Here is a 144,179-nt window from a genome sequence, read left to right as displayed (position 1 = left end):
ACCCTCGTAACTCAGCTGTGGCCCTAGCCAAAGCCTGCATTCTGACCCTTCTCTTATGCCCACATTTGTTTCTACCACTAGAAGGAATCAGATTTAAGGTTTCCATTTTCCTGTTTTTCTGGCTGTGCTGGATTCCCTGAGGATCAGAGTGATGTCTGACCAAGGCAGCACAGTGAAGTATTAACCCTTCACCACTAGCCTTGTCCTAAAAACACAGCTGGTCCACTTGGAACAGCTCACCAAGTGAATCATAAAGGCTCTCATTTCCCTGCCATCAAGCACCAGCAGACTTGCAGTGCCCCTGTAAGACACACTCCCAGAGAAGTGCTGCTCAGAATGGGTGCCCCAGCTCTTGCTGACATGAGTTGCAGAATGGATATGGTTCATAACAGGATTTCTGCACTTCCATATCTGCAACTACTTCTGTAATTTCGTATCAATTTCTGTTTCACCCCATACAGAGCTGGTATTCAGCCTTCATCCAGAAAAGGCAACTGGTATTAGGGTTCAGGTACGCTCCTGCATCCTTTGATGAAATGATTTGGAAAGGGGCTTTATAACATTGTCCTTCCTCTTATTCTCTCCAGTGTTTTCTTACTTTAAAGACGACCTTTAAATATTTGTACTGACTTCCAACAATAAATTCTTTGGAAATTAGAGTATTCTTACTACACAAACAGAAAGCTTCTTAAAATTGAATAATACCGGATCCTGAGATATCTGAAAATTTAACATAAAAGCATCAACTTGTAAAAGCAGAAGGCTCATTTAACCAGAAAGCAACATGGAAGTCAATTTAGGTAGAATTTCTGTAGTGGAGGGGATTCAGAATACTGGCCAATAATAAGCATTTTTTCCTTTGCAAAGCTTTGTAAGACTCAAACTAGGTTATGCATATCCAAAGGAATCCTCATACCTACATTATCTTTACTGCTACCTTCTTGGCTGCGGTTCTCTGCCAGGTGCTGTTTTCAGAAGCACTGTGCCCAGACAGAACCACCTCCGTGGGCACACAATTCATGGGCAGTTCTAGAAGCACTAAGGGCATGGAATATTATATCAAACCACTCTCCACCTTAGATTCATGTGTTCCCATTCACATAACTGAAATCATCTAAACCCTTTACTCATTAGTCATATTTACACAAAATTAGTACAAGCCTCCAACTGTAAAAAAATGACAAAATAAATATTAGTGTTAATTATCTTTGAACATTAGCTTTTCTAGTTAAGAAGCAGTCTCTCGAAATGAATGCTACAATAAAAATCTCTCTGTATTTCTTTTTTTTCTTGTTTGACTAAACTTACTGATGGCTTAGATTTTGCCTTCTTTTCTTTTCCTTTGTCCCCTTTTCTGTTGCTGGTAAAGTAATGCAAGGTGCCATATTCCATCAAGGCAGCAAACACAAAAATAAAGCAAACTGAAACAAAAAGGTCCATTGCTGTCACATAGGAAACCTTTGGGAGTGACTTCCTAGCAATTGTACTCAGTGTTGTCATGGTCAGCACCGTGGTGATCCCTGTTTGAGAAAGAAAGAAAAAAAGACAGAAAGAGGGAAATGTATAGGTAATCCAATCACATTGTCACCAAAAAAAGTCATCATATTAGCTCTTAATTTATTGATGAGTTGCATAAGAACTGAGCCACAGCAGGGTTCCCCACTGACTACATCCACACACATTGGTGCTATTGCAAGAAGCCTCATACCTATGGATGCAGCAGCATCCATGGGATCATAGAGAAAGCAGCACATTTCACCTTCCCTTTAAATCCCTCCTATTTTCAACACACTGAATAACCTAAGTTTGATTAATATTATAAATCTGACATTAAATGTACACATAAATACAGTAGACAAACAGGTACAAATAAGCACACTAATTTTATAAACACAAGGAAATCCTTTAGCTCTTGAAAGAACAAAATACTTAAAAGGATGCATTCAGAAATAAAAGGTGTGTTATTAATCAATGATTTCAAGCTTTTGATAAACATGGGAAAAATGAATAATGTCTCCAGTTGTCTGCTTCTGACACATAGAAGATCAAATTACGTGACATTCATGGCTTTCTGGTCTCATTCTCTAACTTACCAGATATGCTTTCAACACTGTCTTAAATAACAGAAAATGTTTCCCTTGATTCACTTACATACAAGTTAATTAAAAGAATAAACTGGCCTTAATAGCTATGTGTTCAAAATCTCAACTATACTGCTCTTCATTGGTTTAGCATTTATAAGGTATTAACAGTTTCTTTTTATATTGGATGCTTCAGGGAGATGCAAAACCTTTTACATAGCAGTCCAAAATTAAGGTGTGACCTTTCCTTTGGAGATCAATACTTGAACACATACATAATTTTTTATTTATATGCACGGGACTATTAAAAAAAGAAAAAAAAAAAAGGGGGTTACACCAGTCTAAAGGTGTCTATGGCTTATAAATTAAAATGTGGAATCAGTGGTTGCTATGGACTGTTCCTGCAGCAGGAAGGCAGTAGTGATTTTCCAAGAGATTTCCCAATGAAATTACATGCCTAAAAGGGCAAACAGATAATAACAGAGTTCTTCAAAAGTTCTTCACTCCCACTAGATACTTTTGAAAATCAATTAGGTATTTCTCTGTATAGCTAAATATTTAAATACCTTTAATCACCTCAAATCTTTTGCTCTGGGAAACCACAGTCTGCCAGGATCTCCCAACATATATGAGAGAAAAAGCTTTTCAGTGTACCAGACCCCAGCACAGCCTCTGGGTGGGAAGTGCCACCCACCATTCCCTGTACCAACTTCCATTCAGAGAGGATAAAAAGAGACACGAATTTTTCCAGCCCTGTCTACTGTGTGAAGGGCATATGGGTGCTGTCACAGGGAGCAAACCTCCAACAGCAAAACATGCCATGATAGACCTTGCTTAGTTTTGGCTTTCTTGGTTAAACTTCTTTTTCCATAAAATAGTGTCTATTTGACAGGTACTCTCTTTCTCCTTCTCCAGAACATTTGCATGTGAGAAAAGTCATCCTACAATCTGTCAAATGATGACTTTTGCATGTTCATAAGAAAGGAGTTCAGTTACCTGCAGGGAGCTGTAAATAAGATATTACAGATGTTTGTATTTCACCTCAAGTAGATGAAGGCTACTACTGCTGAAGTGGGAGCTTGAAAACTTCAGCTTAACCATGACATCAAAGGTGAATTTCTAGGTTCATTGCATACAAAAAGTACTTTGTAAAAAGAAAAAACTGGATACAGAACCAGCAGGATACTAGTAGAACAGTTTTTCCTGTTATAACTATTGTATTATAACTAGTCAGAACCCCCAAGGATGTCGTCCAATGATTAGTCAGTCAAAGAAATCTGATGAGATTTATGCATCATGGTCTAAAACTATCAAAAGTAATTCTCACTTATTTATTCAAGACTTTAGCCTCTCTTCACTAAACTTTGCAGTACTTTTAAATAACATAAAGTTAAGATCCAAGACTTGGATTCTCTTCCCTTGCTTTTTCATCAGGCTACTGAGCCACGGCTCATTTTTGCTTACTTTCTCTCTTGACTCATTAATCTGGCAGGCTTGCAAGTGGTCCAGTTTCAGTGGGAAAGGCAGGGAGTTAAGTTAAAGTGTGGACCCATGTTTCTGATAGTAAATGGCCTTGTAGGGTGGGAATGGTGTGCTCACAACACTGTAACTGATGAGGAAAATTAACTCACATCTCTCACTTCCTAAGATACAACTCTTCAGGTCTTGACCTTTCCTCCAGAATAGGTCAGACTACTGTCACTAGTTCTACTATAAGCACCTGTCACTGCTAAGCTCAAAGCTGTGTCCTGTGCACTCCACGTACGTGTGTATCAGGCTTTAATGTGGGGACTACAACTTTTCTCCAGGGCAGCACGTGAATCCTGAACAGTCAAACTTAGGAGACTGACACCATGCTAAACAGGTCAGCCAAGATGACACTAACACGGAGTTATATTTGTAGTGGAACTTGCAACACACTTCAGTACTGCCTGTAGTAAAAACAGGAGTTTTTGTGACTTATAGGCTCAACTGCTTGAAGTGCAGCTTTGGTTGCAAATTTTCTGTCCTATCCTGGATCTAAAAGAATAATTGAATTTTTCTATTAAAAACAAACAACACCCCCCCAAACAAACAAACAAAAACCAATACCAACAATACAAAAACCACAACAAAAAAAACTTAAACCTGATTTTCACAGTTTTTGCTCATGTAGTAATAACTTCATTTGTTCCATGATGCTAAGTGTCAGACTAATGATTGCCACATGGCAGTCCCCAGAGATGATAAAAAAAGCATAAAGGAGAAAAAATGTGTTTATGCGAACAACAGCAGACGCACAAGGCTTGGATGAGGATTTCCATGCTCAGCATTGCCTCCTTAAGCTCTGCTGTGCAACTACAGCAGTATTCTCCTACTCCCAATCTTGCAGTTCAAGAGAAAGAATGACCAATGGTCACAATCTGAAGGGGAGTAAGCCGTGCTTTATTTACTCCCTGCTGCACATTTGTATTCTTTGGGAGTACCAGATCCTTCAAGGATGAAAAAAGACATTCTTACCCAGAGAAGTCCTTGCAGGAACTGCATCCTTATTGATCCAAAATGATACCCATGAAAGAACAACTGTGAGTATACAAGGAATGTATGTCTGAATAGTAAAATATCCCATGCGTCTGCTGAGATCAAAGAATATTGTCATAATAATATAATCACCTGAAAATTTGAAAAAAAGAATAAAAAGCATTTACATGACATCTAATATGGTTTTAGGTTGTATCTTCTTTTGTTAGTCTTGCTCTACATAGATATTGCACAAAATAAAATTCAACACTTTGCCTTACCAGACAAGGTATGAGAAATCTCAGTTGTATTTCGTAGCCCTACAAATGCAAACTGATACAATCTCCAGTATTTTGGATCTGCCACTTCAACAGAGGTTTTCTTCCATTTGTATTCAATTTCATTTCTGGGATATCCATCTAGAATAAAAAAAATCAAACATTCATCCATAGAATGTACCAAAGCATGTTTTCTGATCTCTGAAGTGACTTACAAACTAAACCAGGCCTAAACATAAAGTGGATCTGAGACTGCCTATAGTCCTCCTGATACATTTAAATTTAACTACAAAATATAGGGCCTCAATTTTAAGCCTAGGTAAATGTATGATTAATCAAAAGCTGTATCAATACAAATGTTTAGAAAATATCTACATCATATTCTCAAACTCCAGTAATAAAAACTGGTTCCGAATCATCACAATGAATTAATACATAAATGTAATTACATTATTGTTAAATGACCAGGAAGAGCTTAAAAGGACAGACACTTATTAGCAAGTGGCCTCTTACTCCCAGGCAGCCAGCAACAGGATGAGAGGACATGGACTCAAGCTGCATCAGGGGAGGCTCAGGTTGGATATCAGGCAGAATTTCTTCACTGAAAGGCTGTGAAGCATTGGAATGGTTTGCCATCCAATTGCCCAGGGAGGTAGTGGAGTCACCATCCTTGGAGGTTATCAAGAAACAACGGGATGCGGCACTTTGTGATATGGCTCAGTCGAGAAGTTGGTGTTCTCAGCCTATGACTGTAGGTTGGACTTGATGATCCTGGCAGTTTTCTCCAACCTTAATGATTCTATGATTACAATAGCACAATTCCCCTAGGATTTTTTTTTTTAACGTAAGTTTGCTTCAAAAAAAATAGAGCCTGAAGGTTGTGGTTTTGCTCATATAAAATAAGTCCCACTGAAATGAAAAGGACTTCTTATACTGATCCAACATTTACAGGAGCAGGTTGAAGAAGACATATCTTATTTTTCCTTTTAAGTATACCACATGGAACTAATTCAAAGTCTTGCAGGCATAAGAAAACAAAGTTTTTCCAGGGAAGTGCATTTCCATTAACTGGAATAGGCATCGTATTAGACTCCAAAGCAACAAGACTATTTTTAAAGTTGCAAAAAATGCATGCGATTTAACTCATTTTTTAATGCATTAAATAATGCAATAAATCTACTCAAAACATGAACAGTCAGTTCTTTCTTATGCTGTAAGGCTTTAAGAAGTAAACATTTGCTCTTCTGCTGCCAGATTTTAAGGAAATTTAAAGCCTGAACATAAAGAAGAAAAAAAATTATTTTACCACCTACAGCTTGAAAACTCCAGAGGACAGGAGTGTTCATCCATAGGAAAATTATGAAGCTGAAGATAACATTCAGCATTAATTGTCAACCTAATTAGAAAAGGAAGGGGGAAAAAAAAAGAAAAAAGGTTATATTCAGGAATGCAGACATTTTGGACTACATAGTAAAGAACATACCCAGAAATAAATTTTTCCCATTCATGGATATTATGAATAGCCTCCTGTGTGTATCAGCAAAACCACATCCTGCATCAGCACCAAAGAACAAAACAAGAACTATTACTGCATGCAACTTGAGTCTCTGTTGTTTCAAATGGTATTTCAAGCCATTTCAAAAATTTCAATTGATTTGGGGGCACCTCTCAGCTCTATAAGAAACGGGATAAAAAGGAGGGTCTGAAGATGGGAAGGAGAGGAGGTTATTATAGCAAATAAAGGCCCATTTATCAAGTCAAATTGCATTTGGCATTGCTGTACCTGGTAGCTTTAAACAAGAGAAAATAGGTGGGGGACATTGGACTTGCTCATGGAAGCAGTTCTGGTGAAAAAAGTATTTGGACAGGAAAAAGCAGAAAATGTTTTTACTCATTTAATGTCTAAGGCATTCAAATAATTCACAACTTATAAACATTTTAGAACTGACTTAGTACTCATAATTGTCTGAACTGAATCCCTTTCTGCTTTTGAAAATGCTATCACAGATTTTCACAGGACTTCCAAGTAATCAGTGCAAAACCCAGTTCTGCTACCTTTCACTAGTAAGCCAAAGGAAGGGGCTAGACTCCAAACTGACTTCTTTGCATTTAAAATACCTCCTCCTTTGTTGGCAACAAAGTAGGAAGTCAGAATGTCTTTTAAAATCAACTTTAAAAACTGCCATAATGCTCACATACTTGACAGTATGCAATGCCTACATATTAGACAAGAAGGGATGGGAAAAGACTCTGAGACATGCTGCCAGATAGTTTCATAAGTCTCTGAACAATTTATTCTACACAAACTTCCACTATGACCTGACCAAAGGTTTATAAGGAAAAGTGTATTTCTTAGCATACACTGTTGGAGAGAAGAAGAAAGACCCTTCTCCACACTTTTGAGCCAAATTCTTGCATCACTATGGAGGTGAGTTTCAAATTTGTCTACTATGATTTATGTATCTATTGCCTTTACTTTCCATTTTCAATTTTTGGATAGTTAAACACTCAAAAGAAAATAAGCCAAGCCTTCTGTTAAAAGCAACACAACTAGATCTGGAATCACTGATGGTGCAATGGACAGACCATGGGCTACCCTCAGAGGAGATTCAGTAAGGCTGATTAACATTTTCACCATGTCTGCCCCCTCAATTACTGACAAGGAAAGAGTGGTGATACAGGGAAGCCCACGAACCTGGAGCACTGTCAGATCATATTACTGTTCCTTCAAAAAGCAAGATATGAACCTCTCAATGTTGTTTTACCTTAGGTCAAATTCAGGCCATATCCTCACCTATACAGATGTTTGCATGTTGCAGTGCTGGGTGAGAGCCTGTTCTGCTGTTTTGTTACCAGATCACTGCACTTTATTGCTCATACTCTGACACAGTAATTCTAATCTATTGCTCTGTGAGGACTCACATGATTTTTCTGCTTATATTTATTTCCTTCTGTTATTTTGGATCTCTTTAGAAGAAATTTTACATTTAAACTGAATGGACAATGGAAGGGTAAAGTCCAAGTATGACTCTACAATTGCTAATTAGAAAAGAAAAAAAAAATTAGCATGTCAACAGAAGGGGCTCTCTAGAGGCTTTTATAAACACCAACTGGCATAATAAACCATTTAAAAAGTGCTCTTCAGAGATGTCTGTATGCTCTCAAATGATGCATACTAAGAAAAAATTCAGTGAAGAGAATCCCTGTAAAGCATTCTAATTGTTCTTACATTCAATACAGGAGAAATTTATAAATTTTTCATACAACATAGCCTGCATATGAACATAGCATAAATGACTGAGAAGAAAGTAATTAAAAGTGCTACTTTTTGTTTTAAATATATAAGTAAATAAACAAATTAATAAACTCTTAAAAGCAAAATCATATTTATGGCATCCTCTGCATGGACTACTTCTTGACCAGCTCCTGATCTATTGCAAGATTTTTTAGGCATATTTAAAAAATATGACAGAGATGACCCTAAAATAGTTTCTGTAGACTACAGCCTTTCAAGAACTGTTTGAAAAGTGCCTCAAAAATCAGTACATACAGCTTTAAGCTTAAAAGCAGCACAGGCATCTCCCATTTGCCAAGTAGAATTATCACCAACATGTTTGCTTATGCCTAATTTGGATGAACAGATTTGTTGATTTTAATAGATTGCAAGGGTAAATATGTTAAGAAGTACACGCAGGACTGGGGCGTTAGCTTTAATCAAACTCCTTATAATTTTTATTATCTGAAGCATTTAGTATTTTACTTACAAAATATAATTTGGTGGAAACTAGATACTGACGTATTTAGACCACAAATAATTTATCTGCAATATATTAGTGACAGACCACCATGATGATAAATATTACATAACATCCTTTTTTAAATATTGCCTGTACCTAAATGAGATCAAAATTTTCTATCCCCTTCAGCTTTCCTTACCCAAATATCCTTGCATTATATTTCAGTACTATGAATTTCCTCTTTTTCATGATAGAATAATCTTTATTTTCTTGTTTAATCAACTCTTTGCAAATTCCTGCAGTCCATAACAAAACAGATGCCAGGAATTTGGTTCATATTCATTATTTTCATATTCCTGGTCATACCAGGGTTTTGGGGTTTTTTCTATCCAAACAATGAAAACCCACCTTAGAGTGTATAATACTCTTCCATCACTCCAGATTCGAAGCAAACGATTTGGAGTTGTAATCCAGTGAGCATCAGATTTCCTTGAGTTCCGGAAGAAAGTGTCTGGAATCCAAATTTTTCCAACCATATTGCTATTAAGCATAAGCACCTTCATTGAGCTGTTAAATTTTAGACGACTGTCATACCAAGTCTGGGCAAAAATTATATCTATAGTGTATTCCTAAAAACAGAGAAACAACCATATCTATGTTTACATTTACCAAAGTCTGCAAGCCAACTGGTTTTTGACCCATATATAAATCTGAAGCCACCTCCTCTATTCTCTTTTGTATTACCATTTGCATAGCAGACAGCAGCCAGTAAACCCAGAATGAGAGACAAAAGATGCCCACAGCCTTCTGTCCCTTCCTCTTCTCCCCTGACACACAGTGATTATTTCAGGAAGAAGATACATGATGGGAGCTTACTGTAACTTGGAGGTTCCCGCACAGTGCAATCACCTCTGGGGGCCCTGGACAGAAATTTAAGGGCAACCTTAGTACTTCAGGGTTAGACTATGTTTGTTAAGACAGATATTCTACATCTTTTAAGAACCAAACAAAACAAGCTTTCTGTATTTTACCCCAAACTTTTCAACATGCAATTAAACATCTTTCAAGAAATTTCAGATTATGAAGAATTCATGAATATGTGGAAATTAAACATGACAGTTTGCAGAACCATCTGTTAACATCTGCCTTGTATACCTACCAACAAACATACAAAAGTATACATAATCATAATCAGGAAGGAAATTTCCCTAAAGAAATTCCACTTTACTTATTAAAGCCTCAAGGAAGTGCCTTCTGTAATAGAAAATAAAATTCCTCTGTAGACTTAATGGATTCGGTGAAAAGAATGGTGGAAAACCAAAATAAATAAATAAAAGGAAACCCCATTTTATTAAAAAATTCTTGACACAGTAAAACTTGAGAGCGATAAACAATACAGGTGCATAAAAGAATTCTCCTTTTCAAGGAATCCAGCCAGTTGTTTCTGCACTTCAGAAAAAGGGGCAAAGCAGCAGCTCTTTGTGTTGGCACAGCACTAGACCATGACTCTGACTTTAATGGCAATAGCCTCACTACCGGATGGCAGAAGTGATCTTCTCTGCACGGCTGCCCCAGGAGGGCTTCAATGAGCACCTCAGCAGCTCCCCTGCACGGAAGGAGCTGGACACCAGACTTAAACACTTGGTGTTGGTTGTTCACCTCTCAGCTACAGGCTGAATGGACAGGCGAAAGCAAGGAAGAGACAGTGTGTCACACTCTTACTTTAGCCAAAGGGGTTACTACTAGTTTACTTGGTCAGTAAGAATGCATAGTGCAGCCAGAGAATTCGGTTTTTAAATAAAAGCTGAAAGCTTCATTGATTGGAGTGGATTTTTTTTTGTTGTTCATTTTAAACAATCACAGCAGCCAACTGTATAAGTTACAGATTCCTCATTAATTTCAGCAACTGATACCACCCACCTCTCAAGAAAGTTTGAGAAATTCAGCACTTTATCCTTGAGAAGTGCCAAGGCAGATATTCCAGGACTATCTGAAACTCTCTTAATTTTCCCACCTCACCAGATGGGAGAAGTGGAAGCTTAGGAAACAGATATGCTAGAAGGAGGCTTCCTCTTGCTCTGTGATGTATGGCAGATGAATTACCACCTGAACTGTGGTAACTCAGTGATTTTCAAAGGTTATGAACAACTAATGCATGAGGCAAACAGTGGAGAGACAGAACAAAAAGACTAATAAAAATGCATTTGGACGGTGACTTTGATCTAAAACTCTGCATATTTTTTGAGAGTCACTGCCATGAAGGTCAAAACAAGTCCCTGATCTTTTTTTTTATTTCTGTAAACAGAATTCCAGACACCTGTGAAAACCCTGGAACTGCTTAACTTTAAAATTCAGCTTTCTGTGCTCATGTGTAGTGGTTACAACTGAAAATGAAACTTGCCCTGCTGTGGTATAAAGGAGAGCCCAAGGCAGTGCACCAGAGAAGTGTTTTAATGGGCTTTAATGGAACAGAATGAACAAAGATTCGTGCATTGCCTTTACAGTATAAATAGAAGAAAAAAAAAAGAAGTCAGTGAGCAAAATCAACAGACACGACCAAATGTACAAAAGTGAAGACTGAGTTTGAAGGTGCTACTCTATGCAGCCACTTCACACTAGCAATACCTGGTTTGAGAAAAAAAAATTATCAAAGAGACATTATAGTCAAATCCATGAAAGCAAAAAAACACAGGTTGTCACAGAATATCAACCACTCTAATAAAGTAGAATAAAAAAGGAAGATTATTTTGAACACAAAAAACAAGGGAATGGCCTCAGGTATTCTTTTACCTTTCAGTATTAAATGTGCAAGTTTGTATCCTGTTAAATCCAAACTGCAGCACTGTGCCAGCTACCAAGAGGAAAATTAGTTCTACCCCAGATGAAACCAGCATGCCATGTATAAGAGCAGTTGTTTAAAAAACTTTTGGAAAAGAAAACACAAAAAACCCCAAAAACAATTCTTCATGGTACATTTCTAACTGTTCAGAAAAAATCTAGTAGGCAATAATTTAACATCAGAATATTAGTAACTCCTTGTTTCCAAGCATCTTGCTGAATGTCAAATGAGATCCAAGTCCTAGCCTCTTGTAACACACCTGAAGAGACCTGGCCTCCATTTATAAGCTCACACTTCTGCACCCAGACATCTCCGTCTCCCTCTCTCTCTGCAATCACCCAAGCACAGGCATAATGTTACCATTCATCCCACCTGAAAGACATGGGCTTGCAGCCTCATGGTGGGTGGCAGCAGCAGTTCACCCTGCTCTTCAGCAGGGACCCAGAGACAGTGCTCCGATTTCACCCAAGAACAATTATTCCACTTCTACCATCTGCCTTGGTGACATTACTATCTACTTTTCAGCATATCTATTTGTCCTATGCCTCCCTGAGACCTCTCTGTCTTTGAGGGTCCATAATACATCCTGAGGCAGCACATATTCTTCACACAATTCATCTTACATGGGATCACATTTTTAGCCTTTACTGTCTTTCTCTGAAGTGAATCACATGTTGAATTCCCTAAATTTGCATCTCCTGAAAAATATTTCCTTTACGAAGAGGGAATCTGGGTGCATAAAATCTGTTAAAAATTAGGTAGAAAAATCACCATACTGTCTTTTCTGGGAGTACTTTGTTTCTAAAACAAGATGAATAGAAGCCCTATCTTTTTTTCAGATATTGTATAAGCAAGCACAACAGCAGCAAGATTTATATAATATTCTTTTAGTGCAGCGAATCTTTCCAGCCAACTATTTTGCTTTCCTGTTTTTCTTACAAAATTTAAAATTATTGCTCTTATCACTACTTCTACTAGACTTTCATGTAACTCACCATTTAATGCCACTGTGCAACCATAAAAATTGGTTTACTACTCTCTCTTTCCAATTAAGCTAATGACAAAATAGCCATGCAGAATAAAGTGGAATCCATCTACGGCTGTGTTAGTAACAGCCACAGCAGAACGCATGCTTATTCATATTTACCCTCACAGGGTTCAAGAACAATGGCACACATTGGCTCATATTTGGCATTTGATTAAATCACTGAGTACTTTTTTCACATCTGACATGAACTGCCCACCTGCCTAATTATTTACGGATAACTTCAATCCTCCTCCCTCTCTTTCCTCTCTAAAAGATAATAACAAATTCCAAAGGCTGGGAACAGTGTGACTAATCAGAGATAACCATTAAAGGGCCAAGAAGGGAACAAACTGTGACCACGGACAAACACGTTCATAGCCTGAGTGAAAGTCATTTAATAAATAAATCAATCACTTCAAACAAAGTAGGAACAGCTATTGAAGGGGGATAAATGGAATCCTCAACATATTTCATTGTCATGCACAGTTCAATTACAGTCAGACTTGATAACAGGTCAGTGGACTGCTTTTTTTTTTACTGGAAAGCTGTGAAAGAAAGGGAGGCAGATATCATCTGACACAATTGTTTCTCATTACAAACTGCATCACACAAATTCCAACATAATATCAATAAGGATAGAAAAAAGCCTAACAAAGAAGAAAAATAGAGTTCTTGGATATTTTGCCTGACAGTCCAAAAACTGATTTGATATTCCACAATAAAAAAATTGTGGAGAGGGCAAGTAACAAGTAGCTAAATTGTGGGCTGGATTATGTTAAATGCAACACATTTTGTTTAAGAACAGGAAAAAGTGGCCTAGTTTCATGAGGCCAAACAGTAAATCAAGGAAGAGTCCCAAAACCAAACTCAGAACTAAAAAATTTTGTTACAAATTACAGACCTACAATGCAGCTAATGACTGGTGAATTTCAGAGAAAAATTAATAAAAACATATTCCTGTCACTTCATCTTTGCTCAGAAACCCACCCCAGCTTTTCTTCCAGATTCAAAATTTTATGTGAAGGGCACCTCAAGGTTTCTGTAATGGGACATTCTGAAATCTGTTTCATATGGAGCCCCTCAAAGCAGTTCAACTAACAAGTTTACATGACCACTTTATCAGTTATTTTATCATTCCATTCAGCATTCTAATTCCTTAAACTGGAATTCAATGTCAGTGAGGCAAGGAATTTAAAAAAAAAAATTAAGAAGGGAAAACTAAAAAAAGCATTCTACCAGTCTATATGTTTCCACAACAAGAGACGTGATTTAATACCAAATATTGGTTTAGTATGCCGATAAAGAGATTTTAAAAACAAAAAACTCATAGACAAAAGCCTTCCTAAGAGGTAAGCACCAAATAAAGCATAGAGCATTAGCCAATTTATCTTCCCAGGGTGCTGCCAATAAACACTCGTAACCTTTACCTTTTCCCTCACTCAAATATCTTTGGACATAAATAAGGGGGGCCATAAAGTAATTTATTAAAATATTTAACCTATCTGTGATGTATAACCTCTCTTAACAAAATGTTGAAAATGTGGCTTCTCTCCCTGGTAAGTTCCTTTAAAAGCCCTTTTAAGAGATTTTTCTGAGCTGCTTCAGGGCCAACGATGGTTTCAGAACTTAATCCCCATAGCTGAGACCAAACCAAAAGTAAAATTTCTTGGTTTAGTAAACCATTTTAGTTTGCTCACTAAAGCAATCTGAACTTACCAACCTCAGGGTGAGATCTAACAGATCCACCAAACCACAGTGCTTCTGAAACATACCTGTAATATTACATTAATGATACTGCAGCCATGGAAGAGGTGAGTGCTGCAGGAAATGCAGTGAACAGACGTGCATAGCGTCTGCTTACAGAGTCTTTTAATCACTCAGATTGCTGTAACTGTACAGATAATCACACTGGAGGATGCTATGAGAACATACACACAGGGTAAGTGGAAATACAGCAAATCATGTCTACTGAAGGTGAGGGAGTACAGCAAGACCCACATAGTCACAATTCAGAAAAAACCTCACTCTTCACATCACAATTCGCCATCTGTGCTTATCTAGTCCTTATTTTGAACATGCAAATTGACAGATGCAAACAACAATATGAATAAAAGGCAAGATTTAGTTCAATGTTTTGTAGATTAGAAACTATCATTAAAATCTTACCAATAGTGAAAAGATTAGCTAGAAAAGTAGCTAAAGCACTTCAGCAAAATCTATGCTTTTATTTCATCAGCTTAGATTTTGGTCATTTGAAGAGAGCAGAAGGAGAGGAAGTAGATAAGTTATATACATAATCTATATACATTCTCATGGTAAAAATTATATAAAAAGTTTTGATTTACTTTTCAACTGAAAATTGAATATTTCAGCCAGTGCCTCTCATAAACAAACTTTAAACTCTAGAAAGTACTAGAGAACTCAGAACAAAACAAAGCAAAAACCCTCAACAACTGAAAAATCCCAAAAAGGTGAAACAAAAAAAACCAAACAAAAACAAAACAAAAACAACAAAAAAAACCCCCACACAAATAAAAACAAACCAACCACCAAACATATATAAATAAATACATATCAAAACCCCAGGAATAAATACTGGTATGGATTAAGGGTTTGCTTTAGAGATTGTCAATAGTGATTTATCAGCTCCATTGACTCTACTTTCTAAATTAAGCAGCTACATCTACTTTCCTGTAATTAGAGAGACTCTAGCCAAAATTGGACTCACAGGCAACTTTAACAACAAAGCTGTACATTACTCAAGCAGACATGATTCTGTAGTTTCCCTTCTTAAATAAACTATAAAGTTTCAAATGCAATACTTCACCATGCAGTATGGTGCAAATGTTTTCAAAGCAAGACTAATTGCACAGCTACTGTTTGTTCTTTAATGTACATGGTCTTCCTGCCATGGTTCAAACTCCCAGCATTGATGGCAAACAGACTTACCTAAGGCTTGGTTTCTACTCTGCAATTCCTGCAAAATACACAATCCTACATGAAACACAGCATACCTATTTGATTTTCTGATTGATGAGGCTCCAAATATCAATCATCTGCTACACTATACAAGATATATATCATAGCATGTACAGCCACCAAGAACTTCCTAAAAGGAGCCTCTACGTACATACTGGTCTCAAGAACATAACCCGTTGTGGAGACAAACCTCTACAATAGAGACACTACTGTTATTCAAAAAGGCAACATCTCAATCAACACTTACTGTATGCTGGTGAATTACACACTTCAAGAAAAAATGTTTTGAACACGAATTCTCCGTGGTGGTCTAAATAAGCACCCAGATGTGAAAGACTTGATGAAATTTAAAATAATACAAAACCAAAATAAAATGAAAGCCTAGATCAACAGGCAGTGAAGTTGCATTGACTTATTAGCAAAAGCATATTGCATTTTTTAATAGCTACTTTGTCAGTGCAGTCACTCCTACTGCCAAGGGAGTAAGGCAACACGCTTTCCAGGGGTAGGTCTACTTTATTGGTAAACAGCTTGGAGATGCTGCTGCAAGAGAGGCCTTCCAGACCGCTCCCCTTCAGCAAAGTGAACTTCCCATAAGTGCGTCGTGAGGGGAAAAATCCTGCTGTAGGTGCCTGGCTTTTAAGAGTGAATGAGGTTTTGTAGGGTCAGCAGAGATCCTGACAGCAGCTCTTATAGGGGCCAGTGAATTACAGCAGCTTTCCCTGGTGCACAGCAGCAGAGGCAGCCATGAAAACCTCTGTGATAAGAGCCATTGCTGAGGTCCGCCTCTATTGCAACGAGCTGTTTACAAGCTATTGCAACAATCAAAGCACACCCTCTGCCTCTCTTCTCCAAAACCCAGCTCAAATCTAGGCCAGCTGAATTATTCCAACAACTGGAATGCAGCACAACCTGTGTCCATACAGACAGACAGATAAGGAATTAATAACAAAGAATAGGTGTGTAATGCTCTTCAAAGTATTTATCTTATAGTTGACACAGAGGTAAGAGGTACAGACAAAAAACTAAATGCAGCTTTTCTTAGCTGCAGACACAAGGGACACAATACAGCTGAAGAAGACAGAAAGTATTTGGAGAGGATATTAGAGCACAGGAAGTAACAATAAACTTTACATCAGAGCAGACAAGTGGACTGTGTAGCTTTGGGGTGAAAAGGAGGAGTAAAGTGCTGTTTGGGTTAGCTTTAACACTAGTCAATACCTTTACCCTCTTAATGAAGTGCTGTGTAATACTTACATTAACATTACTCTTGATTTAGATCATGTCAGATCACAACTGAATGGTGCAGGCACTCAATACTGGTTATACAGGATACATAACCTCTACAAGGAGCTTGTGGTTTGAATTTAACATAAAAGACAGGATTTGGAAAGCCAGTGGGGGCATAATTACAGATAGCAACTTTAGCACAACACGAGCTTAATTCTTTGTGATAATTTTTAACCTTCACAGAGGAAAAAAAAAACATGACATGAACAAAAGGAAAAGTAAGTTTAAACAGAAACATAAGGAGAAACAATGAAGTGGCTTTGCAGACACTTATAGAAAGCTTCTTTCAAGCATAAAGGGCAGCTTGGTAGAAATTGATATAAAAAGTTGAAAGTATGGGAGCAGAAACTAGCAAGATCTGAGGCAGGAAATGGCCTCTTGAGGAAAAAAAAAACCTAAAAATCGCTGAGGACAAGTTTTGAAGTACCTTGAAAGTGAAAGGAAACAGTTTATGTGTGAGATCCAATGAAAGAGAAGACAAAAGAAGAACTTGAGCAAGAGATGTCAGTAGAAAAAGTGGAAAATTCTCTCTGTGGGACATCTCTAGATGATATGAGAGGAGCTAAGCTGCAACTGGAAAGGTTACAGAAACACATTAGCAAAAAAATGGGAATTTGGACAAGAGTTTCCATGTGATTGATCAAAAAATAAAGAAATATAAAATCTCTTTGCATTAAGAATTTGAAAGTCTAAAACTGAGACCCTACTCCTGGTTCTAAGATTCATCACATCAGAAAATTTTTAGGTATCAGTCCTCAATGCCATACAACAGTGATTATGTACAGCAACTGAGAGTGTGAAAGAGGTGAAAAGTTGTAAGCTTTAAAGATGTGATTCAGTCATACTGAACTAACAAAACAACTGTGAACACATATGAGTGACACAAGACAGTATTTTAGACTGGACAAAAGGAGACACAGAAGAGCAAGCAACTGTCACAGAAAGGTGGCTGAATTTGTGCATGAAACTTCCAAGAAGGAACTGAGAGCAGGAGAAGAGATGACGATCATGGAAGACGTACTGTGAAGAAGCACCTAAGGAAGAGGTTTAAGAAATATATTCACGTCAATACTTAAATAGACCAAGTGTTAGGAACACAAGAAACTAAGAGACTTTATCACAACACACTGACAGATGGACCACAGATAAAAAGCAAGCTTTTTCAGAATTGTTGTCTAGCCTTAGTCACATCCACAGCTCAGCACTTCTGCCATTTCTTTAACAAATTACAGAATCAAAGATCAGCCCTATGCAACTACAGAGCACTTACATCTGAAATCTTGGATACTTCAGAGGCAGTTTGGTTATTGCTCTGGCTGTGAATGCTAAGAATCTGAGATTATATAAACTGGATTTCCAATCAGGGGACTGAAGTAAAAATAAACAGTAGTTGTAGTAGTAGTAGTAGTAGTAGTCGTAGTACTATTACTATATTGATAATTATCATTACTGCAACCATGCCAACTGTGGCTTAAGTGATGCAATGGTACAATATGAAACCAGTATTTCCTAAAGCATGAACTAATCTAAGATATAAGAACCAACCACAGCAGAAAAAGACTGCAGCCTTACATAATAACATTGCTATTATATGGCACACAGAAATCAGGCCATATTTTACAGCAAAGAGCATAGATTTTCCTAGTGACTTGTGTGGAACCTTCAGTACCTCTCCTGGCATCATACCTATTAAGGGACAATGGGTAAACTGCAGCTAAGAAGAGGAAAAATACTGAATGCTGTTTAAAGTGCAGACTGAAAAGATGCCTGTTCTCTGCTACGGTTTCAGAAGGCTACAGCAACATTTGTCAGTTGTACAGTAGCTGCATTTTCCCTCATCCCTCACCATTCCCTTCAAATTGATCACAGAAATTGGGAATAACACAGGAACTGCTATGCTGAGCCAGTATGAGCAGAATACTGCGTGTATTTGGCCAATTCTCCCTGAACAAGACAAGCTTAGAGTTATCTTGCAATAGCAGTAGCCAAACTGCAAGAACCAGACTAATCAATTTAAGCTAATCTTTTTTTTGGTGGGAAAAAAAGAGAGAACAATCATGAAACTGTACTTGTGAAGTATCATATAACTTCTAGAGCTGGTAACATAAGAAATGCCAGCAGAAATATGGGGTTTGACTTCTAAGTATACTCCATAACAGAAAAAAAACAATGCTCAAGCCTACTGAGGGAGTATTTGCTGTATATATACTGTATTACAGTATATGCCGTAAATGAACAGTGTCCATCAATCTCAAACAGTCCTCTGAGCAAGCCAATTAACCATGATCACTTGCCATGCTGACTAGCACCACAATGATTGGAATCTATCTTCCCTAATTGAAATAACGGAGTAAGTTGGGAAAAAAAATATTATTCTAGCTTATTTCAAAGAAGACACTGTACAGTAAGAAGCAGGTAATATTCAAAGGCTCGTTGTTTTATGAACAAATTGATCACAGAACATCTGCCATTTGAAAGAGAATTAAACCAATTTGCATAAAGTGCACACACTTGACTTCCCAGAAATTTCCATTGCTTGCACAATGAATGACCACAACCTAGGAAACCTCATAAATTCTCAAATATGGGCCAAAGTGCATCCCTCATGATCTTCCTTTCAGAAAGTCTGTATAAAGCTCATAGAGAACACTGGTTCTCCTCAAAACCGTCTTCCTCAAACATAAAAGCAATTCTAACCTCCAGGAAAAGCTTCAGGTGCATTTCACAAACCACAACAAGACCTATCAAACAGTGCTAACCCAGTTCTGAATTACTACTACTATTGCAGCATTTGCATAGCACTGATTTACTGTGTTTACATTTCTCATGTGGAGCTGTGTTCATTTAGACACAGAGCTCTGTAACAGACAGTCAGACAAGGAGGGAGACAGAGAGTTCACATCTTTCCTTCTGGACGATTCTTACTTTGGATTTTTTTCTCTAGCGTTTGTTAAATCCTTACGTCAGTGTGACATGTGAAGTCAATGTTCACACATGTAAACTGACTAGTTATCTGCAGGATCAGGGCCTTGCTAAATCCAGTACCATTGAGTAACACAACACTGAATACAATTCAAAACCAGAGTTTAAACTACCTTTACAGAATAATGCACAGAAAGAGTGCGTATCTTTAAGTACTGGATTTCAGGGTACCTTTACGTAAAGTATCTTCAGGTCATGATTACTTATACTCTAGTGTACTTTGTGTAAATTAAATTGCATTGTAAAGTAAGAGTACAAACCTTCAAATCCTCAATACAAATTTAGTGACCAGTAGAATAAGTGCAGTGACACACCAGGCCATGAAGTATCCTCCACATGTGCAATAGTGTTGAGCAATCTGTTTCAGGATACTGATCCTATTGATACTTGAATACTTTGGAAAAAAAAAAAAATCTGCAGCTAGTTATTGCAACTAGAGAAAGAAGTGGAATTTTGAAGTCAAAGGATACTTAAAATTCACCACCATTCTACATAAAGTCATAAATGGTACAATATGACAAGACAAATTGTATCCTACCAATGTCCAGGCCATGCAGTCTGCCTACTAAAGTAGCATATTGTATACTCTGTGAGTATCTGATTTTCTAAGTGACTTAGCTCTCTTGTTAAAAATTAGAGTGGTAGGCTTTAAAGTATGGCTTCAACCTGCAATCACAGTAGCCTTCAACAGATAATAAGCAAAGATCGTGTGACAAAAGCTAAATTATCCACAGAAGAGAAATGCTGGAAAATAACAAGGAAACTGAACTAGTCTAGTGAAGTGCAGTCCTAAAAATTTATCCTGGAATTTTCAGATTGGACCTTCTAACAGCAAGTTCCAGTAATAAATACAGAAAGCGAATACAGAGCATCATCTCATCTGCAGGAAGGGAAATAAAAAGTAGTAGCACTCAAACACACTAAAATGGCAATGATATCAGAATGCTACAAAGTGCTAAGTCATGACTTAGAAACACATTAAAAAGCACAGAAATTTAAAAGTATCATTTTGTTTCTGTAAACCTACATATTTATATATGTATGCAGTTTTACACAGACAGATATAGACAGTCTGGTGGAGCACTTTCAATTTTTAGTCTATCAGTCACAATATCTGTGCATCTCTACAGAAACAATCTGCTTCTTTCTAACTATTTACTATATGAAACTTGAGTAAATATACACCAAATACAGGGAAAGTATAAGCTCTTCTCTTTGCTCTTCATTTTTGACACAATGCAATTCTGCATCTTACTTAAGGAACTGCTCCCGCATTCCTTCTCAAAAAATTTCTCTAATTTGTGGTATTACTCTTTATTGTCTTGAGAGTTTTGATCAAACAGAAATTACAAGAAAAGGTCTTCTCTTAGTTAAAGGAAGGAAAAAATGTCTTGGAGGGGTGCCATGCCTCTCCCTGCCAGCTGAATTGTCCACTTGAGCCGTCTTGTCAAACCACAAAAGCTGTGATTGCCAGCTGTGTGCTGGCATGGTTCTCCCCTGGACATCTTGGGGCATCAGTAGCACAAAACTTTGCATATTTATGAATACACAGGGTTTGGGGGATGAATACAGGGCAGAGAAAGCTAATGAGGCCAACAGGCAGCATGGACCAACATGCATTTTTGCACTGGGACCAAATATCTGACTCTGCTACTTTGATCACCACCAAACAGTGGTTGCTTTTCATCTTGGCCCTAGCTTGGAAGGAGAAAGGCAGTAAAAGCCTAATACTTCTACTTATAGTGTTCAATATATAGTAAAAATAGGCTCTAAATAGCCACTGCATATCTAAACTCTGTAAAGAAAACCCTAGACTACTGCAGAGCTACTGAGGATCAAGATTTTGCTAATAAAAATGCACTTAGAATCATCAAATCATCAAGGTTGGAAGAAAGCTGTAAGATCATCAAGTCTGACCACCAATCCAGAATTGTAGCCCCTAAACCAGTAAACCACATCACCCAGCATGAGATCCAGACACCTACTAAACACGTCCAGGTGATTGCCAATGATGACTCCACCGCCTCCCCAGGCAGCCTATTCCAATGCCTGACTATCCAAACAGTGAAAAAAGTTTCTCAATATCCAATCTGAGTATCACCTGCCTCACCTTGAGGCCAGTTCTTCTTGTCCTCTCACTGTAGGCACAGTAAAAGAGACTGGGCCCTGCTTCACTACCACCTCCTTTCAGGGAGCTGTACCAAATGATGAGGTTCCTTCCCCCTGAGCCTCCTCTTCTCAAGAGTAAACAAACCCAGCTCCCTCAGCTGTTCCCCCTAAGACAGGTTTTCTAGATATTTCATAAGTCTTGTTGCACTTTACTGGACATGCTCCATGCTCCAGCACCTCAATGTCCTTTTTAAAGTGAGGGACCCAGAACTGAAGCACTCAAGGTGCAGCCTCACCAGTGCCAAGCACAGGGGGACAACCCCTGCCCTGGTCCTGCTGGCCACACTATTGCTGATATAGGCCAGGATGACACCTGGGCACACACACTGGCTCATGTTCAGCTGCTGTCAACCAGCACTCCCAAGTCCCTTTCTGCTGAACAGCTCTCAAGCCACTCTTACCCCAGCCTGTAGCACTGCACGGGGTTGTTGAGACCAAAGTGCAGGACCTGGCACATTGCCTTATTAACTTCCTGCAGTTGTCCTTGGCCAACTGATCAAGTTTGGCCAAGTCTGTCTGCAGAGCCTTCCTACCCTCAAGCACATGAACACTCCCACTCAACTTAGTATCATCTGCAAATTTACTGAAGGCGCACTTGATCCCCTCATCCAGATCATCAATAAAGACAGAACTTGCCCCAATGTATCAACCCCTGGGGAACACTGCTAGCAATTGGCTGCCAACTGAATTGAGCTCCATGCGCCACAACTCTCTGGGACCGACCAGCCAGCCAGTTTTTTACCCATTCTAGAGTTCACCCATCCAAGCTACGAGCTGCCAGGTTATCCAGGAGGATGCTGTGGGAGATGGTGTCAAATATTATACTGAAGTCTAGACAGACCACAGCCTTTCCCTTGTCTACATAGCTGGTCATTTTGTCATAGAAGGAGACCAGGTTGGTCAAGCCGGACCTTACTTTCACAAATCCACGTTGGCTGGGCTTGATACCCTGGTAGTCCTGCATGTGCCATGTAATGGCACTTAGCTGCATTTTAGATGGCTTTGCACAATGCATAGCACAGGTTAGCTCTAAAAGATAGATCCAAAATTTTTAGACTTAGTATTTTAAGCCTAAATATGCTACTGATCCAGACACTTGTTAAAGGTGTCTCCTCAGGCTGCAGATGCCTGAAGAGGTCACAAGCTCTAGCAAAATGTACCTTAATCATGGGATGACTATAGCATCTAAAATGTTGCGCCAGAATACAACAGCCTTCAAAAACAAGTCCTAATGAATGTCATGCATAGACCCCAATTATGAAAGTGAAAGTTTATCAAATAGCAAGGGGAAAATAGACAATTAAAAAACCAAATCTGTTTCCTCTCATAGTATGTGTTCTCTAAAGCTTTCAGACAAACATACTCCCTTGATATGCTGCTTCAGCATCACTGTCAGAAAAAATACCCTCTACATCATGTTGTATCCAAGCTTAATAGTTAAACGACAACATTTGCCAGTGTAAATTAACATATGTGGCAAATGGGGATTGGAAATCACAGAAAATGTATTCTCTTATTAAGTAATCAAATAAGGGACTAAGGACAGCCCTTGAAATGGAAGCAATTTTTGGATTATTAGTTAAAAATCTCAGTGTTGACTCCAGGGAAAGTGCCTTCCTAAGGAAACCAACAGCCCACATTAAGAGAGCTTACAGGGTAAAATTTGTTACTATTTATTTTGCTGAGAACATTGTTTCCCAGAACAAAAACTTTTTTTTTGAAACTCTAATCAAATTATTTTCAGATATATGGTTTTACTATTTTTACAAATGTTTGATCTCTGTGCTGATGTCAGATGCTCATACAAGCCATGTTCTTGAAGTCCAAGGCCAGTGAAAGCAATTGGCCTTTTATGAAGGCCACAGTGGTTTTAGACTGTAATTTAAATTGCTAAGTAGTTTTCTGTCCATTTTTAAAAAGACTAGAATAGTTTTTAAAGTTCTATACCTTAGTAACATTTACCTTATTACCCTTTGGTGGCATGCTTCATTATCTTTTCTTTTAAGAGAAGTCAGAAGTTTGGAGAGAAACATCTAGTTAATATACATTATTAAATAATATGATCCCTCTCTCTAGTGAAGTAATAAACCTTTTCAGTAGGATGCCAATCCTTACCTTGGAATATAAGCCAGTATGACTGGCTTTTACTAGCAGCATGGCAAGGACATCACTGCCCAGCCTGAGCACAGCTCTAGCAGATGTGGAGAGACCTCTAAATAACTGACATGAAACAGTTCCATGGCTGATACTCCCAGCTCTGGGCTGAGTAAGGAGAAGGCAGCTGTGGGCACAGGAGAGGTCACGGTTCACAGCTGAACCGTAACTGGAAGACTGCCCAGTGGCTGCAGAGACAAGAGGAGGGCATGGGAGATGGGGCAGGGTTATTCTGCAAAGCCAGACATGTCCTGGCTCTTTACAACTAGAAAACTGAATCTGTAAGCATTTCTCATGTTCAGTTCCAGTGTGTGCAATACCTACTGGCCACAGGCTGAAGAGCTTACATAGGTTACTGGAAAAAGAAGTCTCTACCACTTGCTAGATCCTCCTTACACATCCTCACAGTTTGCTTCCACAGTTAAGTTCCTTCAGAAGATGATTGGACAGAGAGAACCAAATGAGAAATACCACAAAAGGGAGACAGAAAAAAACAAAGACACCATTTACACCGGACATGCAAGCTGGAAAATTTTCCCCACTCCATCGCTCTTATGCTCTATCACGCACTTCATTACATACAGTCCTGGCCTGAGACATGGACTTCCGTGCCACAGACCCAGGTAATGACAACCCCAAGTTTTTTCGATCACTATGCTAGAATGAATATCCTTTGCCACAGATCTCCCTCTTTATCCACAGTATCTAAGTACCACTGGTTTTTCTTGCTTGGCTTCCCATTACCAGAAGTCACTATTCCCCACCCACACATGATGACATACATCTAAACCACAAGATCCTCAACAATAATTGAGAATTACTGCACTCTCAGAAAATGCTCAGAAGCCCCCTGCACTGGCATACTCCAGCCTCTGAACAAAACTCTTCTCTGCCATGCAAATTCAACACTGTCAGCAATTTTGTAGGGAGGTAAAAGGAGTTTACCTTTGTTAAAGGACATAAACTCAAAATAACCTGAGGGCAAGTCCCCATCTTGGTCCTGGGCAGAAGTCATGCCAAAAGGCCTTTATAAAGCCTCCAACACCACCATCTCATACAATGCACGACCTAAGAGAACTATGAAAATACCGCACACTCAACTTCCTCATAAGTGCTGTTACTTCAGTGTTGGTACTAAACAGATAGGTGAGAGCTCAACAGGTCTACCAGAAACCAGGTGAGATGCATTGTTCAACTTCTAAGAAACCAGCCACGTATACACACACACTGAAAAGGACACAGAAGACTAAATGGAAAAAGGAAGATAAAAGAGTTAATTTCAAATTTTTCTTTCTATGAATTTGAAGAAAAACCAATCAAACAATGGATCACTTCACTGAAAATAATTTTGTTCACAACTTCTGTGTCAATTGTTATTTTTCTTAGGCTCTGAAGAGTAGCTCCAGGAAATCAAACCAGGCCAGAGATAAACCAGGTATATGCAAACATTGTGGAAATATTCAACACAAACTAAAACAAGAACCTGATGCAATGTATTCTGTGTGGTCCCATTTTTTTAAAAGAAAGAATGTATTTTTACAACAATTTCAAACAGAGAGACTAAACGTACCTTTGCAATAACCACAATCATATCCAACAGCATAAGAATACACAATAAGAAATAAAGAAACTTATTTAATTGAGATTAGAATTATTTCATAATATTAATCCATAGCAACATGCAGATGATGTTTTCTGTCAATAATCAGAACTTACCATATTGATTGGGTCAACTGGACCGATGCTGTTAACATAGACATCTGTTTCAATTACCGTAGTTCTCACTAAACAAAACAGTAACCATAATAATTACGTATTTAATTAATTCTGTGCATTGTTAGTGCAATATAATTTATTTAACTAAAACAACAGCATATCTGATATTCTTTTATTTGATTCAGAATAATTAGATTTCTGGTTTGTTCATTTTGTGGAGGATCATATATGACTTGGCTCTCTTATTTCATATGAATTTTCAGAATTATCAAATTGAATTTCTTAGTTCATAACACAATCTCCACCTGCGCTTTTTGAACAAATGTTAGATAAAAAAGGTAAAGGAAGAAAAATAAAACAAAAAACCCCAAAAACTGTCTTCCAACATAAAAATACAATCCTAAACAGAAAAACGTTTGGAAAGTTTTTTCATACAACAAACCATGAGGTTTGGGACAGATGTGTTTGATCAGCTGTAATGAATCAATGTGAAGTGCCTTCTATCAATTTCTACTGAGAATGTGTAACAAATACAAAATAACTTTTCACCACAGGTTTCTTCAGTTCATGAAGCTATAGCACACCAAGGGATTACTAATGTTCCTTCACCAGCTTGATTAATACACTGGTTCAAACACCAAACTGAAAGCTCCTCAATGAAAGTCATTTAAAAGTTAAACATTACCAAACTTACTTTTCTTTAAAAACAGGGAAAGCACTCTCACTGTGCAGACAAAAGACCAAAAACTTTTAAAAATATATTCCCTTACAGAATATACTCTCTACTTTGTGCATTTACAGAAGGACACAAAGTCTAAGAGTTTCCATGAAAGGCCCACCTCAAGTACAGGAGGCTCTGATAGTTCAGTTTTTTCCTCCTAACTGGTTTATACAGAAAAAAAAGGCACAAATCAAAGAGGTGAGGATGCATTTTAATTTCATCAATTTACCAAGAATTTTCTTCTAGTTTGTACTGAAGAACCAGAATGTGGACACAAGAGGATGTTATGTCCTAGTACCCAATGGAGTGAAGTGGGATAATAATAATGGAGCTCTGCTGGTCCTTTTATGATACGGCACAATAAAATAAGCATCTCTTTCAATCTGAAGATAAAAAAGGGGGAAGGTACAAACAAAAAAGCATTTTGATTTCATAGGAGATGGACCCTGGGTCATTAGATTTAATTTTTTTATACAGAAAAACTTCAGAGGTTGTCCAAGTGTTCAAGAACAAACCTAAAATGTTAAGTAAGAAGATTTTTCAAATTTCTTAAAACTTGAACAGACATACAGAAAGAAAGATGGTATCACTGACATCCTTGCCAGCTACAATGACAGGCAAGATACATTTCCTAAATATCCCAAGGTATGTTCTCCCTGCCAAGCTTACCTGGGAGGAAATTCTCCCTGATTCCAAATCTGGTTAATGATGTGAACCTAAGCCTCACAGAAAGAACACTAGTGAGGCTGCACAAAGGATTTTCTCTATGACCACAGAGCACAGAGTCACTTGGTCACCATCCTGTCCCCAGCATGCTTCACAGAAAGTTTAAAAAGATTCTGGAAACCGATTTATTTCCTTGGAGAAAAAATAAGTACTTCCTGCGATGATCCTTATGGGTCCCTTCCAACTCATAATAATCTGTAATTCTGTTATTCTTTTATTCTGAGCTGCAAATGTTCCCAGTTTCTGCAGAGCTCATAAAGGAAGGGAGACAGCACAAGAACTCATAAACACAGACTGAAATACCAGAACAAAAAAAACTTTATAATGTGTGTATATATTCATGTACAATGTAATCCTTTTAACATACATCGCATTCTGCAAACAGATATCCTCTTCCTTTAATTTTCAATCCTATTTATTTTTGTAACAGCAGCCCCACTGCTAGACCAGAACACCAGGAGATGGATCAAAGCATATCTTGTCTTATTCCTCAAGTAATGTTGAATACTTCATTATGAAGCATCTCTCACCTTGAAATACAACTCACAGGCTTCTTCCCTCTCCACCTCCTTTTTTTCCCTTCTCAATTCCAGTTATACTGAAGGAGCTGATTACTCTGCAGATGTAGCCACTTCCTTTCCATCAGTGTTTGTGTCATCTGCCAGCTTTACTACAAAAATGAATTGCTGAAATCATTCAAAATACCATTATTCTTGATCAAAACTTTCCTATGAGACCATACTATAGACATCTCAGCCACTGACATTCCTTATTGACAACTAGATTTTGAGCTCTGTCAGTGACACAGTTTTTAATGGGGGCTGTGTCAATTTTAAGAAATTCCAACTTGCATCACACAGTGCTTCACCTGCCACCAGGGCTCTCCTGTGGTGAGCCACATAGTTCATTTTGCCTTTTCCATGCTGCTCTGAGTAAGATTATTAGAGGTATTAAGAGCCAGAGAACAGTTCAAAATTTTGCCTCTGTTGAAATTATTTTAATTGACGTAAATGATCCAGAGAAAGAAACCCAATTCAAGAGGGCAGGAAGAAGCTATTTTGTTACCTGTACGGTATGGAGAAAAGTACTTCTGAATTAGAAGAATCAATTAATACTTCTTGAGTTCTTGAACTAGAAGTGATAAGAGTTCATGAAAATGACAAATTCTGGAGGAAAATACCTTCTTGATACTAATTTGACATCCATAAAATTAGTATTGTTCATTTGCTCTTCACAAAGAGCTAATAGTGAAAGATGGTTTGAGAAGATTTTCCTACCGTGACTGCTTCTTATTTTACTTTAAAATTTGGTATCAGCCCTGAAAACACTACAAGTAGGAAGAAGACTGTTAAACACATCCTGCATGAAGCGCAGAACAGCAGTGATCTAAACAAGGGGAGAAAGGGCTTGAACACTTTAAATGTTTGCACTGAAGGACAGTATGACCCAGGCTAGAGTAAAGCAAGAAGGTGAGAGGATAACAGAGTTCATATTCAAGAGGGAGGGAAGGAGAGAGAGAAAGAAGAGCACAAAGGAGCAGCTGACCACAAGAGACAGTTCATCAGCTTCTAATGTAGCTGAAGCACACAGGGAACCTGTTTGGTAAACCCAATCTAGAGAATTATTCTCACTTTCTAATTTCCTGCTTTGACACCCTCTTTCCACTAGACTAAACATCTTCTAGTTCTAAAAATTTTGAAAAATGTTTATTCCTGATAAGACATATCGTAGTGATAAAAATCAACCTCAACAATTGACAAATTATTTTAGTAATTGCCCCTGCCATCCAAAGGGCCTGGTTTTTAGTCTATATTTTTGCAGGTACAATTTTCAGCTTTTGGTATTTGAAGTATCTCTTCTTGGTACACTTAAGAGCTCTTCTGATCAGCTATTCTCATTCTATAAACACCTATCTCCTGACAGAAATAATTATCATTATTGTAAAATTGCAGAACATTGCACTTTTTATTGCCTAATACTGCTCCATTTTCATTACTCCAATCCATTACTTCAATATATTAACCAAGAGCATGGTAGTACATCTAAATTCACTAACCAGTCCCCACAGTTTACCACAATTCCCTCATTTTCTAATGAAGGCCTAAGTCACATCACCTCTGTTTTTAATTATTACTTATTATGCTCTTTAACTGAGACCACTTTTGTAATTTCATCCAGGCTAATTTTCTTTAAGCATATTTTCTAGAACTCCTCATTACTTGCCTAAAGAAGCATCCCCTTTTGGTGATAAAGCAGTTATTCAACAAAGAAATTAGGTGACTACCACATTCAGAAATAACAGAGACCTTCAATTTGTAATAGCTTTTAATGGAATAATACAATTCTCACAACCAGCTATCTAAGATTATTACTTACATGGCTACTTATATTGAAAATTCAACTTCAAGTGTCTGCAGCAGGCTTCCAGGTAACCTCTGAAGAATTTTTTCAAAGTGATTTTGATGAAAGCAGAGCCCTGTTCTCCACAATTTTTGCCCTTTTATTTAAAAGAAATCCATCTTCAGCAAATAATCCTACCCACCACTTTTATTATTTCCATCATTCTCTATGCAATGCACACATCCAATACCTTTATCCTTCCCTGAATATGTGTTTCTACATCTTGCTCTTGTATTTTGATTTTCTTTAATTCTTGGAAAATATTCTTAAACTCAGAATGCATCTCTCGCTACCTTTACTTGATATTTTCCTGCTTGTTTTGTTGCCTTGAATAAAACTCAAAACCTTTCCAGTGTTAAAATGATAATGTAAAAGCAAGCCTTTAATCAAAAGCTTTCGAGGTGCACAATATGGCGATATGCACATGTGATACAGTATTTCTACAATTTTTATAAGGTTATTAACTAATATGTCTCACAAATATTGTCCAGTTAGAAGAGCAGTTGGCTAGGTAACTTCCCCCAGGTTCTGCCCCACTGGACCCCCCCCCCAACCTTTTAGTTCTACACTTTATTTTGTCTACAATGTAAGGTGCAAAACAAAGTGTCCTTGCTAGACTAAAGGCAAGACTGAACAGAATTTCAGGAATGTACTACTAAGAGTTTGTTAAACTATGGGAGAGGTCAGGAAAAGTACTTGAAATTGTAACTATGTATTAACAGTCTACAAAGTTACAAATACATTAAAAATACATAAAAATATGAAACTCGTTAAACATCAGTTTGAGCTTGTTACTTTTCTGCCTATATCATACTTCCATCAATGTTACACTAAGAGCACCTGTTCAACAGAATACCTCCCTAACACCTTTTATTGTCTGAGAATTAGCACTTCTATTCGAAAGCCCAGTATTTTCCATGTATCCTTTATATCTCTTAGAACATTCACATCAGTGCACTTGAGAACTGTAATTATTTACCCATGCCCTGCTTATAGGACAAGAACAACTATCCGAATTTCTCTAGGTATCCAATTTTTCTACGTCCATGAGCAATCATCCCTAAATTACCACCATTCTTAAAATTTCCATCAATGATGACTTGTCTTAAACCGCTGCTTGAACACACCCACTAAAGTTGTAGATATGTGATGATTTTTTCCTCTTTTTAATCGTATTTTCAGATAGATCAGTTGTGTTTCACCCATACATATATCACTACTGGAAAAAAATGATCTGTACATTGATAGGATAATATTAATGTATCACTGTCCCTAAGATGAGAGAGATGGAACAATGAGCAGCCAGAATTCTTTCCTTTAAAAAGGAAAGTTCAAAAATAATAGCTACATTGATGCAGGACTGAACCTAAAACAGTGTGGTTATAAAATCATGCAGCCAAAAGGTAATGTTACAGTGAGAATAATACTGCTTTATTAGTATATCAACACTCCAAGGTCGTATCTGTAATTAAAGGTATTTATACCACAGACAGGAGACTTTGTCTGATAACTACTATTATTTCATACTGAGAGCAGAATGTTAGAACCCTTATACTCCAAACACCACAAGCCTACTACATAAATTGAATTAAAGACTAGCAAGGTTAATAAACATGGCAAAGGGTAGCAGCTAAGAAATTAATACAACTCATGGATATTTGAATGAGACAAACAGAAAATGAAAGACTGGTTTTCCCCTACTAAATTTCAGTATTTTCTCCAAAACTTCAATTTTCATTTGGCTCTCCTTTAGTATCTCCCTCAACTGACTGCACATTTAACAATGAAACCCTTATCTCACTCTGAGATGGTGAAATTCTGTGTCAACACCAGGAAGAAAACACAAAATTCTGCTCTGGGATTCAAACTGAAAAAGTCCAAGTTCAAAAAAAAAAAAATGTTGCTGTTTTAAATGAGCTTTGTAATTCAATCATAAGAATGTTCTGTGGGATACTAATGGTTTGAAAGGTAAAGAGAATTCCAGTTCAATAACCTTGTTGTACAAGACCTGACTCTGAAGAAAGGGATCTGACACCAGATTTTTTCTGCATATTTGAAGCAGATTAAGATTAGTCTGATTTTGTTTTTCTGTCAGATATCTGCTGCAGTTCCCAAACAACTGGACAGAATCCAGTGCCTTCACCTAAAGTCAGAAATTTCAGCTTATGTTGTCCAAAATTTCTTCCTTGTGGCAAAATCGTACTTAACATTTTTTTCTCCTCAAAACCAAGTGAATACTCCCAAATGTTTCCTTTATTCATTACTCTGGCTGATTACTCATGAACTTTATGTTCTAGTATAGTGGATGGAGGCAGGCCCCAGAATTGGTACAGAACTGTTGAGGAGAGAGAGAGAGACTAGAACTATGTGAGAGAGACTAAAACTAAGTGTCTTCTTTTGGGAACTGATATTTTGAATCCAAAAAGCTGTACATTGAGTTACTCACAAAAAGACAGAGTTGTTTTCCTATACAATTGTCACACATTGAGAATTTAAGGAAAATCATGCTGGAGGACTTTTCATGTTGTCTAAATGTTTTAGTAATTCAATTAAATGAACATGAAGAAAAAGACTTAAACCAAACTTTATGAGATTCACATGTGACCATATTATGACAGGGAGAGAATTATTGCCTTTCAGTATCTTCAGGATAACAGTCAAAAATAAAACAGAACTAAGAAGTTTGGGAAAGAGAACAATTTTTCAGAACTTTCAAAAGAAAATGCACAGTTTGAGATCACATCTTTCTCTTCCCCTACATAAATGAAACAGGCCTAGATTGTTGTATTATTTATCATATAAGTAACTTTCAGATTCACATGGCATTCCTTTGACAGGGAATACCAGGTACGTAACAAATACTTATGTCCTCCACCTCTTCCTTCACATTTCAGGAAATAAACTCAGAGAAAATACATTGTTTTCCTTATTTGACCCTGCATGCAACTGGTAGACAGGAGCTGGCAAGGTTTCATGTATTCATGTTTTCAAAACAAGATTCTTCCAAATATTTACATTCAATAGTTATATGCAAATTGATGCTTTGACTATTGAAAGACAAAACTGCCTTTCTACTAGCTGCAAAGTTTGATCTATAGCAATGCAGTTTTTCTTCCTATATTTCACCAGAAAAGATGGGTCCTAAGTTCTATTTTTAGACTCCTAAATTTTTTTTTCAAAATCTTAGCTAAGGAAAGAAGACAACTGAGTTGAGTTCCATTTTCTCAAAACAGACACAATGCATTTCCTACAGTAAAAATAAAACCTCCAGGAATAATTCTTTAATGAATTCCTACAGACTTAAGATGAATTTTTGAAATGACCATGGCTGGTTTACATCTACAATTCTTTCTGTCAGAAGATCTTTGTTAAAAAAAACAAATTATAATTGCCTTTTAGTGACTTATTATAGATTGCTCACTGTCCCCCAAAACCAATACTTTCCATAAGAAAAAAAAAGATTGTAAGTAGAACATGAAGTCTAATCTTGCATAGAACATTATTTTTACTAGTTCCAGAAAACCACTGCATTTTATTGCTCTTACATTTAGCTTGCTATATTGAGTTTGAAATATTGCAATAAGCAGAGTTTTCTCATCTTTCACAAAATGCACAACATCTCTAGTTAACTTTTGCTATTACACTGAATCCTTTTAAGAGCTTACCCCCAATATCTGGCCGAAGCTTATTGTCATATCCTTGAAGCAAGGAGTCCAGTATGTGAGTTACATCGCCACCATGTATCTTTGGGGCAAGGACCCATGTCTTATTCACCATTAGATCTTCATCATCCTCATCATCTGCTTTATCAGCTCTATGTGATGTGATTAAAAAAAAACAAACCACCAAGATTAGAAAAACACATGACACAGTGAAACTGAATACACATAAGTTGGAGAAGAAAGAGATAAAAAATTGAAAACTGTTTAGAGTACTTTGTGAACACCCAAATGCACTTTTCTGGTGCCAAAAGAAAGAAGCAGGCCCTTATTTATAATATATATATATATATATATATACACACCAACATTTTATTTTATGGTGGTGGAGAGTGTAAGCTAATAAATGTGTTAATAGAGGCATTTACACATCACCTATACAGAAAAACTCAAGCCGTGAGTCAAACCCATAAAAGCAGCAGCAGGCATCATCTTACTGTCAGCCTTTTCCTGTTGTAAAACAAAAGTGTAACTCCAAAGTTTTTCCCTACACACATTTATTTTTCAAATGATGGTACTACTATTTCTAAGATATGCTTAATCTTCACAATAGCATACCTATTGTATGCCACTTGAAAGAGTATCAACAGAATCCCCCTCCTAGCAGCCTCTGTTCTAACTATGATATAAAAAAATAAGACTTGTACACTTATTAAACTCCATTCACATTTTAAGCCAGCAAACAAACATTACATCCATGTGCTACAACTAAACATTAGCAGAAGCAGTAAGCTGCAGATATATGTCAATTATGTATCTGTATGTATACACGGTATAGTTAATGAAAGGAATGGTACACCATTTTAAGACCATTTGTTAACTATCTAATATTTTATCAAGAAAAAAATACACAACAAAATTAATTACACATTCATTTATTATCTATCTTTTAATTAGATAAGCAGCAATAGATAGTGAATCACTAGATCATTAAAAAAAATTGCAATACCTTGGTTGCATCTGCAAATTCACTCAGATATCACCAAAAGGTCAAAGAATGCCTGGAAGTAGTGTTCTTTCCATTTCAATCAAATGAGTATGGACTTCAGTATTCCTCCAGTGCTAAAAACTGCAATCTATATTACTCATTCCATTTATTTCAAGGAAGTTCTATGGGCCTGAGGTCAAGCAAAGTGCATCAGACTGATAGCAATAACTAAGTCACACAACCTATCTCCACAAATGGGCACTGGCTAGCAATTACAGAAAATATGCAGCCCCTATAAATCAGATCCAATGTTAACACAAGTGCAATATTCCAGTAAAAGAAAGGAATTAAATTACCATCCTTGTGCCAATTCACGTTGTATACCAAAACTAAAAATGTTACTGCTTTATTATTAAAAAAAGGATTTAAGGGCTTCTAGATTACACAGACATATGCTGCCCTCAGAAGTAAGGGTGGAATTTTCCAGCAAGTTTACTACAGGAAAGAAGACCACCAGTATGTTCCATATGAAGAAAGGACAGAAAAATTCAGGAAAGGACAGAGTAAGAGAAAGCATGCCTGGCTCTTATTGCAGTCCTTTGTGGGAAAGCCTCAAACCAGTCTGTAATACCAAGGCCTTGCATCACCTCTTGGATAACACTAGCAAGTCTCACTGAAAATCAAAACTGTCATGGCCGTGGAAATTCCTCAGTGGTTTTGGCATGCCTGCTTAATTTGGGAAGCGCAACAGAAACCTTGCCACAGCTCAATAGGTTCCCAGAGGCTGAACAAAAGGCACTGTTAGGATATCAGGGCTTTCATACCTAGCTTGCTGCAAACAAGTTGAAAGAGTCTATTATAGCTGAAAGTAATATGCAGTCTAAATACAAGGCTCACTGACAGCTTCCCCATAACATTAGCCTGAAAAGCTCTTTCATTCTTTTAAATTGAAATGCATCATAAAATCCTTAATCTTTACTGCACTACATAGACATTAGAGAAATGTCAGATATTAAATATTTAACGTTTCCCATTAGCAGGATCCCACTAATGGGAGCACTAAAACTAGGAAGCTAAGTTTTGTAAATGTACACTCTTTTTCCCTTAAAGCTACCTATTGCCATCTCTTTCATGTTTTGTTGCCGCACAACTTTTTTTCTCATATATCTATTTATGGTCTGCTTGCACTTTTTGGCATCTAATTACTTTATAAATTAGCTTACAGCTGCTCCGAGCACACAGGCGATCCCAGCCTTTCCCAGAGGCATTAAGATGATGAGGAGTTAAAAGTTAATTTATTAATAGCTATCTAAGGAAAGAGACATAACCACCACAAAACTGACCTTCTTCTTTGTGTCTTCCATCCCATAAACAGCAGACAGTACAGTGAAATTGAGACCTCCTTGCAGATACAGGGCACCTGACTCTGGATCAGCCCAGTTATTTGCAGAGAATTTGAAGTGATTGTGACACTATAATGTTCTGCTTTAATGTTTTATCCACAATTCTTTTAAGAAGAGCAAAGATTTAGCCAAAATGGAAAGTACAAGAGGTCATGCCATCATCACCTAAACCCAATAGGAGTTACAGCCACAACACCTCAACTCACAGTCACTTGAATATCTTGACATTTCAAAGAGTCCTTAATTTATTTATAGATTCACAGGACAAATCACGTGGGAAAGAGATCATGAGAGGTCTCTCTAGTCCAGCCTCCTGCTCAAATCAGGGCTTGCTCTGAGGTCACAGCAGGTTGCTCATGGCTTGGTCAAGTTGGGTTTTGCAGACATCCAAAAATGGAAGCTGCAAAACTTCTCTGAGCTCCACTTGCCGCTTTTCTACGATTTACTATATTTAAAAAACTTGAAATTAACAAGAAAAAAAAATGCAAATACAAACTCGTTTCAAATTTTCAATTTTCATTTTCTGACTTCTGGTCTTATTTAACTGGAGCACCTCTGGTCCTCCTCCAATTTTAAAACTCTGAACTACAAATAGGTATACAATGACAGCTTACAGAAAGCTATTAATGCAATTCCAGGGGGAGAGGGAAAAATTCCATCCCAACATCTGAGCGATTTTCCAGACACTAGTAAATAAATCAATTTAGGAAGATACTTTCATTAGGGGCAACATTTCTTTACTTAGTGTCTGACAAGTCTTGGTTTAAAATGCACATTTCTGATGATTTACATGGAACTATTTGATTTTATCTAGGAAATACTGTACACTGAAAAAAGTGCCAACCACTAGAAAAGAAATACAATTGACTTCTATACTAGTACACAAGGTTTACAAGAACTTGTGACTAACCCATTTGCTAAACCAGCAAAGAAACCAACATGAATCAGATAATAATATAACCCAATGTGGAAGACCTGAATTATTGCTGTTCTACATGGTGAACACAGCTATTCTTACTCTTCCTATTCCTATCTTGCCAGCCTTTTCAGAGGTGACTGACTGAGATTAACCCATCTCACTACCAGAATACCATCTTTTTAATTCTTCTTTAAAATGTGCCCAAGATCACCAAGTGTGTAATAATGGTTTTCTGAAATGCTGATGGCACCCAGTTGTACAGTTTTGATTCCTAAACTACAGCCACTGATGTACAGCAACCAGATTGTGGTAAAAAGGAATTATGCTGGATGGAAGAAGGAAGTGACCAGAATATATAGGAAATCTTTTGAATGCACTCCAGTGAAGCAGAGCACACCATCTGCCAACTTGAATTTTCAATCCAGTTGTTTTTGGAGGAGCTGCAAAAAGCTCCCTCAAAAGAGCAGCTAGTCATGTGGAGGCAACAGGACAGGCACAGTGTACATATTCACTTCTAGGAATATGAATTACCAGTATTTTTCATGCTAAACAGATTTTAATTAGTCTGTTTTAAAGATAGAAATTCCTTCAGATGTACACAGCCATCAGGATCAGTTGAGATGGTGATCAGGATTTAACTGAGCTTGCTAGACCATGTTCTATAAAGAAACACTCACTTTAGAAAACAAGATGGGTCAAAACTGTTTATCTTTTACCAAGTTCCTGTGTATTTCCAGCATTTTCTCCAGGGTTTGGAATGGGATAGAGGGAAAGACAGAAGGCAGAAAACTTCATTCCAAACGAGAAAACAGAATGTTAAATTCAGGCATGCCATTCAATTATTTAACAACAGTTAACTTGGGCTGAGGACCTTTTTACTTCTTTGCCATTAAAATAAATCTAAGAAACCTATGAAGATTAATGTCAATTAACTCCACTTCCACTTTAATGGTAGCACTTTCCCGTCTCTTTCACAACCCCAGGAAGAAAGGCAAACTTAATTAAAGAGGAATTCCTTTCCCTTCCAAGTTCATCTAAAGGTTATTTTACTATACACAGAACATAACACTTGATCCTCTCTCCATTTACTGTAAAATATATTTGTTCCAGCAAGGTTCACATTTTTCAGAATGTCTGGAGAGACTATGATTTAGAACAAAAATACATCATCAAGCATTAGAACATTTCTGTTCCATGGCACAGTGCTACTTTATTACTGCAGGTGCTAATTCTGATTTTAATGATTTTATAAATAAGAAAGAGACCTCACTTCTTTAGACGCTTGTTGTTGTACACTTCAGCTAGCTTCATAAACTCAACAGTAAGCTGCATGCACACAGCTAACAGCAATTAGGCAAAAAGTTCCCCCATTATGCTCTCTGTCCTTCAACTAATTGGAGACATAACCATGACTAATAAATTCCTGGGCACAAGTGACTAAGGACTAAATAAGTCTTTTCAACATCAGGCAACATGCTCATCTTCAGACATTAATATGACAGGGTTTTGTTCGCCTTTAAATATGAGAAAAATTGGTCAGGTGAGATTTGAGTTGCAATTAGCATCTGTCAAATTATGTAATGAACTGGAAAAAAAATTAATATAGTGAAAGTGTTCTGACTGCTATTTACATCATGCATGTCAAAGTACTACACATAGAAGTACATGTATAGCATTAAGTGGGAGTATTTAAACAAGGCTAATTCCTAGGTTCCTATTCCCATTCAACATGCAAAGGGATATCCAGTCTTCCAAGCTGGGTTGATTTATGGGGAACCTGTAAACCTCTGGAAAAGTAGAGACTTGTCAGGGAACCTGAGTTATCTCTGCTGATGCTTCAAGTCTGTGCAGAAGCAACTCAATCAAGCCCTTGGTATCCTTAAGGTTTAGACAATCTGCACTGTCTATTTGGAGATAGTGATCCTTCCATACAAGGAATACTCTGGTGATTATTTAATAAACAAATAAGGAGGAAAGTCAGTGTTTCAGATCATTTCTATGCTGAAAGAGCTAAAACGAATACACTTTTTTCCTTGTTGCCTTATATATGTGAATGAAAACAGTAAGACTAGTTGTGTTACTTCATTTAGCTGAGAATCTTCAGTTTCTTCAAGAGTTTTACCAATACAGGGGTAGGGCAGTGACACAGTGACGCATACCTAAATGATGAAACATGCAGTAAGACAGTAAGACAGTTATTCACTGGCTGTGCTCCAGTGTCCTTTGTCTAAATATAATACAATTTAACCTTTATTTTCCATTACTTAAAAAAAAAGAAAAAAAAAAATACCAAACCAAACTATTTCTCTCAACTTTCAGAAAAATTGGTAATGTTCAATACAGCTTCACAGGTTTGTCAAAATAGTGCATTTAACCAGACTGGCCTTCATAAAAAATCAGTCAAAACAGATAAGGTTCCCAGGGAAGTTTTCCAACAGATCATCTAACCAGACACTAGCTTGCTCTAGAACACCAAGCATCATATGCTTGTGTGTGGTAAAGAAGTATATTTCATGGCCCCATCTATGAGGTGTCAGAGCTCATCTGACCTAGCCAAATCCACACATGAAAAAAGACCTAAAGCACTACTGAAAACCTAAATATGGTCATCGACACCCCAGTGTCCAGAGACAGACATTTGTACAGAGGTTGGTGATAATTCTAATTCAGAAGATAAAAATGTAAGTACTTAGACATGTGTCATGTGAATGACCAAGGCATAGGACCAGGTACAGATGACTCAACTCTAGCAGGATGGTAAATTTAAGAAATGCCTGAAACAGAGCTAAATTCCTTAAATAGGGATAAAAATGCAACTTCAACATGGAAGGAATGAGTAATCGCTCTCGTGTCAGCAATTTAAATTACACATTTGCATTTTCTTGAATCTTCTTAAGATAAAACATGGACCTCAGACAAACTTGTAATATCCTTAGAAGCTGAGAAATTATTTGGACTCCTGAATGTATGCAAATACTACTTTCTAGTAGCAAAAATAAGCAGGACCACATAGTCATGACTGCTGAAATAGAAGTCAATTCCATTTTTCTACGTAAGACTTTCTTGAAAGCTCACTATCACTGCTAGCTTTCAGTAGTGAATGGTTCAAACATCTCTCAAGATTTATCTTTCAGATTTGATGGTTGACTTCATACTCATCAGTTCTATTACATTTCTGTGGAAGTGAACTCTCTTTCTCATTTCCTCATCAGCATCTTCACTGATATGTTTTATGTGTCGCAGAAAATTTCTGGAAAAATAAATGTAACTGCAGGCAAAAAAATACAGCTACTGAAAATGTCTCCAAAAAGCATTACTTACTCCTCTTAATCCTGTGGGATATAGAGTCACTGCTGTTGTATTCCTTCTTCTTCATCTTTCCTAAACTGGTTTAGACATTCTCTTGACAAGAATCTTTTTTCCCCCCCTTTCCATTCCATCTCTAATGTTTTCATCAATTTCCCACCCCCTCTGCCTTGCCAGACTTGGGCACATTCTTTTGTGTGTCAAAATGTATTTCCCTCTCCCACTGAAGTATGTTTTACTTATTCCCTGTATCTTTTTTCCAGTACACCTACCACATACTGTTAGGTTGATTCTTCTTCTGCATACACATATTGCCTTGTGCTTTGTCTTTTTTCATATTTGTCTGGCTGTATATATTAGAATATTTATAGAAATGTGGATTTTTAACATTAAGAACAACAGGTATTATTAAAGCTATCTTCCAGAAGAACAATTTTGTTCTGAGATCCACACAAATTGTTCTTCTCCAAGTCAATTTTCACATAATGCTGCATACTGTTTGAAATTACACTGGTCAAATGTTATTAATTCAAACAGGTTCTACAGATCTCACAAAAATATCATAGACTCAAAGCATTGCAGATACTCTTTATCCATCAGTCTTCTCACATAATACAAAGTTTATCTTCTCTCCTTGAAAGCTCATCCAAACACTGATATGGTCAGACCAGTATAAACTGCTGCCTCTACTCCTATCAAGCTGCAGTCCAGAAATCAATTGACAATTTTTCTCATATGTGTCTAGCCAAGTACAGCTGATTCTCTGCACCACTTCAGAGCTGCTGGATTCTCAAACATACTCAGCTTGATTAGCATAGCAGTCTTACTTTGACCATCTCTTTACCTCCATATGTCATGGCAAAAATATTCTTCCGTTTTGTAGACCTGATGGAGACAACTACCTGTTTCTACAATGCCCTTTTTTGTACTACAATAGAGAGCAAGGACTTTGCACAAGTAACAAAACAAAACAAAAAATACAAGTTGATTTCTGCAATTCTCCAGAGAAATTATCCGTTTCCACACAAAATTTAGAAGGGATCTTGGGAAGTTTACTTCTAGTCAAAGAAGGGCCGATACCGAGTTCAGACCAGGGTGCTTGCCTTATCCAGCTGGATTAAAAATTCCATGGACAGACATCCCAAAACCTCACTGGACAACTTGTTACGCTGTTTAATTATCTTCCTAGTGATTTTTTTCTGTATATCTAGTTGAGATTTCCCTGTCAAAATTCATCACCATTGTTTCTCATTCTCTTACCATCCACCACTAGGACATGCCTACCTCTGTTTTCTTGATCACCTCCCTCTAAGTGCTGGGGACTGGTGCTGGGGACTGATGCTGGATCCCCCAAAAGTCATCTTTTCTCCAGTCAGATCAGCCCTTGCCTCCTAGGGCAGGTGGTCCTCCTTGACCAGCTTGGTAGCCATCTACTGAGCTCCCTCCAGTTTAAACCCCGAACTGGATGCAGTATCTACATGCGGTTTCACAAGTGTTCAGCAGAGGGAGGCAATCACTTTCCTCAACTTCCTGAATCTGTACCTGATCCCACAGCCCAGGAGGCTGCTGGCCCTCACTGCTGCCAAGGTGCCATGCTCTCCAGGTCCTTTTGGAAGAGCTGCTCCCCAGCCACTAGCTCCAGTCCTGCTGAGGGGTACTTGCCACTCAGGTGCAGGACTTCAGCACTCATCCTTGATGAATTTTATAATGTTCCTGTCAACCCATTACTGCAACCTCTCCTGCTCTCTCTGAACAGCAGATATATGAATCTTGGTAAAAAAACAGTATTTCAGGAGGGAAAAAAACCTGTCTTCAAGAAAAATTATGCTAATATCGTTATTTCTGATGCTTTGAGCAGTTCTTGTTGCACCCCAGACAAAGGAGGAAATAGGATACACCTCTCACTTCTCTTTCCTTGCAGCAATTATTTCACTTCCTCATTACAAAATTGCAGAACATGTTTATAGAATCACAGAATCATTTACTTTGGAAAAGACATCTGAGATCATCGAGTCCAACCTTTGGTCACCACCTTGTCAACTAGACCATGGCACCAAGTGTCACAGAGCTGTTTCTTGAACACCTCCAGGGATGGTGACTCCACCACCTCCCTGCGCAGCCCCTTCCAATGCTTCACAACCCTTTCTAGGAACAAATTCATCCTGATGTCTAACCTGAACCTCCCCTGCCACAGTTTGAGGCCATGTCCTCTTGTCCTGTCTCCAGCTTCCTGAGAGAAGAGGTCGACCCCCACCTTTACAATCCCCTTTCAGGCAGTTGTAGAGAGTGATAAGGTCACCCCTGAGCCTCCTTTTCTCCAGGCTAAACACCCGAGCTCACTCAGCTGCTCCTCATAGGACTTAACCTCTAGACCCTTCACCAGCTTTGTTTGTCCTTCTTTGAACACACTCCAGCACCTCAATGTTTTTCTCGTAATGAGGGGCCCAGAACTGAACACAGGATTTGAGGTGCAATCTTATTTTCTCTGTTGCTAAGTTGTAACTTCTTTGTGGGTTTTGGCCATACCATGCTATCAAATAATTAAAATGTAAACAGCCATAGTCCACTGTTCATCGAGACCAAACAGCAGGAAACAAATGAAGACTTGAACAGAAGGTAAGAGGATAACCAAAGCAAATTACAGAACCTCAGTAAACATAACTGAAGAGGGACAAATGGTATTAAATAAACTGCTAAGGAAGGACACAGTGTTGATAACCTCTCCAGATACGTGAAACATGTACTAACCATGGCAGTACCAGATCTCCTGGGAGTTTCAGACTCATCATCACGCAAAGACAGCCACACATAAATCCATGTGCACATCAGTACACCACTGTCTACACTTGACTGATGAAAGGTTAAGTGTCATCAAGTTCAAAATGAACAGATATACTGCTGATGGACTAAGTGCCTTGATCCAAGATATACTTTCCATAGTGAAACTAGACTTAAAAACAAATCTATGATAAATGAATGCTGAGAACTATAACCTCAATAAAAAGCAGTAAACTTAATTAAATGCCATCCCACACTAACTGTAAAAATCACCAAATTGCAAAGTCACCTTTCTACCTTAAAATATCACCAGCATCTCAACGGATATATCAAATGAGCACTCCTTTATAAGGCATTTTCAGTCATTTAAGCCGATGGTATTTCAACATATCCATATGAACATTTGTTCTAACACAATTAATCACATATTTCCTGCAAAATCTTCAGGTGACAAGAAATCTTCTACAACCCTTCACAAAAACAAGCTTGTTTAAAATAGTTCCAAATTCTGCTACACATGTGAGCAGGTACCATCATCCTCCTACAGGAGCCAAAGAAATATGTATGGACTGAAGCAGCAACAGAACCAGAGACTTGCAGTGAATTTCACACTGTGATTGTGGCATATAGGTAAATCTGGCCTGAAATCACAGAAAAAGCCATACAACTGCAATAACTCAGCAATGACAACATGTCCCCAAGAGAAATACAGTGACAATAAGTTCTACTGAAACTTCAGTGTAATTAAGCAATTATGGACTAATCCAAAGGTCAATTAAGTTAGCGAATGATTGCATAAAAAAGTGAATATACTGTGTAAGATCTAATGGAAATACCTAAACCATGTAATCAAAAGATTGATGTCTCTCTCTATGAGCAAAATTATGTCTTCCCTGATGTAATTTGTTGTGTATTAAATGTAACACATACCTTTAAAGTGGGAGAATAACACCTCTTGTTAGATGATGACTAAACTTCATGGCAGTCAGAGTTGTCCCCTGCTGGACACAACCCATAGGCCATCAGCTGCATGGCCCTCCCTGGCAGTGCAAGAACCTAAGGTAGATGTCCATAGCTCACCTGCAGGAGGTTTCATACAACCCAATACATATCCAGTGGCTGTATGGTGATGAGATTAAAAACAGTTCTCCTCCAGAGAAAACACTAAGGACACTTTATTTCTAAAAACATCTACATAATTTATTCTGTCATGCAAATTTAACACTGGACAATTAAATAAAGAAATTGTCATGACTTACATTGACAGTTAACCACCTAAATGAACACTTGATGCTATAATTTTTTACTAATATAAATTCTATCCAGTTAAACTTTATTCAGAAAGAAAAATTGGGCAATAATACTACATTAATAATAATAATAATAATACTTAATCCCTCATGGTACACTGCCTTAAACAAGAAGAAAACTGTATTAAAGGAAAGGCCTAACAATCTATTTGAGACATCAAATAATTTAATCCAAAGGGGATGTATCTTATTCTACCTCAGATTTTTCCTATCCAGTATGTCTGTCTGCCTTCCTGAAAACTAAGAAAAATTGATGCATATAAATTTAGAAACACAGAATTAGCCATTCATACCTCACCAGAGATGAATGCAGTGACACAGAAAAGGATTTGAGGACCAATGCAGAAAGCAAAAAATACCCCATGAGTTACACCTGAACAGTATTGAAGCTAATCCTGTGAGAGAGTCTCTGAGCAGTATGAAGTAGTAGTGAAGCAATATTCTGTGTGTATCTCTTCTTCAGAGAAAAAAATGGAAAGGGTTTAAAAGTGGTTAAGCAAATAATTAAACATTTTCTGAAGAAACGCAAGTTTCTCAGTTTACTTATCTGAGAGGAAAATGTAAGCAGCTATCAAGTTGTCTCTTAAACTACATACACCAGGGATATGCTTCGAAGAATAGTTTGTGTGACTGTAGCATGGGTAAATCCAATTCAGTGGAAATTTCCACTCTAGAGTGTCTCCAATTGTGACACATTTGTATAGAACTTTCATTTTGGATTAGATATTCATCCTGCAACAACTGCTTGGAATTTAACCACACTGGAGCTTCCTGTCACTCACAGGTCAGGAGGTTTCTACAACATATTATGAAAGACTAGGCCGGAAAGAGAAAGGCACCAGGATGTTTTCTGACCAAAATTCTGATTCTTTTAAGAATTTTCAGGATTCGCTTGAGATGCTGAGTTCTTGTCAGGGCAAAACTTGGCAGAGGCAGTCAGAACAAGGAAGAGTTTGATGACTGGTTTCCTTGCTGAAGAGCAGATGCATGTAGACCACACTTTGTTCTTGAAGATCAGCTCCAGCCATTCCTTCCATAGACACACCTTGAGGCTACTGTGCACAACTAGAAGTATCAATCAAGACCTGGATTTCCCCACAGAGAGATGAACATGGGATCCAGTGGCCGAGCCAGTTGTAGCAGGTTACACTGGGAAAAAAAACAGGCTTTTTCTGCTAGAAGAAGAAAATAGGAGATCCACTGGCTGGAAGCCAGAGAAACCTCAGACTAAAAATACTGTGTAATAATTCAACGCATTCCTCCTCATCAAGTCTGTATGCAGGGACTTAGTTAAACTGAAGGAGCAAACCTGATAGAGAAGCCAGGGTAAATTCTCCAGTTTTGTTTAGCCTCTTACATATTCTTATATAAGTCTGGATTATCTCAACAGATCCTACTGATTGGAATATCCCAAATTAAAGCATATTTTAGAAACAATTTCTTTCCATCGCATCCATATCACTGAAACTGCCCTCTTCTTTGAAGTAAGTTCTGTTCTGATGAACTCCTGATGACCTTCCTAGTCTCTCCAGTTACCTCTAGTAGTTCAGTGTTTCTCCATGATTTACCATTTAAGTTTATATATAGAATCAAGTTTTTACACAGGCCTGTAAGACCACTGAACTCACCACACTATTTTCAGTCTTAAGAAATGTTTCCATGTGTAAAAATGCAAAATCAGGACTTCTGTGTCATCTTCAGATTAATTCAATTGCATCTGAATTACTCTGTACAAATTATTCCTATTCAGAGAAATTGTTAAGAAATAAAAGTTAGTGTCATTGTCATCCACCAGCCTTCGAAAGGTTCCTGTCAGTGTGTTACAGTCATATATAATTAGTACTCTTCTCTGCTGCTCTTTACCAAATAAGTTATGATATCATTATTTCACTCAAGCACATGATCAGTTTAGGATGCACTGCAAGAAAGAGTTATGCAGGTAATTCAAAAAGTGCTGTTACTCTTCTATAATAAATGGTACTACAAAAATGGGGTTTGAGCTGCTCACTTCTGGCTTTCTGTGAATTCAACACACATGACTCTTTTAGTTTATATATATGATAGCCCAAACCAAAGCAACTCACTTTCAAACAGCACATATACCTAGTCCATTTAAGTGGTCCTACCTACTAGCTGTTCTATTTGACTCAGATCAATACAATTCCTCTAGAACTTCAAAGAAAAAACACCTATTCCCCCAGTCCCCTTGTAATCTACTCTGTAGACAGACTTACGTATTCAGAAAAAGAAGTTGAACAAGGTCAACAAGAGCCCACCTGTAACCTTTTCTGTCCAGCTCAAAAAGGCTTGAATTTGTAGTGAAGGTGCTTTTTTAGCATCAGGCATATTTAACAAACAGAAAGTTAAAAGTAAATGAAAATTTGGTTCAATTTGCTGAGAACCTTTTTTTTAACAGATTGACATAGTTTGAAGGTTTCCTTGAAACCACTGTAAGAAAATTATGTGCAAAGAATATAAGTATTTCTCAATACTTGTATCTCTTTAAACTTTATACTAACAAAAGAAAATATTAAAAAACTTTTAATAAAATAAACTGTATTTTAAACCACTGGGACTGCTGAATAACAAGCTCTTTGCTGTCACATCATGAACAATGCACATAAGAGTGAGGATAATAATGAATAAACATCACAAATGTTCAAATGAAACAGTAAATCACTATTATCAAGCACTAAGAAACCAACGTTGTTATGACAGGCGTAACTCTGATCCAGGAATTTATACAAGAAGAAAACATAGGCCATATTATGTATTTTCCTAACAGATACTTTGAAATGGAAAAGAAAAATATTAGTTGACATTTGTACCTGCTGACAGCTGCATTTCAACAGAGCATTTATAATTGCATTTAAAACATCAGATTACAAAACTACAGGGAAGATATGGCCAAAATTAAGTTAAGCTTACAGTACAGTTTCAGGCATGCTGACCAGCACATACCATTCAAAGAAGTATAAATTAGAAGAAATGTTACAGTTATGGTACACCTGTATGGTTGGAACTAAGGAAATAACATTAATTATATTGTCAGTTCTTATGCTCTGCCTATCAATTATCTGTTTATTTGGATTCAACAAGAATAATGGGCTTGCTGAACATTTAGGTCTGCAGTGACAGCTGGGTAAGTACTCTTTCCCTGCACACACCTTGTAGAAAGGCTCACAGCCCAATTTCTGCTACAGAAGAGATATCTGCTATTGACAGAAGTAGCCCTTCAAAATACTGACCCATGAAATTATATCAAGTGTATTGGCCATTCTGATATGTTAGTGCTGAAGGTGAAGAACTGGAGGTAAAACACTGTTTTATGGGACAGAGTTCCCACATTTTGTTGTACGAAGTTTGGTGTAATGTCATGCAACAGCTTTTGGGGCAGTACCTTAAAAGAATAAACTCTTGGTTGGGCTCAACTTCGAGTGCCCTTGCTTAGGCTTTAGCTCCATTTGTTACAGCTGAAGCAACTTTACTCATACTCAGCACAAAGTACTTTGTATAAGTGCACACTAAAAGTGATGCAACTTGCATCCTTTTAAAAGTATCTGTTGAAAAGGGAGATTGGCTCCAGCAAGTTTTAGAAAAATAGGCAGAATTGGTGCAGCCTGGTCTATTCTTGAGAAAAGCATTACTCCTTTGTTTTAGTTTGAACTTCAAGGAAAGTCTTGGGCTGAAACTATAGAGAGGCATCCAAAGAAGCAGAAAAATAGTATTTCCATCCTACTTTGTGGCAGACTGTTGAAGAGCACCAGAGGTCCTGAGCTCTCTGCAAACACCCATGAATTGCAATGCAGTACATACCAGAGAATCATGTTCTGCGAAACATGTCCATTTGAGGTCACTTAAAAAAAACAAAAAAAAAAAAAAAAAAAAGGAGGAGGGAAAAATCTTTCAGACACCATTTTTCCACTTAATCTCTGAAAAAGAGTCAAGGCTGAAAATAGTTGATTCAGATACATGGATATTTATACCAAATATTCACTTTTATCTGAGATGTCCTGGAACACAGAACAAAACAAGGCATGTAAGTTACCTCTTTTTCTCACTGAAGACTTCTTATCGACTTATTTACAAATGGTAATGTTAATGATATGCATACATAATAAGCTACACCTAGTCTTATAATCCCAACCACAGTTTGACAAGCAAAGCAAAATAAAATATTTTTTTAGCTAGTCCTCCTTCTTTGTAGCTAAGTCTTTGAACTGGTACATTAGCATGCATATTCTTTTCTCTCAAACCACTTGATAATTTCTTTCACACCTGAGGTACACTATGATCATTAAGAAACATTCTGAAGATGCACAGCTGCACTGGTATCATTTTCGTCAATGCCTTTGAAAAATACTTCCATGATTTATCAGGGTTTTAAAAGACACAGGTTAAGAAAAGTATAATCAGTGCTGTTTCTGACTAGGATAACACAGCAGCCTTCTGAAGACGAGAAATGTGATGAGATCAACATACCTCACACAGACTGATAAATCATCATTCAGTGTGAAGAAGGGGTCTAGAGTATGACAGACTTTAAAAAAAATGTTTAATCGATTTTTCCCCTTTCTTTTTTTTTTTTTTTTTTGTCAGTCTTTACACTACATATTTTTATATCCTCTAGAATGATAATTTGGTCTTTCACTAAAAAGACAGACACACTAAGCAACAAATACCCTTTCAGTGCTGCTTTGGGATTTTTATGAGTGTAACCTGTGGAATGGTTCACATTAGCTCTGCATTATTAATAGAGTTGGATTATCACATTGCTTTTCGTTGTTATGGGTACTAATAACGTAAGTACACCACTGTATCAAACTGTTGCCTCTTCAGAGCCCTTCAGCTCAGTTTTCTAACCCTCCTTTAAAACGCACGTTTCCAACTTCTGGGACTCGAGCAGCAGCCCTGCTCCATCCCACGCGTGAGCCCGACCCCCCTCCCGAGCGCTGCAGCGGCAGGAGCCGGAGCCGTGCGGGAGGCACAGGTCCCGCTGCCGCGATGGGTGCCCCGCACCACCGGCCGGGTCCTGCCCCCTCTCCCCGCAGCCGCCGGCGGGGACGGGCGGCACCGCGCCGGGGAGCTCGATGCGCCGGGCCGCCCCCGGCAGGGGAGGACTCGCTTTTCCCAGTACCGAGCCGAGCCTGGACTCACCAAGCCGCCCAGCGAACAAGTGGGATGCGGTAGAAGTTTTACTTTGCCGGTGCTGGCTCCCGCCGCAGCCGCCCGCGGGAGCCACAGCGGCAGCACCGACACGTTTTGTGGTTGAAGTTTGGCGGCGCGACACGCCGCCTCCCCTGCCCCTGCCCCCGCCCCCAGCCCGCCCGGAGCCCCCCAGCTCAGCCTGGGGCGCGATTCGCGGGGAGCCGGATCCCGGCGGGAGCAGGTGCGGGGTCCCCGCCGTACTCACCCGCTCCCCAGCCGCACGGTCAGCAGCAGCAGCAGCAGCCGGGCCCCGCGGCGGCGGATCCAGCGGGGCGCGGGCCCCCCCCAAGCATCCATGAGCGTGAAGGCGCTCTCCCTTGCCCGAGTTTTCTCCGGAGAGGCTGGCGAATAGCGACCCTACCAATCCCACCACCCCCCGGCACACGGCAGGCAGAAGGAGGGGAGGGGAAGGGGTAAAAAAAAATAAAACACCCAAACAGGTAGAAACCCACTCTGCAAGGACCGAGCAACTCGTCCAATAGGCTCATCAGGTTGCTTCATAAATTATCCTAAAAACTGCTGGGCGAATCAATCTCTAGCAGAGGTGGAGCCTCCTTTACTAGAAGGGAAACATGCTTGGGAGAAAGGGTGGCATTGATTTGGTGTTTTTCTCCAAAGAGGGAAATGAAATAGACCATGTATATGTAGATCTATACATATACATATAAATAGGCAGAATATATAAAACGTTAAATGTATGTTTAAAGCTACACATAGATATTTAAATCTTTCTATTTTTGAAGCTACTCAGAGGGCGGCTCTCCGAGAGGCAGCCGGTCCGCCCTGCCAAGCGGAGACCCGCAGCCAGGAGCAGAAGCGCCGGGGGATGTGCACGGGCACCCGCGGAGACTGCGCGTCTCTAGGTCCGGCACGATCGAGATTTTGGGGAGGGCGGCCGCAGCCGCAGGGAAGGGGGCATCCGCCAGCCCCTCATTCGTCCCCAGGAGAGGGAGCACACCCCTCCAGCCGCAGTCCCTGAAGCCATGCTGGAGGCAGGCGGCATGCTGGACGCGCAAGGGCAGCCGCGGGAATTCCGCGCCCCCGAGACGCGAGCGGCGCAGGCTCGGCGGCTGCAGGCGGCTCTGCGCGGCCGCGGAGCGCCCCGGGGGGGGACGGGCGGGAAGCGGACGATGCGCGGTGCTGCGCTGTGAAATGCGCCAGGGCATGCAAAGCGCAAGGGTACGGGGGTTTTTTCTTCTCTTTTTTCCTTCTTGTTTCCTCCCGGCTGCTTCCTCCTCCTGTCTCTCTCAGGACACGTAGGCGGGAAAGTAGCCAGACTTTCCCCCCCCCCCAGCAACCCCGAACCCGAGGCAGGAAAAGCACCGCGGCGGAGGAGGACACCAGCGGTTCCGTGCTCACAGCTTTGGACTGGCCGTGGGGACGGGCGGGCACGTCCCGGCGGGACCAGCGCTTAGATAAACGCGTATTTCTTCTCTCGGCTTCAGGCTGTCACCAACCCAAATCCCTGGCCCCGGAGATGCCCTTGCTCGCAGCTCTCTATAGGGCACTTATGGAGTAACCTGTGCACCGAGTTCTCGGTGTAAGGAGCAAACCGTTTTACAGTCATCATCATCATCTTCCTTCGAGTCAAGCTGTCACTGCACAGAAATGTAAATAATCCCCATCCAGTGGTTATTCCGATGAAAGGCAGTGTTTTGTCTTCTTTACACATCATCATCTGGTTATTATTTTATATATGCAGCTTACAGCTGCTTTAATGGTTAAAGAAACTCACCATGCTTCAGAGAGCTGCAGTACATTAAGTGGAAATTCAACGACTTGAAAATTAATAGCCAGTCCTGGGGGTACTGGCAGACGGTAAAGGCACATATTATTGCATGACCTGAGGTCTCTTTACTGGTGGATTAACACAGCAGGCAGCATCCTAGCATGATGGCAAAGGCATGAGCTCAGAGGAGAGCATATGCATGTATTACAGAGTAAGTGCAGAAGCAGCTCCTCTGCTGCAGCTGGTGGCACTAGCTCCAAGAAGCAGGATTGCTGTCCCCCTCAGCAAGGCAATAAGCACAGCCCACTCCCAAGTCCTTTACTCTCTGTGAAGTCCTTCTGCCCTGAAAAGGGCCTTTATCCTTAGGTTTATTATAAATCGATATGTCAAATTCGCTGCATTTTGTAAAATATGCAATGAATGTTTATGTCTTTGCATTCTGATGTTTATGGAATCATTAAAGCTCTTTACCAGTCTATAAAATTCCAGCCTGTCACTAAAAGATATGCAGTTAAAGTGACTGCTGCGAAAATTTGACATAAGAAGTTTAAACATACTTACAGGATTCCAAGACATCTTCTTTCTACATGAACAGTTTAGAGCATCTATTTAAAAACTTAATTTCACCCCTGTGTAGATCCAGCAGCTTGCTAGCTGTGAAAGAGGTGGAAGATTACAGCTGAAATAACATGTAGCATGAACAGTGAGAAAATGGAATTTTTCACTTGTTTTCAGGGTTTAGAACGCTAAGGCACATCAAAGTACTATTAAAAAAAATATAATAAAAGCAGCACCAATGGTATTTCTCAAATGACACAAGACTAATGATGACATCCTGACAAGCTGGTTTCAGATACACCCAAAACTGATTTTTTCTTGTACTTGAATGTAAACAATAGAAATCCATCCCTCTAATAAGTAGAGAAGAAATTATTCCATGAGTAAGTAAAATTCTAGATGAGAAATAGCTATAAAAGTTTTGAAAAGCAAACAGGGAACAGAAAATAACAAAAAATCTTTCACCATCTGGAGAAAACATGAAGGGAAAGAAATCAACTCAGACTGCCTGTATTCCTAAGGAAAATAAAAGAAGTAATAAATGAAACCTGCAAAATGGAAAAGAGAATATTGAAGAAAACCTGCAGAAATTACCTAGTTGAGTGTCAAAAGAAGGACATGATACAGGATAATACACTAAAAGACAGTGGGTCAGTTACTAAGGCCTGCAGATATTTCTCATCTACTTGGTACTGGCACAGCTAGCCTAACAACTGTATTTAAATTCTCAGTTAAAAACACCTTCTGATGCTGGAAGTAAGAGGGCAATCTTTAAAAAAGCAGCACAGAGGTGAAGAAAAGAGTCAATCGTGTCACTTCAAACCTGCTAGGCATCATTTCAGAAACAGCAAATGGACCAAAGTTAAGCAAAACTGTAGGATTCACATCACTATTAATACTAAGAAGGAACAAACCAGAATGGCTTTTGCAAAGGAAAACCACTGTCTCCATCTTCTTCAGTCATATTTAATGAGTCTATCAATAGAAGAACAGAGCTTCGTAAGTCACTGTCCTTCAAAACCATTTTCAGTCTGGCAGTTATTTGCTAAAGAAGCTGCATAATTCTGGGGTCAGTAGGAAAGTAAGACCATCTTTCAGAAACTACTTGAGACTACTGTTGGCAATTAACTTTCCATGTTAAAAAGTTGAGTACTTACAAATCTGCTCGAGACCATTTTATTTAACTGATTACTCACTGAACTAATGGTTTCAAAGAAACACAAAAATTTACAGATGAAAGTTTCATATTGGTTAAGCCTATAGAACAAAAAAAAAAAAAAGTGAATGTATTGTTAAATCACCACAGTGTAGAATATCAATTATAAAATGGGAAGTGATGACATGCTGACAAATGAAAAAAGAAAAATAATTCATGGGTTGAATTTGGTAAAGATTTTAAGTACCTAAATGTAAAATCACATCTCAGCTGTAACATCACATCTGCTGCTGCCTAGTAATGGAAAATCCAAAGACATATATTCAGACTTAACTGAAATTTCTCCAGGACTCTAGAGGAATACCCATACAAACAACAGGAGGAGCACTAATTTGAGCACCTCAGCACCTAAATGCTGCCCAAGCTCACTGAAGAACTTTCTCTACTCTTCAGATTTAAGGAGTGCAACTAACAAGATAATCCAATGTAAAAGACCTCTAAAACACAGCCAGACCAGATCACCAGTTCCCTAATTTCTTAAAAGTGTAATTATTGATTCGGATTCCATAGTAATACACCTAACTTCATGCACTATAAAAGGAGCAAAGGCACTTAGCACAAGCTCTTGATTTCCAGTCTGGAAGCCACCTATTCAACCTCAAGGTACCTACAATATGTGATTTGTCTAAAAGGACATGAGAAAGGGTTTTCATGCTTAAAGCTGAAGTCCAAACAGAAGGAGGAGGAAAAAGTCCACCACTTTAATATATAAACAGCAATATCACTGTATTTTTCACCTGGGAGACTTCACACTTTGTATAGAAGAGCATTTTGATTCTTCACTATTCAATTGTTGAAGACCAGAGAGGAACTTAAAAACAGTCATATGCCATTTTACAGAGCTGACATCCACCTTCTGCTGTATTTCTCTTGGATATAGCTACTTCCCTGACAGGAACATGTGAGACTTGATGCCATATTTGTATGGCTGCATACCATTTTGAGTGCATAAGAGCTTTGAAAACCTAGGCTTAGTGGATGGCCCATCTTCATTCACTGTGCTTGAGGGAACTTGATGGCTCTCACACGGTTCTGTAAGGATCACTTACCCTGCTGAGAGCAAAGTTATTCAGTGTGTGGAGACAGAAGAAGAAATTATTATTGTATTCTGTCTTCCACCAAAAAAACATATAGAACAGCAAGCAAGAGATCAAGGACCATTGCAGTCATGTTTTCAAAAGGATAGATTTACATAACAATATTTTGATGAAATTGCATTTGTAGACCTTAACTGTGGATTCAGAATTCCTTGTGGGCACCTCACACCTTAGATTATTAGAATCAGAGAATACTTCAGGTTGGAAGAGACTTTTGAAGATCATCTAGTCCAATCCCCCTGTCATGGTCAGGGACATCCTCAAAAAGTACACACATGACATTTGTGTGCTTGCATTTGAGAAAGCACAAACATAAGAACACAGTCACATGCATGGTATTTAAAACCTGCAACCCAAATGAAAACAGTTCCTTTCTTCTTAGGGAAGTTCAGAAAAAGTGGTTTTAAATATGCATCATCATGGTTAATCCTACCTGAATATTTAATATAAATCAAAAAAGTATCTTAAATAGGATAGTAGCCTAGCGTTACAATAAATGTGAAAAACATCTCAAGAATAAAGAAAACAAATGCAAACATTTTGGTACTGGCCTTTTTAAAAGGGGCCTTTAAATCTGAGGATGGTGGATATCTGCAGGAGGAGAATAGAAAGATGCAGAAATGGAACTTCAGTGCAGCTTTTATATAGTGATTTGAACCACAAAATAATTGCTTTCAGTGAAACAGTCAACATCTTAATAGAAAATTTAACTGCTCACTTATGGTACTCATTAAAATGATTACTAACAGTACATCTTCATCCGCACTTAAAAATTAAGCAAGAGGAGTAATCTCAAGTAGAGAAAAACTGATGAAGAAAGAGGACTGCACCTATCTTTGCATCCAGGGAAAGTGTTACAGCATATAAGATGATATTCCTTTACATTTAGCATGTTACACTTCCTCTCCTTTTAAGTAATAATAAAATGAAAAGCAAGTTCAAGTGTAGACACATCTGTGGTAACTAGGCTGGGGTGCTTAGGTACAGAAAGATAACTTCAAATCACAAACATTTGCTTGGTCTATTAATATTGTCATTGCCTTTCACTGTACCTTCAAGTATTTTCAACACGAGCCAGCAAACAGCAAATAAATACATTTTGATCTTTCCTGTTTTACAAGACATAAGTCCACAATCCCTAACTCTTCTTTACCCTAAGAGCACAATATTATCTTTGGTTCTCCCTCACCTATCAGACAACGTCCCAGTAAACAGACTAGGACCCTGGATTTCTCAGGAGCCTGGATTTACCATCTGTCAAGACACACCTTCGAAGTCAACAGGTTTTGATAGGGAATATGGTGACCAGTGAGAAGAGGGGTACTTCCAAGTGCAAGGCCCATGTATGCTGTAGAAAATGCAAGGAGTCTTACAGGGGACTTGGACATCAAGATGCACTCAATTTCATTTAGGAAGTTAAATCCAGCTTGGATAACCCCAAAGTCATGTGCAGGAGGTGAGCACTATTCAAACTCTTCTCCATTCTGTGCTCTATTTTCCCAGTCAAGGAAGTGACACAGTTCAATCCAGTGAACCCCACTGGCACAAATGTACAAGGAGTACATGGTACACATTGGCACTTCAGTGCAAATGAGCAGCGTTCAGTTCAAAGGTGGGCGTTGAAATACATGATGATTGCAGCAGATGTGCTTACCAGGACTGCTGGAATATGCTGTACTCCAGCACCAGTGGGTCTTCCATCTATGGAACTAGATTGGCACTAGTCTAAAGTAAATCCCCTCCAAACCACACTTACTGTGGATGCTGCCTTCTGAGTACCAATGGATTGTCTCTGAAGATCTGCTTCTATTTCACCCCAATATCTGCCAGTGTAGCCAAAGCTACAGCAAATTATTAGAGGACTAGGACCCTGGCATGAATCATGGCAAAACAGCATGCCAATGTATGTTTGATGTATGTTCACCCATATTTTGAAATCTGATAGCAAAGAAATCTTTTCGTTTTGCTGGTTCCTCTTATCTCCAGCTAAGATGAAAATTCCCTTCAAGTGGTTAAGGATAAGAATAATTTCACAGCTTATAGGATGCTCTCAGGAGAATACTATTTGATTATCTGTCTGGTCTTATTTTTTTAGAGGCTAACAGGGCAGCTGTTCTACCTGACTACTGTGAGCACTTACTGTTCCAGCCAGATCAGGAGGACAAAGACATGTGAAAATGAAAAATAATGGGGCAGGCAAAGACTGTGGTCTGTACTTTTTCCGGTTTCAAAAAGATTTGGTTGATACTTGGCTCAGCCTTTGTTGAAAGTTGAAAGTGGCTTTTCAGTACACCCTATCCTGAGCAATCCTCCTTAGAGTATAAGAAGTTTTTTAATCTGCAAAGCACAAGAGATAAAAAGGTCTCTTCATAAGGCTGGTCTGTCTGATAATTGGAAAACATTTTCTCCAGAATGACAATTTAAACTCTTGGTAACAGTATCCCATAGCAAATCTAAAGGAAGGGTGAAATAATTCTATCCAGAACATTAACACTCTCTCTGCAATATATTATGTCACTTGCTGCACTTGTACAATTGCCATTAATTGACCTCTAGGTCTTTCAATTGGAACAAAAGTCTCAGATATTTAGAGATTGCTTTTTGGTATATTAGACTTTATTTTGCTGCCTTTTCCATTCTCTAAAATTGCACTAAATTTTTCCTTTTGCATCTCCATTTTTCTTAAGGTTCCTTTTCCATCTTCCGATTATTGGTTACTATGCTACACTTTACAAAACAATTCTTTAATAACCAAATTGAATATATCACAATCATAAGTATCTCCTGTGTTTCCTAGAAGAATAAGCAGAGATCTGGCTGAGCTTAAAATTATTTTAATTCCTATTGGATATTCACTACATAGTCAAACAGAACTGTTCTACAATATACCTTTGTGTAAACTCAGCTGTCAGGTCAATAGATTTATTTACAGTTGTAGGAATGGGTCAAAATACTTCATGTAAACCAGCATTGCTTCCTAGTTTAATTATTGAGAAAAAAATCAGTCTATTATGACAGGTCCTCACTAGATTGTGTAAGGAAAATAGTGTTGATTATCAAAAATCATTTGTGGATCATATCAAACATTTCAAAATTTAGCAGCATTGGGATAGCATGGAGGTTAAAGAATATATTCATATTCCACTGTGTCATAATGCAGAAGTCTGCCAATATTTTAAATACATATTTCATGGTATGTTTTCAAAACTACTTCATTGCATCATCAGCATGAAAGTGCTTTGATTTTTATATTTTTTAAACTTGTCCCAGAGAAGAATAATTCTCCCTCTCAAACAACAGCAGAAAATAGGACTAGAAGATCCTTAGTCTTAGGTCTGTTGCTCCTAGACAAACTCATTTTTCTCTGGTTGTCTTTAATCACCAGCTTGCATATTCTATCATTTGCATATGATGAAAATTCATCATTCTAGCATGACAAAAAAATGTTGCTGTGCAGAGATAATTCTAGTGAATAACAGGGAAATCAACTGGTTTTGAAAGTGGATGAATTATCTTATGGTTTATCATATGCTCTGAGGAAGGCCATTATCAGTTATGATTATCAATAACAATTCACCCTTTTGATTGGAGACTGATGAAACAGCTACTTTGGTTTGCACCATTGATGACTATTCTTAAGAATGATCCTACTCTGGAGTAAATCAACCATTCTCTTGAAAGTATCTCCTAAAATAATACCACTGACAATATAGGAGATAACTTAAATTATCTTCTGCTTTAGCTGTGTTGCAAATGATACTCTGTATGTCAGTCTTTGATTTCCCTAATAGCTGTTAAAAGCATTGCATGTTTTTGTGAAGCTTCACCTCAGTTATCACACTGTATTAGCCATGTAAAACAGCTTTATTTAGTCTGAAAAAAATCATTATAATTTAATCTGATGTAATAAAATAAACTGTAATTTAATTTTCTCATCTGTTTTGTTTCATATCTCCTTTACTTTAAAATATTTCTTCTAAATTACTAATCTTTTTTTTCATAAATGCTCATTAGCTCCTGGCAAAACATTGTCCACCTACAGACTCACCTTTCCTTTTTTTAGGAAGTATTGCAAAGGCTGCAGTATGTTAACAGCTGCCAGTCTCAGTGTGCCACAGGCTCATGACAGGTGTTGAGCAGAAGCTGCCATTTGTGCAGTTTGACAGTGTCCTATACCTGAAGAATTTTCATGACCTATCATCTATATACCTTTATCACAGCGGGCAGTTTTGGGCACCACGATACAAAAAAGACATAAAGCTATTACAGAGCATCAAGACATGGCCATGAAGATGATGATGGGTTTGGAGGGGAAGTTGTATGAGGAGCAGCTGAGGGCACCCGGTCTGGAGGAGACTGAGGAGAGACCTCATTGCAGTCTATAACATCTTCACAAGGGGAAGTGGAGGGGCAGACACTGATCTCTTCTTTCTGGTGACCAGTGACAGGACACAAGGGAATGGCATGAAGCTGAGTCAGGGGAGAATTAGGTTAGATAACAGGAAAAGGTTCTTCACCTTTTCTCTTCCACCTCTTCTCTTCCAGAGACTGGTTGGGCACTGGAAGAGGCTCCCTAGGGAAGTGGTCACAGCACCAGCCTGACAGAGCTCAAGAAGTGCTTGGACAACACTCTCAGGCACCTGGTGTGACTTTTAGGGATGTACTCTGCAGGGCCAGGAGTTGGACTCGATAATCCTTGTGGGTCCCTTCCAACTCATCATATTCTATGACAAATCCTGCTTCCTTCCAGATCAATACCCGGGCCTGGATGCCTATTTACAGCAGAGTTTGCAGCTCTTCTTGCATCACACTGTTTCTGCTATGAAAAGATTCTTTTCAGAGGACTATACCCCTACTTCCATTTTTCCGACTTCAATCTTTTTCACCCCAGACATTTTTCAAAGTAGCCACTGTAGTATCAGAGACTTTATATAATTTCTTAAACTACCTTATTAAGTTTCTGAGCTAGTTGCACACTGTCCACTTAGTCAAAAGAATAGGGTTTGAGAGAAAAAGGAAGATATGAAGACAGTCACTCTTTTCAGTGTCAGGGCTCTGCAAAGCCTTGTGTCCATCAAGAACCTTGCTTGGCTTTGCTCATTCCACAAATTGCTTCCAGTGGATTGTTACGCTGTCATCTGATAAAGTCCTGCCTCCAGGTTTTGACATTTGTAGCCTGCTTGTGAGCATTACCTGAAGTCCAGCTGTGCTCTCAGGAGATCATGGCAAGAATGGGATCTTCTGCTCAGCTTTGTTGTAGCTCCACATGCTGGGTATATAACAAAATAAGATCTGCCCCTTGTAATAAATGTTTGTTGCTTAGGAATGGTATTCTCCAATTCAGTATTCTCACTAAATCCACATACTGCTTCCCCTCCCACTCCCCTCATGGGCTGAGAAAAGAACTGGAAACAGCAATGAGATGAGAAAGCAAACAGTAACAGTAGTAAGAATAACAATAACAATATAGGAGAAGTAAATGGCTTGCATGAAAAGTGCCCAACAATAAACAAATACCAGACCACTCCATCACAACACTGCTTGCTTACTCAACCAAGAGAATCCCATTCCCCACCATCAATGCGGTGAGGTGATGTCAAATAACATCTGGGCCCTGGCCCCATCCCCTCCCGGCTACTGCAAAAAATTAACCTTGTCCTGGCCAGAACCAAGACAAATGGAGCACCAGTGGAAAAGACACACTTGTTATCTCTTGGCTTTGGGTCACAGTCACATTGTGCCAAGCAGTAGCCCCTGTGTAAGCCCAGATAAAGTGAATCATAGCTGTACAAAAACCAGGGATTGCCAGAGCCTGCTGCAAATGCAAAATACTCTTGAATAGCAGTGGTGTGGTCCCCAGAACACTTTTGTAATGGTGAGTAAACACTAATTGTCTTTAAGAAGGAAAGCAGCTTGCATTTTCAGGATGATGGAGACTTTTGCTAGGAGCAAGTATTCTGGCTGGAACCTCGTGTGAATTTGTTAGAAAGGAGCACCTATTTCTTGTTTGGACTTAGAATAAGCTGCTTATTCACAAGCATACAAGTCTTCAACACTTGTGACAACTTGTGACTTAACACACTGCATCTGTTGAGGACAGATGAGTTAATAATCCTATTCAAGCCATTGATGATTAAGAATGTATTGAAAATAAATCCGAAGATTAAATTGCATCTAAATAGAGATTGGATAACATAAAATGGCAGGATATGTTACTAGATGTACCTAATGTCACCTTACGTCTGTTAATGTTTTTTTTTTTATTGTTTAGAGGTGTTTCAGGATAGCACAATAAGCTTTTACCCTGTAAGAATGCTACCTGAAATAATGTTAAATTCTCCTTGGAGAAGCAATCTGGTAAAAAAATCACTATACTGAAACAATCTTGCTTTTTTAATCTATCCCTATGGAAAAAAAAGGTGAAGCTTTTAGAAGTCATCTGTATGGTTTACTGTGTGTTTGAAAAGCAAAGTGCTTAAGTCCAAGTTACAGCTTATCTTCAGGCAGGCACAACTTGACCTCAGTAATATCAGTGTCCACAAATCGAAAGATGCTCTGAGAACAGGCAAAATTGTTTCCATAACCAAGTGCTAATCTAAAATTAAACTGATTTATTATCTTAGATTGTTCAAGCTACCACATTTCTTAATTAGCACATATGCCTTACCACTCTGTCACAGTGGTCCTGTTCTCTCAGCTGTAAGTACAGGGTCATTACTTCAATGCTAGTGCTTCTGGGATGAATGGGTCAGAAGAAGCACTACTCTCACATTGTAAATTGTGGTGGTGGCTTTTAACAGTAATTTTCCTATAGAGTAAGAGAAAATCATATTGCTGAACCTCATTTTGTTATTATATCCAGGTTAATCTAGTGGCTCTTTTGTTTGTCTTTGTAGAGGTTTTAAAAAAGAAGGAAAAGGCAAGAAAAAAATCAGTATGCCGTTACAGATATAAATCCAATATATTTGGGTTTGATGCAGACATAGCCCATGGTAGTAGCTGAAGAGGCAGCCCTGCACACTTCTATTTACCTGCAAAATAGGTACAGCCCATGCAATCCTATTGCACAGCACCTTCCTACCTATGGGATGTGAGAGTGAAAGCCAGGCTCATCCTGTTGATCTAGACATTTTTGCTGTCCCTGAATCTGATAAATATGTCAACAAACATCAACTGTGAGATTCATTCTTCAGACTGAAGGACTGCCATCTCACACCAGCAGAAATGACTCCTTGTTACCCTTACTCTGACATCAACTAAGTAGGTGACCACTGTTAAAAAGCTTGATGTTGTGTAACTACATTGCACTTTCTGATTTGCAATTCTGCATTTTTCCAGTCAATATAAAAATATTTCAATTTTTTTTCTGCATTTTAATCTGTAAAAACACAGATATTTATAATGTCATTGATATTTTGATAGTTAAACACTTGGGAACTAAACAGCTAGGATACCAATTTTAGCAGTTGATTAGATAAATGTGACATACAATTGATTAGACATTGTCCTGAAGTACCTCAGTTAAGAGATTTATTTCCTAGAATCCCTATGTAGTCCAAGAAGATGGAGGTAACTATCTTTTGGAAGGTTCCATTTCTCTTCTCAACTTCATAGAGAGCATACAGTTTATCTGTGTGCCTAGTGCTTCCCTCCCATTTCTTTAGATATGTTTTGCTGTAGCTGGGACTAGTGGTAATTACTCTTTCTGACAAATTACCGGTGTTCACTTAATTCCTGGAAGCTCAATACAGTCCGAGTCTCCGAGTCTCCCTTCTGCCTTATGCCCCACTGTACAACCTCTTGTACTCTTCTCTCTGCAGTACAGTCCTGTACGTGCCGTGTGATCGTGCTCAAGATTATCTGTTCCATAACCTTCTCTGGCACCAACATTAGACTGACAGGCCTGTTCTTCCCCAGATCCTCCTTCTGACTCTCCCTGTAGATTGGCATCACATGGGCAAACCTCCAGTTGTCTGGGATCTCTCGAGCTAACTAGGACTGATGAAAAATGATGGAGTGGCTTGGTGAGCTCTTCTACCAGTGCCCTTAGTACCCACAAGTGAATTCCAAGTGGCCCCATAGATTTTTGAGTGTCTGAGTAGAACAGGTCACTAACTACTTCCTCCAGGGTTGTAGGACATCCTTGTCCCTGTCTACCAACTCCGAAGGCTGGTTGTCCTGAGGATAACTGGCCTTTCTGTGAAAGACTGAGGTAAAGAAGGCATTAAGTACCTCATCCTTGGTGACAAGTATGGAGTACCTAAGTACCTCATGCCTTTTCCTCATCCGTGGTGACAGTGTTTCCCCCCACATCCAATAAAAGACGGAGATTTTCCTTTTCCCTTCTTTCGTTGTTAATATACTTACAAAACCACTTTTTATTATCTTTCACAGCAGTAGCAAGATTGAGTTCTAGCTGAGTTTTCGCCTTTATAATTTTCTCTCTACGTGATCTAGCAACACCCTTGTACTCTTCCTGAATTGCCTGCCCCTTCTTCCAAAGGTCATAAACCCTTTTTTTTTTTCCCTCCTGAGTTCTGGGCAAAGTGCTCTGTTCAACCAGCCCAGTCTTCTTCCATGATGGTTTGTCTTTTAGCACATAGGGACAGCCTGCTCCTTCATCTTTAAGATTTGCCTTTTAAAGTATTTCCCACCTTCCTGGACTCCTTTGTTATTAAGGTCTGTTTCCCAAGGGTCTCTCTGAACCACTGTCCTGAACAGGTGAATGACCCACCTGTGGATGTCCAATGTAGAGGTTTTGCTGGCCACTTTCCTTACTTCACCTAGATTGAGAACTCTATCATTTCATGGTCACTGTGTCCAGTACAACCTCCAACCACCACATCTCCCACCAGCCCTTCTCTGCTTGCAAACACCAGGTCTAATGGGATCCCACCCCTGTTAGGCTTGCTCACCAGCTGTGTCAGGAAATTACCTTCCACACACTCCAGGAACCTCCTAGGCTGCCTTCTCTCCTCTGTGTTGAGTTTCCAGAAGACATCCAGCACGTTAGCATCTCCCACAAGAACAAGGAATAGCAATTGTGAAACACAGCCAGCCACTTATAGAATACTTCACCTGCCTCTTCACCCTGGTAGTTTATAACAGGCTCCCACCAGGACATCTGCCTTGTTAGACGTTCCCTGATTCTTTCTCATAAACACTCAACTCTATTATCACCATCATTAAAATAGTAGACAATTAAAATACTTCCTAACATACAAGGTCCCCCACCAGCTCTGCTTCCTTGCCTGTTCCTTCTAAAGAGCATGTAGCCATCCATTGCAGGACTTCAGTCATGCGAGTTTTCCATTTTAATTCTTCATCTTTGGCTACAAAAGCATTTATAGCCCTCATATCCCTAAATAATGGTGACTTTCCAATAACTTCTAGTCTTGTTTTAAATTTCACATTTCTGCTTTTGTGTGGGATCTCAAACTATTGCTCAGGCTTGCAGGCCTGGAATATTATGTTGAATATAGACTCTTCATCCTTATCGCCAAATAGCTCTACTATGCAGGATAGCATAAACACATCTGTTGTATCAATTTATGTAAGATAGTATATTAGAGCAGCTGAAATAGCTGGAGAAAGCATACAAGCTTGCAAGTAAACAGTGTCTTCACCAAGTCTGAAAAAACAGAGAAAAATTCCAAGCAAAGCAGAGATTAAGTGTAGTTGCTTTAGATTTACCATGGTTGCATTTGTCAAGCAGACAGGTTGAAAGCAAAGAGCACTTAGCACTTGTTCAACAAAGAAATACAGGAGATAGATGAGGTAAGTTGGTTTAATGATCAATTTGCTTGTGGTTCTCAATCAGAATTTTAGGTTTGAATAGCTCCCTATATAGCTCTTTCTTCTAATATAGCCAGTCCACAGTTTTCAGTAAAGAATTCCAAACCATATTTTGAGTATGTAACAGTCAAAATGTCTGATCTTGAATGGTAGAGGGCTTGGTAATCAACCTGCTGGTCTGCCCTCATTCTATTGCCAACCTGCTTAAGGTGGAGTATATACCTATGCAAAATATAAATGGATTTTAAACAACTGTTGTTTGTGACCAGAATTAAATTATGGTTGTAATAACAACAAGGTGAAATCAATGAGTTAGAAATAGCATCCCAGTCCTACCTACCAATGAATTTTTCACATGCAATGCACTCAAACAGAATTACTCCTCAGTTAATCCTACACAGCTTTTGACAATGTGCAAAGTGCACTAAGGATTTGAGTTCAACTGTTCAAATCTACCCTTAGTTCTAGAAGCTACTAACTCATACTGACAAGTTATAAACACCGAAAGTAACACACTATAAACTTTTTAAAATAGCTGCTCCATTTCTAGTGACTGAAATCCCTCCTCTGGTAAAGTAATTCCTGTAACAGTGATACTGCCATAATTAATAGTATGTAATATTATATTAATAACATGTAGTTACTGAAACTTATCAATATACAAATAGATGTGCCTGTAGAGCATGCATTTTTGCGGCATGAACCCTTGAGTCACCCTAGAATGAGACTGTGTGCTTGACTGGATTGTGCTAATATAATGTTATTCCTGGCAAAGAACCAGCTCCAGGCTTTTGAAGAAAAACAGTGGTCTCCAAAAATTCAAGCATAAGATGCAGAATGGGCCTTAAAAGTGCAAGAGCAGGATTGCATCAGAGCCCTTAGGGCCGCAGACCAGGGTAGTACTGGATTTATAGGTAACAAAGACAGCAAAAGTCAAGTATCTAACACATGGAGAACACACTATATATACTAAAACCCAATGATAACAAAGAATTTGCAGACCATTGAAGAAAGAGCAAATAATTTTGTTAGTAAACCCATAAATATAACACCAAGTGAAACCAGAAATGATGAGGAAGAAGTCCTACTATAACCACCATTTTCCTGTCAGTGAAGCATCTCAGATGCTGGATCCAAACTACAACTACACTCCCCTATTATATTCTGCTTAACGGTAACTCCATCAATCTACTGGCCCACGATAATAGAGGTGTGTGTAGAAGAGACTAGGAAATCTCTGTTCAACAATTGTAGTATAAATGAGAAATTATTGTAATTAGCTAATTTCAAGTGTATGTGCTAGCATCATTGTAGCTAGATTAGTAATAAAATTTTGATTTGATTTCTAATACTTTAATTGGACTAATAATAAACTCCTGAGTTTGCATGAGGTGTGTGTTTCATTAGCCCCCATGCACTGCACAAAGCATTTGGTCTGCTACCTTACCCTTAATTGTAATTTGAATGCACTGCTCCTTAAAGTTATGTAGCATATCTCATGTATTATTTATTCTTCTTTACATATTGATCCAATGTAACGATAGACAAATTTTTAGGATAGCTTTTCTTTTAACAAAAGGCTGTGCATATATGAAGGCCTGGTGAGCAGGTATGTTTCATCACTTTTGATGCCATGACAATCAGAATAGTGGCAGTTCTGCCACAGGCTGTCCTAACACTCTGATGCTCTGGGAACAGGCAGGGATAGCAAAGGCTAAAGGCACAAGCTACAGCAAGGGAGGAGCACAAGCCTTTACAGCACTAGCTAGCTGCCATCACCAAGTGGTGCTTCCTAAGCTGCACGAGTAAGAAGGCCTGTGTTAGCCACAAAGAAGTTACCTGTACCCTCAGTTCACTCATACAGACACTGTTTGACCTCCTGTCCGTCTCTGAAACGCCTGCATGCTCTGGTTGCTACAAATGCAGATGAAGAGGTAATCCCATCTTGGTGCAAGTCTGGCTAGAGGGTTTGTCTTTTCCACTCAAGTTCCTCTTCAAATGTTCCTGTAAAGCACCTGAGATCAAACTCTTCCCTTTGCACAGAAAGTTCTACTTCCTCTTGTCTACAGAAGACTTCTATCTAAAATTACAACATTTCTGAGACTTTTCTGGAAGGAAATCACACCAAAAAAAGTTCCTTATATCTTTGATATTTGTTTGAGTATAATTATTATTTTTCACTAGTAGAAGCATACTACATGAAACAAGGGTTTATAAGTTAGTGATAAATGCTCATGAAACAAACTTCTGGAATCCCTTATAAAAATCATGGCCAGTCAGACCAAGACACAGTTACAGAAGAACAACAAACCACTTTGTATACCAAAGCACTTTTTAAAATAATATATAGCAGCCCCTTGAACACATAACCCTTGCAAAAGTCCTTTCCAGAGAATCCATATCTTTTTACATCCCTGATGTGTCTGATTCCTTTACAGAGTTCTTAAATAATCTGCATCTTAACAAAAATCAATAATCTTTAAGGAGAATATCTTCAGGAAATTTCCTTTAAAAGGAATAATACAGTAGCTTGTGATTAAATACTGCAAATTATCAATGTGTTTGCTTGTTACTTTCCCCATTCTGAATTACCTAAACATAATTTTTAATTTGTTTTCCCTGTATCTACTTTGTAGAAATTCTTTCCACTTCAAAATACTGTTTTAGTCATAAATCATAAAAAACCTATAAAAGCTGTCTTTAAGAGGTGTCCTGACATCCCTTAGGGACCATCCAGCATTCAGCAGATTAAAATGGTAGTTCTTCAAGACTGAAATGACATCTAAGTGTGAAAAGTACTTTTCAGAAAAAAAAAAACCTCTTGGATACTATAGTAGACAAACAAGTCTTTTAAAAGACAGCTCTTGCAGAGCAAAGTCACTGCCTGGGTATTAATATATGTCTTGAGTATTTTTTCATACCCTAAATGAAAGTGTCTGGGATAAAAAAAGCTGCCTGTGCTCCCTCATTGTTTACAGTACGCAGCACTGAGCTTAGCTAATGCTTAGTCATCTCCCAGCTCTACCTGTTGCTGTGTAAAGGCCTCTCTAATGGAAAACAAACCATTCACACTTAAAACTAATTGCAAAGTTACCAGCTGGGCTTTAAACACAGCATCTTGAAGATGCTGTGGTGACTGGATATTGTGCAGCAGCTCTAATATTGCGACAAAATAATTAACTGTTTACAGACAACGAGCTAGAAATGTTCTTTTGCCAATAAACATAAAATGCTCACACCAATGAAAACACAACTAAAATTCAAACAAGTAGTGTATGTAAATTTACTAGCAATACAAACCTGTAACAGAACTTAGGAATTATATTTGTGACACAATACCCCAGCAATTACCCTTCCATGGCTGCAGTACAAGCAGCAGGGCACTGCAGCCTCCTAGGACGTTCATAATGTTGGAGGGAAGAGCTTCTTGGTTTAACAAAAGCTTCATAAATCTCAAAATCAAACTTAAGAAGAGGTATCTGAGGGAACGAGACTTTGAGGTTGACCTTTTTTTGCTGTTATTCATAGAGAAGGAAATGATGGAACCATTTCAGTCTTCCTGCTCAGACAAGAAAGTACAGATGTGTTCTTTGTGCATGCAAAGTAAGTGGGAAGCATTCTTGTGGGGCAAGTTAAAGGGCAAACAAGATAAAATTATTTTTCATGCAATTCATAGTAACTGAACTGGGAATGGAAATACTGAAGGAAAGGAAATTGTAAAACTCTGAGCTGTATTTTATCAAGAGCTACAATGTGATCTGCTTTAAGAGAATTCCCTGGAGATCAGTTCAATATGCAAGAATTAATATATGCTCTCACACAGCATTTCAGTAATAATTTGAGACACCATGCAAGTTGGAAGAGGTAGAAAATATCTTAAATAAATTTGAGTTAAATATCCCTTATAAAAATGTTGTGAGTTTACTGAGCCAAGAAGCTCGTTTAGGGAGATTTAGCACTTGTTACAATTCTAATTTTCTCCCACATTATTCCAATACTTAAGCAATCCCAATCGCTTCTCAATGGAAAAAAAACAGCAAGCTACTTTGCCAAAATACACCAGGTAAAGTGATTGCTTACATCTGATGCATCTAGAGGGAATTTTATTCCCAAAAGTGCTTCTAAGGCACCTGGCTATCTTATAAACACAACAAATGTACTCCATCATTTTTATTATAGAGTACTAATGTGGGATTTTCTGGGAGTTAATAAAGGTTTGAATTGTCTCTAGGCCCTTTCTGAGCAAATTTTTGGTTTCTGTAGAAAGAAATGGATTCATTCTGTAGAATGATATGGATCCTCTGCTTGACAAATGCGAGTTTTCTTTGATGTCTTGATAAGTTCTCCCCATCTCCAGCAAACTTACTGTAATTCTCCACCATGGATTTTTGGAAAAACTTTCATTGCTGCTATTTCATCTTACACAAGCCCTCTCTTCTGCTGCAGAAGGATGGGTCCTAATCTGCATCCTGTCCTGCGCAGTCTTAAGTCAGTTTACAAGGGAAAAAGAGAAGACAGCAAATACCCTGGCAGCTGGCAGTTCCCTCCCTGCCCTTGCTACCCTGCAGGAGCAGGAGGCTCACTGTGCTGTTTGCACCACCTGCAGCTCCAGAAACCTCTGAGCATCCCCTCCCTGAGCCAGCGGCTGAGCCAGCCTACAGGAACAAGGCAGAATTTCTCAGATGATTCAGAAAAGCTAAGGAAAGGATTATGGCTTTACATACATTATAAATGCTTACGCCTTCATACCTTCAAACCATCTGCAAAGGGTATTATGTAGTTGAGGTTTGCCTGTTATTTTGCCTGACTTCTCTCTGACGCATAGAGAAGTTTCCGTAAACAAAAATGTTTCTTCCTCAGAGTTCTGTGCCTCAGAAATAAGAGGTGCATGGAATCTAATCTTCCTTGGGTTTGAGGGGAGATAGGGGACTCAGAAATGCTTTTGTAAGCTCTCATACTTTTATAGAAAGAAATATGATATTGTGTATTGAATCCAAGGAAAAATTCATTTCAGTAAGCTAAGAAGAAATTCACTGAGATGAAACAAGTCAGGAAAACAACCAACACCAAAATCTAATAGAAAACAACCCCCCCAAAACCCCAAACGAATGGAATTTAAACAAATTATCTTCAGAAAAGTTTGAAGGTGTAAAAAATTTCAAAAGTACTGGAAAAGCCTGACCCTAATGAAAAATCCTTTTCAACTAAACTAAGGAAAAATTCAGTGGGATTAAATGTGTTAGGAAAAAACAAAAGCAAACAAAAACCCCTTAACCAAATAGAATCTAAACAAACTGGTTTTGAAAAAAGCTTTTCCTCCTCAATTGTTCAGCAAGTTTCCCTTGAGAAAGTGCAAGTTCAATAGCTCTGTTTGTCTGACTCTCTGCTATGAGGAAAAAAGCACAAAACTGAAGTATTTTTCTTTTGATAAAACCCTCCTTGCCTTGTACATGCATTATAAAGAGCTGAAACACAATAACAACTGCCTTTATCCTGAGCAAGTCACCTTGAGAGGTACAATCTAACCCTGAATTTATTTATGGTGACTATGAAATATGACTATGAAAGGGATATATAGTACTGAAGAATGAATATGAAATACATTTTAATTGAAGTGGTACATTATTACATAATCTCTCCTTTGTCATATAGCCTCTTGTAATCTGATAGAACACTGCAAGAACAAAAGGGAGGCACTTTAAGTAGAGGAAGATTTTCTAAAAGTCAACTACAACATGAGCTCCCTGTTAAGTATGAAGTCTAATCAGCTACTTCCAAAATCTCTGTGGGATGGCTTCCAGATAAAAAGCAGATCTAAGTATTAATGTTTTGGGGAAAAAAACAGTATAGAAGAAGAGCAACACACAAAAAATGGTTTTTCATTAATTTTAAAGAATCTGCATTTCTTCTTTTTTATGCATGCCTCTATCAGAGGGAAACATGCCCAGGTTGAAGCTGCATATCTGCACCATCATCTGCTTGCAGGAAGAAATTAAGTCAAGGGTCTGTTTATTCAGAGACTTCATCAGGATGTGAGTTGCCTCAAAATATTGCCTATTGAAAACAGCAATAACTTTTCCTAAACACGTATATACTAATTTTAAATTATTCACTAATAGTACAGGTACTGATATTCACATTCTGATGCTTTCTGTGTGAGATAACTTTGAGTTACTCCCCAGTTATCTAATGACAATTACCTAGACTGAGTTTCTGATTCACAATAAGGGAAATAGTCCATGAAATGAAAATACATACTCTTATCCTAGAAAAAAATTACTGAAATCAAGGTGCCTGCCAAGTAGTTTTATGCTTTAAAGAGTATAACACAGTTGCATGAGCAGGTGAGATGGACAGCTTATACAGGTTTGTCTTGGTTTTTTTCTAAATATTAATTATAATTACTTTAAAAATAATCCTTAAAGAACCAGTGATTCTCTAATGGAAGAGTCTTTTCATTTATTTTTGTTATAGATGCTTGCTATGAATGAAACTAAGTTTTCATGCTTGTGTATACAATGTTCTTTGTGCAATCTACATTTTTAACCCTAATTTAAGACTGAAATGACCATACTTCTGGCTTGGCAAGAAATATGTCTGTTGTGCTTTTTGCTGAACTTCTTTTTAAAAAACATGTATCAATAAATCATGTTCCTTTATGTAGTCAGATTTTCTGAAGCGCAAAATAAAATGATAAGCATCAATTCTTTAAAGGTGTGTCAGACTACAAGCCAGTTTGGATTAGAAACAAGAACATTTTGTAAGATTTTAATTTTAAAATCCATTCAAAATATTTAAACATACAAATAATATACCAAATTGCCAAGATCTTTTTTTGTAATTTGCTATGAAAATAGTGCGAGTCATTATATTGAAGTATTCTTCTTGAATGATTTCTCTCTTTCCAATTATTTCTCAATTAAAGTAATCATTTTCTTAGATGCTTTGCATATTTCACTTTCATTCCCTATGATACTGTACCATACAACAGATGTGTTTTAGCTCTTTGCTCTTAAAATTAAACCATTTTTTTGGGGGGGAGAATGGTCCATGGGTAGGGGAATCCAATGAGATATTGGGTCAAAGGGCTTCTAAACAGATACCCAAGTTATTTTATGGCCTCAACACTTCTTTACATTTCAAAAGCTTTTATGCAAAATGACAAACTATAAAAAATAATGGTCCTTGAAGGTTAGATAATGCCTTCAGGCTTAACTGCTGGCACTGATCCTTGATTAGGTAGTTTGAAAACAATTCTTGGTACAACACCTATGGAAAGTCACTGTCTTTGCTGCAACAAGACCATGCTTTGCACCACTACAATGAGAGGACAGAGCACTGGCCTCATCCTCTCTGCATTCCATTGTGCTTCCTTTGGGACTGCAGTTAAGCTAATGAATGAGCTGGTCAGATAGCTGAGAGACAACTATGGACCTTCCACTGGTACACCCACACCATGAGAGGGTGATCATCAGGGCTCTTACCTTCCTCAGCCAGTTTTTGGTGGCCCACTTACTATGTATCAAACCAAATAAACTGTCACAGGTCACCAGAACACCACAGGATGTAGGACTGAGAGTCATTAAGCTTTTCTCTCCTAGAGTGATCCCACAAGGTGTCTGTTGGTGTTAAAAGGAACCAGAGAACCTGGAGGGGAAAACCAAAGTCACGTAGAGCAGACCTGCCCTCACAGCCCACCAGGGCAGGAAAGTGTTATGGTTTTCCTCAAGGAATAGACAGGAAGCAGACTTTATCATCTCAGTAGTAATTCCTTCTAATACACATACATAATTCTGTTATGCAGTGACCCACTACTCCACTGAAGAAATCTTTAGGCAGACAAAGGGGCTTTTTTTCAGATTTTATGTATGGTCTACATTTTAGAAATTGTAATCAATAAATGAACTTGCAAATTAAATGTGTATAATATATGTATCATCTATTAATCAGAGATTCTATACTTACTCCTTCACCATGGATCAAAATAAATTCTGATGAAGGACACTTAAAAATATTCTGCAAAGTAGTATTAATTTGTGATTGCCTCACTTAGCACAAAGAAAAAAAATTAACTGTTACTGAAAAATGGGATTGGATGCAAGGATATAGTAATTGGTGCTTGAGCAGGTATAAGGGATTCAGGAATAATTATTGCTGTGAGAAATTAAATGTTGACATACATAAAAAAATAAATGTCAGAAGTAATACTTGTATGTGGAAAGGGAATAGTCACCCTTTTTAAATCACCTTTATTAAAAAAAATCCAGTCAATAAAACCGGGTAGAAACTCTTGAGTGGGAAAGAATAAGATCTGCGATGGGAGTTAGTGAGGGGAGTCAGGCTGAGACATATTTCTTGTCATAACCCAAATACACGGCTAAAATTAACAAAACTCATAGCAGATTCTCATTTAATTGTGGTTATTCCTTTAGCATTGATGATCACTATTTCATCAACACTGAAATAATTAAAACGACATTGATATGTGCATCCTGTGCAAAGGTCTTGAAAGTTTTGCCATTATTATAACTTGTCAACAAAGCAATTACACTTCAGACATAAATATTTAAGACATAGCAACAAGTGTGGTGTGTGAGTAGTGAGAAAGGCAATAATTTCAAGTAGTCATCTCTTTATGACATCGTGAGTAGCTCACAATAAATAGAAATCATCCTATTGCCATTAATTGTCTACAGAAATGAATGGAAAATTTTGAAAGATTCATTGTGAAAATGGAGAAGGGATAACAAGCAAAACATTGATTCCGTTGCATCATCTTAGCATTAAAAAAACTATTTCATGCACTTTTAGAGTCATAAACGTAAGGTATCAAAGTATAATAAGAGATCTAGTCATTCAATACAGAAGAAATTACTAAAGTCATGAAACACATGAAAAGCCTTCTCACACACTGGTTTTCTGTGATGGGCAAAAGAATTCTCCTTACCAACACCAAAATGGGGCTGCAATTCTAGTATGTGTCCTACCATGGGAAAAAGTCCTTACTAAAGGGTAGGTGTTTGTACTGTTAACATGAGTTATAGCTTTACAACTTTAGAAGGTACTTTTAAAAATGTCCTTCCTTGCCTTGCAACCTTCAAAACTTAGTTCTTTTGGATTCATAATAGTGTAGCACTGCATAAATCTCAGTTGGCTCTTATTTTATGACTTCCTCTTTCCCATCTCCTAAGCACTTAAGTTAAAAATATGTATTTGTAGCCTAGCAGAGGAAACAAACCCTCTTCCATCCTCAAATTACTTAAATTGTCTTAATTGGAGCACCAATTAAGTGATTAACTGATTTTTTTCACAACACACTAAAATGATACTTCTCAGAAGTGATCTATTGAGTCAGATTGTCTGCAGATTCAGGGAGTGCTGTATCTTTTGATCTTGAGCATACACTTCAGAGGCTTTCTTTGTAACTGCAAGGAATATAAACTGTTGTTCTAAGGCAAAATAAGACATCAGCACACAAGGTAAGAAAGGGGACACTAGTGGAGGTTGCCTGCTGTGCTGACTGTTGTGGGAATGCCAGAGATACAGCTAATTTTTCATAAACTCCTTAATGTAGGAAAAATATATCTGCAGAATTAGAAAAAGTCCTAGCACCCCTAACAGTAATGTTATACTACATGCTGGTACTGCTGGAAAAGATGCACTCCTTGATGCTAGAATTTCACATGTAATGTCACACACGTGGAGTTCAATGGGTCTGCAGAATTTAAGATGTTTGAAAAATCTTCCAGAACTATTTGTTTCATTACAAAGAAACCAACCAAGTAAAGATGTAAAGATGTAAAGATGTAAAGTAAAGTAAAGTAAAGTAAAGTAAAGTAAAGTAAAGTAAAGTAAAGTAAAGTAAAGATGACCTGGAGGTCACCAGACCCTCCTTCCTACTCTTTGAAGGTAGGAGTAATATTTGCTTTCTTCCCATCCTCAGACTTTTGTTTTCCCATGGCTGTCTCTAAAAACTCAGAGAGTGTCTCTGTATTCCTTCCAGGTCATCTGGCCAAGCTTCCACCATTTTATATTTAAGTTTAGTCAAGGCCAACTTATTCATCTATACAGGCCTCCTGCCACCTTGGCTTGACTTGTTGCTTGCTGAGTTGGACTTTTATTGAGGTTGGAGAAAAATATGTTTGAAAATCAACCAGATGCTCTGGACTTCTCTGCTCTCCAGAACCATCTACCAAGGGATCCTTTCAAGCCTATCCCTCAGCTTCCTGGCACTGAGAATGGAATTAGCACTGTGCAGAGATCAGGGCCAGCCTGCTCTCTTTCAGTCCAGGGCTGGTATCCATTTTTTTGCCTTGTTCCCTTCTCTAAGGATCCCTAACACCACCATCTCATGGTCACCCAAGGCTTGTACATTAACATCCTGTGCATTCCTTTTGTAAGTATGAGCTGCAGCAGAGTGCCGTCCCTTCTTCACTCCTCCATCACCTCTACCAGGAAGTTGTCATCAGTGCACTTCAGAAGCCTCCTATATTTCCCTGGGTTTTTTCAACACTTTTTGTTTGGTTTTTTTTTAATACTGTATCTTAGTGTGAGGTGTGAAGTTACTCTCACCATTGGTAAATGGCAGAGTTGCCAGATGGATCTAGTCTTTGATATTCTCAGTACCACCTCATCACTGGCTCATTACTGGACACTTTTTCTGGTGCACTAATGATGTCAGAATTCTTTTTTAAAAATAGAAACACTGACTGTTGTACAAAACCTGCAGTAAAAACAGTAAAACTCTACCTATAGTGTAACTTGAAGCATGGTTGACTCTAAACTACCACCACTGTCATTTCTGAAAACATTAACCTGTTTAGTGTCAGGTGGCTGTGGTAGAAAGGAATAACAGAAAGGTGTTTTGAAGGAAAATATGTTCGATCAGAAAGGTTTAAGAGCAATATGCCAAGCCACTGCTTGAGGGCAATTTTTACTGCCAGTTCTTACTACCTCCAATATTAACAATTGATTTCGTGGGCAGGGGAGGAGTGCAGTTAAATGTGTTGCTCTACACAAAACAGTATTTCTTCATAAAACTGTCACATTCTTTGTATTTGCCACTCATGTCCAGCATTAGCAAAAAGTGATGCTAATCTTTGGAAAGTTGAAAAGACATCAAATTCCTTCCTCTTTAATTATTTATATCAGGGTCTCAAAAGATCTGCAAAGAACTTGAAAGCAGAGTTGCTTTTCAATATTTAAAATGCTATGAATATTCATCTTTCACTTTTACTCTGACTCCTATCCACCACAAATGCAAAGGACAACTGTTCAAAATGTTTTCCATGCTGGATCTAGTTAAATGGTTTTCTTCTCCCATATGGTTTGTCAACTCTGCAAATATTCGTCAGGTCCTTGTTTGCTTCATATCTGTACATAAAGCATACTGTTGAAACTAAATCCTTATTCATTACAGTCTGATTTTTGGATTAAGAGTTTCCTGAAAAAATATGCTATATTTTAGACCATTTTCTGCATTGCTGTTAATCCCTCAGCACTCCATAAATTGCCATAGGCAAGGACACGTTCCACTAGACCAGGTTACTCAAAGTCCCATCCACCCTGGTTTTGAACACTTCCAGGGATGGGGCACCCACAACTTGTGCCAGCTCCTCACCACCCTCAGAGCAAAAAATTTCTTCCTAACATCTAATTTAAATCTCATGTCTTTTAGTTTGAAACCATTGCCCCTTGTCCTATCACTATCTGCCCATGTAAAAAGTCCCTCTCCCTCTTTATAATAAGCCCCCTTTAAGTACTGGAAGATCACAAAGAGATCTCCCCATAGTCTTCTCTTCTCCAGGCTGAACAACCCCAGTTTTCTCCGCCTGTCTTCACAGGATGTGTCCCAGACCTCTGAGCATCTTCGTGGCCTCCTCTGGACCTGCTCTATTATGTCCATTTCTTTCCTGTGCTGCGGACCCAGATCCGGACACAGTACTTGAGGTGGGGTCTCACCAGGGCAGAGTAGAGGGGGAGAATCACCTCCCTCGAGCTGCTTTTGATGCAGCCCAGGATGCCATTGGTCTTCTGGTCTGTGAGCACACACTGATGGGTCGCAGCCATATTTTCATCCCTGAGAACCCCCCAAGTCCATCTCGTCAGGGCTGTTTTCAATGACATCTCTCAGTCTGGGCTCATGTCAGGGACTGCCTCAACCCAGATGCAGCACTTTGCACCTGGCCTTGCTGAACCTCATGAGGTTCCCATGGGCCCACTTCTCAAGTTTGTCCAGGTCCCCCTGGATGACATCCCTTACTTCTATTGTGTCACCTGCACCATTCAGCTTTGTGTCATCTGTAAACTTGCTGAAGGTGCACTGGATCTCATTCTGTCATTGATAAAGATGTTGAAGAGCATCAATCCCAAAACAAAGCCCTGAGGGATACCTCTTGTCACCGGCCTCCACCTGGACATTGAGCCATAGACCACACCTCTCTGTCTGTGTCCATCCAGCCAATTCCTTACCCACGATACAGTCCATGTCTCAAATCCACGTGTCTCCAGTTTGGACAGAAGGATGTCATGTTCTTCATCATCCAAGATGAACATTTATGTGTTGTGAGAAGATGCGACTTGACAGGAAAAGAAATGGCCATCCCAGAAAAATTTATAGCTTTTCCACTGAAAGACTTGGACTCAGAACACTCATTTTAAAACAAAAAGCCAAACCCAAACCCACACCTTACTAACAGTATAGTCATTTGTTTGTTTCTAAGTAAGCTTTGTTACCCTATATACTCTCTCTGATGAGTTAAGCTGTCTGGTAGGAGGTTTCTTATGCTCCACATCAGCTGGTGGTTAGTGTATACCCAGCGGAAATGTTTTATAACCTTCAGAAAACATGAAACATTGTCATTTGTAATATGAATACATGAGTGTATTCTCATTATATAAATAGGAAACCTGTTAAACTCTCACCAAGCTGAAGAATATTTTCTTTCCAATGTATTGTTTGTTTCCTGTGGGAAATACTGTCTTTAATAAAAAAGCACCTTCATAGAGGCTGTAATGGGTTGTCTGAAAACAAGAAAATGAAAAACCCACACACAAGTCCTAAGAGAAAAGATATGAAGGGAATTAAATATTTGTGCTGTCAAAGCATTAAAAACAAAAATACAAAATGTGCTATATTTAAATTAACTTTAATAAGAAGTACAAAAAGATAATGTTAAGCAATATTTTGCATGTGGTTAATAAATATTCTTCAACAGCAAGCAGTGACACATTCAAACATAAATCCAGTTATTTCTTTTACATTTTAGAAAAGTAACAATTTTCCCAGTTAAAACAAGGTCACAAATTACAGAATATTATCATCCTCTTTAATTATTTATAACTATGAAACCTACTAAATAAGTAAACTGTCACCCAGAAGATTTTATTACATTGATGTTCAAGGTTAAGTATACTTACATTTATCATGCAGTTTCTTACTGTGCATATTTGACTGGTGTTTAATTTTAAAATTATTGGTTTCATTCTTCCCATTTCCTTATTTCTTTTTAATATACTGGGAGTGCATGTTTTCCAAGTCCTATACACTTTCATATCTAAGTGACTCACTAAAGTAGATTTGTCATACAATGCCTAAATGTTTTCTGACTCCAGCCCAGCTGAGAAATCGCAAACCATGTATGAATCACAGCCCACTTCATTTTTACTATATTTTTCAATCAAATATAACAACATTTAGTGTAATCACTTCCATTAAAATTAAAGTGCCTTCAATTGTTTCCTAATAAAGTGACTATTTGGAGGGGAGAGGGTGAAGGGGTGCAGTTTAGGAACTGATTTTTTAACAGTTTATAGATACGGTGCATATGTATTCTAATAGATGTAAAATACTGCATTGCATTCCGTGCTATTGCTAAGCTACAGTAGCCTATAAACTGATAAAGTCAGCCAAAATTAACATCTAATAAAGAATATCAAAAGCAGTTGATCAAAGTAATGTCTTGTTCCATTCACTATTTCCATCCATCCTCAATGGCATAGTTTGATGGATAAAGTATTGGAAAAAAAATATAACACTTCAACCCGTTGAAGCTCACCTCTTCTAATATCAGATGAATGAAAGCAGTCATTGCAATCATTGAATGCATAAGGAAACACTCCAGAACACCTTATCAAGTGAAGTATTCACAACATTATGTAAAGAATTAAAATTTGAAAGCAAAATAGAAGTTTTAAATTATCCAACAATAAAAATATAATCATATATATTTATGTAGACTCCAACTCCAACTAGAGGAAGAGTATACATCATCTTGCATATTTTAAAATATCCTCCAAATTCATTTTTGTTAGTGTTATCACCTCATCCTAACTTACAGCACTTTCACAATATCCTTAAAGCGCATTAATAAATACCAAGAATAAACCAGACATAAACTCCTATATTTCAGTATGGTTGACACTTCTTTTAAGGGCTTATTTTCATGGATTAAAGAACTGACAACCCGTATCCAAAGGAGAGCCCAGGTGTACTGTTAGGTGTACTCCTCTTCTGTAAAAGTCCTTACCTACTTCATTGATAGAGATAAATATGATGAGGATGTGGATAAGTTTTATTTTAAATTCAGTGCAAATTTTGCCCTGATCTCCATCAGAGATGTCAAGCCCTCAAAGTTTGTCCTTTTCCAGTAAGATATAATCACAGACTCCAAAAACATGAGTTAAAAGATTCACTGAGAAAGATCTGAATCTAGAAAATTAAGTGGTTTAAAGTAGAGGGAAAAAAATAAACATTTTATGTGATTAACAAAAGCCATATATTGAGACAAAGTTTTGAGCCTCTAACTTCTACTACTAAAGACCTAAAGTTCCTCACTGATACTTAGATGGCTGTAATTAATAATTGGATTTAGAAAATAATTAAAAATTCTATTTGTTAGGGAGTTTGGGTCATCTAGAGAAATGAGGTGGAGGAAGTTTCCTTGACTAAAAAGAAAAAAGAAAAAAGAAAAATGGAGATATTAAAGGGATGTAACTTGAAGTTGTTTTGCACACTAAGAGCTTTCTAGCAGGAGCTTCACTGTTGCTGGGAGGAGATGGAAGGAATCCTATCACCGCTTTATAAAGGACAATTGCCTTTACTCAAGGCTGAAGTGTGAGCTGTCTTTCACGTAATTTCACATAATTATTTTAGCATTTTAATGTGTGTAAGACAAAAACTTTATATGTGACATGAAATTATACCACACTCTATTTAGATATGTTTAGACATTTGTACAATTATAATATTCTGTGTTTTTTAAATGAAGCTATTTAATTTACTGGGTTTATTTTAAAATGTTTTCTTCCTCTACTTTTAAACTCATTGCATGGCTTTATAAATTTTAGCATTATGTGTCTACACATAATCGGGCACAGATGATGATAGCTTCGTGTCCACACTAAAATAATCTTTCATGCAAATTTGTTAGAAATGGAAACGTTCAGCAACATAGACTTCATCTATTTTGTGAAGGCCAAGGCAAAACTTGTGCACTACAAAGCTTTCACAATAGGAATGAGAGGTATGGAGGAGGAATGCTGACTCTCTGTGCTTAAGTGAAAGCCACGCTTCTTAAGAAAACAAAGTGTAGAATTAACAAAATTCTATTTAATTTCTGAAGCTTCTTTTCTCCCTCCACCCGAGATGTCCCAAACAGCAGGAGATACACAGCATTGCATGGTCTTTTCTCAAAGCTGTCAGTACTTTCAAAGGCACAACTCATGTCCCCCAAGTTCAGCAGAATTATACAAGTATTTCCAGTTTATGTGCTCTAGAAGTTACTGTCCCACAACTCAAATGTGGCAATGAAGGCTCAGAACTGAAGCTGAAACAAAAATACACATTACCTCCCTCAGTGACTTCTTCCTCAGTTATCTCACATTCCCCTGCCATGGTAACAAAGCCATTTGTGTGTTCTCTTTTCTCCTTTCCTCCCCCATACACCCCTACCTCCTCTCTGCTGCTTCTGGTTGATTTTGTGCAGGCAGATTTTGGTCACTTTTGAAAAGTCTCACTACCCTGTATGTTGTCTGTAATCACTGGGAAGAGAAGGTGATTCAGTAAGGCTCTTGTTTGGTGTCTAGATGCTCTTTCCTGTGACTATATGGGCAAATTGACTCCTTAATTTAGAATAATGTTCAGTGGTATGAGTAGTCTCCCAAACTAAAGCTCATATCTCAGAACACCTACCATAATATTTTTTTAAAAGATGCTCAACAATGCAGCATTTAACAAGTTGAATTAGCCCAGATATGGCAGGTGAAGGTAATTTAATTGGCCACAGCATAACTGAGAAGTTTCAAAGTCACTCTTCTGCCACAACATCTCCAGCAGACAACTGTGGCTGATAAACTGTGCTGATCTCTAGTTTTCATGCTGATTTATAAATTACTGTTAAATTAACTGACACATGCATCCAGAAGTATGTGCCCCAGTACTACACTGGAAGCCTATTTCATAAACTTCATTTAGAATTACTGTAATTCCAATCTAACTTTACCACAATGTTTTATCTTTGTATTTATTTTAATACTTTCTTAAGTCATAAAATATGACATGCTGACCCAAGAATAATGGGAGAAGTAAATTAGATTAATATGTCAACCAAAAAAATTCTCTGGCAGATTCCATGTGCAAGTCTTTGATAGAGAAGTGACTTGCATTTTCTCACTCATTCTCCCCACTTTTTTAAGACCTACAAGTTTTACTCAAATTATATGAAACCTCTAGATATTTGGCATGTAAATTTGTGACATTAGCTTTAAAATCCCAGACACAGAGTCTATACTAAATGAAATGACACAGATTCATTCTAAATGAAAATAAGGCCTAACTCTTGTATTCTGGTATCCCTTGCACGAGGCTCCCATTCACGTAAATATTTACATTTATATTCATTTATCCAGTTGGAAGTCCTATAAATTTGCAACTTAACGTGTACTCAGTTGGGCCACTGTAAATGTTTCAGCAGTGAAACAGTAAAGCATACTCCTTCTTCCCTAGAAGGAGTTTGCTTTAATGTAGAACAACTAACTAAATTTTCTGGTGCATGCCCATTTAAAAGCCTTGCTGATGCCCACAATAACTGCATGTAAATATTTTAAATGTTTTTTTTTTCACTGAGTTTATATAGTATGCCTACTTTTCTATGAAAGTGGGCAATAAATGTAACTTTAGCATGTGAGAAACACCTGTTTTTTCTACTAACTCAAGCAAGTGTAGAGAAAAGGGTCAGTGAGTGAAAAAATGGTTGTACCCAATAAAAGTGGTAGCAGCAGAGCTGACTAACATGAGACAGCATCGGGCTTCTTGTGCAAACTGAAGATATGCTTTTTGCATGCAGCTCTGAGTTACCCAGATGTTATTTTCCAGAGAAGCCTTGGTGGAGAAGACTTTATTGTTAAAAACCTTTGAGGAGGTCCATTCTTGGATAAGGATGCAAAACCCTTCCTTATCAGGTAATTTGACATGACTGAGCACACTCATATTTGGCATGGGGAGAGTTCTGACTATACAGTGTCGTGCATGGAGAAATACACAACAGTTTCAGCACTGTGAAGGGTTTGAGTACCTGGGATGTAGCCAAGGGTGAAAAACAAACCTCTGTTTCTCATACCCCAGTCTGGTGAGGTTTGGAGAGTCCCTAGATCTTGCTGATGTGAACATAAGGTAAGAACTCTCACTAGGTCACAGGAAGGAGACCTCAGCCACAGAAAACATAATTGAGCTATTCAAGTTCAAGAGCATTTTAGCAGGGGCCTCCATTAAACTATACAGTCAGAGCCCTTTTCCAAAAACAGAGTTAAAAGTGAAGGGATTTTTCTACAGTCCTAATATTTACAATTATTTGTACATATGTACATATTTATATATTTATTCATACCTGGACAATGTGATGTTGAAGGGAAAATTTATAATTTACAAATGAAACATTTTAAAAATGTATGCTTGTACCATGAAAAAACCCTTTTTTTTTATTGCTTGCCTTCTAGCCTTTTGTTCATAATCACACTATTGCACACATCTCCATGTTACATGGAAGATCTACATTTACATATAAATATATATGAAAATAAGGATATTTTTATTTTAATGTTCTGAGTAAAGTGCTCATTTTTAAGCTACTGTTGATGAGAAAGGTTTAGTCTGACAGTTTAATTAGAGGAAATTCAAGGGATACACACCTTGCCCATGCTTCTCCCTTTCTTTTATAACCTACTAAATGTCTTTATTTTACTGATGTCAACTCTGTCTTAACTATTAATTCTATTTATAATATGCATTTGTGACCTTGGCATCTAAACTGTCACACAAAGTACAAAACAGAATCACATCAAAAGCAAAGAAAAAGCAAGAAAATAAAACAGCAAAAGAAAGCAGTGTTTCTCTTCGTTGTTTTTAGCACATTTCCATGTCTTAAGATACTCTTTTATTTGATTTTAGAAATATTTGTACAACTTTTTTTAAACTTTGAACATATCTATTTTATGCACTATACTCAAGTTACTGTACAAAACTGCAATAAATGACACTATACGACTACATATGTCTCTACTAGAAGACATCATCATAAAGGTGTATCTTTTTTAAAGGTCAACTAATAACTGCTAATGTATGTGTGAATCAAAATATTTTTGATTGGCCAAGTATACCAAAATCTAAATACAGTACACAATTATTATTCATGTTATGATTTACCAGGCCTTTAGGGGCATAAAGAATCTTTGCAAAGGCTCAGATGAAAAACAATTTTACTGATAGTATTAAATGTTCTTATAAAATTGCCAATGGCAGATCCAATTTTGTTAGATTTGTGTATATGAAATACAGTTGATGCCTACTGATGATGCATGACCTTTTATTAAAAAAATAACATTCAAATCTTAGCAAAATCATTTCTAGTATACAAAGTTGTTGTAAAGTTATGTCAGCGAAATGTAAAGTTGCAATTTACAAAAGCAGCAGTAAATTTTATTATATGGACAATTTCCTGAACTTAAATCATGGTTCTTGTCTCCCTTGAAAACAGTGCTTCCTGGGACAAATACAGGTAAATATTTTAATGGCAGGCTTTAGGAAAACATTAAACAAAGAAAAAAAGTATATTATATTACTGATAAACTTAACCCTGCAAGATTTCTGAGTGCTTTTATAAACCTGAAAATAATCTAGTTAAGAACAAAATCAAAAATAAAAATAAAATCCTGCTTTGCTGAACCAGACAACCCAGCTTAGTAACATCAAATAAATAAAACAGTGAAAAGAACAAGTATCTCACTAGCAGAAGTTGGTTGATATTGAATTTGATTAACCCTTTTCCCTGAAATCAATTAGATTAATTTATTAAAAACTTCAAAGAGGACAGAAGTAAGAAACTTGTGGCTTTTGCCATATAGTAGTGTTTACTACCTCTTCAATCTAACTAGTATCCAGAATGTTTGTGAAGAGCAGAACTGCACGACCTCCGTACTCTGTTATGTACATGGGTACTGCTATTGTATGAAACAATTACACCTTTTTAAAAAAATCACTTTTTTAAATGACAGTTTCTTTCACTAAAGTAGAATTAGTTCCTTTATAGAAAAATATTTAAACTTTAAATTAAAAAAATACTGTTCCTAAATAATTATGTAGGATCACATCTTCATTTCATTGTACGGAGAGAATATAATTCTGTATATTTGAATCCTAGTTTAACAGAAGTCCCCTGGGTTTAACTTTTAAAGAGCTGGCTGTATTTGCCATGGGTGCTATCTGTTTACAGACCCATGAATTAACGCTGTGTCCCTCCTTTGGAGACACACAGACAAGACATTTATATACACACTGTACATAATGGTTCACAGATTAGCAGTTATTAGTCGGACTGTACATAGCGAACAACCTATCTGATTAGAATGATGCTTGAAGTCCTCAGTGCAAGTCAGCTTTTAGGTTGATGGCGCAAAGCCAAGTAAGACAGGCTCCCTGTTTAAATATGTAGCCCAATACACTAAATTAAAAGTACCAAATAAGACTGGAAACACTATTCTAGACATTCTGTCAATTTTGCTAACACTGTTGAATGTCTTCTTTGCTTCTTGCGGCTTCGCTTCTGGTTTTGCCTTGTTGGGTTCTGCAGTTGTAGCGCTCTTGGAGATGGTTGGTAGCACTGAGTCCTTGGTAATATTTGGAGCATAGTTGGCAACAGCCACTGCATAGGCATTGTTTTTCTTAATGACAGATGCTTTTTCTTTTTTCTATTGGAAGATAGCAGGAAGTTAAATATTTCATGTATATTTGCCAGAATAGATTTAGTAAAACATAATTTCAAAAGTAAAAGAAACAAGTGAGCATATTAAAATAAATACCATACTGAAAAATTGATGTATAAAGAAAGACATTTCCAGTCTATCCAAAAAGAAGGTTGAGGTGACATAAGGTTGATGGTGCAAGATGGTGGCTCTTCCACCATCAAATGCCCGACTGAAGTTATGTGAAGAAGTCTCTGTTACTGTGATTGTAAGCATAACTGGAAAAGAGTTGGTCTTTCTGTAGTGGCTTTGCATCTATCTCCTTACAATAGAATTGCAAGGTCTTTACAATGTTTTCTGTGAAGATTATCCGTCATTGTAGTAAAATTAAAATTAGGCCACCTTTCTCACATAAAACTAACATCACTATTATTTGGACATGTCATAACATACCATTAATAAATAAATGAATTTCAGCTAAGGGTGTACACTTTTTAGAGACTCTGGAGGAATGTGTTTACACATATATATACATAGACACACATAAAGAAAGATCAGGAAGAGATTGCAAGTGAATGAAGGACTCCAGACTGATAGTTGTAGAACTGAGTTGAGATTTAGCCCTAGAACTATTTCTAGGGTTATTCATAGATTATTGTTTTTAAAAATGCATAACAATGATGAAAACAGGAATAAGAACCTAAAAAAACGTAGAAGAAGAGTGGGATGGAATTAAAATAATTTAATGATGCTCAGAAAAAGGCAATTTAAGTCCTGCACCTGGGGAGGAATAAGCTATGCACCACTGCAGGTTGAGGCTAATGGGTTGGAAAGCAGCTTTGTAGAAAAAGCCTGGGGGTCTGAGTATCCACCAAGGTTAACACAAGCCAGCAATGAGCCCTCACAGAAACAAAGGCCAACAGCCTCCTGGGCTGCATTACAGAGAGTGTTCCCAGCCAAGCAAGGGAAGTGACCATTCCCCTCAACTCAGCTCGGGTGAGGCACATCTGGAGTGCTAGATCCAGTTCTGTGCTTCCAAGTTCAAGACAGACATGGATGTAATGAAACTAGTCTAGTGAAGGACCACAGAGATGATTTAAAGCCTGAGGCATCTGAAATATAAAAGGCCGAGAGAGCTAGGACTGTTCAGCCTGGAAAAGAGAAGGCTCAGGTGGAATTTTATCAATGTATATAAATATCTGATGGGAGAGAATAAAGAAGATATAAGACTTTTCCCAGTGAAATCTAGTGGAAGAACAAGAGGCAATGAGCACAAAATGAAATACGGAATATTCCACTTAAATATAAAAAACCTTCCAACTTTTACTGTGAGCGTGACCTAGCACTGGCACAGGTTACTTAGGCTGTGAAACCTTCATCTTCGAAGATATTAAAAAAAATATCTTGACAATGACCCTGAGCATCCACCCTTAGCTGACCCTGCTTGCACTAGGGGAGATAAATTTGATGATCTCCAGAGATCAAGTCCAAACTCCACCAATTCTGTGTTGTTACAGGATTGTGTATGCTTTCAAAGGGCTAAACTTTAACCAGGGGCAGTTCAATGGAGAGTCCATGTGTACACATGGACACAGGGATGTTAGGGAGTGAATTCAGGCTTGGGGTTTTAGACCTCTACATAGGTTCACAGACTAGCTCTGCAATAAGACTATAATGCTATAAATTGATCCAGTGCTTTGCAGCAATCTCAAACTGAGGAATTTCTAATAACCTACAGGAAAGAATAGAAGGCAGTTTCTCAGGAAGCAATATATATTATTTAAATAGATATAATTATAACATATATAATTTATATATAAAATATAATACAATAATATAATGTAATTTAAAATATATGTATATAATTTAGAGACAAGCAAATAAATAATAGATTTAGACAATCTCTTCCACGAAATACAGATTAAGCAGATGAAGAAATAGTTAACTTCTGGATCATATAAGAAATCATCAGCTGCTGTATTGGTTTGTTTTGATTTTTAATCTAATGGAAGTGACACAAGTAAGAGAATTCTTGTGACATTTCTCATACAGGTGCATTTCAATTTTTTACTTCCACTGGGAGGCATCTACTCCATCTGCAATTGTGGTTTTAAATTACATCCAATTTGATATTTATCTGGGCCATCTAAAAATCTTGATAAGATCTTCATGGTTAGATGTTGTGCCCAAAATGCCTTGTGTAGGAGATGGTGCCACATAAAAAGAGAATCTGGGAATCAGTTGGGAATTCAGCATTGTTCCTTATTGACTGGAGTGTGGAAAACAGTTGATCAAATATGTAGCGTGTTCCTGCACCTGCTTTCCCGTGAGACAAATTCCATGTCAACAGCACTTAGACAAGAATTTGCATATAATGTGAATACAGATGACTGTCACTGAGGAAACATATTTCATTCTAACTGGTGAAGAGTAATCCTGGCTTTAAGTGTACAGATGCATTCAGCAAGAAAAAAGAGCAAATTACCAAATCAAATTATGTTGAACACTTTAATTCATCTATAAGTCCCTCCTTTCAGATGGAATTAGCGTTTTTAAAAGGTATCTGTAATACCATTAATGAGACCTGCATAATAAAGCTGAACCATATTTTTGTATGAGAAACTATGACTATGTTAAAAGCTTAGGGTTTTATTAAGTCAGTTTGAAGAAAGTACAGAATTGGACATGTGAATGGAATGTAAATCTTAGAATGTAATGGATAATATTGTCACTCCTAGGGAAGGAATACTGCCTAGCTGCTAAACAGTTGCCACTCCTAAGGTCATGAGACAACACTGTTGTACAACTTTAAAGGAATAACCAAAGGATGATCAGAGAGTTTGCAAGGGCTCCCTACATTCCTACAATGCCAGGGCAAATGTGCCAGTCTGAAAAGCTTCACTCATGACATGATGATAAACTTGCAGTAATTTGGTATCTACCTCTAGCAGGAGGTAACAGATCCTGAAGTTATGGATAGTTCATGCCGTTCCAGAAGTCACAGGGAATCATGAAGAATGTACATTTCCTCTAATTCTTCTTTACTATTGACTGAACATTTTGCTTCTTTATGCATTCAAAATGATGAGAAATCAGTTAATGAATCCTGCTTCACATTTACTATAATCATTTAGGAAGCAAATAAAATTCTATCCTATTTTAGGAAGAATCACAGAAATCTATGTATTTCTTTGAAGAAATCTGTTTTCATTGGTAAAATCAAGGACTGGGATAGGACAAAATTATATAATAATAATATTAAGTCAGTCAAAACAAGTGATCTTTAATATTTTTTCTGTGCTATTCCAATTCTAAACTGCAAACACACAAATTTAGGTGTATCACCAGTTCATTCTTTTCATGAAATGAGAAATTCTATCAGGTTAAAACTTCTTCATGTTATCTTGGCTACACCCCTGTAAAGACCAGAAAATTAAGGCGTGACTGTGTTTCTGTGTACTCAAAGCATCAATACATCATAGGTGAAGAATTTTGTACATTTGCTATCTAAATTAGTTTTAAAATTAATGTTTAGCTATCATTAGGGATAGGATTCAGAACACTGGAAATGCTCAGAAGCTCTAGATTTTGTTATTCATGGTCCTTACATATATGGACATTAATTTGTTTTCCTAAACCTTACGTACCATGAAAATTATTATACATTATATATTTCTGGGGTTTTTTTTCTTATTTCCAACTCAATTGAATTAAAAAAAATTTAAAAAGTGATCAACCAATATAATCTGGATTAAATTTTATGAATAACCAGATAAACAGTTGTATCTGAGGAGTCAAAAAACAAGACAAGACAGTTCCCAAAAAAAAATAAGAGTTCTTGATAACTAGATCTGGATTAGTGAGACCAAATGAGATTAGCTACGTAAGGAGTAGATATATTTCTGTTCAGGACAGAAAATACATCTACATTCTTTTGATTTAAAGCATCTTTTTATTTTTTTATATATAGCAAAATATCAAAACAATATATTAGAGCTGGTTTAGGAAGTTGACTAGAAATAGGACTATTTCCTTAGGACTTACCTTATCATTCACTACACTTTTTCCATCCCAGGCCCATCCTCGTTTTGTGAAATAATTTACAGTTGCAAATTCAATTAATGCAGAGAATACAAATGCATAACAAACAGCAATAAACCAATCCATAGCTGTTGCATATGCTACTTTGGGGAGTGAATTTCGAGCACTGATGCTTAGTGTTGTCATTGTCAACACAGTTGTTACTCCTGCAAGGGGACACAAAAACAGAACATCAACAATTTCACTTGGATATGAATGTTAGCAAAAATAAACCAAAAAATATTAAGGTATGATTTTGAAACAATTTTTTTTATTTAAGTTGGTGATTAACCTTGCTACAATTATATTAAAGGTTGTATCTGGATTTTCCTTTGAAGTAATTTCAGTTCAATTTCTTGTCTAAACTTCCCTTTTTTAATGAGCTGATGATCTTACTTACAGAAAATATATATTTATTTTAATCTATCAGGGCAGGTAAGGAACAAAATTAACAATTCTTAATGGATTCATGATATTTAGCAACATTAGAGTGATAATGATTAATATGTTAATGTTTGGTAGCTGGCTTTTCTGCAATGGCTGCAGGTCTGGCACCCATATTTACTGAAATTACCACACAAATACACTTTTGTTATGAGAATTTTTTTTTTTTTTACAGCAGCTGTCTAACTAATAGTTGAAGACATAAACAGGGTAAGTTTTCATTCAGGTAACGTGGATTGTTTTCTAGAACAGCATTGATTTGAAATGACAGATTTTATAACTGTATTATGTGTCAGAAAACAAGAGTTGGTGATCCAGGAAGACTGTTCATTCACTATGGCAGTTACTAAAAGAACTTTGCAGTACTTTTTACATAATGAGAACCCAGTTAAAAAAAAAAAAAATCCCTCCCAAAAGAATCTGGAAAGAAGATACATGGGAGGAAAGGAAGAGAAGAACATTTTTCTGAATCAGATTTAGCAAGCAGAAACCCACAGCCATAAACACAGTCTCCATTCCTTAAGTAAATCAGTTCTCCCACCTCAGGCTGAATCACACTTAGACAAACTAAACTATTCCCTTTGTGGCACACCATTAAGTACGTCTCCAGAATTAAAAGTGACACAACGTGATATACTTAGCACAGATCAGCAAACCTACACTTCACTATGACAGGCAAAGGAGATGCCACGGCAGAAATATTAGTAACAGCACATCACAGCTTCAACAAATACACACTCATAAAATTCTTGTAGGAGGCTTCCCAAGAGAAAGTAAAGTCACTTTCCCTAAGCCAGATCTTCTAATGTCAGCAATCTGTCACCTGGGTTCTGGGGGATCGACATAGCTCTGATTTTCCTTCTGCTACAAGAGAAGCAATTTTAACCACTGTGTGAAAGGGAAGAGAGGCAGCAATTACATCTACTGAGACCTCCTCAGGCTTCACAAATTTTCATCCCTCCAGTAAAGAATCTCCATCTCTGAAGGTGCTAAAAAGGGTGACAAAGCAAAGCTACATGGACTCAGCCTCAGTGCTTCCAAAGGTCTGTGCAGCAGGGAAAACAAGGCACGGAAGAATCCTGCTGAGTCACACAGTATCAAGACGCCTCAGCAAACATAAATCTCTAATTGCTGTTTCTCAGCCTCCATAAATTAAAGAAGTGGATTTGGCCTGGAATCAGCCATGACACTGTTGGAATCTACTAGACTATACAATGAAAAGGAAGCAGCTATCAACTGTACCAGACGAAAATGTGTAGACAAAATATATTTTGTAAAGAACCTAGTCTCTCCTAACACTTACACAACACACAGCTTAATTATTTTCAGCAGCACAGAGAAAAGACAGCCTATCTTACATTTAAAATTATCACATGTAAATTTTAACACTGGTCCTGAGCTGCGGATAAATCATGATAATTATATAGAAGTATCAGTAAAGTGAATGTTTCTCAGATATAAGGTGACCTTATCCACATGTAAATATATACAGTTGCTAAGGTACCACTCTGTTTAAGTCCCACTTTATAGAATTAATTAATCTTCTAGAAACCCCATTGACTTCTTCAGAAATCTGATGTAAGATTTACTGCTGACCTTTCCGAGTATCAGTTAAAACACTGTGAATTTATATCTTGCATCTTGCTACCACTTGCCAGTTTCTCTAAAAAGATCGGCAAGTTACACCACTTTGTGACCCAAATGCTAATCAAGCAGCACGCTGTCAACATGCTTCCATTTATTTATTTATTCCATTTATTCCTTCACTCCATAAATTCAGTGATGTTCAAGCCACCACAGTTATTTAAGCTGAACTGAATGGGAAAAAATTGGACAGAAAATTTAATCTGTAATACTTGTCAGTTTAGGATTCTCTAGTCCTTTTATATTGCTATTATTCTGCAGAGAAAAGACAGATGATTTTGCACATTATAGTTAATTTGAAAAAATCAGTATTATCAAGTCTTCTTTATGAAAAAGGACTGAATGGAAATAACCTGCCTCCTTGCCACTGCTAAACCTGAGTGGACTGAAAAATTATTAATGTGGAAGAACATGGTCAACTTGTAAAAAATCCTCATTTATTTCACAAAGATTTAACTTAAAAGACCAGATCAAAAGCATTCCTCATTGCTTATCTAATTCATAGCACTAGTGAACTAAAATTGGTATTAAAAACAGTGAGTATTCACCCCTATAATGAAGTAGTCAAAAAAATATTTTAAAGTCTATGTAAAAACTGCATGATATCTCACTACGATGTAGAAAAAAACAAAGTTTACATACAGATCAAGAACCGTCTTCTATAGCCCAGCACCCAGCAGATGTGGCACCTGAACTGATGCCAGAGAAATGGTCAGGTATTATTTTGTAAAGGGACCATGAGCATCAATTTGTCTTTGAAAAAGATCTAAAAAATAAACCATTGACATTTCCTTTCTCCAAAGCAGACCAAGCATTTTTTACTTGACAGTAAACATCCTTACACGGTTTGTACTCAGCAGTGCATGGCTATAAAGCTAAATATCTTCTGTCACTACAGGTTTATCCATTCAAGCCAAGACTGGAGCTATTTGATTGCCTGGGAATTGTTTTTTTATGCTGCTGCTTTTGAAATGGCATTTGTTTACTAGAGAGAGAAAATCCATCTCCAGAGCTGCAAATTCAACACTTTTCACTGGCACTAAACTCACCTTTCTAGAAAACACCAGCTCTGTTATGCTTATAACAGTGGAAGAGGTAACCTGAAAAACTAGAAATGTCTAACTAAAAGCATAGGGTGGAAATTGGAGGAGCTAGCACATATATATTAAAGTTAAAATCTGTTATGATGACTACTTTATGCCCACATTTGTGTGCAAAAGTCAGGCAACTCCTTGACAGGGACAAATTTTTGGACTCTAATTTCACCTTTTGTGTATTGTCTGATTTTTCTAATTTGAAGAGACTTTAGTCAACTAAACATATCCTAGCCTTTTTGTGCTAGAATGTAGATACCTTCTTTGAAAGTGAAAGGCCTAATTAATGAGTTACCAAAGGACATTTCTGTAATAAAGAGGCACTGCATCTTGGCAAATAATTTGTACAAAATGTTTAAAATGTGCTCTATTTCTTATAATTTCAGGCTACTCGTCCCACTATTTTATCTTTTTATCACAGAAGTTTGCAAAGTTACACATAATGGTTGAAGATCATAACACAAAAGGATAGATAAATTACTTTTTTTTTAATTAAGGAAAGTAATTTCATTGTTCTACTTTTTTTTAACAGCAAGTGCAAATTTGTTTTGGTAATTAGCTATCCCAACCTGATCCAAAACCCAAATAGATTCATAAATACAAATAACAGCAGAAAGAAAAGACGTTTGACCATTTCAGACATACAGATTACTACTTCATTTTATCACTCCAAGAGCAACTGGTTAAAGCTGTAAACAAAAGCTTGAAAATTCTGGATGCAGCGTGATATTAAAGTATTGCACCATAACATTTGGCTATGTTGTTTGCTTTTATTTACTCAATGTGTATGTGCTACTAGAAAATGCAATACAAAAGGAGTGTACCATGATTTTGCTCGAACACCAGGAGATGCGTCTAAACAACCATTGAAAGAAAGATTACAGAAAATAGCTGAAGCACTTTGTCTACCCTTTTTACTAAAAGAACAACAAACCACCCTTTTTAAATAGCTTGGGAGGCAAGAACCATACCATAATCTGTTTCTAGAAGAGTTGAATTCAATCAGTTGCGTAAGCTACATATCCATATGGTGAGGTTGCTACCATGCTGCTTCACTGTATCAATACTGAGCAGTGAACACAATTTCCCATTGAGCAACAGACAAGCTTATTCCCAAAGCTGGATGGCAAGCGCTATTTACCCCAACTCCAGTAAAAGCTGCATGCAATTATGCCACCACTGCAATATGAGCTAGTGTCTTCACACATCAGTGAGCTGAGGAGACATATTAGTTTGTTTGCAGCCAGCTCAGTCTCTTACTCAGGGCTAGTTTTTCACTGCCTACCATTATATTATTATATCTACATTTAGCAGAAATTCCCAATTAAGAAATTATATACAGAAATGTGTGAGTAGTAGGATATGTCTAAAGGCACAAAAGATAATCTGCAGCATGTGAAAGGAGAGAAGAATAAAGACAGTTGAGATTTTTTTCAATGAAGTGGGAAAAGGTACTTTGTATATATAGAACTGTTCAAAAGGACGAGTCTCTATTATTCAAGTCCCTTGTAAAAATAACCAGAGAACAAATCTGAACTTTTCTTGGGTTCCTCTTTCTGTAGTGTCACAATTATAAAGTTGCTTTGGGTTTGTATGGCAAGGTTTTGGTAGTGAGGGGCTACAGCAATGGCTTCTGTGAGAACCTTCCAGGAGTTTCCCGCACATCTGAGAGATCCAATTCCAGACAGCTCCAAGAGAGATCCACCACTGCTGCCCAAGGCCAAGGCCAACAACAACACTGGCAGTGCCTCTGGGATGACATATTTAAGATGAAGAAAAAAGGATATTAAGCAGAAGCAACTGCAGCCAGAGAAGACAAGTGAGAATATGTGACAGGAACAGCTCTGCAGACACCCAGGTCAGTGGAGGAGAGGGAGGAGCTGCTCCAGGCACCAGAGGAGAGATCCCCCTGCAGCCTGTGGTAAAAACCATGGCGATGCAGCTGTGCCCCTGCAGCTCACAGAGAGGTCCAAGGTGGAGCAGAGATCAACCTCCAGCCCACGGAGGACCCCATAAAAGAAGAGGTGAATGCCTGAAGGAGGCTTTGACACTATGCAAAACCTGCGCTGGAGCAGGCTTCTGGCAGGACCAGTCACTCCACAGGGGACCATGCTGGATCAGTCTGTTCCTGGAGCACTGCACCCCATGGAAAGGACCCACATCAAGAACAAGTGAAAACAGACACAGCAACTCAGAGTAACAAAAAAATTATCACAGTGAACTGACAAAAGAACATAACTATGTGAATCTAAAATTCTGCATCTTGGACAATATACTAAGACTAATTTTTGTTCTTTCCTGCTTCATTTAGAAAAGAACATATACCTAACTACATTTATTTTGTCATTTTCATTGACACTCCAGGTGAGTTAAAACATAGGTAACTGTAGCACTAAGAAAACTAATTTCTGACTTTCCGTCACCTGCACCTAATGCTGCTATTCAAATACATGTGATGCTTCCAAATGCTATGACCCATTAAAAATGAAGCAAGAATCCAATAAGCTGTACAAGATTAGTTTTGCTAATATTGTTGACACTAAATGCATAACAATAAACACATTACTAAATGAAACAGATTGTAATCTTGCACTAAACCAAGGCATTATGAACCAGGCTTATCCTCTTTCACTAAGAATGCAATCAGATTTATCTGCTAGAGAAAACAGATTCAAGACTCATTTAATCAACGATGACAAAACTTTCATCTTCTAATAATTTAAAGCAAAGTTGAAGCAATATAGCATTAGGCCATAATTCATTTGGGATAGGGTAGGTCAACAGTATTAAACAGATACCATAAAGTAAAGGGATTAAAGAGCTCAACTATAAAATAAGCCTCATTATATCAATCCCTTAATGTTAGCCTAGAACTTGAAACTACATTGCAAGAGAACAGAAAGGGAAAAGAAAAGTAACTTCTTTCACCTTTGAAATAATACATGCTAAGTGGTGCTTTGAATAACTAGAAGTTATGTTTCTTTGAAAGGAACACTATTCCAGTAGTTAGTCCTTAGCTCTCAAGAAGGTCATTGAAATAAATTTCTCATTGATTTTCATTGATTTTCAAAAACACTTTGTCAAAAATGAGTAACTTCTGTTTAACTATATTTTAATATTGATATATTTAATATACAATACAAAGATGGGTATCTAGCAAACGACTATTCCATATAAAAACTAAAAATTAAGTATAATCAGTAAGAGTGTAAAGGAATACCCCCTACAATTTTTATATTCCCTGCTGAATGTACGTTGTTTTATTAACTGTAGTATGGGCTTCTTGTGTCGCTGGATGGAGTCTACCTGCAAGTATCACCCAGATGAAACTTGAGCGTACCTGCTCAGCTCTAACTGACAAGAATAATTCAGTACAGCCAAAAACCAGTAAAGAGCAATAGATGAACTTTGTTTTGAAACTCTGGCTAACTGTATATTTTTGTAACACATTTGGCAAGAGGCCAGAGCGTATCAGAAATCCCAGTGACAGCTGCTGCCAGTAGGTATGGAGACAGACTGGGAGATCCACCTGAGGCTGTGGATTTAGAGAGCCCACTGGCAGCTTATGCTGACAATCGCATCTAGAGTGTAAAAGAATGTTAAGAAATAGCTCCTCAGGGAAAATCCAGCCCAACGAAATGAAAAAGGCTGAGGAGCAAATGCCGCATGCTGGGGCTAAGGCTTCTCCATAAGGCAGAGACTGGATGTGTCTTGTTTCCCCAGGTTCAGGGTGCCAGGCTAAGATAGCCTGGAGGGGACAGAGCCCTGAGTGGCACACAGGGTGCATGTCTGTGTGGCAGGAATAAGATACTAGCACAGAACTGCTATGCCTGCAATAAACCCATCGTTCTTAGTAAACAGATTTCAGGATTCATGTCACTGAGCGGTGTGATTCTGTTCTTGCGGCCCTCCTACGCACTTCCCTCAAGACATCCTGAAGCAGGACACTTCATTATCCACATTAGACTAAACCCCAGGAGAGCTAAGCATCAGGCTGCCATGAAGATACTACTTATTTCTAAAAAAAGTAAACAAAAAATAAATCAAGAACAAGAAAGAAGTGTGCAGGAAAGGATACATTTCAGGAAAATTATCCCAGGGCCTTGTTATGGGTGTAGTAGCTTGTTAACAGTGACACAGTAACAGAACTGCATTTTAGGAAGAGCAGATGTGAGACTTTTTTTGGACAAACCAGGCACACTGTCCTAAATGTATTGGAGTGGGTACAGAAAAGGGCTAAGACACAGGTTTAGAAGGATTTGACAGTGTACTTGCAAAGCTGGAAAACAGGAATGTACATTTTCATAAGCAAAAACTGATAAATTCACAGAAGATTTTGAAGAAAGACAAAAAAAAAAAAAGTCTTCCTGATAGCTGCCTGGAAAACCATGATAGAATTCTGGTCCCACTGTAACCACTGACCTATTTCATCTGACTTCAATAAGGCTCATATTCAAACCTGCAATTTTCACAATGCTTTGTGGCATTTTCTCTACCAGGAGCGACAGTAAATGCTTTGTTGTGCATCATACTTAATATGCATTTGAGTTTGGCCTATTTTTTGAAGCGTACATGGTGTTTACTGATGACTAATAATACAATTTTATGCAGCATTTCTGATGGCTGATTCCACACAGACATTAATTTTATTGTGCTCTCTTTTCCTTCAAAAGCAAACAAACTAAATGAACTTTGTTTTGCAAATAAGAAAGACATTTGTTACTTTGCTTAAATAGAGAGCCAAACCTCACTGTAAGAGAAACACCATTATATTGCTCTGCTGAATCTGTTTGCTGCCTCATAGTAATCTCGAGTTTGAAGTGTTGTCCAAAATCCCAGAACAGGGTTTCTTTAAAAGAACTCAGTTTGAAAACTTTAACCCAAATAATTCAGCAAATTCAAATTCAATTTGCCTAATTTACAGATAAATTTAGAAATTTGCTTATCTCCAAGTACAAGAATACTTGGATAATATCAATGTAAGTAAGATATTTCAGAAAATCATCGAGGTTTACTAAATTTACTTTTAAAATAGAAACATTGTCATCTTTTTCTATTCTGTGAATTTTTTTTCCTCTCAAAAAAGTCAAGGATATATGAGGACATTTTGCTTGTATGTACTAATTTCCAAAATCTTTGGGATTCTCAGGAGATGTGTAAACTGCAGTTTAAAGCTGTTTGGACTAGAAATTGTATCACACTCTACAAACACTTTAACTTGAATGAAAAGCCCTTCACTTCAGAAGTACTTCCTAGCATCTTCAGCTGTTGCAAACAGAGACAATGCTACTCAGTATACTCACCAAAGACTGTCCTGGCAGGTACAGATTCTCTGTTCAGCCAGAATGACACTTGAGAGAGAATGACAGTCATGATGCAGGGGAGGTAAGTCTGAATGACAAAATAACCAATTTTTCTCTTCAAGTGAAAATGAGCCGTCATTACCGTATATTCACCTAGGTGCCACAAACAAGCAAAATACAATGAAACAAAAGGTTATCATCTTAAGAATGTCCATTTCTTTGATAAGAGAAAGTTTGCTGCATTTATGTGAAACAAATGTTCTGGGGTTATATTGTGCCACAGATATTTTGTAATAGGAAGCATCCTACAGAATATAAGAAAGATTTTGAGTACAGCTATATCTTATTCCCACTGCGTTCCATGAAAGGTGAGTGTTAAGGAACTTCCAGGAACTCTTGTACGCACTGAGAAGAACACCAGCCCTGAAGGTTTCTGCTCATAAGCAGCACTCTGTGTCCACACAACAGCTCCCTGAGAGCTTAATCACGACTACAAAGCAGTTGTGGGGGTCCATCACAGCCTGGCACATGCAGGAAAACAGTCTAGAGTCTAGTAGAATACTCCAGTGTTTAATGTCAAAACCATGATGGAAGGGAAACGTGGTTGAAATCTGTCTGCTTTAGACAAAATCTATGTCATTTACAATATGAAATTTAACAAATATCCCAACCCTGGGTTACAAATATTAGGATTCAACATGGAGCTCCAGATAGCATTTAAAAAACCAGTTACTGAGGACAAGTTCACCTCTGTTATCACCAGTTAATTATAATTTGAAAGAATCAGTAAAGTGCTGTTTTGTGTTACTTGTACAGTACATTGACTATGACTTGTACAGTACATGCCTAATAGATCATATTTTGCCACATTCTTTTTCAGTAGCTTTTAACACCACCTGAAATATAGTCTTCACAGTCAGTAACTGCCTTTTCCTCCAAAATATCTTTTACTAACCTGTACTTGACTTAACTGTCTCTTTTCCAATTGTTTGGCCTAGAAGATCATACTGATTCAGTCTTGAGCCATCTGGTGCCACTTGCACTGAATCTGAAGCATTATAAGTCCAAATGTATGTCACTTCTGAAGTTGTATATGCATCTGGGAGAAACAAGGTAAAATACTTCGTCAGCAATTCAAATTAAACAGTTACCACCAAAACTCACAGAATTACAAGAGCTACTTATTTTTCAAATAAAAACTCACCCCAAAGAATTTTAAATCATATGGTAAAAAATATTGGCTGTTTAAAATAGCTTTACTGTAAAGTAAGTGCCTATTGTAGCACAGGAACAGGGCACTCACTTGTGATCTTATTAATCACAATTTATTAAACTACAAACAACATCTCTTCTACACTGTTAAAAGACTTGTGAGAAGTTAGATATTATACATATCCTATAATTCGTGATAAGGCAGATGAAAAGAATGACAATTTGCAAGATTTAGACAGGCATTTTTGAAAATTCATTGCTGTGTAGTTCTGACCTTCCATTGTCTCCACTCTCAAATTCAGGGATGTATCACAAGCATTTTATTATTAGTTGAAATTCAGACTTAAACATGGGAAGCCAGCAGTGACAACACCCTGGTACCTTGCCCTGCCTACCCTCTTAAATCTCATTAGTTGCCATTGTATTGGTGGACACACTGACATTAAACAGGCTGCTCTCTCAGTACATTCTTGATCAAACATACATTTAGCCTGGGGTCTGTCAAGATAAACTAGTATGAAAGCAAATCAACCCTGTATTTTAAAAAGTGTTAATGCCTCTCCAGTAAGTAAGAAAAAAAATGAGTATGTCCTGAAAGTTTTTTCCAGTCTAATATCCTATTAACAAATGGAGTTTGAAAGGAAAAGGGTAAACCACTGATGGAAGAAGTTGTGTGTTCATTTTGATTGACTGAAACAAGTGCATTTTAAATCTTACACAATAATTGCAGTGCAATTAAAAAGTAAAGCATCATTACTGTTGGTCTGCAAAGATTTTCACTTAAGAAATCTCTAGAGTCTCAGAAAGCAGCTTCTTCATGCAACTAGCCATAAATTGCATGACTAACAAAATCTAGCAGGTGGGTAGCAAGTAGAAATTTTTAACACTTCCCATCTATCCTTCCAGCTTTCCACAAAAATATCTCTGCTTTAATGCAAACCAGCAGTATGGCAAATTGTTGATTTGTCCCCATTCTCTTCACTGTCAGCTAGACTTTTTGAAAAGAATAAAGAAAAGCAATCTATTAAGCTACAGTTTCTCCCATACATTCAGTTTGGCTTTTCTCTTATGTATAAAAAGAGACATTCATACATGCTGATGATCCTCCTAGCAATGTAAGATTAGCAGTGTATATCACAGGCAAACTTGCCTTAGTTAAACCAAAATCCTCAGGATTCCTGCTTATTTTCACCACTATTCATCATTCAGATTCTATCCCAGAATAAAAGATGAAAAATGCACAGTTCTCTAGAACTGACTCCTAGATAAAGAAATAAAATGTGTGTGAAGCCATTCAAAATGAACAGAAATAAGAGTCCCCTGGATGTGCCAACAGGCTGGAGCACAGTGACTTTGAGGGAAATGAAAGACAGGCTTTTTTTAAAATCACATTGCTCACATTTAAAATTCCTCTGATTATTAGAAAACCATAGGCAGGGAATAAAGGACAAGCTGGTAAGAAAAGCAAACAATCAAGACTGAAAAAAAGACAAAAAAGGAAGTGGTTCACACAAAGTCCAATATACCTAGTCATAAGGGTTTCCAATCTAAAAATGCACATGCAGAAAGTAGCCTTTGGCCTGAGTATGGGTTTCATTATCACAGGAGTTTTCAAGTTGTTTTCAGGCTACATAAGAGTCTTTTTTACCTGCAACATCTTATAAATCAAACGTGCCTTGCTGGGCACATATATGTAAATATTATCAGTCAGTAGCCAATTTTGGCTAACATCTCTGGTGTTAGTTATTCAGGCTGCATTATGTATTATAAATATAATATTGAGGGGGCAAGAAAAGGCTCCATGATGCACATTATATTCATTTCAATGATCTTTTATCTCCACAGCTAAGATTTCCCTCAAGTGTGGAAACATCATCAGAAGAGCAGGCTTGGTTTAATTTGCTACAAACTCCAAGGAAAAGGGATATGAGCACAGTGGAGAGAATGTACAGTGCTATGGCAAGCATCATCTGGTTAATGATGTCCTTAGTGGCAGCATATGCCCTGTTTTGTATTCTGGTGTTGCTACAATTATTGTAAAATCAGCCAGAACTTTTATGTTTTAACTTGTTGCCTCAAAAAGACCCCATTTCCTTTCCTGGGCCCAGAAGAGAATGTAGGCTGCAGCCAAAGGGAAAAAAAAAGAAAACTTTTGTGTAAAAGATCCAGAAAATATATATAATGAAGAAGAAGAAGAATGGCTGTAATCAAAGAAAGTGAAATAATGCTGCTGTTAGCATAACACATAGTGAGGTCAAATTCCACCTGTCTATAACATGCTGATGCACTAAGGAATAAATTTTTTTATCACATAATGCCATTCATTATTGCCTTCATTGACTAAGAACATAAAAAATATCATTAATAATAAGGAGAAACTAAGTTGTTGTGATAAATGAGAAAACCCACTCATTGAAGACTTTGATATGCTCTTTGTCAATACTGCATGGGCTACGTGCATCCAGTTCTGTGCTCATCTGTATGGTTTGCACACTGCAATCAAAGTAGACCAGTGCAGAGTTGATCAGGTGCAGGGTGTTTATTGATAACTGGAGTCATGAAATCTTTAAAATACACTAGAAGACACAACTCTGGATAGGCAAAAGAGATTTTGATGTGTCAGGTTACAACTGTTTTTAAAAAGTCCCATCTTGCGGTTTACATTTCTCATGTAACAATTTACTGAAACAAAATTATGCTGAGAAATGTTAGATATTCACTAATCAAAGGCTGTACTCCACATTACATACTTACAGCTGCCAAATTTCAGTGGACATGAGTGAGCATCCATGGGGAAGTCTTCCAAGTGCATTGGACATTCAGCTTGGACTGTAAGCCTAAAAGGCAAAAGACCACTCTGCATTTAAGTCATTTAGCAGGACAAGAAAATCAGTTCCACAGAAGTGAACAGAGTTCATGCCGATCTAGTAGATTAAATTGAAATTTTATATTAAACTAACAAGAATTTAAATCAGCTTTTACCTCTCCCATTCTATGTGTTCCTTTGAAAGGCATTTACTTATCACATCAAGAACCTGTAAAAGCTGACCTCAAAATTATGAGCCAAGGGCATTTAAAGAAAAATACAAATTAAGTATTTTCAGGTTGTTAAGAACAGTAATTTTCTTCTCATAATATTCTGAGGTACATGTGGGCTAAAATGGCTCTTAAAGGCTCATTATAAAAGCATCTAGAATACAATTAACTTGCCAAAGAACTGTATTCCAGTCTTCTGAATTTCATTTTTTTACAGTTTCAATGGAAGATATAGAGAAAAACTATTTGTGTTCTTTCAAAAGATTGCTGCTTCTCATTCTCCATGTTACTTGTGATTATTCTTTATGTAAAGTGTGGCCACATATTAACAAAGCATCCACTTTTGCTCATTTTGTGAAAAAACCCCAGCAATATCCCAGTTTCATATATGGGGATCAGTAGAATAAAAAATAATTTAAAACAGTTTGAAGAAAGCTTTTCATGGACCATCCCACTATTGTTAATTTAAGAAAAAAAAACCAAAGAACACCCCTATGTTTCTCCTTCCTATCCTGTAAGTCTCCTCTGGGTAGAGATTTCTTCTCTCATTTTGTATGCCTCTCTTCCTCTTCACTCAGCCTCAAACATCAGTTACATCCTTCTGTACTCCCAGTGGTTCCTAGTCATTGTATTCCCTGCTATTTTCTCCCAGCCTTCCACCAAAAGGTATTTCATGTTTCTATTCCTCCACTCCCCAGGAATGTTTTTCTGAATTCAAGGGGCACTGAGAGATAAGAATCAGCAAGAAGCTGAAGGCAAAGGAAAGAACTGCATGAGCCTCTGATATAAATCACACAATCATTTTATGTAGACACGATAAAAACAGCTGTTTAAAGTCTAGACAAAACAGTTAGAACAGTGCACACATTAACCTCGTACCCTGAGAACCAACAGACTTACAAGTAATGAAAATGGTTAGTTAATTATAATTAATCTGACTCAGCTTATACTTCACAATGGTTTCAAACAGTATTTCCTGTATTTATAGTATAGGATTATTATATCTTCTTCTGGAAGAAGAGAATTTCAGTCAGCTTATACAGACAATAGCTCAAATATTGATTTGAGCCCCAGCAAAAATACAACACATGAGGTCTCAATTTACATCAAGCAAACTTTTCTGAATCTCTCTGACTATTACATTACCCAGCATCAGTAGCAGCCTACCCATCATCACTCCCTATTGTAAGGGTTTCAGAGTTGTGTAGTAAAACTGGGCTTCAAGGATGCTGGCATGGCTGCACGGAGAAAGTACCACAGTACACATTCACTTTAGAGCTCACAGTTTCTATCTTACTCAGGCTGGGGTTTTTAAGTCTACATTCACAACTACTTCAATTGATTAAGTATTGTCCAAAAAAAAAGAAAGAAAATAAGTCAGGGGCTTCTGGCAATTTGGTTAAAAATTTCAAAAAAATTCACATAGGTAACATTATTGCAAAAAGAGTTACCAAAGAAGAAATCAGTCTTATAAAAATGTTGCTTTGTTACACATGGTTTTTTTATAATTTTGCATATTCTATACTCTATTTTCTAAGCAAATTTTAACATTTTATCAGCTAAATATTTATCTAGCTACTAATGATGCACAGGATGAAAAAATTAAAATTCTAAGTAAAATATTATAATTAGACATAAAGAAACAGTAATTACAGAGTAAGACCTATTTTTCTTGTAGCTCTTGCTGGAAAGAGTTTGAGACCTTATTACCTCTTTATTCTTTCTCTGTTTTTTAACTGCTCCTGACCTTAATAATAAATTTACTTAGGGGCTCACATGTTCAGTACAATGGCTGCAGTAACAGGCAAAACTCTCATACTATTTTAATGATTCTAAGACAGAGTTGGTAAACACTATCTGAAGGTCTCAAATAACTTTATTCAGGTGTTCAATATCTTTAATATATTAGAAAAATATGAAAACTGAGGCATGGGTAGGAAAACTGATCTAATTCATTATCAGCCAAGAGATTTTTAACAGAACTGGAAACTAAACATACATTTTCCTAGTTTTTTTTCTCCTTAGAAAGAAATAAAACAAGGGAGAGTTCTCCTGAAACCTGATTTAATTGTTCGATGGAAAAATCACATCAAGAAACAGCATGAGTAGAGAAGAGATGAACAGAGGAACAGACAAACCTCATGGTGTACAAGAGTGTCCCATCGTCTTGGATTCGTAGAAGCTTGTTTGGCATCGTCATGTTATGTGCCACTGACTTCTTCCCGTTGTGAAAAAATGTATCTGGGGTCCAGATTTTGCTGGCCATTAGGTTGTTCAATCGAAGAATGTTCATTGGGCCCTTAAACTTTAATCTCTCATCCTTCCATCTCTGACGGAAGAAAACATCTATCGTGTACTCCTGTAATGGAAAAAATACATGCTTTTTTTGAAACAATGAAACACTAATCTGCTTTCTGAGAACAAAAAATAGAAAACCTCTGTTTGCAAAATTCCCCTGGTAAAATTGTCAAGGAAGAATAATCATCACAAAAAATTGCATAATACTGAGAATAATAAACAGGAAGTCAATGCATTAAGGGTATGATATTCTTCTTCATGATTGGTTTGTTGTTCATGTTGTTTTCATATTGAACTCTTTCAATATTTAGATTTCTGTATCTGATATACAAAGTATCTGTGACATGGGTAACTTCATTAAACACAGTAAGGAAGGAAAGTAAGGAAAAAATACATTAAATAGTTCTTTCAGCATCTTCTCCTGTAGAGTAACCCAGCATTTCAAGAGCATGGAGAATGGCTGAGACTGGAAGTAAGGAAACAAGGCAACCCCTAAAAGGTAGAGTATATACAAGCAGAATGATATAAGATTTCTCTAAAGAGGAATGTAAGGCTCTGTAGTGGTGGATTTTATGAACAAAAGTACATGGGTAGGAAACAATAGCTGATGATTAACAGGTGACACTCACTGCCTGGTGAACATTACTCTGATGCCTAGTCTTGGGAAGGCAGTACAGTCTGGAAAAAAAGGATGCAAGCAAAAATAGACTGGTGACCTAGACCAGATGCCTGTGTCAACCAGTGCTGGGTATTCCATCTGGTGGGGTTTGCTGCTGTTTAGCTGGTTGCTGGCTGGGGTTAAACCACAACACAAGCAAACAACTGATTAAACATTGATAATGTAAATTCATCAACTATCTTCAAAATGGAACTGTAAATGGATTTAATGTTTTGCTACTGTCAGCACAGCACATAAATTGGATATGGGAGAGCTTAAAAACTATGTTGGAAGCAAACTGTATTCAGCATATTGGCAAATGCTACCTTGGTACAATTTTGTTTTGTTGGACAGGTACAAAATGGTCTCATGATTTCAAAGTATTAGTATGCTGCAGCAGTCTGTACTACTGCAACTGCTCTGCACAAACCATTTTCAATAAACGATCTTTGAATGGAAAAGGCCTGATAAAATTTAACCAATATATAACTTTCAAGGGATTTCAATATAAAAGTGACTTCAAAGAACTTATCAGCCTCTATCATTTTCTGCTGGCTCCCTTGTGTGCTGATTAACAAGCATTAAGGTTCTCCATCAGTCATACAGCAATACAAAAGGAGTGCTGACTAGACAGCGACAAGTGACAGCTCTCTTCAGCTCCTTTGGTCTGTGAGCCAAAGAGCTGTGAGGACCTTTTCCAGGTCAGGGCCAGAGGCTAAGGAGAGCATGTGGAATAAAGGAAAGAGAATTTTTTATGTGAAGGAGCATGACAGGGGCAGGAGAGAAAGCAGTTCTAATTACGAACTGCGACAAGTGGGAAGAGGTATTTTGGAAATTATGGATACTTATAAACTAATCTGACAAAAACCAGAAGCTCAATTTTTAGCTATACCAGAAGGTCGTACATTAATGTGATAAAACTTTGTGAATTTTCTAATTAATATTTTAAATATTTAAAATAATATTAAATAAAACTTACGTGACAATACACTGAAAATTAGTTTAGTTTTCTTTAGCTCCATTTTCTATTCTCTAATAATATTTCAGTAAATATATCTCTTTAATACAAAATTATGAACCTCTAAAACATGTCTTTCTTTGATATAATACTCGATTTTGTACAGTCCCTCATCACTGCCAGAGACACTGCCTCATAACAAGTGGTTTGCTCATTTGTCTATGATAGACCACATTCAATTGTCCTCTTTTATTTGCTGATCTATATGTTGTTTTATTTGTTAAACATCATGTGACTTAAAATCCCATTTACAAATAGCAAGTTACCTATCAGTTCAGTTGCAGACAAGGGAAAGTGACAAAATGCATAGTATCATGGAGAATCAGGAGCAGCAGGGGAGTATATGAAATCTGGATATAAATACCAGGTAATTAAAGGAAAACAATTGCCCTAAGAGCTTCCTCATGGTTTTTGTCTGAGGGGCTTACCAATAAATCATTTTTGTGGTAAGATTGATGTTTGAGGTATAAAGAATTGGGAATAAGAGCCTGAGGGAGTAAGACTTTGAAATTCCACTGAAATTCAACAGGAGTGAGTGATATGTCCTGCAGGTTCTTTTGACAAACACCACTGCACATAAATGATTAGAATATAAATCTGAACTTTTTTTGCAATGTTTCCATCAATAAAATCTTCAAAGATCCTGCTTCTTAACTGTCTTCCAACATACATAAAAAGAATTACAAGAGAAATGAAACAGGAAAAAAAGTAGACATGAAATGCCAATAAATCAAAACAGCAACATTTCACAAAAGCTCACATCTGCTGCAAGGCAACAGCTTAGGAAGTAGAATGAGCAGGAAAGAATCTGAACTGCAGCCTTGAGAGATCCTGCTGATAAATCTCTGACTGATCCACAGGTAATGGTTAATGGCTCAAACACTCTTAAGGTAACCACCAAAGGACTTTGCCCACTATGGCAAACTGCATAAAGAAGCAACTGCTCATCTGAGACCACAGAACTCCCCTCTCTCCCTCTCCCCGGTATGCCTCTGTGAATTCCTGGAAATCTGGACAGTAAGTTAAGCCTCCTGATGGGAACTTGAGATAAGATAAAGGTGCTGCTTTTGTCCAATTATCTCAGGTCTAAGGAGAAGTAAATAAGGCTGAGAAGAATGTATCCACAAGAAAACCCAACTCAGCAGATGTGCTGAAAATAAGCCCTGGCTTGGTCTGTCAGGGAGAGACCATAGCCACCAGACTCATTTCTGGGGTCTTCCACTAGAGGACTGTACATGATCCACAGTTGCAACAGATCCATGGTGTTGCAAAAGACAGTATAGAACTCCCCTCCCCAGGAGAGGTGTCTGGGCATTCCCATGTAAACCTGAACAATATTAACCCACTGAACTCTATGTTTCATGGGCTTCCTCCACCCCAGCAGATCAAAACTGATACCATCACTTTGACCAGAAAACACTGAAATTACAACAACCAAGTCTTGTCGTTGAATCCATGAGTGGTGATATCTTTCTGCTCTTCTCCTTTCTTTCTATTCCTTTCTTTTCCTTGTAAATTTTCTTCAGTGTTATTTTTATGTTTTTGTATTGCTATATTGCTATAGCTATTAATAACCAAAATGGCTACATACCTCCTTTCCCCTGCAACCAAAATTTTCCAAAATTAACTTTTTTATGTAGAACCTGAGTTACCCTCACCTTTGGGGTGGTTTGTAACACCATCCAGCCTGTGCTGGAGACCTTTATTTCAGAACATCTCATTTAGAAGATGGAAACACAGAACAAACCAAGGTTTGGTGTGAATGATGATGAACACCTTCTGCTTCTGTTTACCACAACAGTAGTAAAATCTCACATAGTTCTTAAATAACTTAACTTTCTACAGACCTCTTTGCATTTTTTCAGTTGGAAGTACTGGGATCTCAATTTTGTATGAAAGGAAACTAAGGCACAGAGGTGAAATTAATTTGTCAAGATCCATTTAAAATGATTATGAAAAGCAAAATACAACTTCTGCCTCTGCAGTGCTGTATTCAGTGATCCCATGTTCCATTCTGTGCCAAATCTATTCTACTTACGATCATGGATATCCCCATTGATGCTACCATATAAAATAAATGAAAAAATAGGAAGGTATTGAAGTACTTTGAACATAATCAACATGATAAAAAGCTAGCATTATCAAAAGATGCTACATAAAGATTTTGAAACTAAATCCTATTTGATGTATGTGCCACTTTGTGGTAAATTCTGTGTAATGTTTATTTTTCAATCAAGACTAACATTCTGTGAGAAACGCAAATCTGAACTCTAGGAAAAAATACTCCAATTAATACCTGATACTAATTTCATTCATTCTGCAGATGTAAAAAAAAAAAACAACAAACCTATGTAAAAAACCTTGTGCTCTTTCTGGACATGACCTAACCACTCTCCAGTATATAGTGCAGTATCTCCACAAAATCACAGGAGCATAATTCCAGGTCTTCAAAGGACTCCTGCGATCATTTCTAGACAAGAAAGTGTTTCCTACTGTGTGGTGTCTAAAATGGTGCTTACACAGCTAGACTCTAACACAGTACAATTAAACATAACCTTTCAAATATGTATTATAGCACCTTCCATGAAATTTAGGTACAGATGATGAGGTTCTTACTGCAGTTTTAAGAAGCACTTGACCCTCTTCAATGGTCAGAAGAACAAAATGGTGAGGAAATTTCATTCCTCTTTTAATATGGGGTTGTTGTGCATAACAGTATGCACCATAAAAAAGACATTAGTATCCCTGGCAGAAGATTTACCTGACCTGAGTATAAGCAATCTCCACTACATGGTAGTCTTCTTTTTTTTTTTTTTTTTTTGCTAAGGCCAGATTTGTATGGGAAAAGTTCAAAAAACAAAAAACATATTCTTATCCTTTCCGATAATGTTTCGCAGATTTTGGCAGTTTTAGCATCTGGAGTAAAGATGGACATGTTCCAAATATCTCAAAAATTTTAAGTGTCCATTAGAAAGCAGTATTGTCCTGAAGCAGATCGAACATTTTTTTTTTATTACCTTCTAAAACACAGCATTTTGTTTAATGAAGAGTTCAAGCCAGAGTTCCTCATTCCCTACTTGTAAAAAATTTTAATAGTCATTTCTCTAAAGTATGTTTGTCTTTTCCCTGACCACTCTTAAAGCCATTAACTGATATATATATATAACCACAAAAACAAACTTTAAATACTATAAGATATAAGACTTTTAAAAGGCAAATAAAAAAAAATTAAAAACAAGTGAAGGGGAAATGGCATATACAGCTTTTCACTGAGTCCTTAAAACAGTTAGAAATACTGTGGTTGATACACTGATGAGATAAACAGTTCAGATTCATGGACCTAAATCTTACCTAGATAATATAGGAACTGCATATTAATATTTGTTTTTACATCAGTATAATTTCTTAATTTTAATTCTTAAAATGTACACTCTAGTTTTCATATCTGCCTTAAGGAAATGTGTAATTTTACTTTCAGATTTGTTTAAAAATGTTAACAATATTAGTATGTAACTGGTGCTGTAGAATACTAGCATGATTGGTATGCATTTGAGCATCAAAATCACTTTCAAGAAAACCAAGGAGTTTAAACAGAAGACTCAAAAAATGAATTACTCAAAGCAAAATAATCTGCCCGGTATATGCACAACCTGATAATATTCGTCAGTGTGATGAGTGTTTGTGATGCAACTTCTGCAATTCAATTTATTAAACCTGCACACTAGACATTTTCAGTGAATGCTGAAATTAGCTTTACAGTAGGAGGATCACATCATTAGTTGGTTGTCTTAGTGGTTGTCTCTGTGGGCAGATCTATGCAGGGTGCAGATGGCACACAGAAGGAATAACACACTACAGCAGTCTGCATAACCTAGTTCATCATGGTACGGCTTGGCTTCACCTAGGCCCACCCACAAAATTGGACAAACAATCTATCTCACTTGCTACTTTCCTCTAAAAGCAAGCAATTGTCTAACAATATGAGGACTGAAAGAGTTCTCCTCCGAACCTCCTCAAAGCTCCAGTCACAAGCATTGACTACTCAGGCTCTGCACAAGCACTTGTGTATCAACATCAAACCCACTGCAGAGATAAATAAACTGAGTCCATTTCCTCTCTCCAAAACTTACCTTCTGATGTGTGCACAGCACAGAACATAGAAGGAAATAGCAGACAGCCAGAAGTTCCCTTCAGGTCTTTTGGAGTGTGGATCTTACATACTAGTGAATAGAATCCTTGAAAATGTTCTGATGAAGGAGGATTGTGGCTTGAAACGGCCTTGTTGGTTATTTTTTACCAAAACCCTTAACGGCCCTGTTAAAAACTGAAACACTACCCCATCAATGCATTTCAAAGGAACACATATTCATTTTTAAATACATAAAGTAATGTCTGCCAGATACATATGACCTTTAATACTATCAAGAAAATGTGGAATATTTCTAGGGAATTGTGGCATGATTTTTCTCTATGTGAGGAACTCATTTCAAGCCTTTTATTTCTGCCTAATCTGTCAGCTTCAGTCATTTTTGTCTAAGCATTTAATCTAAACATGAAGTATTTTTTAAAAAATTGTAAAAAAATGTGTTTAACCAGTTTGAATGATAGTGTCTAGGGAAAAGAATGTCTTTCTATTCATATTAATGTAAGAAAAGGACCTTCTCTGAATAAATTTTTGTCTCTTTCTTTCCAAATAGCTGCTGTACAGTGAACTCTGAGTCTAAAAGAAGCACCAAGGAGAGATAAGAGGGGCATGTAAAAGATACGAATAGGGATTACTTAGAAGAGAGACTATGGGACATTTTTCCCACTACTGTCACTAAAAATAAAAACACTTCTCATTATCCTTTTTTTATTCAGACATAGAGAAAGAGCAACCCTGAAACACAGTGGATGCCTGGTGACAGGAACAGGAAGCCAAACAAAAGTACAGAGAGAGCTAACGGCAGTGACAGGCTTGGACACAGCCTCTGACAAATCAATCTCCAATATTGATCCACTTGGCAGGATGTTGCACATCCTGAGGAAAAAGACTTCCCAACAGAATAAAAGGACAGAAACTCTGCAAGAGATCATGTGAGATAGTCTCATCAAAATTTCAGCGTATGGATTTAACTTGCAAAAGCAATTACCTGAGCCAATACTAAAAGGAAATAAAGTAACAAGTTCATTGACTTTTCAGAAACATATCAATTATAAAAACAAAACCTAGATGCTCCCCAATGCTCCCCAATACCCAAAAAGTCCAAGTGTATTTACCATTTCTTTTACTCTTTAGCCTTCTCTTACTGAGTTCAAATAATAACTACATAAAAGTAATTGCAGTACTTTTTTTTTATCTTTTTGGAAAAAAAAAAATCTTGATGCATTCCCTTATTCTGTCCAGAATTATATATCATACCACTCCTGTAAAACTTCTCTTAAGTTAAGGAATTCTAGCTAATAATTAGACTTTGAAAGAGCTAAAAATAAGCTGCATAGGTAAAAAACCAAATCAAAATCTGAAATGCAAACTGGAATGAGGAAATCTGAAAAACAGACAGAAAAAAAGAAACAGGATTCCAAGTTCAGTCACTATCTCTAAAGAACCATCCTCAGTTGTAGTGAGGAATGCTGTAACAACCCTTCTGATCATTTCTGTATTTGACTTTCAGTCTTCATTGAAAATTTCTATTCTGGCTATATTTGAAAAATCAGAAACATTTATTGACATTTCAGTTGAAAACTGACGAGATGGAAGTGTGTGTAGTGATGAACTAGCTGTGTATGACAATCTCTACAGAGAAATGTTCCTGTTCCTTGACTTCAAAGTGAAAAACTGCAGGTCTATCATCAAGAAACTAGGAAAAACTTGTTTACAAACAACTTGGGAACAAAGGTGTAACCACAGTAAACAAAACTTCCCAATAACAATGAAAATCTAAGACTGAAAGTTGAAGTACAAAAGTCTCAGAAAGCTTCTTAGTTTTAATATTCAAGCTAAACTGATTCGAGTCCTGCCACCTACTAACCGTGTGTTGTAGGAAAGCTGGGAAGATGTTCCCGTGATAATCAGAAAGACTGTTCTGAGGCAAAATTTGCTAAATCTTGGCAAAGCTTTTTCCACAGTAGACCTTATATAAAAGGTCTCAGTACCTACATAATCTGTCTTACATAAAATAACTATTGCATGAGGAGTAAATAGGTCTCATTTATTGTAGATATATTTTTTTCAATTATGGACATCAGCACTTACTATGTCTATGGCTATGGGGGAAATTTCAGAGCCAAAGTGTCAGAAGAGCCTGTAAAGACACCAAGTCTGAGAAAAAGAGGCAAAAGTACAATGCTTTCAGTGCTGAAATTCAAGCTAGTAGCATATAGAGTTATAACGATGGTAGAGTTTACCAGACTTCAAGTAATTAATTTTTAAAAACAGAAAAAATAATTAGGTTTAATGTTCAATCCTTTTTACCCTACAAATTACAATTCAACCAAGTTTATCCTTTACCTCTGAATTTTCAAATATTAAATATTTTAATTTCACGATAAATGCTTTAATTAGCATCTGTAATAATAATTTAATCCTATAACTCTTTAGAAAATTCAGAGGTGCTTTGCTTTTCAGTTGTTCTGTCCAATTTTTCATTTGTTTGTTTTTCTAAACAATGCAGCTTTTCTTCTCTCAGGCTAATGTCAAAATAAATTTGTATCACTGATTGGGTTAGAAGCCTATAAGGCTTCTAGCATCACAATACTGAACTTAAACATTTCTGAGAAATAACAGCTCAAAAAGACAGAAGAGTGAAAGTAAAATCTGTTTGATCCCATGTTTTGCTTTGCCTTCCTTGATTCTCGCTAGTTTGCAAAAGGAAGTTGAAAATTCTTATATATTGGCATTGTATATTTGACATTAAATAGAGTGGTTGACATAAAATAGCATTTCTTTGACACAAATGATAAAGATACCTAAATACTTTTGTTCATTTGAAGCACATTTTGCAATATTCTCCTGGCCAAGAGTGAACAGATTTGGTAGCTGACTATTTTGGTCAGAACAAAGAGTAGCATCTTTTTAACTTTGTCGAAATGTTAATCCACAACAAGGACCAAATGTTTTTGACTCTTAACACATTTGGAGAAAAATCTCAGCCTCATCTTCTACCTCCTGAATTTATCAATGGCAACTTCAGCTAACTTAAAATCAGTCAAAGACCAAACTCTCCTGGACCTAATTATTTTTTGGCAAAATTGTGATAGTGGAAAAATACAGTGAATGTGAATAAAAACCTACATTCTAGCAATCATACCAAGTCACAGCTTGTACACAATACTATATTACCATTAATGGTAATATGCTTGTGAGGAAAACAGAAACCTCACAAAGTCATAGCAATTCAACAACAAAGGTTAGACTTACATTTTATCAGCTTCGTGAATCATCGCTGTGTGAGAACAGTGTCCTTAGCTCCAATCCAACCCATCACTGCCTGTGTGCCACTTCCTTCTTCCATACTCTAAACACATATTAATCATCTCCCATGTACATGAGTCCCCTTCCTATTTTCAAAAGCACCCCTTTTCTTCTAAGCACCATTATTCTTCACAAGATACTAACCAAGGAGGAAAAAAAAAACTGGAAAATAGATCATGCAAAGCGGTACAGTCACAAACACAATGCTTTTTCTTACTGTAAGAAACCCCAGCTGAAGGAATCCTAGGGGCAGCAATAATCATCAGAGTTTTGGGCAACAGCAATGTTCAGCCTAAAAACCTCATGTGACTGAGGGCCTCATCATTCACATTTTGACAGCAGAGGACCTCAGGGGCTGGGACCCAACCTTCCTGAAAAATCTGTTTGGGATGCTCTGAAAATTCTGGAGGACATGGGCAAGGGTCAAACTATTCTTCCAATGAAGCCTTTTAAAGAGGAAATTTTAAAAATTATAATATCCCAGGGTTTCCAACATTTACAGAAGAAAATATCCATGAATGGTCTGTATAATAGTTTACATTATCAATTCAGTCATGCAGGTCCTAAATGAAAAAGTCCTCATGGTTAATACTCTAATGTCACCTTCATGTTCGACAGAATACATGATGGTTTGGAAGCTATTATTTCAAAACTCACATGTTGAAATTTTCTAATTGACTGCTCATACGTTTCAAAATTATTTTATAATTATCAACAGAACAAGCTAAATTAACCCTGAAGCTTGTAGTAATAAGAATTAAACTGCTCTTACTTATCTATCTACTTATCTGCAAATAAACCTACCCATTACAGCAACAGCTGCTGTTCTGATGCACTGCACTCTGCTTTGATTAACACTTCTGCATAGATCTCTTAGAGCTGTAGCATCAAAGGACCTGACCCCTTACTGCACTGTCTATATGTCTATGCAAATAGACACCCAGAGTTCTCCACACATTTATCCACTGATGTCAAAAGTGTGTTGGGAGCAAGGGAATAGGCTCAGGCAGCTTTTCATTACATTTCCATTTAAGCACAGATGACTTGCGCAGCCTTGGGTAAGTCTCCCCGTGTCTCAGTACTCATCTTTAAAAGTGGATTAGTATCATGTCCCTGTTACACAGGACTACAATAAATGCAAGACTTTACCCCTGTAAAGTCATGAGATACTAGACCAACAAGGTCAAGATGTTCATATCATCTTTGTACATAGCTCTGGATACCTTTTTTACAAAATCATTAATAAAATAAAAATTTCAAAAACCTAAAATCATTAGGAAAAAACACCTCAAGAGAATCAGCAACATGTAATAAAAACAACAAAAAAGTATATTTTTCCTATGAAATGGCCTTTCATGTGAAGCATCACTAATGTATTCATAAATATCAAAACATAACTTGAAAATTGAAGCTATCCCACACAAAAAAACAAACACAAAAACCCACCAGAATATATTCTCCAAAGCTATGATTACCTGTTAGTCAGTAAGCAAATAACTTTTAAAATGTACAATGTACCATGAAAAATTTAGTTTCATAAATTTGTTCATAACATCATAATGTTCCCTGTTTTGTATGATGCATAACCAGAATTTTTTCATAGAAAAAGAAATGTTGCCTGATTTAAAAAATATTCATTTTGAATACCTATGGATACATCTAGGTAGTATTTTATATGTCTCATATATAATAATGAATGTTCAAAACACTTAAAAAATAATTTCGTGCAGGATTGGCAAGGGTAGTGTGGGAGACTGAGATGTTAATGGTTAATGGCTCAAACAATCAGCCATTTGCAAAAGCAGTCAGTGCTTTGCTGAGGAGGAGCCCAGGTACAGAGGGTGCGAGCCCCAGGAGATGACCACGACAATGCAACCTTTGTTTAGCAAGAAGCTGGGGTTTGAGACATATAAGGGAAGAGGCCAAAAAGAAACAGATCCTGTGAGGTGGATTAATACTCTTTATCATGCTGATGTCCTTCCTTACACAAGTGCCTCAGTTGTAAAACTCCCTCCCACCTGGGACATTTACACACAGGCCTGATGTTCATCCCTTCTGATGGGGCACAACTGGCTCAACTACGCTGACTGAGAGGCAGCTGTCATGTCTTAGAAGGTGTCATAAACCATCAAAGACCCCTGAAATGCCCCCAGACTCATTTCTGGGGCTTTCCACCAGAGGACTGCGCACGACCTACAGTGTTGCAACAGATCCACCGTGTTGCAAAAGACAGTCTAAAACTCCCCCACCCCGGGGAAGGTGCCTGGGCATTCCACCTAAAGCCAAGCATATGTTAATCCACTGAACTTTGTGTTTCGTGGGCTTCCGCCATCCCTGATGGGTCAAGATTGTGATCACCACTTGGACCAATGCACATTAAAACTGCAACAATCAAGTCCTGCCGCTATATCCACAGATGATGATATCATTCTATTCTTCTTTTTTTCTCTTTCTTTCTCCCTTTCTTCTCCTAACTTCTCAAAATACACTGTAAACCAGACTAAAAAATTCCTGTCAATGCCTTAGTAAGTGCCTTGTGTCTGGATTTGTTAAGGTTGGCTAAGTTTAAGTTTGCTAAATTAAAATTTATGAAGTACTTACTTTGCCTGGATATTGTTTTAAAATGTGTCATTCTACCTTAATGTTCTAAATTTTGCAAGTAAAAGTTTGTTGTTGAATCTGCTGAGAATTTTGTTCTCTCCTACACATTGCCCAGAGTAAATTAAACAACCTTGCTCTAAACCTGTCAAGTGGACAGGGGCATAAGAGGTAGTTAAGGTAAGTTTGAGATTGTCCTTCCCTTCCCTTTTAGAGAAGCTATATCCATCAGGTCTTCCTACCCAGTGTGAAACATTCTCCCTAATCTCTGTATTATTTGCAGTAAGCCTACAAACAATTCTTTATAATCCAGAGCAATAATCTGAAACTTTCTTTCTTTTTTAACGTCACTGACTTCCTCAAATGCTTACTAAACAATTATGAATTGAAATGAAATTACGAAGGACAGATCTGCAAAACACCACAACCATGTTGATGACCCAGCTTCCAAGCTATGTCTTTCAAGAAGTGTGATTTAGATTTGACTCCCATCAGGTCCTTCAGTCTATTGCCAACATTAAGAGTACTCCTTTCATTCCAGGTTTTCACCCAAGAGGAATCCAGTTCATCCATCTCAAGATTGCTCCAGAATATAAACCCAAATACAGTCAGTGGGACAGTCAGAAGATTTACAGGTCTAAAGTAAACAGCTAATACAAGCACACTTACCATGTAAAGTCTATAAACCAATTTCCAAATTTAGAACTACATGGGGTTAGGCACTTTCTGATTTCAGTGAAATTGTTTTAAATTCATCCACAATAAGTAAAAGAAGAATACAAGTTTAAAGGAAGTTTATATATATCTTATACCATTTACCCATATATGCAAAAGATTCAGGAACTCACCATATCAGTATCTGACACAGGTCCAAAACTGGTCACATAGATGTTAGTGAAGACTTCAGTAATACTATCTGATATAAAAAGAAAAAAAAACAAAAACAAGCAAACATTTTAAATTGATAGCATTTTTTCTAACTCTTTATGCAAGATTATGGGACATTTTGAACAGATTTCTCTCCTTGTTTACTACCCCTAGCCAGCATTCTGTTGTAAATACTGGGGGTTTCTCTCCCACTTCACACAGAGGTTAACACACAGTTTGTCCCACAGAGTAGTTTGTTTCAGTTAAAGAACTATACAATCATCAGCAACTACACACGTATATCCCATTTCTCTACCAACAAGAATAACCACAGCATCTTGGAAGTAACATGGAAGTACAGTTCTAAACACAAAATGCCTTTGTTGCAGAGGTGCTATCTCTGCTGTCACAGATCTCTCCTATTAAAGCCTTTCTAGTTGAAGGCTGTTTTCTACATCCTCAACAGCTTTTCAAAAAAAAAAAAAAAAGACAAGAAAAAGCAATTATTGACTGCACCACATGTAACAGAACAGCATCCTGCTTTTTAATTGGGTGTGGTTTTAAGTGGCACGTATTTTAACATAATAGTTCCTTGCCTTGATACACAATGCTCCTGATACATTGCTGTGGTACTGTGAACACTTTGAGAAAATGTCCTTCCTAATCATTGTAGCCAGACAGCCATGAAATCAGAATATTAGATATTGTACTGCAGGGAAAAATAATTGCTTAGTTTCCTATCTTCAGCTTTCAATTAGGCTCAAAATAGAATGATATTCACTAAGAGGGGTAGTACACACAGGAAATTTCTTACAGCAGTTGCCAATTAAAGTCTGCATTCTAGACAGTCAACACAAGGAATTCTCTGCCTTAAAGCCAGCTGCTGATTGGAAAAGAAAAATTTGAATATAACTAGGTGCAATTTGACTCACCACAGAATTTCCCATTCCCAAAAGTAATACAACTGCCTGTTACATGAGTGATCCTGCTGTTACATTATGATAGTATGTTATATTGTGATTCTATTTCCATATTTAATCATCATTAAATGCAGGTAATTAATAGCTTCTGCTTTCCTAAAAGCTACCTTTTAACAAATATGTGATGTAAACAAATTTTACTTCTAATTATACTGAGGCCAACAGTATAATCCCTGCTCTTTACTGGGAGAAACCAATGGTGCTCACTCATGACAGCATGCCTCTATCAGGCACCAGGAAAAGGCCTGGACTGATCCATGAGCAGCTGCATGGGGAGCAGTGCATTTTCAAAGGGATGTAGCTGCAAAGATACAGTGCTTTCAGACACCCTCCAGAGCATGGGCGAGGAATATTCACCCATTCTCATCTATAAGGAAACTCCCTTCTTCAGCCAAACACTAGAATACAGGACTTCATAATCCCTTCCTAGCAAAAAGAATCTTTTTTCCCAGGATCATGTCTGCTTTCCAAGCGAATAAATAAAGACTGACTCCTACAATTCCTCTGCATGTCCTGAGATATGTTTACTTGTGCGATAGAGACTTCTGGAATCCCTTATGAAGCATCCTTACACAAGCTGAGTTGATTTCTACTCCAAACATCCTACAAACAAATTTTAAATCAGTGGACAGAAAAGTTGCTGAGTCTGCACCATCCTTGGTATTCAACAAGGATAAAGTATGGGTCTGGCTGAAGTATCGTGCAGAAGCCACAAGTACATTTCAGAGGACTAATGACTTCCTGCTGCCCATGGGAGACTCTCCAGAAAAAAAAAATATTATTGTCTCCAAATGGTTACCTGGCACAGACTGGAATGAAATGGAAGAGTGACAAGAGAGCTACTGTTCAGGAGGTAAAATGGTGCTGCAGGGACTAACTGTGAAATTCGGCCTGTACTGCGATGACTGTACAAAATCTTAATTATAATTCCATGAAAAACACTGGTGTTACTAAAATATGACTGGCAATCAAGTATCCCAACAGCAGAGTATCAAGACTAATTTCAAATATACTTGTATAATTTGAAGGGACCCTACTATAGGTAACAAGGTCACTGGGCAAATCTTTACCTGCACACACCCCACCTCCCAAATGCTTGGAAGCATAGTCCTCTTGTAACCTCGCTCTATTGCTATCAGTTATTTGCATCTGATTTATTATTTGACACAGAGGAATGATTTTAATATTTGTATATAACAAACTACAGGGCATGGAATCTTCAAGCTTGCCTTGCATTCAAAGTTTTAATTTTAAAAAAAATCACATATTCTATTATATGATTTCTACACTATTCTGGATCCATCCTTCCATCAGAAATGAGCAAAGACAGAGAGGAGAACAAACATATTGACCACAATTTATGCTATTAAAACAGTCTGTAGATTCCCCCTGTTGGTGTGTGTTAGGAAAGAGAAAAGTACACTACAGAAGAAATGGCAGATTTTTATTTCTGCCTCCTATTTTCCAAATTCTGCATAGTTAAGAACTTTCTATTCCTAGCCTACCATCAAGAAAACAAGTCCTTAAGGACAAAAGAAGCTGAAATGTAATAAATCTTGAATTACTCCTGTTACCCTCCACTGGTGTTAGCAGCCTGAGTGTTGCATTTGTTTCTTCCTTGTTACTTTACACAGTGTTACAATAAAGGTTCCTCTGAATTAAAAAATTAAACTTGGGGGTTCAGAATCAATGTCTACAAAAAGAAAAAATACATCCTCCTTTTCTTACAACAAATATTGTAGCTATTGCTTTGAAGGAGTATATGCTTGTCAAATAAACAATTCAAAAGCACAAAGCACAGTTTCAAATGGACTCTCTAATCAAAATTCATCCAGCAGGCATCACAGTTACAGGCTTTTTATAACTCATATTCTGTCAAGAACAGCACAAGTCATCATACTTAGCCCACCAGAGATTCAAAGTGTTCTGGATAATCAGTTCTTCTGGAAAAGCCAAGGAATATACTCAGCTAAAAGATGTTCAATGCAACATGTGTTTGTGAAATCTAGCTTGTTTTTTCGAGAAAAGTTAAGGACAAGCGTTTTACACTTGGATTATAAAATCTGTTTCCTCGAGTGACATGCAAGCACGTAACTAAAAGACCTGATTTTCAAAAGTGCTTCAATCAACGGAAGCCCATATTGAAAAACAGTCGAGATTTTAAAGGATCCTCATTTATATTTGTGGGCTCTTAAGTTATTCTGAATCACTGCTTTTGAAGGTTATACAAAGAAATGGGAACAGGAAAGGGTAAGGATGTAATTTCTATTTATGATGCTTCTTTTAGGGGAACAAATCTCAGACAAAGAATACAACATATAGCTGCCACCATCTCAGGAAGTACTCTAAAATTCTGCAAATGCTATTACAGCACCATTTCTAACTTGCTTTGGTCAGAAATGTTACAAGAGAAGCTCTATCTGACTTAGATCAAGCCAAAGGTAAACTGACAAAATATAGTCAAAAGAGTTAATAATAAAGGCAGGAATAAAAGCACTTTCCGTGGAAGTAATTATTAAGATCATATTGTACATGGTTCTCAAGCACTGGTTTCTTCTGATTCCCTTCTTACTTGAACTGACATGGTATCATTACTGGAAAAAAATAACAAACAAAGTAAGAAAAAGCAACACATATACCAAATTGCAGAAGATTTATACATCCTTATCTGTCCTTATCTGGAAGGTTTGCTGTGCACTTTAATTACACATAGGACTTTAAAAACGTTAATTAAAACAACTCCTCTATGAAGATAATAATTTTAGTATCCTCAATTTTCCATACTTGGGAAACTGAGGCAGAAGGATTAAATTCATTGTAAGTAAGGTGAAGTACAAGCGTTTGCCAAGTCTGGTTACAGCTGTCCAACACTAAATAATCACACTGGAAAATGTCAACATCATTGTCTTGTCAAAATTAGAAGAGTGGTTCAGAGCTCAGCTAGAGTTGATATCAGTGGTATTGTCAATTCCTTTATGCCAACTCTCCTGCTGTTGGGATACCCTTTCTGATGGTCCGAAATCCTGCTGTCTTGTTCCTCAGTAGAAGAGCTGGCTCAGCTGAAGTAGGCTGCTTGGCAGAGAATTTGCAGCAGCTGAAGTCTAAACCAGCTCAGGCTGAGTGATGGAGATGATCAGAAAAGTCAGATGAAAAGGTTCCTCATGAGCATTTACCAATTTGTCAAAATTGGAAGATTCCACAGAGGCATATAAATTTTCAATGAGTTTTTTTGGTCTGCTTTCTGACAGTAGTTTTTAAATTTTTTTCGCATTCTTTCGTATGTCCCTTCTCAGCTGCCTGCACCCCTGACAGGGAACACAGAGTTCCAGTGTCTGTGATGTGAGGTAGCTAGATGTGCAGGATTCTGCATACCTGAGAGCTCTCCCTTTTCTGGAGAAGACTGAGACATCACCATCTTTCTTGAAATAAATTTCTGAGTATTTCTCATATTTGAGAATAACCTCGATATTACTCATTCCCTCTCTCACCAAAATAATCTACAGTCCTTTCTTCACAGAGAGTAGGGATAAAACATTGATGGCTCATTCTATGTATGTTTAAAATAAGAGAAGAAAGGAGTGTGATCATTGCAAAATCTTCAGAATGAACCATCAGAAAGGTTCCAGATGTTTGTTTGCATGAAGCTGGCTATATTACTGATTAATGTGTCAAGGCTGTTTTCACAAGAAAACAGGCTAGTAGGTTGGGTTGGACTTTTTATTCTTTTTAATTTGAATTTTCAGTCAATAAAGCTGTAAATACAGGTTTTGGGCAGCTAAAATAGAAGACAATCTCTTTGAGGTAATCCAAAACCATTAAAAGTGTTATTGGTGGGACAGAGAGCTTTTAAAATATACATACGCAGTTCTAATGTATACTACAAAAAAAATTCAGACAAACACTATTTTAAACATAGAATTAATAGTGCCTGGGAGAACACTGCAAGGCTGTAACTGAAAGACTGCTACAGCATGCCAAAAATAAAGAAAAGTGAAAATAAAATACTGCTCTTTAATAGTCAACAACAACAACGAAAAAAAAAGGAGGTCAAGTTGCAGTGCTATGGGAGCCTTAACTGAGGATTTCTGAATTTTTGTGGAAATGCTGTCAAAAGCTTGATGTTAATTTAATTGTTTTTCTAAAAAAATTATTTAACTGGAATTGACATTGTTCTGACATTGTAATATGGTCTCCAGGGGCATGCTTGGCAATGTTGCCCAAAGGCCTTGAAAATGTCATTCATAATACAAGTCAGAAATTGCACAGGTGAAACAGCCAGGGTCTTAATCCATCAAACACTGTTCCAACTCAACATGCTGTCCTTATCTGACAAGCTCCTTAGTGTGTCTGTTGGCAGCTCAAGACACTGACTGGCTGGCAGGGAATGGGGGTCAGAGGAGGTCATGCAATATGGAGCTGTAAAAGCAGCAAAATCCATGGGAACACAGATATTTCAAAATTGTGTTCTGACAGTTCTTTATTTTTGGTTTTGGTGGTTTATGCGACAATTTTATTTATCCGACTTCAGCATCTTCATTCATTATCCACTATTAAATTACAACAGTCTCAAAGCCACATATGTCCTACATAAAACCACTTCCAATTTTTAAACTGAAGTCAGCTGTGAGAAGAAAAGAATTCATTTCTCTCACTTCCAATGGCCTCACTCTATCCATGAACTATCAGCAAGAAAATATCTTAATATGAGCCATGATTCTCTTTCAATCTCCATCTTTAACTAAGTATATGTAGAATAAGCTTACCAGCAAGAGCAGTAATACCTCTAAGTATTACTATTAACAGTTTCATTCTTGATTCACACTGGTGTAAAGAAGACCAGAATCAGACACTGTACTTAATTTCTCATGGTGTTGACTGGAACAAGAATATATTCTGGAGAAAATGTCTGGAGGAAGGGACAGGAATTGAAAGCCAGTAGACACAGAGACTCCAACCGACTTCCCTCTGAAGAGCTCGTATCTATTAACAGACATTATATCACTTATTAAACTGACAACTCCATGTAAAGTCTATCAGGGGCCCTCCAAAGGCCTATTCAGAACTTAGGAAATTCAGCAGTCCTGTAAAGCAATACCATAAATACCATTATGTCATTTACACTAACAGAATACTTGGGCAGCCCACATTGCCCAAGCCCACACTTATATTTCAGCAAAGTAGTGTCCATTATTCTGAAATTAATAAAACTGGTCCAAAATAGCAGGAATTTGCTATAATTTAATAATTCAGTTAAACATCAGTATTTCTTTAGGGTGAGTGAGACTTTTTGACCATCAGTTAAACACATTGACCTGGAAAAAAAATTTAGCTTAACTGTCAACAAACACCCTTCTCTACTGCAGCAAAAATTACTTGGGAAAACATTCTCAGATATGTTTTTAGCTAAACTAACAGGTTTTTTTAGGTGTAGGTTACCCACAAAATGTGCACAGAATGGTATGTAGGCACATCTGTAACACAAATAATGTAATATTATCATAGTATTTACTCTTTGTCCTGTATGTAAAAGACACTGGTGCAAACTGCCTTAACACCATTACCAGATACCAAATGAAAAAATTAAAACTTCCCTCTGTGCTTAGAGAACACTTACACATTACTAAGATAATTTTCACATATGAAAAATTTGGGGTTTAACTCTCAGTCAAAAAGAAGAGTGCAGATCACACATACAAACATTATATTTACTACTTTTTCTTCTCTCTCTCCCAAGAGACCTTTAATTTGCAAACCTTATTACTTCAGGTCACAAAGTTAAACACACATCCATAGCCTCCTTTGAATGAAGAACCTTGGATACAAGTGACATCTGAGGCACAGTTTTAACTTTATTATATGCTTTCTCCACAAATTTGAGAAAGTCACTCAAGGATAGAGCTAAAAGACTGATTTTGGTGCCCAATTATCTCTTAAAGTATATTGGACAAGCTCCACAAAGTTATTTAAGCTCCAAGTTTCCATTTAAATCAATAAAAGTTAATCTGAATGTCTCTGTGGTCCAGATCATAGTGACTAAATTTTGCACTTATATTTGTCTGAATCCCCTTTATTCCTAAATTGCTGTCTAACATTGTCAGTACCTAAAATTCCCTGGCTGCTTATATTTCTACCTTAAGGCAAAAATAACCCAGTGCTGCCAAGCAGCCTAAAGAACTGGCTCTCAACCAAGTCCCAACGAGTTCCTCAAACTATAAATAATTACAAATTTACTGAGCCAGAAAGATTTTGAGAGAGAAAGCAAGAAAACAAGCAAGAGACTGATTCCACAGCCTATCAGCACTCGTGGGATAGAGCAGACATAAACTGAAGCCTCTGCTCAACATCTAATTATTTACACAAAACAGAACTCCTTCCAAAGACTGAGGAAGCATGCTCTACCTCAGAAAATTCACCTTTGTGGTCAAGACAGAACCTGACACACAATAACTGAGTTCATGTCTCTGCTCTAAATTAGAGCATGCACTTGACAAGAGCTGCTCTCTATTTTAAAAGTTTCCATTAAACCCGACTATCAGCTTTCCCTATAGCCCTTTTCAGGAAAGGAGGAATGGCATGGGCTCTAGAGAGGGAACATCCCTCTGAATAGATGAAGAGGAGACTGGTAATGTTTTCAAACACAAACTTGGTTGTTTCATGTGTGTTGGTAAGAAAAAGGCTTCTGATGCATGCCTCTCTTCAGCATTTTTAATTACTTAGCTTGACAGATTCCTACTCAGTTTATCCACTTTACAAACCACATTTGTAGACAGTCAAGGCTATGCCCACACCATTTCTGAGCTGTGCCAACATGCTCAGCTTTACCCATGTTCCACACAGGATGCCCACCCGTTTGAAGCAATGAATTCCACTGTATGTGGGGTCCAGAAGACGTGGAAACTGACAAACCTAAGCCGTCAGTCTGGGGGGCCAACTGGCCAAAGACCGTGAATGCCTCTAGAGGCCAGTGGGAAAAAAGAGATCTCAGTCCATATTCTGACACATATGCAGCTATTTTATACAAATAAATAAGTAAAACATCTCCAGTGGAAGAAGCCACTTTCTCAGAATGAACAAAAGCCCTGTCTCTACATAAAAGGTTTGGAAAGTGAGAAACATGAATTCAGATTCCTTTCCAAATCAGATAGGGAATAACTAAGACATTTAAGGTAGAATGTACTTTATCTCTGATGAGAAGGCTATTGTACTGACTGGTGCAGCTCATATCACATTGGGCCAATCAATCAACCAGTGTCTAGCCTGAATAATGCCAGTACTTCAACATGAGAGAGATTTCAAAGCAACCCAAAAGTGCATAGCTTAATTGGTTCTTTGCACTGGGAAAAGACGGTATTTAGATACTCTCACTCATTACTGTTGGACTTCATAGACTTTTGTCACCTCCGGCAATATTTTGACAATCTCAGAGGCATTGACTGCCAAGCGATTAAGAAAGCAATTAACTATCTAGACAGCTTTTTGGATTTTTTTCCTTATCATTTAAACAGAGCAGTTCTCCAATTTACAGGTTCATTGTAAAGATATTAATACAATATGGATGCTTTGGTTGTATAAATACTTGCGATAACTGGGTAATTATGAACAGTAGTGTAGACTATGGTACAATTAAAAAAGGGAGAGAAAATGTTGCAAAGAAATAAATCAGATCATTGGGAAGGACAATCTAAACTCACAGTATGAAACTTGTTCCCATAAGACTACCATGAAATCTGCCAAATCTCCATTTCTTCTCTTTTCATTACATCCTCACATACCATTAAAAAAAAAAAAAAAAAAATTTTAAAGTATTCAGCTTAAAATAAACTACCAATGTGAGTAATTTTTGGTTAAAGTTGCACAAAATATTCAATGGAAATGTGAAATTGAAAACATATTGAGTTTGGCTGGAAGAAACTTGATCTTCCTGAAATGGGTTACCTAAAAGGTTAAAGGTAAAAGCTAACACACAACATATTTGGCAGCAAACCAAAACTACATGTAAAGAAAAATAAAACATCAGCACTAAACCTTGTCCTTTAGACACTACAGCTTCCATCAGGATGCAGAGAGAGTGTTTATAAATACCAGGCCAAGTAACAAATATGACTACTGCATTGTTCAGATCAACTGGATGAGCATGACAGAGCTAAAATGAACAGACTGCCCCAACACTCCCTAAAGAATGAGACAGAAGAAGACAAAAAGAGCACTCAAACAAGTCTGGAAGTCTGGAAGGGAGCAGACTTTGATAAAGTAAAGCAGTAATTATTTGAACTGACCTGAATCGGTCTCATCACACAAGCAGTGAGGGCAAAGTTATTATTCGCATGAGACCATATTTCTGTCTACTCTGCTTAGAGGTTTGTGCTATTAGGAAAAAAAACCATAACATGTAGGTAAGGCAGAAAAACTCCCAAATTTATTTCAGATTGTAGAAACTTAGAAGTCTTATATCTCTTTTCCCTTTTTTAAATGTTTGAATTTTATGACCTCAGTACTTAGAGTCATGGAACACCTTGGCAAATTCTGCTGCATTACACTTCTAGGCTAATTTCACGTTTAATCTCTGTGCTTCATTCCAAGTCACTTATAAATCATCTCATTTGATACACTCACTCTGACAGTCCCTCCTGTATTTCAAACTACATCTACCCCTAACAGCAGTATCATTTTTAAAAAGAGCAGCTTCCAGTTTCTCTTTGCAGTCATAACACAGCCAAATCTGGGCTTCCTAAGCAATGCTTTTGTTGTATAGTAGCTATTGACTCACTTGATTTTTGTTGCTAGCTTATTTGCTTGCACATCTCTTACACAGGCCCAGCTGCTTTTCTAACCAAGATCACTCATCCTAGATTTTATCCAAGTTAGATTTCAGAAGGCACTTTGGTTCATATATATTAAATATGTAACATGTCAACTTGCCAGTGAAAGTACAGGTTATGAAAGGAGGCTGTCCTTCAGGACCTTCCCACATTCTAAACATTAGAAAAACACAAATTCTCATCATTTCCTGGAAGAACATCAGAAGTCAAAGTCCTTCTTCATCAAGCACCTGTGAAATGGCCACAGAATCCAGTGGAATGGCCAAGAAACTGTGATAATACATAGATACACACAGAACATTTCATTCTTTGGCTACACACTACTTTGTCTAATCGAAAACAGACACTGTCACAGTGCTTATTAGCCGCGTTAATTATTTAATGAAGAGCATGCCAGAGCCCACCGAAGTCAGTGAAAAAGTCTTCCCCTAGTGATTATCAGCTTCAGCAGAAGCCTTTGGAGTGTGTCTGTCTCTGTGGTCAGCCACGGCAAAAAAGTTGTCAGCCTAGAGCTGACAGAAACTGTGACGAAGCTCTGGGAAGGACTGTCTTGCTTGTTCTGTGGCAAGCACTCATGTCACCAGAAGCTGGCATCTTCCCAAGGCTTGCTGCTATCAGAACAAAGCATGAAACTCACATATTCCAAAGTCCCGAAGGCTGATGGAGGTCGTCTAGAGATCAACAGACATGAGAAAGCATTGAAAATGAAGATTCTTTCAGACAGATTAATTTTACTGTCTGTTCTTAGTGCCTGGATACTACAGTCCTGGATTGTATAGTCATTAAAAATGGAGCTGCAGTTCTTTTATCTTTTGCTAGCCTTGTACTTTGCATTCAAGCATGACAGGAACCAACGGTAGAAAGAGGTAGTGCCTTTATTTAATAGAGCTGCGTATTAGTGGGCACTTTTAATGCATTTTTTTTGCAGCAGGATCCTCAAATATATTTTTAATAGGTAATGCTGTATGAAATTCTATAATAGCATTTCAGAAGACTGTGACACACTATCAAAAAAAAAAAAAAAAATTAGACAGCATTTTAATCCTTCTATCAACCAAGCAGCAGTTCCTATTTTAAGCCAGTAAAATAACTATGAAGTACAGGAAATTAATATTTATCCAGACTACTCTATATTCTCAAAAAAGCTAGCATGGAATTACTAAAATCACAGAGGCTGTGTGCATGTTAACACCCTAAATATGTAGCGTGCTTAAGAAAATGTAGACACACACTTTCCTTACACATTCCTGAGCCCCACAGTTGCTAAAATGCAGGGAAAGAAGGAATAGAGAGAGAAGAATCGAAGAGAACATAGTTTCAAGACACAGCACAAATCAGACTGGTTGCCAAGCTTTTATTTTTTATTCTTAACATTTTTTGCTTGGCAGGATAACTCTTGGGATGGTCTTGGGTAATAAGCTTCTTGCTAAACAGGAGTCCTGACAAACTCTCTCATGAACTCTCATGGCTTGATCCAACAGAGAATCATTTCAATTAAACAAGCATCCTCCAAATAAGCAAAAAATACTGAAATGGACAGCAATAGAGACATTTTTGAGTCTCATTTTAACATGTTACAGAGTTGTCAGTTACTCTTCTGTTATCCAGTTAATACTAGAAAAGGTCTTCGTCTAAGGCTGTGCAGTGTCTACAAGAAGTGTACTGTAGCACTAAAAAATCCCACAGCTGAGTCACTTGAATGTCCCCAAGCTACTTTGCAGATAACAGTGTTTCCCAGCATCTCCTCTAAAACATACTCCCAGCATACTCCCAGAGCTTGGATTAAGCAGCCTCAAATCTGTCTTTTATTTTTGCCTGTGACAAGAGAATTTGCCTCTGGCTGTCCATGGGACTTTCAGAATCCACCAGGCTTCTTCTATATGTGGAAGATTTTATATCTGGGACTGGAATCTGCTTTTAATATTAACAGGTTGGACTTTTTACAGGAATAAATTTAAAAACAGGGTCTCTTCTTTCAATTTGAAACAATGCCTGGTATGAGTTTAATTAGAATCCAGTTTCTTAAAGTAAATATTCTCCTAAGCAGAAACTATGGCTTTGTGAAAATGCGGACAACATCTCCACAGATATTATTTTAAAACAATTGGTTATTTTAAAAACAGCGTATTATGCAGTAGCAAACCAGATTATCTGTTCTTTTTTTTTTTTTTTAATGGTCATTAAAGACAAAATGTCTAGTAAAACATAAGGAATTCTCTGACAGGTTTTAGCACCCAGCAGATGGATTATTAAAAATGTGACCATTTCCTTATCTCAAAAAACAGGCATTTATATTTCTCCCTTCTCATCTTTACTTATTTATTTATTTATTTATTTATTTTCCCAGATGGAAGTCTCTTCCCTTTTGTTCAGAAACTGCATGAGACAATGCAGTACCAAATTCACATTTAAAGATCTGTTAAAAAGAAGTTCACTGTTAGAAGCTCAGTTGAAACTATTGACACTAACAAGTCCATGAAATGCTATGGAATGCCTTCAGGATGGCAGAGGGGTTATACAAACACAGCACTGCACCTATGACTAAAACATTCGGTTTTCTCACTTATATACACCACAATACAACTCTCTCTTCAACTGCTTCTCATTCAGTGAGCCTTTAAATTATTATTTCAAATAATGAGAATAAAAAGGCACCTACAGTAGCCTTTAGATTGTCACTCAGAAGGAAATATCTAGAACATTATGCTGGTGTATTAGTCCCTTCAACCCACCTCTAAACTCTTGAATTTAAACACAGACTTTCTTACCTGCTCCACTCTTTTTCTGCTGTCTGATGTTGTGCTGAGAGGCTTACACACTTGAAAGAATGGAAACAAGAACAAGTTCTAATAACTCCCAATTTCCTGATAGAAGTGGTCTGAGGAACCTATTGTCTTAGAACAACTGAGAATGGATACAAGAAAGAAAAAGGAAGGAATGTGTTGGAAGACAATTACCTCTCTTGGGTGAGAGAATCAGCACCAAGCAACTGAGACCAACAAAGAAGAACTAACAACATTCAGGGCAATCACTCAGTCAGAAGATACATTGCTTTCATGCCATCTAGGTATTTAGGGGATGGAGAGTATGCAATTTTTTTAATTAAAGCAGAAGAAGGTGCTAAATGAAGATAGGTAACTCCAGGAAAGTACTTTCACATCCAAGACCATAAATGCAAGCAGTCTATAAAACAATCATGTCATTTTACAGCACACACCAGTTTTTAACTGATTTCTATTGAACCATATGTGAAGGTCAGTGGTGCATGGCACTGAATTTGCACTTCAATCAACTCTATGAGTCATAACACTACAAGATCATAAAATACTTAATTTACAGTCTGCAAAAAAACACAGATTAAGCAGATGGAACATGGGACACCCAGGTTTTCCCAAACAAATTGCAGATAAGGACATGTGATCTCTACTGCTTCAACAACAGCAAAAAAATGCATGGGGAGGACCAAATATGTACGTATATACATTAAAAGTTAATGCAATTTGGTCAGACTAGATCCAATCTCTGCAGCTGCACAACTTCACTAAAGTGTTTCATATCCTCTGATGAGCACAATAATAGCAGGTAAGAGGGGAAATTGATTTACATTGCTTTCACAACGTTAAATGCTCTAATTATTAAATAGCCCTCAACATATGGCAAGGAATTAAGAAATGTAAATCAGGAGCCATGTGCTACACAGTAATCACATAAATGGTTCCCAAATAGCAACACCACTTCTGGAAAGCTAGCAGAATCATACTTTTCTGATTTACACAACATTTCTGCAAACTAGTGGTGACATACTCTGCACTATAAAGCAAACTATTAATAGGATGGCAATGGTAAACAAAACTTCCTTTAGCTTGTGATTAATTTCATTAGAGCATTAACATGGAAAAAAACAGATACAAAAATGTGTTTAAAGATTAATCTTGGCATATTAAAGAGCTTTGATTCTTAAAATTTATTAGACTTCTGACAGTATTAATTCAAAATCTTCTGCTGATGCTTTAATTTAGCAGTTTGGTGAATAGTACAGCAACACATCCTCTATAGCTGTTTCTTGAGATAGATGACTCATTGTTGAACAACACTAGTATCAGAAATTTAAATGCATGCATATACCATAATGATAAAACTGCTTATCTATTCTACTTTCAAGTTTCCAAAGGATATTTGAAAAAACCAGCATACAGCTATTTAAACCTGCCAGTTGTTTAAAAGCACTCAAGGTTTAGTATGACAATTTTATCTCCTTCCTTCACTCTTCATCTCTTTTGTTCTGCCCTCCTTCCCTTTCCCATGTTTCTTGCTCATAGTGGTTTTTCACCTTGGCTTGTATTACCCTAATGCTAGGTTGTTGAAAAACAGCTTTTTTTTCTTACTTCCTATATGTTATTTGGAGTCTTTAGAAGCTACTGTTGGATATTAATTGCAGCCACTAATACTGACAATCAATACAGACCAAAATACTGTTAAAAAAACCCCCAATGTGCTGTTTTAATATACAGACAATTACAATGTCCTTCTGCATGATCCTTTCTGATGAAATACCTCTCTCTCTCCACACTATTAATTCTAAAAATTGGATGCACTAGATTGTGCATTGAAAAGCTTATTCTTAAAGACAGTCACGAAATGGTAGCACTGATAGAAAACAGAAACAGGAATATGTAGTCAGGAGTACTGCCAGAAGCAACAGATCTATCTCAGACCAGTCAACAACACCAGAAAACTCTTCTGGCACAAAAGCAAGGCCACGCAATCTGTGGGTAAAGGATAACCTTTGCTTTCTACCTACCCAGGAGTCTGCTTTTGCATCATTTCAACCTCCTCCATCCAGCTCCATTAGACAAGAAGTCTTTCAGGCAGCTGGACGTTAGTGGCTGTACGTGGGAGAAGGGTAAGGCAAGGCTGGGTTTCATGCTGCAAAAAAAAAGTAGACAGCTGTACCTACATGGCGTGTCTCACCTGGATTTGGGTAGGACTATACTTAGATGAAATTAAATAAATTCATCAAATTTTGGTCAAAAAAGACAGCTGGCATTTTCCATAAGAATGGACAAAATAGGTGTTTAGAAAAGAAAAAGGCTATATAAAAACAGAAGAAAAACACAGGGGGAACTCTGGAAGGTGTCTCAGGGCACATCAGAAGGTAGTGATTAGAGGCACCTGGGTGCTTTCTGAGGAGGTGTTGATCTCTAGGATACACTGTGCTGTGCAGCTTTTCAGTTCCTTGTACACTGCCAAAGCAAACTGAGAAGGAGTCAATTAAATACAGGGTTCGTCATTTAAAATACTGTCTTTTCACATATTTAACCCCTTTACAGGACTTCAGCTTAAGGTGATAGTAGGGAAAATGTGGCAAAGACCATAAACAAGGATATTTCCTCTTCATTTTTGCAGATCCTTCCTGTCTACCCAAAATCTTATATTTATCAGTAGAGTGTTCATGAATAATAAGCCCAAGAGTCGTACAAGACTGTGCATCCTGCAATTCAGAAGAAGTTTAAACCTTTCATTTCCACAGATGTTTTCCTTCAGCTATGTCTTCAAGATCTAACACACTAAATTTAATTTTTTTCACCTTTTCCAAGTAAGATGGAAAGCTGCAGCCATTAGTTCAATGTCCGGCTGGCCGTCAGTAAAAAAAATCTTAGAATAACTGAGTTTAAAAAGAACCTTTGGAAGGTCCGAAGCAGAGCAATCTCTGAAGACAGAGCAAGTTGCCCAGGTCATATTCTATCAAACTGTGAGGGTTTCCACAAAGATGGAAACTCCACCACAACTCTGAGCAGCCATTATCTCTGCACCTGTTGAAAACTGCCATCATTGGCCTAATAGTTATGAGTTTGCCTAGTAAAGCTAAGGAGGGGAAGAAAATAATTGTTCTTCATTTTTTTGGTCCTATTAGATTATGTCTCATAAAGAAAGACAGTATCATTACACTGTTTTTGCCACAATCAGCCCTTGAATGTAGTAGAAGCCTGTTGTGCTGTGCAGAATTAATGTCTTGTGGCAGGTTTTTCTTTATGGGTGCTAAAATACAGAAAATGTACTTAATTGTATATTTGCCATTACAGGGTTCAAGAACAAAGGTTAAAAAACCCCAACCTTTTCTACATGAAGAAGCTGAAGGCATTCTCCGTGTCCATTTAATCCCAGGTTTTTCATTTTCATTTAAAATAAAACATCAAAACTTGCCAGTGAATTGTCTTGAGAGTTATACATGACTATTTGCTTAAATATTGGTTGTTGTCACATACACAGAAATCGACATCACTAAAATAGTGATGCCTAACCATATCACAGTGCAATAACATACTCTTAAGGTACTTTTTTTCACCATTGTGAAGGGCAGTGTATTCCAAATATTGTCTGCATCCTATACATCTAAACACAAAATATCAAAGATCATCAATGCTTTATTATAAACTGGTTTAATCGTTCTTCACCAAAATGTTTATTACATCTTTAGGTGATTATGTAACTGAGTAAGAGACCTTTATAGCTTCCTTCTTACATTCTTAATTAGCACTTTTTTTTTTGGTCTATCTTATTTTAAAAAATTTGAAATGCAATTTTCTGTGTGTCTCCTATAAAAAGAATATACAAAACTGAGTACTCCATGGATGCATTATAGCGGCAAACATTAAAGGATCTCCCTGACATTCTTTATAAGTATATCTTTTAGCATAACCCAGAATACTATTTTTCCTGTATTACAAAATCTTTTTGTTCCTATAGATTAACAATATTTTTCATTGTAAGCAACATATACATTGATTACTACATTTTAAATTCACTTTTTTCTTGGTTAAAATCCACTGCTAAAAATCCATGAAATCCGTTAAAATCCCCAAAGTTATCCTGGATGAATTTCTAATGCACTTAAATATTTCTGAAAATGTTTCAGACTCAGATTATTTAAATAATAATTATTTCCAATTCAGGTAGCATTATGTAAATTGTATCATTACACAAGGGTAACAAAAACTTTGGAACTATGATATTGCATTCCTTTGGTACTTAGCTATTTAAACTAGTCAGCCTGAATGAGAAGTAGTTGTATATTTCAGATAGAAAAAAAAAATCATTGCAAGATTTATATAACATGATAAAAGGCCTTAATGCAAAGCAGTCAACAGTAGAATACCTTGGATATCAGCAAGACCACTGCTTCTCAAGCATTTCCTAAATAACCCAGAATAATTGCATCACAGAGAAAAAGTGATGGTTTTGATGTCTTTGTCCATCAAATCTGGCTGAAAAATTTAACCACCCCGTCAGTCTGCTTTACAATGAGCACCAACGAGCTACACAGAAATCTGCAGCATCTGCTCTCACATCTTCCTTGTAGATGAGACAAAAGTAAGCAAAGCTCTAATTCAGCCTTCGTGTCGTCAGCAGTAATTCTAGCATTAGAAGCAAATGCTGATGCTTTGCCAGGAGAGGAAAAAAAAAGTACTGAATATACATGTTCAGTGAACTGGGAGAGCCTCCCAGACTAGCTCCTCGATAGGCATATATAACTTTATTGTAAAGTACCTACATTTTTGTTAACTCTTCTGATGCAAAGCATTTGACTCTTGGGGATGGTGCTGTGCAGGGCCAGGAGTTGGGCTCAGTGACCCTTGTGGGTCCCTTCCAACTCAGCCTACTCTGTGTTTCTGTGATTTTTTTCACTTTACATTGTGCAACACTTTCCCCAGTTGTAGTACTCTGCACAGCTGTAGCATTAATTTTAATTTTATACCTTCACTGTTGATTTATTCACAGACTTTCAATAAATAAATAGATAAATAAATAAATAAATAACCAAACAACCTCTGTCAGCTACTCAGTCCTTATCCTGTACTACACAATTTTTCTGGTTTTTTTCTTTAGTATCAAAGAGGTTTCTGTGGGTTTTTTATCCTTCCACTTTCCTAATGAATCATTCCCTGGAATGCTTATAGCTACTGAGTTAGTTCTGTTCTTGGATTTAAGCAGCGTCTGCATGCCCTGGATAAGTTATTAATGAGATTTTCATATCCTCCTCTCTATTGCTTTTCCATTTTTTACAAGGAATGCTTTTTGCCAATATACATTATCCACAGCTCTAACATAATTAACCTGAGTTTCTCGCTGACTCCTCTGAAAGCACTATTATGGCCAGATTCCATGTGGCCTTTCCAGGTATGCCCAAAAAAGGAGCATACAGTAGTTTACTCCTTTGTGTCCCGGCATTTACAAAGATAGTGGGCTTTTAGAAGATGCAAGTGCTGCTCTGAATAGCTCTGCACCAGCACTGGCAGAGAGATATTATCATTTCCAAAAGATGAAACTGGAGCAAAGAAAGGCTAGGGAAGCAACCAGAACGGAGCAGGGGAACTGAACTTCTTTCCTTTAAAAGCAGAAGTGAAAGTTTTCCAGTAGTATTCTGCAGAAAAAAATAGTCAAAGAACCTTCTTTTATGATACTCTGAATTTTCATTAAGCATGTTTGAGGCTGACAAACACTGCTAGGTTTGGCTAGGGGACTAGCCAAGCTAGGGTCTCCCAGCTAGGGACTGCTACAGCTACAAACTCTTCTCAAGCTCATTAAAAACTCTGAATCATAATGTATAAATACAGTGCCCTAAATTTAACATATTCCAGATCATCAGCATATGATCATGGCCGTGTTTCCTGGCAACTGAAAACATCCAACTATTTCATAAACACACACACACACACACATATATATATGCATATAGCTCTCCTGATCTGAGCAGGGGACAAGGATAATCTGTGAAAAAATGGATTTGCCTTGTGCTCATATTGGTGAGCACATCGCACAGCTTTTAACCACCAACTCTGATACTCTACACCATTACACTGATTCTATGCAATAATATATCCAGTGCTCCAAAGATGAAAGATCACACCTGCAAGTGCTCATGGCTGACCATCTCTCTGACTTGCAATAGTCAGCAAGAATTCCCCTCCATTCTCTTCAGTTTTCCTGTTCAATTGATTTACAGAATGTTGGGAAAAAAGAGGCTTTGGTCTGTCTGTAAGAGACATGCAATGCAGATGCTTGCTTAAAGCAACCAGAACCTTTGAAAGCAGAGATGGTTCCTTCAAAATGGAATCACAGTGCATTTAATTTTCATCTGCCTACTGACTTATCTTCCTCTTTTTTTAAACAACCAGCATTCACCTCTTTGGTTACAATAAGAATGCCATTCCTGAAGCTGGTGAGACTGACCAGAGTTTGCAGAAGGGTCCTCAATTTGTACACATTTCCATAGATCTTTTCAATGTCAATATGAAACTTGATACTTTAGGCTATGGAGTCCAGTCCTCTGTCCTTGTAACTTCCCTTTGATTTGTTTTTGGTTTTTCTTCTCCAATATTTAAGTTTTCTATTCAATTATGTTTTATAAATTTCAGAGAGTAGAAAAGACAAAAGTTCTATAGCTGTTGGAAAGACCAATTTCAAATGTGAGAAAGAAGGCTAAAAAGCTTATGGAGATAATCAGAATACTGAAGTATCCACCATGATCATGTCTGTTCAAAGAGCAGAGGAGAGTAGACAGGTAATTCAATCACTTCAAGTTTTTTGGTCCCTTGCTTAGTTTTAGTGCCCATTATTTTGTGGATTTCCTTTTCTACATGCTAATAAAAAGCAAAGTATTTATGAAAAAGTGCAACCCTTAGTGTCTTGCAAATATTACAGTAAATAAAAAGAAGCAAATACCTTCATGATTTGTAGAAAGCCAAAAACAATAAAGGTCTGTATGACTTGCCATTTGCATGGCTGTATTTAATACAAATTAATGCTAATGACATAGGGAATTTGTTTTGAAGTCAAACTTGTAATTTATTTTGATGACTAAACAGAAATAGCATGGAATGTTTGGGTAAAATAGTTCATTTCAGAGCTGAAAGTGCAGTCAAGAGTGTTCCAGCTGCAATCCTGTGCTTAGCATAAAATGAGTACAGAGAAAAAAATTATCTCCCCTTGAATAAACCCATGCCTATCCATATCAGCACAGTAGGCTGGGGAATATACCTAAGTCATATGAGATGTCTCTGGCCTCAGGGGATGGTGCAGTGTCGTCTTCTCCCTGCCCGCACCCATTTTGCAGGTTATGTCATCATTGTAGTGTTCATACATCATTCAAGGATCCCAGCTGCTAGGACAGCCAGTAGCCAACAGCCAAAACTTGTTTATCTGACAGAGGTGTATCACCAGTAAAAGTAAACCTTCCTCAGCAGTCTATAGAATATAGCACTCAGTTTTGAAGTGCATCGGTGAAGCATCAAGTTACAAACTGTCAGTACAGTTACAAACCAAGTCTGCCAGTAAAACGAATTACAAATCTATCCCTGAACAAGAACTACCTCCCAACCAGACATTTACTTAGCTGAATTTAATATACAGTCCTTCAAGAAGCCTATACACTTCCCTTTTGTTGGCCAATAACTAGATAAAATGCCAGTATTAACCTAAAACTTTTCATTACTAAATGAGCCATTTTTTACAATGAGCTAAATTCTTGCTGTAAGACATCTCTGAGAATGTCTTTCACAGGAAGTGAAAGTGGGCTGATTAACAGCTCTTGCTTTCAGATGACTTTAGAAGAATTCATTTCAGACCCTGAACTATTTCTGTTGTAGCACATGTTAGGCCAGATTGTGATCCCAGTCATAGTAGTGATATGTGCACAATAATGCAAACTGCTATGCCAAAGTAAATATTCTACTGGTTTAAAATGAGTTATTTCAGATTCATATGAATGGAAGTGAAACATAACTGAGACTAAGTATCTTAGATTAATGATGTGTGGCATGGTCAGAATGCAGTAATCTCTCACAAAAACACTTTCAGAAATTCCCAGGTCTTACTAGGCACGTAGTGTTAAAAAAAAAAAAGTTAATTATTTCTACATCTCTTTTCAGACTACAGGTCAATATAGAAAAAGGAATAAACTGCTAGAAAATTCCAGAAATATGAAACTATGTAATTACTAAGCACTATGTACAAAAGCATTGTTTGGTATGTTTTGTGTCGTGAATTATCACAATGGCCATTTACAAGTGTTCTTTTAAACGGTAAGAATCCATCCACCCACAACTGAAGTATTCTTGACGATTAAGATTAATGTGACATGAATCACCATGGTTTAATATGCATGATACAGTTTCATTTCACACATATTCTGCATGGGTTGATTGCCACATATACCAATATCAAACAGATGTTAATTCTTTAATTTTTTTGCTCTCAGAGTATGTTTTAATTACCTATGAAGCTTCATAAAGAAAAAGAGGGAGGTTATTTTGAAGCAAATTTAATGAAATATATAAAAGAAAAATCCATTCAATTTTTTTCTTTATTTCATGTTCTCAACAATATAATTTCAATATTAAAAAAAATACTTGATATGTAAAGGAACTGCAGACTGCTCTCATTAAATGGCTCATTCATTGTAAGCAAGAAAAATTTGATTATTTTTCTAATAAAATATATTATTTTAAAAGCCCTGCCAATTGAACATGGGCTTGGTGATATGAAATGTTTGTGCAAGTCATTGTATGTTTATACTATGCCTAAATTCATAAATTTGAGTATTTTGCAAAGAAATCAAAATTCCATGTAAAACATCACTATATAAATTCTCACATCAACAGTGCTCATATATCAGCTAAATTAAAAATTCTCTGAATATAAAATATTTTACAAGCCTCCACTGTACAGAGGCCAGAAATGCAAATGAAAAGACATCCTAGGTTAAAAGTAATGTATAATGAGAAAGCTGTTTCAGTCAGCGTCAGCTCCCACTTTCTGCTGTGTCAGATGCAAGCCACCATTCTCCAGGACCAGAACAGCAACAGAGCCACAGGTCAGCATGGAATATTGTGGGATAAAACCTCTGAGCTTTAACTAATTCCTAATTTGATCAGAGTTGTTATTGTAATTTCCATGGAAGTTGTAGCATCAGCTTTGGGCCTGACCTTCCTGAAATCAACAGGAACAGGAATGGGTCCCAAGGATTTTGCACCAGAATTAGTTTCACCAAGCTGAAACAGTCTCCAGGTTGAAAATTACAATTACCAAAACTGTTACAAATAATAATATTAATAGCAGTAGGAGTGTATATTTGAATCATACATGTCAATATAAATACAGATAAACAATAATAGTAGATAAAATATTCTCAAAACTAAGATATTCAGCCCCTCCCCATGCCATAGAGATTTTTCTATACACAGTAATATTTTCAAAACTATAAAAAATATTTAAATTTCTTGCCTATATAACACATATTGACATAAGATGGCATACAGCTTTAAAATCAAAATGTGAACTGACATTTTGAAAAATAACTGACAGTCATGGCACAAGAGTGCAGTGACCTCTGTCCTCCAGTATTCTCTTTTCCTGTATTATTTTTCCAAATGCCCAAGTAAGTGCAAGGTGCCCAGAAACAAAATGCATGCTACCAGTGAAACCTTAATTTCAAAGAAGACAAAATACAACATTTTCACTGAATTTTCTGGGCCAAGGAATGAATCTAAAATGTGGAATTTATACCCATCACACAAACACTTGTGCAGATTTCTGAAAACATACACCTATCGCATTGCAGGGAATTAAACCTGCATTCCTTGTTCAACCAAAATTCCCTGACTGGAATAACAGCTTTAGATGTTATTTTTGTTCAAATTCTGTTTTACTATGTTAAAACACCAGATATTTTTTCTTTTTACTTAAGATAAATGTGTGAAAGTGCCTTCTTTCCATTCATAGATGTTATCTTCCTCCAACTTCAAATGATTCATCTGGGTGAATGTAGTTATAAATAATTTATCAAGATACATACCAGTTGTTAGGGAAAAAAAAACCCTGAAGGAAGAATATCACTGCATAAAATCTGAACATTAAAATTGATTTTTTAAATCAATCTTTAATTGGTTTTATTACCTCCTAATCCAGGTCTGAGGCGATTATCATAACCATCCAGAAGTCTGTCTAGAATTCTTGTAAAGATGGTGATGTTATTCTTAGCTTCATCTTCCAGGGAGTCAGCCAGCACTGATCTAAATGGATATTTTACATTTTAGAAGGTGCTAAGTATGCTTTAACATACACTCAACATGCTTTTTTTTTTTCAGACTGGCCTTTAACTTGCTGCATTCTAACAGGAAGGGTGCATTTAACAGTATACAAATACAGAATTTATATATAACAAATTCAGACATGTAAGAGTCAACAACATACTATTTAAAATACCCAGGCAGTCATTTTCCAGTAGCCTCTACTTGTAGTCATCATTGCATTACTGTGAGTGCTACTTCAAGCTCCACTAACACTGTTAGTGGGGGCTGTGCTGGTGCAAAACCCAAAAAGAGCTTCTCAGGCTTTGGTGGCATGTCACTCCTGGACTGATAGCCCGGGATCCCAGGCACAAACCCATCTCCTTCCAGCTCTATCTTATCTGTCCTCACCTAGCTATACTCTATCTCTGGATAAATCCTGTGGATTTGCTTCCACCCAATGGTCATGTAATGTACATGACCAGAAGAACTAACATGAGGGAAAACTCCAGCGATCATGCTCAGGGAGTCCTCTGACGCCAGCAGTTGGTGGGAGGGAACACCACTGCTGACTAGCAAGCTGCAGGATAGCTGTGGACAGCCTTCATCTTTCTAAAACGTTATTTTGTCATAAATAGCACTATGTGATCTCCCAATACATGCAGACAAACCTTATAAAAGTTGGATGGAAAAAGGAATCATAAATGACGTATCAAGAAGAATCTATAGATCACTGATTGTTTCAAACTTCCCCAATGAAGAAAGAGATATTACAGGCTTTATGGATCAAATCTCTGTGGAACACGCTAGGGGCTGAATGTGAACCTGCTGTCCAGGCAGCTGGGGTGTTCCACAGTCCTCCGGGACCTGGGCACCCAGACCAAAAGGGTTTGTGCCAGGGAAACCCTGACATGCAGAAAGCCTTACACATGCAAATGTTACCGTGCCAACAATTTTAAGCACTATGCATGTGAAGTACATGAGCTCATCAGTCTTATCTACTTAATACCAGCATATTAGTATCAAGGAAGTAAAGCATCATATGCTACACACATTACCATTTATACCTTTTTCAGACACCTAAATTTTTAACCTTAAATATTTGAGTATTAATCATTTCAGGATGAAGGCATTCTGAATGCCATAATAGCAAGCATGTTTTCCTCCTCTTCCAAACCAAAAGTAGGTTTGGGTGATCTTTTCTCTAAAGCAAGCTACAAAATTATTAAAGACAAGGTTGTATGTTGGTCCCCAGTTCAAGAGCATGAAGGAAGTATTTAAATGTAAATCATTGCAGTCTGTGCTTTCCATCATATAAACCACAGAATCGACCCAAATCAGATAACTTATAAAGAACCCATGAAAACATCATGTGTGATTTTACTCATGTGTCAGTTTTTTCTTAATTGTAATTACTGCATGGTTCCTTTTTGGTTTGTAAAATGTATCACTGTACTCATGGTAGTATGTCTCTGCCATTTTTAACCTTCTTTTTGAGATACAGCAGTTTTTGAATTCAAGATTCCACTGAAAAAAAATTAGATCAATACAATTACATCAAATTAGGGTCGAATCCTGCAAACTTTACTCGGGCATAAAGTCCTTAATAACGCATGTAGTCTCTTTGACGTCAGTAAGATTACTCACTTGAGTAGGGTTTGCAGGATCTGGCCCACTGTGACTCAACTAATACTGCACCATAGTTAGGTATAAAGTGAAAGAGAAAACATAGTTTCAGGAAATACTTTGATCACTGGGAAACAAACATATTGGAGACTTGTTTAATCATAGGAAACTTGCATTATTTAGCATACAATTCTTACTATATTAGGACAAGACCTACTGCAACCAGAACTAAAGCAAGTAAATCAAAGTTACAAACTAGGATTAATTACATGTTTAGGGACTGTGTGCAACACAAAAGTATAATGTGATAAAAATTACTTCCTCTTATACTGTCACTTTAGAAATGGAGAACTTTAAGCAACATAAGAAAAGTTGATTAATAAATGATGCTATTGTTTTATTATATGTGATTGTGAAGTTGTATGCTATCTCCACCTAGAGGTTTAAAGCTTAAGCATCATTTTGAATTCTATTATGTTTGAGCAAAAAAAAAAATCAAGAAAAAAAAAAGGCATGCCCATATTACTAAATATGTGAGCATTATTTTAAAGACTGTGATTTGCAGTGTGACTTCATGATAATCTATCTCTCCATTTTGTATGGTACAGAATCACAGTGATACAGTACCTCAATAATTATTTAGGATTCAATAAGGCATTTAAAGAAATTGTTATTTTAATGGTGAAATAAAGCATCAATTCAAAAACCGCTTAAGGACAAGAGATCAGGCTTTTTTGGTCCCTAAACTACATTCTACTGCATTTGCTCTAGAAACTATGTAATACTGCATTCAAACAGCTAAGAAAGGTATTTTATTACGTTACTACATACTATACTTTTATAACCACTCACACAAGCTCACCCTTAGTAGATTGTAACATACATGTTTGCACTGAACAACAAAACTAAATATCCTCTCACCTTGTTGGTAGCCACACCAATAAAACGAGAACCAACTGCATCTCGGAGAGTGCCAGCTTCCTCTTCATCGCTGCTCTTTGCAAAACCTAACGGTGTAAGAAAAACACAAACCCACTCTCAGCCACAGTCAGTCTCCGCCAAGCAGTGCTTTCAACTTAACCCGAGGAAAAATATGTCACTTCACTGGAGAAAGGAAACCACTGGATTTCCGCAGCACTTTTCAGTACTAGCAACTTATTGTATCTCCATCTTTCCCAACGATCCTGCTCTGTGCAAAGAGGCAACGTATGATCAGAAGTGGCATGTGAGCCGGCGCATCAGATGCTTTCCTGTTCCGTGATGTGAAAGCCCCGAGACGAAAAGGAACAAAAAATAAAAACCGTATGTATGGGAGGATGGGGGCTTAACCACCCCTCGCCTCACTACGGCACACCGCAGCCGGGGGGCGGGGGGGCGGGCGGGAGGCAGAGTCATGCCATTCGCCGGGGCTCGGTGCGGGGACCGCGGGCGAGCCGCCCCCCGTCGCCGCCGAGCGCCCAGCACGTTTGACAGCTGCTCGGCAAAGCACCGGTGGCCGCCGCCGCCGCCGGAGGGGGCGGAGGGGGGCAGCCCCCGCAGGGCGACAAGTTGCGGAGCGCAGCAGAGCCCCCGACACGGGCAGGCGCTGCCCGCGCCCGCGGGGGACCCCCGGGGACCCTACCTGGGAGCAGCGGGCGGGCGGCCGGGGCGGGGAGGGAGGGGGAGAGGAGGGAGGGGAGGCGGGTGCCGCCGGCGAGCGGGGCAGGCGGCGCCGGGGAACGCGGGGCGGCGGCGGCGAGCGCGGCCGGCACCGAGCGCCTCCCGAGCGGCGGGCGCGCGCGCGCGTGCCTGCGCGTGCCGGGGCGCGGGCGCGGGGCTGCCCCGCGGGGCGCGGGGGGCGCGGGGTCCCCGCCCGCGGCGGCGCCGGCACCGGCCCGGGGCGGCTTCCGCGGCCTGGCAGCCCGGAGCGGGCGGGCGCGGCAGCGTCGCCGGTGCGCGAACGGGAAACGGAGCGAAAAGTGCTCCCCAGCACGGTACAGCACATTTCCCGTGGCCCTCCCTCCTCAGCCTCTCAATCGCCTCTGGTCAAGTGCGCGTTTGCCTGGGTACAGCCCCGGCAGCCGCGCCGCGCTCCCCCGGACTGCGGCGGGAGCGGGGAGCCGCCAGCCCCGGCTCCCACCCCGCTTCCCGGCTGCCTCATTAACATTCCCTTCCCCACTTGCCCATTGGCACAGTCTAATTGGAATGCAGAGAGAAGAAAAGTCTATCATTTAAAGTGAGCTCAGGATGCAGGCAGACAAGGAAACAAACCTCGCTTCCCCCCCTCCTTTCCCCCCCCGCCTCAAATTGCATTACTTTCTGTTGTATTGTCTTTTCAAGCACGTTGCCCTCCTTTCGTATATGTAGTCCTGCTCCGGTAGTAACTGGATCGCTGCTAGGATTCATTCCCATTGATTTCAGGTTTTCCAGTACAAGTAGAACAGGACAGGCTTGATAATTAAAGATAAGGGTTTATATTTAGTGTACCCTCATTTTGCGTTGTTAACGCGGAAATAATTAAGTAACGCTGGCAATAACATTTCAGCTTTTTTTTTTTTTTTTTTTTTCCTTTTTAAACCAATCCTCGTCTATCTCCTTTCCTTTCAGTCTCTTAACTGCCCAAAGCACCGTCTCAATTATCCTCTCTTAATGTCACTGGCCTGCTTATTGTGTTTAACTGAAATTATTCTGATGCAGTTTGGTTCTGAACCAATATTAGTTCCAAAATTAACATGTGAAATAGGATGCACAGACATGGAAGGGGGGGGGGGGGGCGGCTGAGGGGGAGGGAAAAGGGGGGGAAGGAGAAAGAAGTGGGGAAAAAAAAGATGAAAACATTTCTTACGTTGCCTGTAGAAATGGGGTGTTCCTGATTCCTAATTGTTGCAGCTTGCAATTGGAGGTGTCCTTGTTTTCCTTCTCCTTTAGAGGTTTAATGACTCCACAATAGAGGATGAGAAGCAAAAGAAGGAAGAAAAACACTTGGGCTATCAAGACAATTTGTTCCTTCCAACTTTGAAATATTTCATGACTTGGAGTAAGACTTGGAAGAGAGAGGGAATAAGCTGAATGGCTTTGTTTTAGAATAACCAGTAAAATGACAGCCCGAACTGTCGAAAATGACAAAGATAAGGAGACAGGAGCAAAAACTGAAATCTGAAAAACACGCATTCAGCAGCCATCTAACCCTGGCTGTGTCTAAGGCACAAAACCCTCATCTTTCCCTGTCCAGATGTGAAAATGTGCTCTTTTCATTGTCAGTTAGGTATCTATGGTCAATCTAAAGTCTTCTTTGGATCTGCCTGTATGTCCCACATATTAGGAATTAATTACTGACACTACATGCAGAATCAACCCTCACAGTAAAGAAAACTAGTTTTAACTACTTGTCCTAAGAATAAGTGACTTCACAAATATCAAAATGGAGGACAAAAAAGAATCACTGAAAGTTAAGAATCTTCATGATTTATTCTTAAATGAAACACGTTATATAATCAAAGCAGAATGGTTTTTTTTCCACAGGTATTCATGGCATTCCTTCTCAAAACACACTTCCAGTAATCATAACACTGGAACTATAATCTAATTTTCATATGTGAGTTGCATCAAAAAATAGAAAACCACATTCATTAAGGAAAGCAGTTTCAGTAGCTCCTTGTTGCTGTGATAGGATATTGTCATTCTTCAAAGGTCACATGGGGTAGGTATGTATTTATAATGAGCTTGTGCTCATATACTTTCCCAAGAAAAATGTGCTGGGTTTTAGGCTCTAACCACAATTATTACCCATGATGTTCTTTGAGATTTGCCATAGCTTCATGCACTGAAGTCATGCCTCAGATTAGAAATTTTAAAATAACCCCTCATTCCCATTTTAAACAAGCTGGGCAGCCCTATGGGGTATCCCATATCACAGGAAAACTGAGTACAGGGACAAACTACTGTGGCAATGTGAAAAACCAGAGGCAATATAATTACTAGCAGAGAGAAAGGTTTTTCTGCTAGTCCCACACACTTATAACCTGTGCTGCTGGTGAGCTAGAAAATATTTGGGGAGAAAACTATGGTATTGCTGGGGTGTTACTGGGTTTTTTGGGTTACATGCAAGCATAGCTAACAAATGCTCGATGTGTTCGCTCTAGTTGGTTAGAAAAAGTGTGCTTGAGCCCCCTCAGGTGCACAGTCAGCAGGGAACCCTTCTCCC

General features: G+C 37.6%; 2 protein-coding genes across 4 annotated transcripts in view; both read right to left on the bottom strand.

Moving 5' to 3' along the window:
- Positions 1–49,466, bottom strand: part of GABRG1 (gamma-aminobutyric acid type A receptor subunit gamma1) — a 53,274-nt gene extending 3,808 nt beyond the window's left edge. The window contains exons 1-9 of one of the 3 annotated variants that reach the window (XM_069012177.1): positions 39,545–39,578; positions 33,264–33,410; positions 25,752–25,819; positions 9,004–9,224; positions 6,172–6,254; positions 4,862–4,999; positions 4,581–4,733; positions 1,305–1,520; positions 1,101–1,114 (exon numbers count right to left, since the gene is read on the bottom strand). In XM_069012177.1, the coding sequence (XP_068868278.1) occupies positions 1,101–1,114; positions 1,305–1,520; positions 4,581–4,733; positions 4,862–4,999; positions 6,172–6,254; positions 9,004–9,224; positions 25,752–25,819; positions 33,264–33,410; positions 39,545–39,578 (1,074 nt within the window). Of the gene's footprint in view, positions 1–1,100; positions 1,115–1,304; positions 1,521–4,580; positions 4,734–4,861; positions 5,000–6,171; positions 6,255–9,003; positions 9,225–25,751; positions 25,820–33,263; positions 33,413–39,544; positions 39,579–49,374 lie in introns of those variants that run through there. The other 2 variants (XM_069012176.1, XM_069012178.1) reach the window with 2 other exon arrangements.
- A 33,812-nt stretch (positions 49,467–83,278) lies between these two features.
- GABRA2 (gamma-aminobutyric acid type A receptor subunit alpha2) lies at positions 83,279–140,991 on the bottom strand. The gene is made up of 9 exons (XM_069012175.1): positions 140,918–140,991; positions 138,258–138,373; positions 115,486–115,553; positions 102,751–102,971; positions 100,331–100,413; positions 97,320–97,463; positions 96,365–96,517; positions 87,844–88,046; positions 83,279–83,805 (listed from the first exon to the last, which is right to left on the bottom strand). The coding sequence occupies exons 1-9, from the start codon at positions 140,983–140,985 to the stop codon at positions 83,497–83,499; spliced, it is 1,365 nt and encodes a 454-aa protein (XP_068868276.1). The 5' UTR covers positions 140,986–140,991; the 3' UTR covers positions 83,279–83,496.
- Between the last annotated feature and the right edge of the window lie 3,188 nt (positions 140,992–144,179).

The sequence above is a fragment of the Aphelocoma coerulescens genome, chromosome 4, assembly GCF_041296385.1.
Source record: "Aphelocoma coerulescens isolate FSJ_1873_10779 chromosome 4, UR_Acoe_1.0, whole genome shotgun sequence".
NCBI classification, from domain to species: domain Eukaryota; kingdom Metazoa; phylum Chordata; class Aves; order Passeriformes; family Corvidae; genus Aphelocoma; species Aphelocoma coerulescens.
Note: the sequence above shows the minus strand (reverse complement) of the source record. Positions and strands in the feature narration are given on the sequence as shown.

Bases quoted from the DNA above. Each gene is read 5' to 3' on its own strand.
- GABRA2 (XM_069012175.1), bottom strand. From the start codon at position 140,985: ATGAAGAGGAAGCTGGCACTCTCCGAGATGCAGTTGGTTCTCGTTTTA. The intron at 100,414-102,750 runs GTTTGTCTGTTC...TTTGCCTTTTAG, and splicing joins ACACTCTTGTACACCATGAG to GCTTACAGTCCAAGCTGAAT. The intron at 96,518-97,319 runs GTTAGTAAAAGA...TGTGGCACCTAG, and splicing joins GACAGTTAAGTCAAGTACAG to GTGAATATACGGTAATGACG.